Below are 108254 nucleotides of genomic sequence, written 5' to 3'. Positions count from 1 at the left end.
CCGCGCGGGGCGCTGTGTCTGCAGCCTCCCGGCCCTCCCGGCATGCACCGCCCCGCGCCCCTCCAGGCCCCTCCCCGCCGACCGCGCGCCCGGGCCGAGCGCGAGGTGCCCCCGCCCCTGCCGCCGCCACGAGTCGCCGGGGCGGACCGAGGGCGGGGGGAGCAGCGACGGGGGCCGCGGGCGCTGCCGAGAGGAGGCCGGGCTTGGGCAGGCGCCTCCGCCAGACCCCACCCCAGCCTGCCGACCCCACCCCCTGCGCCTTCCTCCCGGGGGCGCGCGCGCGGGCACGCGCTCGGAAGTCTGGGGTCGGCGCCGAGTGCGGACCGCGTCCCGGGCGGCTGAGGGCGGCGCGGAGGCGGCGTGCGGGGCAGTGGTCGGCGAGCCGCACGGTCCTCGCCCGCAGCGCCCACCCGCCGGTCTCCAGCGAGAGCCGCCGCCACCGCGAGCCCGGCCCCTGGGCCCGGGAGCTCAGCCCGCAGAGCGGCCTCCGGGGGACGCCGCCGGGAGAGGAACGCGCCGTGGCCGGTGCCGTGGCCCAGCGCGCGGGCGGCGGGATGAGGGGCGGCGAGCGGGCCGCGCGGGCGCTGCGGCCCCGGGGGCGCCTCTGGCCGGTGCTGGCCGTGCTGGCCGCGGCGGCCGGCTGCGCCCGGGCGGCCATGGACGAGTGCACGGACGAGGGCGGGCGAGCGCAGCGCTGCATGCCCGAGTTCGTCAACGCCGCCTTCAACGTGACCGTGGTGGCCACCAACACGTGCGGGACTCCGCCGGAGGAGTACTGTGTGCAGACCGGGGTGACCGGAGTCACCAAGTCCTGTCACCTGTGCGACGCCGGGCAGCCCCACCTGCAGCACGGGGCCGCCTTCCTGACCGACTACAACAACCAGGCCGACACCACCTGGTGGCAGAGCCAGACCATGCTGGCCGGGGTGCAGTACCCCAACTCCATCAACCTCACGCTGCACCTGGGTAAGCGGTGACAGCCCCGCGCCCCGCTCCTGCTCGCCCACAGCGCCGGGCCCAGCCTCCGGGGCCCACGCCGCCGCGCGCGGGCGGCTTTGCTCCCCAGTCCGGGCCACACAGAATTCCCTTCTCCAGCCTCAAACTAGATCCAACTCTGAACGTCCTGCGAGGGCCAAGATGCTTCCCGCCAGCATCTCTCCGTTTGCGCTCTCTCTCTCTCTCTCTCTCTCTCTCTCTCTCTCTCTCTCTAACTTGGCCGGATTCTCGCTCCCTTGATGAGTCACTATTTCGGCTGGTTTTCTCCCTCTTCTTTGAAACATTAAGCAGAAGCTGCCACCCATGCTTTCCTCTCTCCTAGCGGGGCCATCACAGCGCATTCTTGGATCAGAGGCGGGAAGGTCCGCCTTCAGCGCCTTTACCTTGTTGCAGTATCTCCAGGGCGGAGGGTGATTGAACAAGCTAGAGAGGAAGGGGTCCAAGATGAGGGAATTTGAGGAGAGCAAATGCCTTTACGACCCATAAAGCTCTATGTCATTAGAATAGAAATTCACTTTTAAAGTTATTGCTCTTTACAGTTCTTCAGCCTTAGAGTCACAAAGCTGTTTCCCTGCTAATCCTAGTAACAGAAAACAAAGGGAGGTGTCTGCACTCCCTGTAATTGCTGGGCCCAGTTTTGTCCCTGGGTAAAAAGGTTCTCCTGCCTGTCTTCTTGCTTTGATTCCAAGCAAGTGTAGAAACATGTGTAAGTGAGCTTTTAGAAACCAGGAAAGGGGTGTATAGAAAACTTCATTGAGGTTGGGGGGGGGGGCGGGTTTGGGGGGGGGGGCTGGATGAGGATGGACATGTTTATCCTCAAGGATCAAACATCATGTTTCAGCTAGATAAGTGTTTCTCCACCACTGCAATATATAAACAAAGGAAATGATTTATGTTGTTTAACAGAGTCACAAACAACATGACGTGTGAGAAGCCAGCATTTGATTTGTGGAAGCTTTAATCCCCATTGCATTGGAAGTCTCGATGTCACCGGTAGCTGGTAGTAATGAATTTCCAGAGAGGGCAGAGTAACAAGCCATTCTTCTGTCAACGCAGGATTATTCTATAAAGGGAGTGACATTATTTGGGGGCCTTTGGAAGGAATGTTTTGTGGGCACATGGTTCTTTCGGTAGTGGTGTGGTATTTTTCTTTCCACTGCTCTCTGGTACACTGAACTTTATACAAGTGTCAAGATGCCAGGGAAGGAATATATGACTTACAAAAAATGCTTTGAAAAGTGGAGTGAAATTACTGTGTATGGAGTGTTAGAAAAGCAGTACTTAGCACCTTTGTTGTGGTAAGTACCATTTTATTGGTAGTCAAGGCATTAGGAAGAGGAAACATTTTGAAAATAAGTTCAAAAGGGAGAAATTCTGAGACACCTCTTTTTCAGAGATGGAAGAAAACTGTGCTGAGCTCAGTTTTTCAGAGGTATTGGAAACGTGTAGAATTAGCAGGCTTGTGGATGGAGCCAGGGGCCTTTGTAAAGACTGCAAGACACCTAGGGTCTCAGGCTTAATGGGGCTGCTCCTTAGCTATTTTCTCCCAAGTATTACATTTTTAAACTTGGCCAGGATTACTTTTGAAATGTATATTCAGCTATTTTTGTTTAAATTGTGACTTGTTAAAGTTTCTGTGTTGAATGCCCACGAAATCTTACATTATTTTCAAATACTGAATATTTCAAAGCAAAGGCATTGCCTTGATGTCTCAAAAGTCAGCCTGAGAGTCAGCTGAAAATTTCTGAACAAGCATCTTCTTATTGAGGTAAAGGTGGGGCTGTCAGTCTTGGCCTCTGAGTTTTCTGCTGTGGGTACCATGTAGCAAAAGGTTATTTGAGGTGATTTGTAGAGGTGGCTAGATTACTCAGTGATTACTTCTCTGTTACAGCCACCATGTGGTGGGTAAGACAGTATCGGTCAAGTTAGGTTGCTACTGCTGGGAGGTAGATATATTAACGGTGGGTCTTGGTGATTAAAAGGTCAAAAGAGATTTTAGAGTTCACCTACTTAGGACTCTAACATGACTTTTTGCTCTAAAAATATTATATGTTTGGACTTGTTTTTTGCTGGAAGATTTTTTTCCAGTTTTTTTTTTTTTTAAATAATCTTGGTAAATGCAGTTCATAAACCATAGGTTTAGAAATTCTAAGTATAAAAACAAGTTAAAGTAGTTTTCAGATGACCATTGTGATTAACTGTAAAAAACATTTACTTTCAACTTCTCAGATAGACAATTTCTAAAAACTTGACTAGAACCTATTGTACTTATTCTTGGGTCAGAAATGATGTCCTGGAGGAAATGGTGTATGGTGGGAAGGGGCGGGAGATTAGTGTGTAGTAGGGTTGATGTCTCAATCAATATCTCTCCCCTTCTCACTCACCTCCTACTCCCCATTTCCTCCCCCCCCTTTTTAAATGACAAGGATGTATGTATACATGCTTGTTATGATCTATAATTTATGGCAAATAGGCAAGGCTTTATGATGTTCAGCATATTCACTCCCTCACCCCAGTTACCCCATGGGTTCTAGCCACCTAATTATTCCCACGAATTCAAGTGCCGTGACTGCTTGTGCATCTATTAAATCTCCCCTCCAGTTCAGATTTCACATACCCTCAAACAAGTGATGCATATTGTGCCTTGCCCTTCCGGAGCACGTGAAACGCGAAGGGAGCCGTGTGAAAGAACAGGTTCTGGCGACCACTTTTCTAGGCTTCCTTTTAATGTTCAACTTTGAACACAGTACACTTTAAAATAAGCCAAGTCGGATTGCACTTAAGTAGTCGCAAGTAGCATACGTGTTTTGGCACCGATCGTCAGTCATTTTTTTATTGTAAAAATAACACATGCCACGGTGAATTAAAACAGCAAGTTTAATGATTAGTGAGTCTCTGCATCTCCAGTTGCTAAGTTGCTTTGGAGACCACCGTGCACGGCTTCTTATGTTACCTTCTGGAAACTTCTCATGCACACACATGTGTATATAAAATCACATGATCATTTCAACTGCTACCTTTTTTTGGGGGGGGGGATGAGGCACATTTTAACAGATGGCAAGTACAAATTAGATCATTGTACTATTATCATCACTTGTATAAAAGCCAGGAAAATCAGCAATGGTTCTGAAAGGAGCCATGTCTCCAGGAGCATATCCAGTCATCCAGGGTGCAGGGTGCAGTGTGTCTTCCGATAAAATGAGTTAAAGTTGCTGTGGGAACCAGAATTGCATTTTCTGCTTGTTGTGGAGAGTAATCTCAACCAGGCACCCTTTTCTAAACAGAAGTCTTTCTTATTTTGCCTTCAACTTCTGGATCCTCTCTTCCAGCGTCTGCATGGATTAATTCGACTGCGGATTGTGTGGCTCTTGTGTTTTATAATAAAGCATAATAGGTTTCATTAGTATCAGTGGGGTAGCTGATAGTAAGATTGTGGCTGAGGATTTGCTTTGTATTAAGCCGCCCTTTTTCATTAACTTGATAGCCATTGTGGATGGAGACTTGGTAACCTGGGTCTTCATCTTGGGGGAAGGTGGCTGTGTCTCTTTCTGAAAACAGTTAGATTAAGGGAGTGCTTATAAAACCAACTCAGTCAAAGTTTATGGAATGCCTAAAGTTTACACCAAGACCAGATTCATTTCCAAGCTCCTCATCAGCTTTAGGGACAAATCGTGATTGAACGATGCATTTTTCTCTCTATCTAAATATCCTTTTTGTGAATCTAAATCAAAATAGTTGGTCTATAAGGATATTACATTTTATTCTGTTTGGTCCTCTGCGTATATACTTAGCATGAAACAAACAGCATTTTCTCCCCAGGAAAATCTTCTGCCAGGTAGGCTCTGACTGACGCCTGCCTTCCACCACCATCAGGGAATGGTGTGCTCCGGTGACATCACTGTGGTATTTGCGTACCCCGGGGGGACACTATTTTAGTTTGTCTCACAAAGGCCTGATTTACACGTTGCAGGTCTCAACTTGAGACGTGAAGGCGCTCTTCTTCAATGGCCAGGGGTTGTTGAACACAGTTTTATAAAGCCCTTGTTTTCCGGTTCTGCAGTTCACTGCTTTTTCTGTAAATACCTTGTCCCTGTTTCTAAAGGATTTCAGAAAAACCGGGCACACATTCGGAGAGAAGTTGGGACTAGAAGGCACCCCCAACCCCTCCCGGTAATTTTGTCATTGGCCACATCTGTGGGAAGGCTAAGGTTTGCCTATTTCAATTCTAAATCCTTTTAGGAAGCTGGATATGCCTTTTGCTATGCACTCCTTCCCACTGTGCATACATTCTCATGTTACTGCCAAAGAGGCTGCAAGCATTTTAAAAATACCCACTCAACACATAGCGCCGTAGCCCAGAGGAAGGTATAGAAGACTGAAGGTCTCGCCGGCAGAAGTTTATACTCTATTAGATGGAATTTTCCTGCTCCCTTGTAATGCCATTTCGATAATAAACCAGGAGTGCCTTTATGATATTTCACAGTTTATAAAGCCTCCAGGATATCACAGATTTGATTTTCACAACTCAGAGCAGGCAAAGGTGAGGATCCTGAGGTGGTGATTTGCCAGCAGTCACAGTAGAGGTAGATTTTGACTCCTTAGTCTAAAGCACTGGCTCCTGGGACTCAGCTTCTTTAACAAATCTCTCTCTCAAAAAAAAAAAAATCGTTTATTCCAGAGCAACTTTAAAATACAAGGACATGTACACACTGTCTCAGAGATACCAGACTCCCTTGGTTTCCCTCCTAGTCCCTCTCTGTTCCTTTTTACTTGTTTCTGGAAGCCTTTTTTAAAATATTTATTTATTTATTTTAATTCTGCTCACTCTCCCTGAATGAACTCTTAATCTCAAGGCTTCATCTGCAAGCTGGCCAGCTCTTTCTCCAGGCCTAAGGACTTGTTGGACATGGTCAATTTGGGATGTCCAGAGGCCATGTCCAAAACTGAATTCATCCCCATCATCATCTTACCCCACTCAAAGCCGTATCTTAATGCACAGAATAATGTTTAACCCTGAGGCCCTTGAATCCATCCTTTGCCAAGTCTCCCATGAAAGATAACCACGCCCGACAGGCTCTCATCAGCAAAGATTGCTCTGTTTGGCGAGCAGATAGGATTCACTCACTGCTGGGCGGTAGGTCAGCCTGGGCAGCTGTAACTCCGCCCCTTCTTTCCCACCCATCTTTCCCCGTCATCTGCCCAAGACTCCACTCTTACCTCTTCTATCCAGCCACGGTGTCTCTGGAATCCTTATCTTTGTCTCTGCCTGACTGTAGCTCCCGTGGAATTTCACCTGGATCACTGCAAAGCCTCCTAGCTAACTGGTGGGCTTTCTGCCTCCAGTTTGGCTCCTGGTATTTGGACAGCCTCACTCGGGACTGAGCGGTGGTTCTAAAATGCAAATCTGAGGATGACATTTCCTAGCTGAAAATTGTGCAGTGGTTCCTTAAGCCTTTAGGAGAACGATAATGTGCAGACTCCTTGGGGTGGGGTACAAGATACTTCAGAACCTAGACCTTCTTCATCGCTAGGCTTCAGTTTTGTCATTTCCATGCTCAGAGGGCTGGTTCTTCGCTTTGGAACACTTCTTCCTGGTATCCTTCCCCTGTTTCTCCCCTTTCCATTCTCACTCATGGCCTGGATTAGGGGTTCCACTCTGTGTCTCTTTGTCTGCTTCCACTTCTAGACCATGAGGTCTTTGAAGGCAGCATCAAAGGCTTCATCATCTTCTCAGTTCAGTGCAACCAAACATTAATTAATTGCTTGTTAAAAAATAAGGGATTAATCTGCCCCTTATCCTAAATGATCAGTTTCCAAGGGTAGAGTTTCAAGTGCCTGTGTGCTGGTTCTGCTACCTTGCCTGACTGGCTTGCTCTAAGATTTGTAAGAGGGACCTGCTGGGATTTGCAAGCATCTTCGTTCTTGTGAAATGATAAAGTTAGATGTTTGCTCATTTGGGCTTAAATTGACAGCTTGCTAAAAAAGAGGCCTACCAGAAAACTCATTTATAGAAATGTCCCTGAGGTTTTAGAGCATTGTGCCAGACTGTGGTGACACTAATTAAGTATGTCTGCTTTTCTTTCCACGGTCTCTTCCCGGGGGCCAGCCTAAAATAACTGGGCCCAGTCAGCCTGGTGCCCAGGGCAGCTCCATATTCATGAAATAAAATAAAGCAGGCTTATCTCCTCCTTAGACAATGGCGCTCTCAGATCTCTCGTGGGAGGAGAACCTTGTGGCGAGGCTGGGGGATGAATTAGGGGATTTACAAGATTTCTTTTCAAACTTTAGGAGTTATATTCCCTCGGCTTCCTTCTTTCACTCTTTGTTTCCAACTGTGTGGCTGCTTCCTGTCATAGTGAGGGCGACATCGGATTTTTGTTAATATCGTCTTCCTTGGATTTCTGAAATTGTCTTCGGATTTTTTTTTTTTAATTCTTTGTCATTTTATCTTCTTTCTGTTTTGAACGTTTCTGGAAATATTAATCCAGAATCAGCCTCCTTCTCATTTTAAAAATTTTCTTGAAATAAAAAATACAAATGGTCTTGTATAGAGTTTGGGACTCAGTGAATTTTGTTTGATGATAAATCACCATGGATGTGAAGATCTCCGCTAACCAGGGTGATTGCCCAGGGCAGTCACCACAGAGGCACCTGCCAGTGTTTCCAGAGATACCACGATGAACAGTCTTTACCCACCCCCCCACAACGTTATAGTTCTAATTTTATGTTTTATGTCTTGGCTGGGATGGAGGTTACATAGGTGTATACATATGTGCAAATTCAGAAGTGCACATTTAATGTTTGTGCACTTCATTGTATGCAAATTACTCCTCAAAAAAATTAAAAAAAAACAGTCATAATGCAAAATAACATATAGGTGATTTCATTTGGTTTTGGTATGGTTTTGACTTAAAATAGAAGAACACAGAAGCTGAGGCTTGATCATCTAAGATATATTTCTCTTACTGTCTTTCTACTTGCTGGCATTCATTAGGTGTTGACTAATAATTGTTGAGTGAAAGGGCAAATAAGTGAACCGCTGGTTTTAGTTGAGGTATCAGCTGGTTTTAGTGGAGAGCGCCTTCAGCAGGGTGTTCAGGTGAGCTTCAGGCAGAGTCAGGGCGCGGGAGTTCTTTCCTCACCCACCTTGAAGCAGGTTTTGGTTGATGCTTTGTGGTTTGAAGTGATGAGATGGTAAGTTTGTGGGTTTTGCTGCTGGTAGATAATTCTCTAAGAATGTCTCTGCCTGGTGGTGGTGTGTTCTTGGTTCCATTGTCTGGTTTTTATATGTAAGTTGTTTAATTTCTGTGGTGAAAACGAACTGTTCCACAAATGACTCGTAGCTAATGTGAAGACCCCGTCTTCTTTCCTTTTTTCTAGTGGCCTCTTCTCGTTGAGCCAGTAAGTCTGCAGCTTGAGTTGTGTGGCTTTCTTAGAGAAGTTTATGAAATGTTGTGAAGTATTTACAACTAAGTGAAAAGACCCACCCACTCAACATGAGATGAGCTTAATGGACTGGGATTCTGAATAGTTAGTGGACAAAGACCTTATGTAAATAAGGCAGCTGGTTAGAGAATTCTTCATTTATGCCCATTGTAATATGGGCTGTGCGGGGAACAATAGATGTTGAAATGTTATATCCTTAAGTAATTTGTAATATGTCTGAGGAGATGAGACAGAAACATTCATGCGCAGGAAATCGATGGGACAACATAAGCACAGCAAAAATAATTCAGTGGAAACCTTTTGAAGTGCAGAGGGAAGACGTGCAGAGCCCTTTGAATGAAGAGTGAGGAAAAGCTCTTTGGGTCTTGAAGAAAAGACCCAAGCGGGACATGAATGGAGGACTTTCCAGGAAGGGTGAGGTGCTTTCATGGCGGTTTAAAAGTAATCAGATAATGGTGAAGGCATTGTTTGCTTCCCACAGAGTAGAGGAGACACGTAGTATGGGTTCTGAGGAGATGAGGATCTTGCAAACTAGGTGACAAAAGAAAGTAAATTACCTTCCATTGAGTGCCTCCTGGTTACCTCTTTGAACCCTTAAAAAAAACAAAAAACGATCTTAAGCATCTCTCCGACTATATCCACTATGGAATAATAATGTGAACTAACTTGTGACTTCTCTGAGGTTGGACAGGCTGAGTTTAGGTTGGAACCCAGGCCTGTTGTGGATGGATTCTACGTTAGAACAGACCTGGTAAGTGAGAGAGAACTGTAGGAAGACCTTGAATTGGGGAGTGAACTGAACTTAAAATCTAGGAGCTGGACCTGGTGTCTCTGTAGACCTCTTCTTGGGGAGCTCTGGTTTTGGGTTGCTTCTTTCAAAACGGGCTTTGCACTTTTTTTCTTGGCAATGGAAGAATTTTAAATTGGGGGCACTTACACTCTTTTAAAATATGTAACCGTTAATGCCTCTAGGACTTTGTAAGGAATTTATTGAATTTCAGAATGAGATCCTGGGTTTTGTCAGCATCTCCTGACAGGGAAAGTGTACCTCATTGCCCATTTCCTGAAGGGTGGTCGGGGGAATGCCAGCTTATCTCCTTTCTGCCTTATCCACGACACCCTTTCTGGTTGTTGAGAATTGCTGAATTTAGTCCGGTTGCTTATGTTATCTGACATCCTTGAAGATAAAGCATCCAGGCCCTCTTCAGGTTCTATTTCGTTTCCCCTCTGCACCAAGTAAATTCTAACTCATACATGGTTGCTTTTTTGTTGTTCAGGTTTGCCAACTGAATAGGTCTAACCACCTTTTATTGATTGATTGATTGATCTGTAACTACGGTGGCCCTAGATTTCTTTGTCACTGTCGTCAGAGTGACTCCCTTCACCTTCTTTTCTGTATAAGTGACCTTGTAAATCTCTAACTGTGTCTCTCTGATCTACCTTATCTCTGTTTCTATCTGTTATTTAATCTGTACCTTCTTAGTCTCCCCAAAGCATCACTGTGTGAAGGTTCAATCAGGGGACTCTTAGATACCCTTAAAAAAAAGGTGTTTTGTTTTGCTTCATTTTATTCGCTTTATCTCTAAAGAACAGGGTCATAATTCCCACTTAGATTTTGTATTTTGGGCTGCTCCCCCCCTACAGACTATCTCCACTTCTAGAACTCAAGATTCTTAGGATGGGCTGTTCTTTACAAGTACCAGTTGACTGATTAAATTTTAAGTCCTACTTTCTCTGCTTTCTCCATAGTCCTGCTTAGTACACATGGTACTCCTGTGATGTCATCACATCCTAGTGACTGATGATTTTTAAATGTGCATGGTCAATGTCTTTTCTGAAGGGGAGGTTAGGTGGGATGACACCCACTGTTACATTTGAGGAATGAGTATTGGGCTTAAAATTGCCCCAGTTGGGCCCTGACCAGTTTGGCTCGGTGGATAGACTGTCTGCCTGTGGACTCAGGGGTCCCAGGTTCGATTCCGGTCAAGGGCATGTACCTTGGTTGCGGGCACATACCCAGTGGGGAGTGTGCACGAGGCAGCTGATCGATGTTTCTCTCTCATCGATGTTTCTAACTCTCTAACCCTCTCCCTTCCTCTCTGTAAAAAGTCAATAAAATATATATTTTTAAAAATTGCCCCAGTTGGTAAAATATAGAAGAATAAGTATTTTCTCAGGGCTTTTCTATCAACTCTGTTCAAAGAGAATATTAAAATCTGAACTATAGACCCTTGAACAACATGGGTTTGAACTGCGTGGTCCACTTATACGTGGATGTTTTTCAATAAATATATGGTTGGCCCTCTGTGTCTGCAGTTTTACATCCTTGGATTCACCCAACCTGGGATCTAAAACAGTATTTTTGATCTGTGATTGCAAATCCAGGGATGGGAATCCCCAGATGCTGAGGGCCAACTGTGTGCATTGTTCTAGGCCATGTTATAGAAGGGACTTGAGCACACAAGTATTTTGGTATCTGCAGGGGGGATCCTGGAACCGGTCCCCCCAGATACTGAGGGATGGCTGTAGTTAAGTTTTGGGGGAGTCAAAAGTTTTTGAAAAGGAGGTAGTGACAGCTTGATGACAACGAGTTGAACAGCTTTTCTTGAGCTTTCTATTCACTGGCAGGGACTGGGAAGCTAGGGTCTAGTTGCCTTGGTTTATACTTTTCTGTTCCACCGAGCCTCGTGCTGCTGTTCCTCCCACAGTGGTTTCTGCTCGTCATGGACCCTATTCCTATAGGACTAATGACTCCTGTTGTTTTGGTGTCACTAAGTTTTTAGATTATTATTATTTTCACACCAGATCATGATCTGGTAGAGATGAGCATCCTGGCATTTTCATTGAAATTGTGTGTTCTTTTTGGAACTGGGAAGAAACAGGGGCTAAGGGTAAAGATTATCAGGGGAGGAGGGAGTTGGAGACCAAGAGAGCAATTGTCTAATGGCTTTGGCCATGTGATCCCATCTTCATGGGAAAAGGGTCATGTTCTGTGGGGTTGAGTATCTAGGATTAACTTTTAGAGAAGCCCTGTATATAGTTTTGGAATTTATAGTATTTTAGATAAGTTCATGGAATAGAAAACCTATTGAAGACTACATTTTTAGAGCTCTACTACAGATGATGAAAGTTTGTGGGAACATCTGTAATGCAGCTGTAATAAAATTTGTTTACTTGATTGGGATTGCTTTAGAGGCTCACACTGGTTCCTTTACTGCTATTTTCTGCATTTTTTTTGCCGCATGCCAAGAAATAAATTAACACCAACTCCTGGTGGGATTAGGGCGTCATTCAGTTTTGTGACTATTCTAAGATTTTGGTTTTAAACGTAGGTCCATTTGAAAGCTCTTCTGTCCTGAGACATGGATGGTGAAACCAGGATACCAAAGGATGGGCTAATTCTGAAATTAACGTATTTTCCAGATGTTTGGAGAATGGAGGCTTGTTTTCTGTGCTGCTTTTTGTGTGTTCTTATGTGCGTCTCTTGTGTTTTTATAGGAAAGCCCGTTGGGGAAGGGAGGATCTGCTTTTCGCTTTGGGAAATAAAATAGGTGTTAAATTTTCGTGTGAAAACATTTGAGTTGGTGCTGCCATTTCTGTGATAGATCGAAGAGGCAACTTTGTTCCGAGGAAGGAGCTGTTGGGAAGGCTGGTGTTGGGGGTGAAACTCCGAGGCAGTGCCTAAAAGCAGACTCGTTCACATCTCCAGCGATTTTCAATTAGGAAGCGCGCCCCTGACGCTCTGACTCAGCAGCCTTTTAACCATGCCTGACTAAATAGACCTTGTTTTTGAAACTCACAGCAGTGCCTAGCTCCCTGCTGTCTTTTGTTCATCCCGCTAACACACAGCTGTTTTGTTCATACATCATTTTGTGTTCAGCTGCCCGGTTACTTCCTATGGTGAATAATGGGACACATGGGAGTTTGAACACCCAAGTGTGTGGTTATTCAAACAGGAAGTCTCAAGGAAGCGCAGTATCCTCGTCCGAGGAACAAAAGGTGGAACGGGAAAGGCCACGGATGGTTCTAAGCCTAAACCATCTGCAGGGAAACAGCTGACAGTTCCTGAGAGACAGGCACTTGGCAGCTTCAAGGTGGGATCCTTTCTTCGGAACTTGATTCATTTTTTAAAAAAACATTTGGCGTCTCCCACTCTAAATCCATAAAACAGACAGAAATGGAGGTGAACAAAGTAACGTGGCCGCTTTACCCGTGGGGAAGCATGTGGATCTTAGGAAAGAAGGTGCAACAACTCGCCTTTCCGGAAGGCGACAAACGCTGTCCCCAGGTACAGGCCAAGAGGTGGGACTTCACAGGGACTTGGAGAGCGGACGGGGTGGATGGAAAGATGAAATTCTGCACAGCCTTTGGTCACTGAGCACTGGAGGACTGTGAGATAAAGGAGAGAGTGGGTTCTACACAGGAGGCATGCATTCTAGCAGAGCCATGGCGGTGAGGACCGTGTTGCCTCCGAACATCCTGCTCACGGGTGCACCAGGGGTTGGAAAAACCACACGGGGCAGAGAACGTGCATCAAAATAGGACTGAAACACGTTAATGTCGGTGATTCTGCTGGAGGAGAGCAGTTATATGATGGTTATGATGAAGAATATGATCATAATATGATGAAGAATACGATTGTCCCATTTTAAATGAATTGAGAGTAGCTAATGAGTTAGGAAACCAAACGAGTGAAGGTGGAGTTCTTGTTGACCACAGTTGTGATTTCTTCTCTGAACGCTTGTTTCATACAGTTTTTGTGCTGAAAACCGGTAATAGTGTATTGTACCAAAGACTTGAAGCAAGGGGTTATAATGAGAAGAAACGAAACGATAATGTCCAGTGTGAAATATTTCAAATTCTTTATGAAGAAGCATTAGCGTCCTACGAGGAAGAAATAGTGCAACAGCTGCCCAGCAATAAACTAGGAGATGTAGAGGATAATGTCGATCAGATACTGAAGTGGATGGAGGAATGGACCAAAGATCATAGCTCTTGACTTATAAGACTGGCCACTTTATAATCACTCTTATATTTCCCTGCCCACATCATATAAATTGTCCAATTATTAGTAAACCCCTTTTATTAAAATTGTGCTGCAGAACTGGTAGGTGTATAGTATAAAGGTTTACGTTTGTGTGTTTTTTTTTCCCCATGAGAAAGCTGAACAACCTTAAGCATAATAAATATAATGTTATTAAAGATTGGGACTAAAAACAGCCATCATTTCATGCTTCCGTTGCTAAAGAATAAATAAATATGACCAAATGTGTGGATGGATATCTTTTAAGTTTATGATAGAAGAAAATGAACATGATCTCTTAAAATAAAATTAAAGTCTAAAGATAAAAATAAAAAATGTGTTTACCACCATACACACTCTAGGATAGTGGTTCTCAACCTTCCTAATGCCGCGACCCTTTAATACAGTTCCTCATGCTGTGGTGACCCCCAACCATAAAATGATTTTCGTTGCTACTTCATAACTGTAATGTTGCTACTGTTATGAATCGTAATGTAAATTTCTGATATGCAGGATGTATTTAGGCGACCCCTGTGAAAGGGTTGTTCGACCCACAGGTTGAGAGCCGCTGCTCTAGGACAAAACATAAGCGCTGTAGAGAAGGGTAAAAGCTCCGCGGGGCTGCAAAGGAGATCTGATTAGAGCTGATCTAGATAAGTGACTTCACGGAAAATTTTTAGATTCCTACCAACTTCGAGATTCTTTGATTATATGATAGAGGACTTGTTAGAACGAGTCAAATCCTGATTTTAGATTTAAAAACGAAAATTAAATCTCTAAAAGCAGGGGGAGCGAACAATTTATATTAAGCAAGTAGGGCAGCCATGTTTAACCTGTTTCATCTCATGGCACATATAAACTAATTACTAAAATTCTGCAGCACACCAAAAAATACATATTTTTTTGCCATTCTGACCAAAAAACTAGGTATAATTTTGATTCATTCATGCCAGATGGCTATTGTTGTGTTGGCTGTTGTCATTTTTTATTTGACAACCTAAGAGAAAAGAGGTCAGTGCCCCCTGACTAAATAGTCAGGTATTTATTGCGTATTTTAAAAATCCTTGCGCTCACTAGTTGAAAATCGCTGAAGTAGGGTGATGCAAATGCTAAAGAAAAAAAATTCAGTTTTGGGCTTAATTAATGGGAGCAATAGTATTCAATCAAAGGAGTATCGGCTATGCTCCTTGTATGGTTGAACTCTGCCCCCAATTCCAGTTATAGTAAACATGTTTACACAGCATGGGTGCTGCATCTTTTCTTGATTCCTTTTTTACCCCCCTTTTGCTTGTTTATTTGGTTATATCATACTTGAGGCGAATTTCAACTCCATGAAGATTTTATTTTATTTTAACATTTTAGAGATAGAAGAAGGGAAAGGGAGAGAGTGAGAAAAACATCGATGTGAGAACAAAACATTGATGGGTTGGTTGCCTCCTACACACCCCCTACTAGGGTTTGAGCCACAACCCAGGCATGTACTCTGACCAGGAATCAAATCAGCAACCATTTGGTGCACAGGATGATGCCCAACCAACTGAGCCGCACCAGCCAGGACTCCAGGAAGATTTTGTTAATTTCTGGTTCCTTCTCCCCCCTCCATAGCGCTTGCCATTACATTGTTTGATATTCATGTATTCATTCATTTCTAAAAATCAGTACAACAAACATATTGCATGCCTATGATGTAAGAGGTACTATCTTATAATTGTTTCCTCTATTTCCCCATTAGACTGAGTTCATTGAGAACAAGTTGAGTTTATTGATTCATCAAACAAAATACTTATTGAGTGCCTGTATATAAAAGGCACCACAAAGTGCTGGAGACAGGGCAGAGAAGACCTAGAGCTGAACTTCTGGGTGAAAAGCATGCAGTGCAGAGGACCTGACCCAGGGAGAGTTTTATTGGCTTTCTTTTTCCATTGGCTCTAAGCTCCCTAGTGTATAGCATGATACCTTTTCTCTAGGTGCTCAGAAGTTTGCTGAATGAGTGAGTTCCTATTTCTGTGAGGCTATGGTCACAGAATGCAGATGCAGCTAGAGAATGGCAATTTTGTTTAGATTTCCCCAAGGTGGGCTTTGCCTTTTACATAGGGTTGTCGAACTTAAGTGGGATGAGATGGCTAGTGCATGGTGTGGCTTCCTTACCAACATCGTTAGGTAAAGTCTTGCCACAGCAGCAGAGAGCCCCAACAATAAAGTTGTTTAAAAAACGTTTGTTTCCCTTTCACGGGGTGGTCCCGAGGTAGGTGGGCAGCTGGGTAGCTCGATCCACAAAGATGTTCTGGGACCCAAGCTCCTTGCATCTTCATGCTCTTCCATCCCTTGGGGGGTGGCCCTCACGTATGTGTGGTGGAAGTTGGTGATAGACTCTTCTGGGAAGATACTGCCAAGGAGTGTGTGCTTAATTCTTACGACAGAGACCAAAAGTGGCACATCGTTCTATCACCTGCTGCTGGAGGGTGCTTCCTGTACCCAGTGGAGGCTGGGAAATGTAGGCTAGCTGGGCACCTGTGCCCAGCCACACGTCTGTTACGGTGACAGAGGGAGAACTGATTTTGGCAAGCGGCTCTGGCATGCCAACACTTCTACTCTGGTGATGTCCTTGCCAACGCTGTGCAGGAGAGCCTACCTCTCCCAGGTTCTGGTCTTCCTGGAACACCTTACTCTAGAGCAGTGGTTCTCAACCTTCCTAACGCCGCGACCCTTTAATACAGTTCCTCATGTTGTGGTGACCCCCAGTTGCATTGTTACAAATTGAACTTAATTAAAGCATAGTGATTAATCACAAAAACAATATGTAATTATATATGTGTTTTCCGATGGTCTTAGGCGACCCCTGTGAAAGGGTCATTCGAGCCATGACTGGTTTGGCTCAGTGCATAGAGCGTCGGCCTGCGGACTGAAAGGTCCCAGGTTCGATTCTGGTCAAGGGCATGTACCTTGGTTGCGGGCACATCCCCAGTGGGGGGTGTGCAGGAGGCAGCCAATCGATGTTTCTCTCTCACCGATGTTTCTGACTCTCTATCCTTCTCCCTTCCTCTCTGTAAAAAATTAATAAAATATATTTTTTTAAAAAGAAGGGTTGTTCGACCCCCAAAGGGGTCGTGACCCGCAGGTTGAGAACCGCTATTTTGGAGGCTCCCATCCTGTGGCTCACAGCTTTAGGAAATGGATCTAGAAAAACTAGCAACCTCTGTGGACCCTCACAGGCTCGGGCTTCAGAAGAAGAGGCTCTGCCAAAACGGGTGAGTGCTCATCCTGCTCTTCTCAGCGTGGCCTTCGCTCCCTACCTTTGCAGAATTCATTTTCTTCTGAGACCGGACCAGGTTGGCACTGAGACCTCCTTGCATTGGTGTTGAGTCCGTAGCAGGTCCAGGGCGGAGGAGCACCTCCCAGCCAGGATCCTGATTTAGTTGACAGTCCTGAGCATGTTTACCTTGGGCTGTGATGGATGAATCAAATCTGTTGTGAAATCCAGATGTGTTTTAGATCAAGAATTCCAGGAGTGATAAAACAGTGCCTGTTGTTTGTGCCACTTACCGGCCACCTGAACATCCTGTCTTGTTCTGGGATCTTTTTTTTAATGTGTTTACCTTTTTCTTGAATATGAGTTCATGGAGGGCAGGAACTGTGTGTAAATTCATTAGATCAGCAACTTAGAGCTAGGTACTTGACTTACGGAATCAGAGTAAATTTAGTAAAATGGGTGTGTACACGTAACAGCCACAGCAGTAGCAGTGCCCCCAGCCAAACACTTCCGTATTCCTGCAGCGAAATATACTTACACTTTAGGTCAGTGATGGCGAACCTTTTGAGCTCGGCGTGTCAGCATTTTGAAAAACCCTAACTTAACTCTGGTGCCGTGTCACATATAGAAATTTTTTGATATTTGCAACCATAGTAAAACAAAGACTTATATTTTTGATATTTATTTTATATATTTAAATGCCATTTAACAAAGAAAAATCAACCAAAAAAATGAGTTTGCGTGTCACCTTTGACACGCGTGTCATAGGTTCGCCATCACTGCTTTAGGCTGATTAAAGGCTGCAAGGACCTCCCACTAACTTTAAGTCATGCTTTGTTGTCGAATGTCAGGAAAATCCTCTGCTCTTGAGCACTTTTTGAATTTTGGCACACTGCGTCACGCTTTATTATATGTTATACCACTTATATAGATAGACTATTTCAAAATTTGGCACCCAATAGGCATTTGGTAATTATTATTATCTAACTAAATGAATAAAGCCCCATTTAATAGGAACTTTTATTTGGTCAAAAGGAATAATTTTAACATTTATTTTGAGAATTTGAGTGGATGGGTTATTAAATTACGGTAAGAATATTTAGAAGTACATAAAAGAGCATTATGGAAATGTTTAAGAGAAGTGGTTGAATTCTAACCAAAAATACCTATTCTAAGAAAAAAGAATTTTTTTCCTTGTTTTTTGTTTGATTGTTTTTTTGTAAAAATGCGATTTCATCTCCAATACCTATGCATAGTTTGTTAGGAACCTGGCTGCACTAAAGCCATCTCATTTGAGATACTTTTTGAATTGGAGTTAATTCTGATTTCTTGTTCTCAGAAGCAGATGTCTGGGTCCTTCCTCTATTCACACTTTATGCATCTCCCCATCTACCTACCTATTTAGCACAGCTTTGTTTTCCTTTCTGTCCAATTGGTTTAAATCAGTAGTAAATCAGTGTCCCTTAGAATCTCTTAAAAAAATTACTCATGTTGAGGGTGACTTATAAATGATTTCTTTTACTTGTTGAGTTCTCTCAGCTTGGTTTTTGCTTTCTAAAAGATTGTGGTCTCCTTCAATTACTCTTATTTTCTTCTTAGCCAAACTCATTATCTTTATTTGCTCAGAGTCCTTTGCCATCACCCTTTGCCTACAATATGTCATGTCCTTTGGGCTTTATCATTCCAGTGTTGTTTTTTAAGGAATTTGCCTTCTCAATACATTCTTTTCCACATGCAGAAGGATGAAGACAGCAGTGGCTATTGCACCACTCATTTGGTCACTTGAGCATACTGTCTTGTTCTGGAATCTTTTTCATGTGTATTTCCTCATATGAGTTCACTGAGGACAGGAAGTTTGTTTTAAACCATTAGGTCAGCAGGTTAGAGCGAGGTACTTGCCTCGCGAAATGATAGGCATTTACATATGCTTTGGCTATCTTGATGAATCAGAAAACTCAATTCGAAACGGATAGGGAAGCATAGGGCTAAATTTAACAAATATGTGCAGGCTAATTTCCGGACATCGCCCTATTGTGGACAGTAATAATAGAAAACCTGCCTGTGTTCCGATGCATTTTCTTTTCAGAACAGGAAAGTAGCTGAAACCAACTATAAACTTGTTCTTTTTAAGAAGCCTCCTCTTCCTTTCCAGGATCCACGATGCCAAGTTCAGTACCTTTCTTTTTTTAGGATGGCAGTGTTTCTCAGACTGAGACTTGAAGAATTTCTGTCTCCCTAAGTATAAAGTCCTGCAAAGTAGCTGTTTGAAGGTTATTACAATGTCACACAATTCTTAATCTTGATTGCCAACAAGCCCAGAGGTTATTTCTCTGTGAGGAAATCTGTTGTCACTTTAGGCTGGTGGTTCCCAAGGGCTCACCAGTAACAAACGAATCACCTCTGGAGTTTTTTGAAATAAGTTATGTGGATTACTGTGACGTGCTGTTCCGTATTTACAAGTAAATACAAGATAAAAGAGGTAATTATATTGTTTGTGTAACTGGTTGTCTGTTTCAGTGCACAGAGACCAGAGTAGAAGTGAAGTAAATGAGTAGAGGAGTACTTCTTCCGCCGTAGGTACCCACTACCCTAGATTTTGTGTTTTATTCCCTTGCTTTCAAAAAGAGACAGTTTTATCATCCCTAGACAATGGATTGCTTGTTTTTTGAGTTTATAAAGATGGTTTACTGTGTGTCATCATCTACTGCAACTTGCTTTTGTCACTCGGTACATTTCTAAAGTGTAATTGTAATTAATTCATTTGCATCCTCTGTAGGAATTCTGTTAAGCGATTATAATACAGTAACTTATTGGTCATCCTGTTGATAGACTTTATGTTGTTTTTGTTAGTATGAATAATGTTCTGTGCGTATTCTTACACGTTTCCTGATGCTCATGTGTGAGAGTCTCACTGGGTTGCTAGGTCATAATAAGTATTTTCAATTGTATGAGATCATGCAAATAGTTTTCCACAGTGGCTATGCCAGTTGAATGCTCACCAGCAAGGTTAATATAAGGCTGTTGACCCAAATTTGGTATTGTTAGAATTCTTAAATTTTGCCCATTTGATGGTCTAAAATGATATTTCAGTGGCTTAATTTATAAGGTTGAGTATCTTTTCATGTGTTTATTGGTCTTCCATATTTCATTTTCTGTAAAACGTCTGTTCATGTTTTTTGCCCCTTTTTCCTTAGAATTTTTAGAATTCTTTATATATTCTGGGTACTGATCCTCTATCTGTTACGTACTGTCTGTATTTTCTACCAGTGTGTGTGATTTCTCCTTTTTATATTTCTTACATCTTTTGGGCAGAATCTCTTAATTTTAATATCAAATGTATCAGTATTTTCTCTGGTAGTTAGCCTTTTTATGTCTTCATATATTTTCTTTTAAGGACTTTGTAAAGTTTTAAAATTTACCTTTTACATTTAAGTTCTTAATTCTTCTGACATTAATTTGTGTGTTGTCCTTAACTCCTTGGGCAAATCCCTTTCAAACTTAGTCTTCTAGTTTAGTTATATCCTAGCTGTCTTTGGGCCTTTGCTCTTCCACATAAATTTTAGAATCAGGTCATCAAGTTCTTCTAGAACCTCTGTTTAGATCTTGATTGAAATTGCATGAACTTTATACATCCATTTGGGTTGAATTGATCGCTTGACAATGTTGAGTCTCTCTATCCATGAACATAGTATAATTTTAGCCCTTCTTTAATGAATTTTAGTAATGGTTTCTAATTCTCTCTACACAAGCGTTGACTTTTTTCTGTTAGATTTATTCCTGGTACATTTTATCTTTTATAATTTTTTTCTAAAATTAACATTTTCTACATCTTGGTTGCTGGCATAAAGAAATGTAACTGGTTTTGTATGTTGATCTTATAACCACTTGCTTAATTCTCTGATTAATTCTGATTATTTGTCTTTAGATTCTCTTGGGTTTTATATGAAGACAATCACTGTAAATAATGACACTTTTGTTTTTTCTTGAAACATGAAATATGGAAGACCAGTCCTTAATATTTATTTTTCTCTTTTCTTTGTCTATTAGAACAATATACAGAGTTTCTGTTTAAACATTCCCCTTAAATACTGTGATTCCCAAAGCTTTGCTAATTTGAAAGATGAGAAATGTTTTTATTTTAGGTTGCATTTCTTTTGTAATTGTTGAGGCTATTTTTTATTCTGTGGCATAATATTTATTTCTGTAAGCTACCTCACTTCCTTTTTTTGTAAAGAGATGTGGTATTAATACAAAATTTTTTTCAGCTTAGTTTCTGACTTTTTTTGTTTTTGCTATTAAACCACTGTAAGGAATGTTTTGGGCACAGATTTTAGTGGATTAAAATAGCTCTAAAATATTAAACTTAATAATACACAGGTACTGCTCACTTCTTTGGTAAAATTAATTGCCAAATTAGTTTCTTTCCATACTGTTTGACCTGATAAGTGGTAATTTGGATTATGAAAAGTTTGCTATTTATAAAATTCGGTAAAGGCTTGATTAATACATTTGTGTCCCTAAAACACGAAGTAAACTGTCTCAGTGGCAACTTCAGGAGGCACTGATAGAGGGACCTGGGCTTTATCAGTTTTTATAACTGAATCACTCTTGATTGCAGAGTTTGATAAATTTCTCAAGCTCCTGAGATGTTTTAGGACAGTCTTCTTGGTTTTCCTATCATGAATGTGGGTCATAGACTTTAAGCTCTTTCCTCTTCTCTTTAAAGTTTAATACACTCTGAAACCTTATTTATATCTGAGAAATGGATTGAACTTAAAGGTCTTGGAATAAAGAATGGTGAATCTGTGTGACTTGGTAGAAAGATTGTCTGTACAACATAAAATGTGATAAATGTGAAGTCTTTTAGTTCTTGGGATAGATAAGCCCCAGGTATCATTCATCTGTAAACCCCACAGACATGGATCTCAAAGGAGTTACGGTAGTGTCGCTTTAGGGCCATAGAGTGGACAGGTGGCAGGGGGCGTCTGAGGAGGGAGAGGAGAGGAGGCAGTCCCACACAAAAAAGAATTGCCTGAATCCTGCCCATCTTTGGGGTTTCCCAGGGGACATTTGTGCTATTAAAAAACCCAGTTATAAAGATCTGAGCCTAGAATATAGCTTTGTCTTCATACATAAACACAGAAGTTTTATAACATAATTTTATTGTACATAATTTCTCAAGAATACAAGTACCATGTAAATAAATATTTTTTTTAGCTTAACAAGAGTTTACAAGTAGGAAAGTCATTTCACTGCCAACAGTGTCTCTTGTGGTGCCCATACAACACACAAGCAGACCACAGTCTGAGGGATTCTGTGCATGTATTGTATATTCTTTCTTAGCCTCTTTTCTAAAGTATCAAATGTTAAAAGAAAAGTGTTGATAAAATTCAGTTGAAATGTGCCTTTACAGTTTTTCCTCCATATGAATAGTAACCAACATGTTATTTTCCTATGGAACAGTGAGATAATTAAATTAAGTGGAATATTTTATAAGGAAACAAGCTGATCAAGTTGGCAGAGGAATATCATCCTTCCTCATGGTCTCCGCGCTGATAGTCTGTAATTTGTCCTGACATGTTACACCTACTCAGTTGAAGCGATATTCCTCTCTGTCTCAAAACATATGAGTGAGTCTAGTCTGTGATTACTTCTGACACCGATTTTCATTGTAGGGTTTACCTGTATCTCTGCCCCTTCGTTGTCTGTGTGTCTTATACATCCAATCCTATTTTTAAAAATTTAAACTTATGTTGTAGTGAGTAGGTACAAGTGTCAGATGGGTTTGCTATGCCTTCTACTGTAGTAATCCCCAAGATTTTATCTATTGAAATGAGCATGTTTATTTATATTCTGATTTATATTATAGTTTGAGCTACACCCTCCCCGCCCCCCCCCCCCACACACACCCCTAGTTGGAAGTCATATATGTTGTAGATTCCATAACTTAAGTATTTCATTTGGGGATAGTAATGTGGAGGCATTACAAAATGTTTATTATAAAAAGGGGCAGGAGTCTGGTGGGCTTGAGAATCATCCTGCAGCAACCCACCTCATGTGCAGTCTTCTGTGTCCTGCCTCCGAGTCCTGTCCCCCTACCCCCCCCCCCTCCTCCGCGCAACCCCCTAACCCAGTCTGTACTTGGAAGCCAAAACGTCTTCCTAAAATATCAGGTGTTAGTTATTTACCCAAGTGCTATCTTGTATTAACTTTTTGGTTTCACCGACTGGAGACATGGAAGGTAGGGGCTATATCTTAAATTTCTTCGTATCTCCAACATTAACATAGTTCTTTGCAATTGGTGTATATTCCCGAAGTGTTTGCTGATATATTTAGTCTACACCTCTCCCCCACCCCCATTATAGTAGAAAGTCAGAGGAAGTTCTCCATATTTCCTTATAACTCTCCCTATTTGTTGTGCACAACTGCTTTTTCCGTGAGTCTCAGTGGTGAGTGTCATAACGTTTTCCATGGTGGAGGGCATATACATCGCGCCTGGCTGTAGAGAAGATGCATAGGAATGGAAAGGCCTTAACAGGTTCTATTGTAATTATAGCATTAGAATAATGTGTGGTGGAAGCATTTAAAAATATTTTTACTTTAAAAAATTTTGTTTAATTGTAGTAAAAGAAGTCCTGCTTTTTAACTTTTTATAAAAAGGTATGTCAACACTGTATTGTTGACTTTTGATAGCTGTTTTCTCCAATGTGGAATTTGATTTATTGTGTGAGATTTGTTTTTGTTTCCTGGTGAGGAAATTTGTTTTTCCTGTCCCTAAACACCATCCTCATCCATTCTTACCACATTGTAAAAAAAAAATTAATCTGGACCATCTCTCTTCTGTGTGAGTTTGTGTTTTTTTTTAACCCTGGATACAGCAAGAGTTGGGGCAGTACCCCCCTGGTAAATTATATCTGTATTGGGTAGCATTTTATATATGTTCTGTGCATTGGTCTTCCAAACGCAATATCCTTGCCTGATTGTGCTTTGCATCCTATATGCTGGAAATACAGATCCCAATCAAGATGGTATTTATTATTTACTAATTGATCTTTAACCATCAGATTTCAGAGTTGCTATTGATCACACTGGAGTGTAGGGTTTCATTGCCTGTTGACTCTCCCCGTGGATTTTATTACATTGTTTAATCGTTTAAAATAAATTTTTGTCTGTATTTATATATTTACCCCATCCTTCGTTAGAAATGTAGGTTACTTCAACTTTGTGACTATTGTCAATAGTGCTTCGATATACTCGCCTAACTTTATGTTGTTTTGTTAGGCAGAATTATTGAATTGAAACACGTGAGTATTTGTAAGGCCTTTAGGTGTTTCAGTCTTAAACTCTGAGTAGCAGTCAGAGTGTATCTTTTGCTCTAAAAATTCCCCTTTTCTCCTCTCCTTTTAATGTGAGGTAGTCAAATGAGTTTTTCGTCACCTGATGTTTTAAATGTCCAATATTCAGGAATTAGCAAATCATGCCTGCCTAGGATGCAGCTCTGATTTTGGTTGTTACAATGGATTAAGATGACCATCGATGCTTTGACACTTGTCCCTTTGCCTGTGGGCTGGCCTGTGACCTTGTTGACCCATATGGATAGCAGGTGAGATGACATGCTAGTTCCAAAGAAGTGAAGTTTCCATCTGGGTCTCCTGGAGCCCAAGCATCATGTAGGAGTCTGACTACCCTACAACCAACAGGCTTGAGAGGACATGGACAGGCACTCTGGCGGCTATTCCCAGCTGTGTCCAGCCTTCCGTCCATCCCCATCAGTCCACCATGTATGACCACCCCAGCTGCATACTACCAAGTGACTTCAGTCAACACCGTGTGGAGCGCAAGAACCACCCAGCTGAGCCCTTCCCAAATTCCTGACTCTCAAAATCATGAGATATAAAAACGGTTGTTGTCCTAAGCCATGGGGCTTTGGAGTAGCTTGCTGTGCAGCAATGGATAAGTGGAACAGTTATTGAGCCTCTGGGGTATTGAGTATGAGAGGCTAAGCTTTTCTTTCCCAAGGGGAATTAGCCTTTCTTCCTTCCTGGAATGTTGCTTAAAAAGAACCTGTGGACTCCCTCCCAGCAGAAACTGCCCTTCTTCTTGGCTTCCACTAGAGAGCATTGGGAAGGGAGCCAGAGCTATCCCGAGGCTGTGCATTTTTGCATGAGAAGTGAAGCTTAGCTGGAGTTTCAGACCAAGTTACTATCACTGTGTCTTGTGTCTGAGAAAACAGGTTCTTTTCTGGTCAGTATCCCTGTTGTCTACTGAATGGGAGGCAGGTGCAGGGACCACCTTTAAGCTGATCCCCAGCAAAGCCTTAAATGTGTTGCAGTAAGAAAACAAGCTGTGTTCAGATTCTTGGTATCCATAGGTTCCTGCCACCACCACCACCACCACCCCCAAGTCAAAAAGCTCCCCTTCCATTGCCTGCCAGAGAAAACATGTAGCCCCTGGTTGCCACTGAAGGCACTTACTCTGTGGGCCCAACGCTGAAACCATAGCCTTTATTCCCACCTTTCCCCACAGGTGCCCCAGGCTGCCTGTCCATCTTTTTGTAGCTCTCATGCCTTCTCCTCGCTCTTCTCTCCTCTGTCAAAGGCATCCCCTTTCCACTCCTCACCCCCTCTCCCAAACTCTACCAGTTGATACTCTCTTCATATACTCCAAAGCTTTCTATTTCTTAAAAGTTTTGTTCCTTTATTCCTCCTGCTCATGTCTCTCCCTCTCCCTCACCTTGAGCACAGTCACTGTGGCTTTTTGAGTGTTTGTCTTATATCCCTTAGGAGATTATAAACAGACAAGGTCTTATTTATAATATAAAACAGTGCACATTAAATTATTTGCACTAAGTGGAAACCATTTCTGTATTTGTATTTTCTTCTCTTTTATTCCAAGAAACTATGTGACAGCTCTTTAGAGGTTAGTGACCAGAGACTTAGGGAATTACTGTCTGGAGAGCATGTGAATTTCCTTATGCAAACAGGAAAATGAGGCAGGAGGCTTGCACGGTGCTTACTCTCTTCTTCCTAGTGTTGGCTGCAGTTCTCTAATTCTACTTCCTGTCCAGGGAAGCACATTTCTGAATGTATTTGTTTGACTTTATGGTATGAGAATGCTGCAAATCAGATAGCTTGTTAGGGTTTTACAGTGCATTAAATGTAAAAACTTGAAACATTTGCTTAAAAACTTGATTTCCTTGTTCATTTTTAGTAGTCAGTTCAGTTTTTCCCAGGTATCTTTGACTGTAGCCCACTAAGAGAAATAAGTTTTCCATGACTACCTAGTCAGTACCCGTAACTGAAACAGGTTTCTTAAAACTTGTCTCACCATTATTTCATTTATTGTACTAGGATATTTTCTAGTCTATCCTAAATATATATTTAAAGGCTGATCTTGACCTGAATTTTATTTTTCATTTCAAACTAAGATATTGTTTTAAAAATACTGAGTTAGGTAATAAATGCTCGAATGGTAAGGGCCTGATTCTGAGGCCAGTCAGCTTCCCTGAGAGAATTAATGTGTTTAAAGACCGCAGTGATGATGGATCTGAGCAGAACATTTTATAAAGGTTTTATAAAGATCTCATGTAATTCAAAACTTGCCTTGTATGAACACCTGACCTTGCTGATCCCAGAGTTGTCCAGTGGACAAGCACCCCATCTCTCAAGCCTGATTTGAGCCATCTTATTCCTGAGGCTCTTCACTGTGTGTCCCCCTCCCTTCGCCCCCAGATCATTGATCTTGCCCTCCATCCTGGATTCTTTAGTATCACTTGTTTAAAGGGACCTCAGAGACCTCAGAATTCATTTCACCACCACACCCATTTTACAGAAGAAGAAACTGGAGTCCAGGGTGACAAACTGAGTGATTGCCTACGGTCAGGTTTCCCGCCTCTAACTGGTGCTCTCTCCACCGCTCTGTGCACCATCTCAGTTTTTGAGCTTCTTTTAAAAACAAAACCCTAAAGAAACAAGACTAGGAGGTTATGGACGTAGACCTGTACCTCCTAGGACAGAGAGCCTCTTCCAGGTGTGCATCCTGCTCACAGTCTGTATACCTGTCTTATTTAGATGGTAGGTATAATGTTTGAGTAGTTCTGTCTTATTTAAAATCACACCATAGGCGTAATTTACTAAGCACCTACTGTGTGCAAAGCTTTGAGGACGGTGGGCTTTATCAGAGGGTCTGTGCCTTTGGAGAGCTCACAGCCTACGGGGCGGTTAAGAGGCCATGGGGATAAGGAGGCCTCCGGAAAACCTTTTCCCACAAGACAGATGCAGAGAGACACAGATTGGTGCCCACCTTGTTCTCTCAGCTTCTCATTTGCTAGTGGCAGGTGTGTTTCTATTTCAGAGCAGCAGGGGTGCCCGCGTCATAGCTTTCTGGAGGCATCCAGGGACTTTCATTTTATTTGGTCCCCTTTCATTCCGTGCCCCTCCTTAGCCACCTTTGATGGGTAAACAGATTTCGGGATACAGGCTAATGTCCAGTTTGACTAGGTTGCCTGTGTCTCTGGAAACTTCCTGGGCCATCCCAAACCAGACAGAAATTTATTTAAAAATTTTTTAACAACTTTCAAACTAGCCCAAGCTGGTGGGTTTGGAAGTTGAAAACATACATTATACATCACCTTCATTTAGTCTCTATGAAAGTCTTTGTTTCTCTTCCTGCGTAAATACTATGTGTCCTAACTAAATGTGTATTTTTTGTGTGCAATTGAACACCTAAAAAGTAGCTAAGTCATAATTAAAGGTCATCTTTAGGATTTGTTCTTGTTTAGCAAATATTAGCAGACCTCATCTCTTTCTAAATATAAACCATCAGTTTATGTCATTGAGTATATTTGGCCATTCTAAAAAGAGACTCTCTCATTCTAACATGGGAGGACATTTAGCATTTTGTCTATGATGTAGTTTCCCCAAACTTCACCACTATTGGCTGTTTGATCTATCCTAAATGTAGTCAGTTCTTGGAAATGTACTTAAAGACGCAATTTAAAGATTTTTATCTCAAGCCTGCTGATTGGTTGAATGAATGTGAGTTTTGGATAATAGTTGTATTTTTGTACCAATCGCATAGGGATGTTGGGGTTGACTGAATTTTACAATGTTTTAGTTTCCTACATCTTTATGTCTGTCTGATTCTTGAAATGAACACATTACTTTTTTTGTGGTGAAAACTCCTCTGTGGTTATTTTAGTTTGCTTGGCAGGTGTAAATTTAAGACTGGTCTTGTTTCTTCTCTGCATTCATTATAATAGATATAATAGATAATAGTGAGTGATACTGTTTTTCCGTTCCCAGGAAAGAATGATGGATTTGGTGGATCCGAGAGTCTGCTGTGTGCATGAATCATTAGAAAACACATCTTAAAGGGTTTAAGTTGAAGTTTTGTAGTTCTTATACATCTTTTCCATTTTCCTGTAACATTTTCTATGTCTCAATGTGTAAATATTTTATCTCTACTCATACTAATATTTCCTGTTAAACAAATTAAAACTGTTTATCTAGACTTGAAGTATTTTTTTATGTCTCTGGGTGTGGGTGTTCTAAGTACCTCCCAGAAAACCTCCAGGAATTTTTGCCCACCTACTTGGTTTCCCTGGAGGGCAAAAGAAGGTGATTAATGAAGGAGAAAAAAAAAACTCACACACAAAAAAACCACGAACAAAAAGCTACTTACATGTTTATTAAAGATAAAACCCATCAGCTCCAATCTCAGCTGCCAAGGGCTCTTCAAGTAAGCTAATATGGATGTATTGTTCTGTTTTGTAGCATGTAACATTTTCTTCCCTTGGAATAAAGTCTCAAAAGATTTTCTCGAAAGATAGCAACACTAGGACAGGATCTGTTTTGTTTTGTGTCTCAGTTTGGTGGATGTTTAACGGAGGCAGTGGCTTCCATTGTGTTCCCTGAAGCAGCTTCTTGCGTAGCGTGTGATTGTAGAATCTCCTGGTAGTGAAGTGCTCTCTAAATCAAGCCTTCACAAGCCAAGCATCCATGTCTAGAGGAGACAGTATTAGACTAAGAATCCTGCTCAGGGGTAAGAGGGGCCCTTCACTGTGGATGATGTCGTTAACTCAGGCTTGGCTTCCTGCTTTGAGAAGTGTTGTGCTTAAAAGTTGATGGATGGGCCATTCGTAAGTTATATCTCGGTGGACATGGCATCCCAGGTTGTATCAGCCCAGTTGCCCTGTTATAGACCCACATTTGTGGTTTGTGTTAACCCAAGTGTGTGGCAGGAGATAATGAAGTGATCTGAGAAGCCATCTGATCTAATTCTTCATTTTAGCCAAGGAAAGTAGCCAGGGTAAATTACCTGCCCAGTGTAAATCAACAATTAATGTGTGGCAGCTGTGGGCATAGAACCCGGGTCCCGCAGCAATCTCTAAGATAGCGAAGAGAGGTCACAGATGTGGAACGGGGAGAAGACAAGGAAGCTGCCGGACAGAGTGGATGGAGAGCACAGACTCTGGAGTCAGTTTGAATACCATCTACCACTTACAAGCTGTGTGATATTTGGACAAGAAAACTTTTCTGGCTCTAAGTTCCTTACCTTAGAGAGATTGTGAGGATTAAATACGATGGTGTGAAGTGTCGGGCTCAGTGTGTGGGGACATAGCAAATGCTCCATAATGGCAGCTGTTCTTGTCCCAGGAGTTCCAGGCAGGAGGGGGAAAGCAATGGGAGAAATGTGAGCAGTGTGGTAGCAGGGAGATGTATTAGCCAGGGCTCTCCAAAGGGGAGGAAATAGATATGAATGGAGAGATTTATTATGAGAAATTGGCTCACGCGGATATGGAGGCTGAGCTATCCCACGATCTGCTGTCTGCAAGGTGGAGACCCAGGAGCGCTGGGGGTGCGATTCCAGTCTGAGTCCAGAGGCCTGAGAACCTGGGAGCCAATGATGGTGTCAGTTCCGCCCGCCCGAGGGCAGGAGAAGACCCTCTCAGCTCCGGCAGGCAGGCAGGAAGCAAGCTGTGGTGAATCCTTCCTGCCTCTGCCTTTTTCTATTCAGGCCCTCAACGGATTGGAAGATGCCCACCCACATGGGGGAGTGCAATCTGCTTTATTGAGTCCAGTTCAAATGCTAAGGCCATCTGGAACCACCCTCACAGACACACGCAGAAATAATGTTGAATCTGAGCACCCCTTGGCCCAGAGAAGTTGTCACATAAAAATAGCCATCACAAGAAGGCCCTGTTGATGTTGAAGGGACAGTCTTTTCAGAGCAAACCTTTAAAAACCTCACATCTAATCAGTTTCACTGCCTAGGAATCCTCCTTGGCTCCCCTCACACATCTAAAAGTTCAAGCCTACGTGACCGTGCTTTCCGTCGTTACTTCTTATATTTTAGTCATGTGGAATCTCTTGCAGTTCCCCAACCATGGGATGCCTTTTCATTGTTTTTCTTAAGTAGCGCTTGTCCCTTTATCCTGTCCCACCACTCCCCGTTAGTCATTTTTCAAGACTTCATTCAAATTCCATCTCTTGGACCATGGTCTCCTCATTTCCTACCTTCCTTTACAATGAATCAGTAATTCCATTGTGTTTCCATAGTACCCTGTACACAGTGTTACAGCAATTATTGAACTGTGCCCTAATGATATGTTTACACGTCTGACTCACCAAATAATCATTACATGCCCTGACGTCAAGGTCTTAGTCATCTTTGTGTCCCTAGAAACTAGATTGGTGCAAGATACTCATGAGATGCTTGTGAATGAATGAATGAATGAATGAATGAATGGAAGCATAAATTACTATGATCAGAGGTATTCTAAGTTGGTAGAACAACACGAGCAAAGATAAGGGTGCAAAATTAGCATTATTTTGATGGGAAAAATGAGACCGTTTAATTGGAAGGAAGGATTTGTTTTGGGAAGTGGGCTTGTGTGAATGAGAAGACATGGTCACTTCATCTGGAAGGCTCTCACATGAAGCAGAAGAGTGGAGATGTCTTATGGAAGGGAACAATTGAGGTTTTTTTTGTCATAGGAGTGGCATGGTTACATAGCAGAGTTACGGGAAAATTCGCCCAGGGGTGGGATGGTTTGGAATGAGGAAAAGTTTGGATCCTGGAATACTAGTTAAATTATTGCAGCAATCCAGATGTGAGTTAATGAGGGCCGAGAAGGGCAAGAGGAGAGACTTAAAACAACAAACCTCGAGCTCTGGCAACGTCGTTCGCTTTTAGATTTCTCACATTTTGGTTTGCCAAGGCGTTATTTTTTTCTTTTCCTCTTCCCTTCAAAAGTAAAGTCCTTTCTATTTAAGTCTTGGGCTTCAGTGCCTAAAAACTCCACCTAAATCTGAAAGTCTGTACTCTGATTTTTCAAAGAGGAACAGAAGTTCTTGCTGTAATAACTCTTGTCTTCAGGGTTTTAAAACATGTTTACATTTTTATTTATTTATTTCAGTTTAGGCTCATCTCCGCTGGGCTGTAGGCCCAGAGGAAGCTTGGGAAATAATCTGTCAGTTCTTTTGTCATTTACAAGATGTTCCTATAGTCTCATAATAGATAGCATGGCTTCCCTTTGTCATAGTTGTCATGGACAGTGACAGTCGGAAAACAGCGCCTAAATCTCTTTTGTAAAGTGTCTTTATTGTTGTAGAGTTGACTCTGACACTGTTGCAGGGGCAGGCCCAGGTGAGCAGGCGAGTTTAGGCTTTCCCCGGCATATACGTGTGGCACGCAAGGACAGTGATAGTGTGTGCGCTTATAAAGTTTCATGCAAGTGGACAAGCCCCAAAAGGAATTCACGTGAAGACAGAGCAGAACCAACCTAATTAAAGGCACACAAATACACCACAGAGATGGAGAAAAGGTACTTCAATGTGTGCGTAAAAACAAATTGACTTGTTTGCATGAGTTAATGCATTTGATGCTTAAAATTTCATATGTAATACATCTAAGTATATAAGTCAGGGTTCAGCCAGAATTTCTATGTTGCAGTTTGGAGGCAAAATTCCTTCTTCTTTAGGGAACTTTAGTCTTTGTTGTTAAGGCCTTCACCTGATTGGATGAGGCCCACCCCTGTTAATCTGCTCTCCTCAGAGTCTACTGATTTTAAATATTAATCAGATCTAAAAAATACGTGCACAGAAACATCTAGAGTGGTGTTTGACCAACTATCTACCATAGTCTAGCCAAGATGACAAAAAATTAACCATCATAGTGTTTATCTTTAATAACACGTTTTGAAACATTGTAAACGTTATAAATTTTAAATTTTGTTCAGTGTGAGTATTTCTTTGGAAGCCCAGAGCTCTGACAAGAATTAGAAGTACTTGGCTCTGAGAGGCAGAAGGGTATGGAAAGAGCCAAGGCTTGGAGCTGAGCGACTTGGGTTCAAATCCCAGTTCTGCCATTTATAATGTGTATGACTTGGTCAAGTTTCTTAAACTTGACTTTCAATTTCTTCATTTATAAAATAAGGTGTTACTTCATCAGATTACTTTGGTAATTAAAGGAGAGAATGATCGTAAAACTCCCCGTATAGTGATTGGCATATAGTGGCATTCAGCACGTGATGACTTATTATTGTGACTGTTATTATTATAGACTTACATTTACATTGCATTTTAAAGTTTTCAATTTCCCTTTATATCTTGTACACTGTAGCTTTAGACACAAGTATCCTGTTGAGTATACTGTTGGTATTATTAATAAGGAAAAATGGAATAAAAATCTGGCATCTTTCAAATTTATCATTCTCTATTTTTTAAAGACTATTATGATGGAACAAGCTAAATATAAGTGAAATTATGATCTTAAAGTGTTGTATGAAGATTAAATGAGGTTGGACAATAAGTTTTGCTTATTGTGTTTTTAGTCATTGGTATATAATTTTTCTGAAGTCATAGTTACATTTAAATAAATTCGAAGGGTGCATCTGAAAGTTACACTTGTATTCCTGAAAGAGAACCTTATTTTCTTGAAAATCTTCAAAGCAGGTCATATTCTTACAGATGTTACATCTAGAACCTTGTCTAACTATTGCTGACTTGCCGATCAGTTCTGGGACTTTGCTCAGAAATAAAAAGTAATCTTCGATCTGTAAAGTTTTTAATGTTGTCTGGAATGCTTTTCTTGTAAGTGCACTTTTTTAAGTTATGGAAGCACTCTTGTTTTGATTTTTTAAAGAATGATTAGTGTGCTTCCTCCTAAAGTTGACCATTTTGTGCATTTCTCTGTTGCTGTGGTTCCATGCTGAGTGTTCGGTAGCTTGTCAGTATTGACCTCAATATTCATAGTGTTGGGAGTATCATGATAGCAGAGAGGGCTGGGAAAGATATGTTATTGGGGCTTCACATGGGTGATAAATGAATGAGAAAAAGAGACTTAACTCTGTATAGCTGTTGCTTCTGATGCATCTCCCTGAAAGTGAGTGGCTTGGAGTCCATTACCCAGAGCTTCCCATAGCACAGTGCTTGAGGTCTGTTTCCTAGTAACCTACTAAGAGGCTTATGGGCTAGATTGAAAGTACCTGGTAATACTCATTTTCCTACTTGAAAATGGAATAATAATTTTAAAAAAGCCTTTGCTATACAATCTTATTGCCTAAGAGGATGGTACATTTTAATGGGTTATCTGTTTTGTACTGTGGTTTCTTTTTGTGTGAATGACGCTGGATACAGTTGTCCTAATCTCAGATGCTTAAATGAACTTACAGTGTAAGATAATTATTTTATGTAGATTAAAGTAGCACCTGGGATATAACAGTCCAAGGTAAGAAATAGTTAGCCAGCACTCATTTTTTGTACATGAGCAAAGAGGGGTAAGTACATCCATTGGGGTATGAATGAAGAAGAAATGAAAACCAGAAATGTTTTAGGGGTATTGCTACCCCTCGGATCAGTCCAGGAAGGCTAGCAGCAGCCGCTGACTCCTGAAAAGGACCTGCCGTGTGCAGGCACTGTACCAGCATTCTGTAAGTTCATGATCCTCAAAACCACTCTGTGAAGTAGATGCTAAATTGTTGCAGGCGTGCAGTCAGTTACCCCTGGGCCAAAACGTGTTTCAGAATTCATGAATTTCTTGGATTTTTAGAAAGGCAATGCAGTGTGGACACTTTGTATTATATATTCTCCCTCCTTGAGCAGTTTTTGGCCAAGTATCCCATAATTGAACGAATGACTATTTCTGTAGTGAAATACAGAAAAGTCACGCATTAGTGGAATAATGACTATAAATAGTCCCATGTCCTTCAGGTCAGATTTTTGCTACCAGTGAGCTTTTCTGCCAAAGAAATCTGCTGCTAACTTAAAAACAACAACAAAAACTGGTTTATGGGAATTTCTAAATTGCAGATTTGAGGAAAAGGGACTATGGACCAGTACTTCTATTTTTACAGTTAAGAAAGTAGTGGCCTAGAAAAATAATTTTCCCAAGGAGACTTGACCTATACTCATACATTTACCACTTAGTATAGTAGGATGTGATGTTTCTGGAATAAGAGCAGATGCATACAAATAATATCATTTCATTTCTCTATCTTTTGTCATCATGACCCCATTGTTTCTGATTTTTTTTATGTGTCAGTGAGTTCTAGAGACAATATAAGTCAGTATTGGCTTTTCCACCTCATTCTTTTCCCTCTAAAATGCAGGTTAGAATGTGCATTTTAACGTGGTTTTAGTGCAATACTGGGAAATTTCAGTCCTGTGGCTGAAGTTAGGAGATTTCTCTTCATTGTTTTCTACACGAAATTGTTCCCAACACTTTCAAAGCTTCTTTATAATTTATAGCCTTACTCTATGGTAAGAGTATTTTGTTTATTAGATATTTTCCCCTGGTAGGTTTTTATTAGCAATCTCTCTTAAATTTGTCTTTATTCATGAAATGCAAAAATAGTTTATTTGGCAGTAAACTAGTATATATTTACTGGTTTGTTTATAGAAACAGCTTGCTCTTTAAGACTTTGCTCTGTTTTTTCAGGGTTCAAAATATACCTGTTAGTGTTTTTCTTTGGAAATTAACTGCAATATATTTAACCATAATTAGTGTTTACATTTTAAAATTTCATTTGAAAAGTTGACAGAACTCAGAATAGGCTCATGATGTCAGGGAGAAGATTTGTGGGCCTTCGAGCCCAGCTGCCCGGGTCTTAATGGGGCTGTTAAACCACCTGTTTCAAAGCCTGGGGTGAAGCCCAAATTACCTAATGCTGGTGTCTAAACTACCTCTGGATAAGCCCGTTCTTCAGCCTCATACAAGCCCTCACTATTTGTAGATGCAAAGGCAGGAGGGAGCTATTGGGGTGACAGATGTTTAGAAAGAAGCCTTCAGTCTTGGGTAGAGGTGCAGTGAGAGGATGCGCGTCTAGAACGTGAGACGTTCAAGGGCAGAATTAACAGCTGTTGTCCCTTACTCAGTGGTTCTCAACCTTCCTAATGCCGCTACCCTTTAATACAGTTCCTCATGTTGTGGTGACCCCCCAACCATAAAATTATTTTCGTTGCTACTTAATAACTGTAATTTTGCTACTGTTATGAATCGTGATGTAAATATCTGATATGCAGGATGTATTTTCATTGTTTGCGACCCACAGGTTGAGAACCGCTGCAGGGAGTGTGAGGGTCAGAATTGTGGCAAGTAGGGTGTAGTTATGATAGGTCGTGATGGACTCTCCATCTCACGCACCTGGGATGCTTCTGATGGCCTGGACATCTGTGCCAGGGGTCACGTTGGAGCACTGAGAAACTGCATCCCAGCAAGACCCACCATGTTTGCCTCGGGTCACATTGCCTGTTAGAAGAACAGGCCATGATTGAAACTTCTCAGGATGTGGCTGTAAATTCCAATACCAAAATGCACACAGAGGCACCTCTCTGTACATACTAATAACCAAGACAGATTTACCCCTTCCAACACACAGTGTGCCGAACATATTGAAAACAGCGAGTACTCTAGACAAATGGACCATTCCAAGCCCACTGAAATCTCTGGACACAAATTATTACAGACACGCAGTATGCAGTACTTCAGACATACTTCTCACACACTGGCAGGCTCAACGCATTGGCAGTTTGCTGCAGTGATAGCTGCAAACACACCAAACTCTTTGGGCATCTTGAGTGTTTTGTCCAAATAGCCCAAGCATATACTAGGAATCACATGCCCACTTCAACTTAGATGGGGAGAAAGGAGCCAGACTGGGATTTCCTTGAGGCCATATCAGACCAATTTATACCTTCTTTATTTTTTTAAGGGATATAGCAGACATTTATTAGTTTCTAGAGATGAGAGAATTGACCCACTTCGGAAAAGTTAAAGTTTATCCATATTGGAAGGGTGGGTGGATCATAACACTGGAGACCAATTCTAGTCGATCTGCACAGGTTCCATGAATAGCTAGAGTTCCCTCTCTGACTCCAGAGAGCTGCAGAATGGGGGAGGGATGAAGGAACGGACCCCTCCCCCAAACTAGTTCTAGATCAGCTCCTTTTGGGTGATGCTGAGGCTGTAGTATTCCTGGGGGTAGGAGCCAGGTCCTTGGCCCCCTGGGCTGCTCTGGGCCTTATTTTGATCTCCCCGACTGGTTCCGTGGGATCTTAGGGTTGACTTGTCCTCCCACTTTCTACCAGGATAGGAGGGCCTTGTGGTGGGAGTTTTCTCCTTTTTTCTTTCTCTTCCTAAGGGTTTCAGCCTGGTGTTGGGAGACTATCTGGTCTCCACTCTGTACACTGGTATTGTCTTTACTCTGCCAGGTTGACATGAAGGGACCAGCACCTGGACCTTCCCACGGTCTCTTAACTGGTCTGCCGGTCATCTCGTCTCCTGCCATCACCCTCCCACTGACCTTGGATATCACTGCTGCTGCCCCTGGTATTGCCCCTGGTCAGCCCTGCTGGTGCGGGGTTAGGAAAGACAGTGTGCTCCCAAGCACAGAGTATTTGTGTGAAGCAGGTGGTTGGATTCCTTTCCCACCAGCATAAGCAGGAGAGGTGGCCCCAGACACCTCAGCGACTGTGGGAGGGCTTCTGATGCTGACCTGATCATGGTCACCTTCTCCATGGAGCTCCATGGCCTATGCCGAGAGGAGAAACAGGGGAGTAGAGAAGAAAATAAGTGAGACTAGATAGGGCTGTCCCCTGTCTTCAGGAGCTTATCGTTGGAAGAATCTTTGAAGTCACCAAGTGCAGTTTCCCAGGGGATGCAGGAGTCCCCCTACGGCACCCCCACAAGGGTCGCTGTAGCTCTGCTCGGACAGTTCCAGTACCTGGGGGAGGGCATCCTCAGGCTTTTACTTTATACACTTGTCTTAGCATTTCTACAGATTAGGTTCCTAAAGGGAGACTAGATTGCTGGTCAAACGCTCTGTCCATCCTACATTCTGAGATCTCGTAACAGATTGTGCACCTGTGTGCAACGCATGCTGCAGCGCCACAGACTTACGCAAAAATCAGTTCATGGCTCAGAGAAAGGGCTTTCTCATAGTTAAAAATGTCCCGCAGCAGCTCAGACTGCCTGAGTCCACAGCAGAACGTGAGTATTCCAGAACAGACTAGACGGTCAGGAAGCTGTGTCTCATCCAGATGCAGCTGTAATTTAAAATAACAATAGTAGGGATAGCACAGTTGGTCTTCTCCTTTTTCTGGACACTATTCACATTTGGTATTTGCAAAATCGCCTACTCACTATGTGTAACCCGAAAATCAGTATTCATGTTATTTTCTCTATTATTTGGGGGACATGTGAATCTAGTTGTAGATGTCTATGAACTGCTTTCTCAAAAATCCACTTATTGGGCTTCACTTTTTTTCTTGGAAATACTGAGTTTGCTATTTGTTGCCTATAAGGGAATAAGTAACTAAGCTGCATTAAGAGTTTATTAAGTTAAACTGGAATTCATATGTTATGTAAGGTGAATTTTGCCTTTATTTTTCAATAAGAGGTTATTATCTCAAAAAAAAGAAGTCTTAGTGAATATGTTTGCTGAATTTCTTGTTAGGATGTTTTAAAAATATTTAAATATTTAGGGTATTCACCTGTCGTGAGAAATGTACCCAGATCCATAGAGACAGAAGGTAGATTGGGGGAGAAGGTAATGGGGACGGACTGCTAGTAGGTTTAGGCTTTTTTGGGGAGAGGTGATAGAAGTGTTTTGGAATTGGATCGTGATGATGGTTGCACAGTCTTGTGGATGTACTAAAATCCACTGACTTATAAACTTCAAATGGGTGAATTTTATAGTGTGTGACTTATATGTCAATCAAAAGCAGACCAGTGTTCTCAGAGTGCTCATCAGATGTATTATACTTGGCACATTAATCTAAATCTCAGGGTCTTTGTACATTTTATATGTATACAATAACTACTGAGTTAATTCATTACCAAGCCCTACGTACTCCAGGGAACGAAGACGTGGAAGATGGAGAGGTTGTGCCAGGTGGACAGAGTGGTGTGGGCGAAGTCACGGGGTCCAGAAGGAGAAACCCAGCTGAGTAATGCTAAGTCGTTTGGGATGGCACCGTGCCCGGCACAGAGTAGACTCTTCATAAATAATTACTCAAAGAATGATTGAGTGTATGGACAGATGAATGAATGTGCTGGATTGTCGGGTGGGTATAGAATTAGGTAAGAGATACGCAGACTTGGGCCATGAAAATCTTTATGCCATATGTTCAGGAACTTCTTAAAGTCCAGAGTGCTTTGGGAAATTATTAGAAGTCTGAACAAGGGGATGGAATGACCAGATTTGTAGTTTATAAAACTGTGGTGATTTTATTGCCCATTAAATCATCCTCTCCTAGCCCTTCATGAGGCAAATATAGAGTCATGCAGTTCAGTCCCTGATTCCATAGTTAAACTGTTAGCAAACCATTTCATCTCTGGGCCTATTTCCTCACCTACTAATGAAGCAGTTGCATTTGGGAATTCTTCTATTCCTTCCACTTTAGAGCATCTGTGATTTTAAGTCAAGGGACCAGGGACCAGTGCTTCTGTGGGGCCTCGGAGCTGAGCCCCTTTGGTTGGGTTCTCTGTCCTGGCTGTCAGCATCACTCTAGCCTGCTGTAGAGTTTAGATGACTGAGAGGCTTTGTGGGTGCTCAGGTGTTCCTGGGGTGTTCCCAGTTTTGTGGGTGATGGTAGCATCTGTGTGTTCTTCCTTTGTTGTCAGGGTCATTACCACCATTTCTATTTATTTGGATACTTTGATCTCTGGGGTAGTGAGATAAAGACTCCTATTAGATTTTTATGAGTGGAACCAATGCTATATTTAGTTGGTAATTAGGGAACCCTTATTCTTTGGAGGTGGTGAGGGGACAGGGGTTTAACAATTGCTAGAGACATTAATGTTACATTTTTTAAAAATTGGGGGCTTAAGGAGAAGAAATGCTTTTAATTTAGAGAATTCGGAATTATTATTATTGTTTAGGAATTAGGAATTTTTCTGTCCTTGAATTTAGTGGAGTCTTTCTCATTGTAATGTCACCCTTGGTGAATTTCTTGTTAACATGTAAAGAATTGTATGTAAAGAACTGTCAGGCAGGTGACAGGGTAACTGAGCAGTGGGTGGGGGTGAGTTAGAGGAGGAGAAACCCTGCAGATAGTGGCTGAAGATGTGGACTTGTGTGCGGATGAATTCCCCGTGGTGGTCTGCAAGTTTGTGTGGGAGACATTTGTTCTCATTTCCTGTCTCATCACACCCTGCCACCTGCTGTGTCACTATACAAAGTAACAGCACTTTTCAAGATTGCTGTTTAGGAAACCATGTTTTATATGTCAGGAAGCCCATGTTTATTTTGTTGTTGTTGCACAAAAGGCAGATCCAGGAAATGTCTCTCAAGGCTCTAAATTTGAAAGCTGATGTGTGTGTGTGTGTGTGTATACATATAGGCTGTCAGGTTAGGGAATTGGCGATGGATGGAGGAAGAGACATCATGAGTGACTTGGGCCGGTGCATGTGTAGATGTTTTGTCTGCACGTGGGTGGAGGAACATGCTTTACATTGTGTTCTGTAGCTCTCACCCTGTGGGGTTTCTCGCTTGAAAGTTGAAACGGCATCCAGTTACAGCTATAATTTAAAACAATAATAATACGGATAGCACAGTTGGTCTTTTACTTTTTTTTCTGGACACGATTCACAGATTTGGTATTTGCAAAATCGCATCCTCACTTGTAACCCAAAAATCAATATTCAGGTCATTTTCTCAGTTACTTGGGGACATGTGCAGAGCGGTGAAAAATTTGAGTCCCCTGATACGCACATTCGTAGCTGAAATTGCAGGGGACACTGTGCCTTCTTGTTTCAGCTCCCATACTACAAGTGTGTCCTTTCCATGCTCTGTTTTCTACCATGTTTTGCACATTTCTGTGCTTTTGTTGATTTTGCTACCTAAAATGGCCCTCAAGGGTCTAGTGTCCCTGAACACCAGAAGGCTTTGATGTGGGAGGAAATGCATGTGTTAGGTTAGCTTTGTTCAGGCACGAGTTTGTAGTAATGTTGGCCATGACCTCTATGTTAATGAATCAATAATATGTATTAAATGAGGTGTCCTAAAACAGCAGCACACATAGAACAAGGCTATGTATTGATCTGTTGACAAGATGTGACCAGGGGCCTGCAAGAATCTAAGCCTGTATTTCCCCTGGGAGTAATGCTTCAATATTTGTTTGCTAAGTCGGTGTTTATAGCAACTTTATAGAACATAACTACGAGAGTAATAAAAATTAACTGTATTTAGGGTAGGAGCTTATTGTTCCTACTTATGGTTCAGATGTCTGGGTGAACATGGGGCATTTTTATACTTTTTATTTTTAAAAAAATATTTTATTGTTTTTTTTTTTAGAGAGGGAGGGAGAGGGAAAGGGACAGAAAGTTAGAAACATCAATGAGAGAGAAACATCGATTCAGCTGCCTCCTGCACACTCCCCACTGGGGATGAGCCCGCAACCAAGGTACATGTCCTTGATCAGAATCGAACCCGGGACCCTTCAGTCCACAGACCGACGCTCTATCCACTGGGCCAAACTGGTCAGGGCTATTTTTATGCTTTTTAAAATATAAAAGTAATCTCTTGAGAATGAAGGGAACTGTTTAATTTGGAGCTAAGAACAAATACTAGCACACAGGTGAAGTTTGACTTTCTGAAGTCCGTTATTTGGGGGCACCATCTGTGATAATGTGACCGTGGTGAGCTTTGAGTGAAGATAAAATCTTGCTACGCTGAAGCCTTGTGACAATTAATTCAGGTGGTCCTTGCAAGGTCCCCAGACAGCTCTGTGGACATGACTGTACAATAATATTGAGCCCGAGTCACAAGTTTATTAGATCATGAAGAGGAGGCAGAGTGCTTACCTAAAAGAGAGCTGAACATACAGCATCATTTCCGTCTTCTCCATTACAGAGGATTTGGACACTTTATGTATTAGAAAAAGTTAGCTTTTACATTCTGATGTGTGTTAATTTTATATTTTAACTCACAATCATTGGAGTTTATAAGAACAAAAATCTTGGAAGTTCTCCATTTAGCGCTGCAAGAGTGAAAGATGAAACTTTACTTAAATATCAGGTAGCTGAATAGAAGTAATAGAAACCGCTTTCATTACCTACCTTTGGATATACAGATTGGACTTTATCTCATTTAGTTTTTTAAAAGACTTTTTCCCTCCAGAATTCTAACATAATCTCAATCCCACTTAAGTCTAAAAGAATCTTACTGAAATAAGGTTTCTTGTTTCACGGAAAATATTTTCTGAAACAGGTCATTAAAACGATAGGTACATTTGAGCAAGCGTGAACGGAATTTAAAATTAGGAAGTGAACTTTCAGGTTATCTCCAAGTCCTGCCCAATGTTTGAATTCTTTCATAAGCATGGACTCTAACCGGCTGTCTGGCCCTGTGGTCTCTAAACTTTTCTGATTCGGCGCACTACAATAAAAATATTTCTTGGCATACACCTATAATGTATGTATACCAGTTATGTTATACACATATGTACTGTTGTAATTTATACAAGGATAGTATATGGAAAGTTTAAAAGGTTAAGGCAAAACTGAATATAAGTAGAGTTTCTAATACTTTTCCCCACACACATCCCAGTGGTCCATCTTGCTTGCTCATTGTGGATATCAGTGATCTGGCCTCCCCTGTCCTTCCCTGGAGACGGAATTTACAACTTGTAGAGTCAGCCCACTTCAGGTACGGCAATGATTTGTGTAGTCCCGTGATTGGAATGAATAGCTATAGGCATTTGGTAGAGAGAACTCTCCCATCCTTGGAGAGTTTTTACAACTACATTTCCTTTAAAATAAATCCTCAAATTCTGAAATGTTTGGCTTGTAACTCTCCGCTGCCTCCTGTGTGGAGAGGGAAGGAAAGATATAGTACAGTAACGGTTTCTTAATCTCTTGGCGCACTGGGGCATGTGAAATCAGTAGATTGAACATCGCGTCGTCTGGCCAATTTCTATAAATGTTTCTGCAGCTGTCATAAGCAGTGTATTACAAAACCTCACTCTGTCATTTTACCAGATCTTATAGCTATTATAAAGAGAGAACTTTCTTTCCTTGGCCAGTTCTTCCCAACATGAGTCTATAAATAGGCCTCCACTGCGGTAAGAAGGCCGGAAGTGAGGACTCCGTTCACCCTGTGAAAGGCTATTAGTATGTGCTCTCCAAGTGTTTCTGTGATGGTTAGATACACTTCACGTTAATGTCTTCAGCTCCTTGTCACTCGCCTTTATCCCTGAGTGACAAAAAGACATCTTGTCCAACAGAGCTTTGCCATTTTTATTTTTTAGTAGTAAGGAACAAAAGAATGCTGCCATGGGATTTTGATGAAAAAATGAGAAGCATGAGAAAAAAACACCTTGGTAGTTATATTTTATTCCACTAACATGTCTGATGACTTTACTAATTTTTTCATCACGTTTTGCCATCTTTGTCCATCAAACTAGGGGAGCAGTGGAGCTGAGCTGGGAGTTGGGGCAGGAAGGCAGGAGGGGTTAGCCTCCGTTCTCTCCTCCACCTTCATGCACATCCTACGTCGGCACCATCGCAGGCCTCTAGGATGCGACAGTGCACGCGGACCATCCTTCCTCTGCACCACTTCAGAGCGAGGTCCATCTTCACTCGTTTTTCTTAATTTTCTGCCATCTCAGGTGTCACTTGATTATGCGAATGCACGCTAATGAATGTTTTAAGTTTGATCACTGGTTATCAAAGCTTTGATGTAAATTTTGACGGGAAATCCTTCGACATTTACAACATTTGTGTATGTGCCAAAAAATTAAACTTTTCTCAGAGAGACCCCAATATGTTCCTCCCCAATGTCCATCCTAAATATTTAAACACAGAAAGATACTTTAGCTTCATACCCAACTAGTTCAAGAAGGGCCTGCTGGTTTTAGTTGTTACCGGTGACTGACTTCCCACTGTAGTCCCTTGAAGTGCCGTGAAAGGCCAGGACGGGGCTTTTCATGGGTTCACTTTGGTAACTGGTGTCATTAAGAGGCACTTTGGCCGAAGCCGGTTTGGCTCAGTGGATAGAGCGTCAGCCTGCGGACTGAGGGGTCCTGGGTTCGATTCCGGTCAAGGGCATGTACCTGGGTTGTGGGCACATCCCCAGTGGGGGATGTGCGGGAGGCAGCTGATCGATGTCTCTCTCTCATCGATGTTTCTAACTCTCTATCTCTCTCCTTTCCTCTCTGTAAAAAATCAATAAAATATATTAAAAAAAAAAAAAAGAGGCACTTTGGGGAAACAACATGGGTTGCCTTTTTTTTTTTTTTTTTTTTTTTTAATTTAGAGAGAACTGAAGAAAGGCCCTAACAATGCAAATAGTCTCAAACCTAAATTGCCCCTTCATTTCTTTCTTTCTTTTCTTGAAAAGTAGGTACACTGGCTGAAAGTTTGGGGGAAGTGGGAATTCCTTTGAAGTACCTGGCGGCATAATTCTATAGCATTTTTCTTTTTACGTAGTGATCCCAGAGATAATCCTGTTGGGTCGCTTTGAACCCGGAAACTCCTGGTGTGGACAGGCTGACTGTACGCAGGAATGCCTTTTCCTGGGGTCGCTCCCTTTCCTGTCCCCTCCCTCCCAGTCCCCGTGCTTGTGTGGACTAGCTCTGACCAGTTCTCTCTCATCCCTTCGCGGGTTACTCGTTTGAGGCCATAAAATTCTCTCTCTTAGATTTATTCAACCCCGGTGTCATTCTTTCCTTCACCTTTAAAAGTTGTGCTTCGCTTTTTGTTTGTTTGCTTGTGTTTGTGTGTTTTCCTTGATATTTTAGATACAGATTAAAATTATGAAAGATATCGGTTCAGAAAGATTGTTCTTAGCAGGAACGTTGTCACATTTTTTTTCCCACTAGTTATGGGTCCTATGAATTTCTGCGTTGGAGGCAGGTATTACATGGGAAAGTATGTATCACATTGGAATGTTAATTGTGTTTTTAAGTGCTCTTTAGTCCAAAAGCTCCAGTAATGAGATAAGATCCTCACATTCCCAAATCTGGAGTTATGGAGGGGAGGGGAGAGAACTAAACCTTTAATAGATGGAGTCATTTTAGCTCATTTCTGTGATGCAGTTAAACGCAACATTGGGAGATTAAGGAGATCATGACAGGTAATTAATGTGAGAAACCGTAAAAACAGAAGCTTTCGTGACATATAAGGGATATTGAAAAAGGAGAAGTGAAGAGTAAATGCTTTAATCTATGCCCCATTCTCTGGGAGATAGAATGCTCTAACTTTTTACACAACTGGTCTGATGGCTTTTGGAGAGAACCACCCCTAGGCCAGAGAAGGGCAGTTTGCCATAGAACTGTTGCCTAAGAATGTTCAACTCCCGTTTGCCCCAGTTCTCTGCTTACCAAGCAACCTTCTGATCTCTAGATTGGTCTTCTGTAAGGACATGCCCCGTGCAGATATCTGTCCTATTGTTTTGACCAAAGTAGCTTTTATCAAAAATGAACATGTGGTTGTTTATGGTCTATGGTTACTTTGGTTAGCGCAAGTCAGTTCCCAAGAGCCTAATCAGCTGATCAACATTGCATTTCTAGTTTGAAAAGCTGCAGCTCAGCTGATTTTGCTTGAAAAAACTATAACCAGTGTTCAATCTTTGTGACAGATGCCATGGAGTTCTACTGAACAGCAACATAAATATTTGTATTACTGTAGTCATCTTATAATGAAGGGATAGCTTAGTGAGTAATGACAGTGCCATGAAAATGTACAAACAAACTTTTTGGCATTGTATTGGCTGTTTTTTCTACAGTGGATATTTAAGGCATCAAGATAGTTTCTGCATTTTCTAGGCTGTATCCTTCATCTTTAAGTAGAAATTTATGTTGTTATTGTGATTTTATGAGTGTTACTTATATTGCTAGATTGGCAAGTTTTTATTTTTTAGTGTTTTTTTTTTTTTTAAACACAATTTTTGTCTTTGCTTATCTGAACTTAAAAATTGGCCTTAGGACAACCTTTTGACAGTACTAACGTTCTACAGTTTTAATAGTTTTGGGTGAAAACTGCCTTTGGAAGGCTATAGCAACATTTATTTGGACTCTAAAACAAGTCTTTTAAAAGAAATTTAGTAATGCTCCCTTTTAAATTGATAGGCTTTATTTTAGAGCAGTTTTAGGTTAGCAGCAAAATTGAGCTGAAAGTAAAATACAGAGATTTCCCACATACTCCCTCCTCCATCCACACACACAGCCTTTCCCACTGCCCACTTCCTATACCAGAGTGGTACCTTTGTTATAATCCGTGAAACAACATTGACACATCAACATCCCCCGAAGTTTCTACGTAGCTTACATTTGGGTTCACACTTGGTGATGTACGTTCTATGGGTTTGCACAATGTTTAATGACATGTAACCGCCATTACCCTATCACACAGAATAGTTTCACAGCTCTAAAACTTCTCTGTGCTCTACTTATTCATCCTTCTCTCCTCCAAACCCTTGGCAACCACTGATCTTTTTACCGTCACCATGTTTTTTTCTTTTCCGGAATGTCTTATGGTTGGAATCAGACAATCTGTAGTCTTTTCAGATTGCCTTGTTTCATTTAGTAACATGCATTTAAGGTTTCTCCATGCCCTTTCATGGCTTGAGAGCTCATTTCTCTTTATTGCTGAATGATACACCGTTGTCTGGATATACCACAGTTTATTTATGAATTCACCTGTTGAAGGACATCTTAGTTGCTTCCAAGTTTTGGCAGTTGTGAGTAAAGCTGTTATAATCATTCATGAGCAGGTTTTTGTGTGGACATAAGGTTTCACCTCATTTCGTTTTCAGTACCAAGGAGCGTGACTGCTGGATCATACGGTGAGCGTGAGTGAAATTTTGTAAGAAACTGCCAAACTGTCTTCCAAAGTGACTCTACCATTTTACACCCCCACCAACAACGGAGGAGAGTAGTAATGCTTTTTAATCCTCAAGGGATTCGGATGCTCAGTGTGTTTTTGATGACTTCCTTGTGAGGATATCATTTGGCAGATGACTGTGACGTTTGAGAGGTCAGGGCAAAAGGGTTGACTGTGGTGTGTGACGGTTGCGTGCACACACCCTGGTGCCTAAGAAAGGGCGCTGAAGGACGAGGACTTCCCAACACCTTCCATTTTCCAAATCACCACTGGTCATCCTGAAACTGCATCTTGCATCTGGAATTGCTGCCGGGAATGCAGTCACGTTGCTACTGGGAGGATGGCACTGATGCCTCATTGTGTTAGTGTTGATGAGAAGATCTGTGGCGTTCCAGGCACGGGCCTGGGTCTCTGAAGATGGCTTCATTTGGGGTTGGTTAGGACCAGTGCCAACCATATCCTAGTGCTGGGAGTAGAAGTGAGGACTGTGGCCTGGACAGTGCACTTTAGAGTCAGGATAGTTTCCTAGTGAGGTTCCCCGGCTCGAGCCTTGATGTGGACAGTGTCACCGTTTGTCCTGGTAGTGACATTGTGGAACAAGGGCTCTCTGGCCTTAGCACAGCTCATGCAAAGACAGTGACATGCTCATAAGCTCACATTCCGGTTGTCTGTGCTAACAATTCTGCCAACTCTTCTGGCTTTCAGTGACTTGTGTAGGTGGGAGGACTCCAGAGGAAGCAAAGAAAGGTGATAATTTTTTGAATTGGTGCAAGGCAGATAAGAGAAAAAGAGTTTTTTTCTCCCTATGCTATTCTGTTACCATACACCCATTCTATACTGATTTCTGTACTGACCTTTTCTTTTATTAGTGTTGATGATTGATCCGCCTTTACAGTTGATTTTCCTTTTTGAAGTTGGAATAAAGTGAGTGGGAAGGGGATGGAAGAGTCTCAAGAAGGGCACCCTTCCGCCTGGGTGACTTGTAGCTACTCTGTGGCAACATACGAGATTCATACCTGATGCATGGCCGGCCTGCTGCCCACATGCTACCTGACCTGTGCTGGTGTCTTCAGGGATTGAAACTGGGGTGGGTACCGCTCTGTTCAATATTGAAGAATTCTCATACAGAATCTCCCTTGGGCTCCCATCCTGTTTCTTTTGAGTAATAACATGAAATTTACCATCTGAATATTTGTAAAAGATATCTGCAAATATTAAGCTAGTCCTCATTTTCCCTTTTAGAAGAATTTTAAAATAGGTGTTTACCAACTTTTAATATGTAAACATTTTAGGGATATAGGTGAAATAATCAGATGTCTTTTGAAAATATTTAATTGATTTATGTGTTTAAATAAAATAAAAAGTTAGGGTTGTTTTCTACATTCTTACATCTTATGGAACCATTTTATTACAGTTTTTTTTTGCCTACATCTTTGACATCAGTGATTGTTAAAGTTACTTTTTAGCTATCAGCAGTTTCCCAGAGTACATTATATACATTCATTTCCATGAATAATACAGTACTTTTCAAATTTGTATGAGATTGCTATCATGGAAATTTAATCTTAAGCCATGTATACTGATTCATATAACAACAGTATATATTTTTTTCTTTTGTTTTATATTTGGGGTTTTAACAATATAACTACTTACTCTCCTGCCTAATAAAGTATCATTTAAAAGGCTTATTATTTACAATATTCAGCACTTTTAATTTTAAAGTTATACCTTCCAGAGATAATTATATAAATCTGGGTTAAAATGTTTGCCTCTAAAAAAAAAAAAAAAACCCAAAAAACAAAAAAACCTCTATCCTGTGTTCTTTATAAACTTCCAAAACTTCTGTTATTTGCAAGCTAATTTGATTTCTCCACAGTAATTTGTGGTCTAAAATGAAGTAATTGGGAAACTTAGTAAGAACTGGAATACTAAGCAGTTCTCTTTCTAAAAGGATAACGTAGGGGAGAAATTATTTTCTTTTTTCAGGCATATATGACATTAGAACCAGGCTCCACCCTTACCTGCGCATGTATTCACTTAAGTTCTCTGTGGGTTCCTTCCAATGAAATGCTGACAGTACCAGGCACTTACTCAATGTGAATATTCTTAAAATTCATATATACGAAGACGTCAAGAGGAACACTGAAATAAAATGCAGTCAGGGGTGCGTCTTATATTGGTTTATTGTGTCAAAAACACCCATTTTATCAGTTATTCAGAAGAAGAAATCTAAATTTGTATGTAACTGCTTTTTAACCACCCACTTGGGATCAGTCAGCCCCGTCTGTGCCTTTGCCGAAACCGCACACCCTGCTTGCTCTGTGTTGCCCTTTGATTTGGGTTCCACTAGATTGTAAACTTCTGGAGGGCAGAGACACATTCATCCTTACATATTCTATTCCTGGTCGGTACAGAAAGCTGGTGAAAACTGGCTTACGCTCATGCTCTCCTTCCGCTCATGTTTCCTCCCACTTAGCCCTTTCCCATCCTCACATGCCTTTTGTCTTTTCATACTAATATTTTTCTCTTTCGGTCCTCACTGGACACTTAGGAATGTGAAGTGGTTTGACCCTTAGCATGTGCCCACTTAGTCTGGACTTTTAGGAGCGTTCTAAAAAGGGTTGGACGCAGCACTAAGTATAAGCAGGCAGATTTAAAAAATGTAATGCCCATATCTGTTCTAAAATACACAAGCAGGCCTGCTTTATGCTAAAGGACCCGTTCAGGTGATATATGGTGGCCTTGCCAGTGTGTTTCTGTGGAGAGAAGGAAACCAGGGCAAAATCTAGGGTCAGCTCCCAGGCCTCACCAGGGTGGATCCACTGTGCAGCAATGTGCTGCATGGCTGCATTGCCATTCTAATCCGCCTACATGCGGAAGTCAATGGGGTCTTTGTTCCAAACTTGTGGAAGAATGCATGAGCCAAGTAGTGGTGGGAGTTCAGTTTAGTTCCACGGTTCTGTGGATTGGGCTAATTTTCAAAGGGCTCCAGACATTTACTTTTTCTGGTGAGAGAAGCAAGAGCAGAAAACCCATTCTTTCCTGCTGCTGAGGAACTTGCTGTGAATCATTGCGTGTCGTTTGTCCCTTGTGGCTAGATGTGGTCAGAGATGTTTGGTTGTTTGTTTAGAGCCTGGAGATTGAAATGCTTCATCTTTTGTGCACTTAGAAACCGAAAGTTATCTTTTTCTCATCCAAAGACTAAGCCGCCGTGTGAGAACCCTGTGGTTGCAGTCAGTAGAGAAGTCTTACCCTTAAAAATGGGGCCTGAATTTCTGTTACCCTTCGCAGATCATTCAGTATAAGCTCACCGGCAGCTGGCAATAACCGGGCATATTGTATAGGTTCAGAAAATTACCTAAGTCTTTACAGAACTGAAGTTAATTGGAAACCAGCTGATATTTCATGTTCGGATGTCATTTGTCTTTGTGAAGTCAAGCTCCTATGGCATTCTGGCATTTCTCTGGAATGTAACTATAAGAAAAAGGGTTTCAGATCTAGTGGGGGGGGGGGGTGTCCTTAGAAATGTCACTGACACATAAGAGTGTAGAATCAAGCTTCTTGGAATTGGGTTTTAAAGTTCCTTTTGTCGAAACTGGTTTACGGATGAGAAACAGATGTATGGTTGCAGCTTACTCCCTAGTAGAGCAGTGCACTCACTTTACATTTTAATTATTTGTGTCTTCCCTTATAGGTCATATGGAATTCCTGTAGGACAAGGGTTGTGAGTCTTGCTTTATCTTTGTATCTTCAGTGTCTAACCTGAGGGGCATGCAGTAAGTTTTAGCCTATTTTTGCAAAATGCATGAATCAGTGGATGAATGAACCAGATGGCAAACCAGACTCACCTAGGCCACTCTCTTTCTCTCATAGGGATGCTGCTATTTCATAAGTCAGACCCTTTTCTCCCATTAAAGGACACCAAGAAAAATGTACCCCAGAGGAAAGAGACAGCAAGAGACAAGTCCTGGTCCTCATTACTCTGTTGTGTATGAGTATGTGTGTGTGGGAGGTGGGGGCAGGGGGAAAAGGGATAAGAAAAGGGGATTTAAACAAAAAATGCAAAAAAATAAGTGAGATGATCCCAGGTACTAATAATTCAATGAAAAAAGTGCCACGGACATGATACATGGAGCATTGAGTTTCTCAATAAATACCCGAATATCTTCTCTTTAGTAGAAATCTCACCCCTAGGACTGGGCATCAGTCCATGTAACCCCACAGAGAGGAAATCCTTGCTACTCCCCTAAAAGCTCATGCGTGCTCATGGTGGAAGGACTTCTGGAACCAGAGCTGCTAAACAGAACATCTCTGGAAGAATTAGTTCAGGCAGGGCTGGTAGCTTCTGGCCCTCTTAGGGATGCCATCTTGATGAATGGAATTTTTGCCTTTTAGCTTTTTGGAAAAGGTATTTTTTTCTCTTTGATCTTGTTAAAGGCTGCCACATACAAAGGTTCTTTTTTTTTTCTTTCTGTTGCCTTGTTTTTAAAATAATTGGAAGAAGGTCGTGAAAGGTATCATCTTAAACTTCATGTCAGTATCCAGAAAGCATTGTTTCATTGTAGAATTCTGAGCCGTTGTGTGTAGGACGTGAGTCAACCGACAGTGAACAAATATTTACTGGTCACCTGCTTTGTGCCAAGAGCGGTGCCCAAGAGATTGCAGAACAGTGCTTTCCAGATTGTGGGTTACAACTTCCTAATGTCATAAAGTCAACGTAGTGAGCTGTGAACTAGCATTTTCTAACAAATGAAATGGATAATAGGATAGAATATCAGATTGCCTCACAGCATTGCATTGTTTTATCAAGCTGGAGTTTCAGTTGTGTGCGTTTGGGGTTACAACATAAAGTTTCTTTTTTGCTGTGTATGATGGTCAGAAAAACTTGAAAAATATTATTTTTGAGAATATCTAAAAAGTAGAGATAGATTTCTTGCTTTTGAATAAATTGAACTCTTGTAGGAGAAAAGAAACTTACACAAAGGAGTACATACTCAAGTTCTGAGTTCCACGGTGCGTCCTGAAGAGCTTAGAGGGTGATACAGCTTGGAAGTGTATTGGAGACAGTGGCACTTGAACTAAACCTGAACTAAATACAGGTGGGGTTTGGAAGGAGTGAAGGCTGGAGGAAGACGTAGAAGGGAGAAATGATAGAGGGAGAAAAAAGATGGCAAGTCTGGAGAGGAGTTTCAAGTTATGTTGGAGTGCTTTCAAGTCTGGCTTGGAGGTAGCAAGTGAAGCACAGTTGTTCAGACTTAGGAAAGTCTTGCAGTAACACACCTCGGGAGTTTGCACTGACCCGCACAGGTAATCTGCACACATTCATACGCTGGGGGGTGATAGGATGTAGGGTGGGCTCGTAGACTGTCTCCCAGCTCCGTCCTAACCCCGCTCTAGTTGTGGAGCTCCCGAGGGAATTTCTTCTAGGTGGGTGTTGGATACCAACACCCTTTGGCATCCGATCAAAGAGAGCCAGGAGGACTTTGGCTGCCGTCCAGAATGTAAATAGAAAGGAAGAGCGGGTCCCATTGTGGGCCTTCGAGGCACTCCTGTGGGTAAGGGCTGTCTGTTTGAAATATGGCAGAGGATGGACTTGAACATTTCTTCTGATACCACTGCTAAGTTTGCTCTCACTGTACAAGGAAAAGCAGATAAGAGAGGCTCCTTTTTGAAGTCCTGGGAATCTGACCGACCTACCTGAAGGGTGCTATGCAAATAATTTGTCATGATCTTCTCTTTGACCTCAGTGCCCCCTCACTGGATGTGGCGTGTGTATAATTTATAAGACAGTTTCGGGAGTGATCACAGAAAATTTCTCCTCCCTAAATAGGGTCATTGATACTTTTTACTATTTTCCTTAAAAAAAAAGAAAAGAACCCTCTTTACTACTTTCTTTACTAATTTCCCGAACAGAAATTTAAAACAAAGAAATTTCTGAAATTATAATGTACATGAAAAGGAAAGGGATTGAATTGAAGAAAAATGCCTTTAAATATGACTATTTAATCTGTAACACTGCATATACATCAGTAATTTTGATGGATCTGGTTAGACATTTTGATTCTTTGTTGTAGTAGATTATCAAATGTTCTAGACTGAGGCTGTACTAGAATGTAATTCAGTGTTTAATTCGAGTCATTAGGACAAATAGGCAGACCCTAGCATCTGGGAGTACAAGGTTGCTCACAAATACTTAGGGAGATTGCAGACATCTCAGATATTCGATGGGGGTAGGGGGGTTAATTTAATCAGCAATGCGCCAGCAAGTCCAAGCACAGCCCACGAGAGATGAAGAGATGCAGAGAACACGGACTCTGGTGTCTAAGAAGTACTTTGTAGAGTGTGCATTTCCATTCCTATGCAAAGAGGGGGGTCGGGGTGAATGACAAATGCAAAGGGGCCGTATTCGCTTATACTGATTTACAGGGGCATCTGCTCACAATCAGTCGCTTGTGGAAAGAGTGACAGTTGGCAGAACATTTTCATGATGTAAAATGTCCATCCTCTCAGAAGAGCAGAGGCACAAGGAGGCCTGTGTGAAGGACCGAATTCCTTCCCACCCAGCGGACAGGGAGGGAGGCTCTCGCAGAGCCTGAATGATTCCACTTGCCTTTTCCACTTTGTGTGCGGTTTTCAACACGTTTTTCCTGCTGTCCCAGCTCCCATGGCTCCTTGAATTGATCCGTCTGGTTCCCTCCCTTCATTGCTGTTACTGCTATTAAGCCTCCACTGGGGCGGGGTGACAGAGCACCACTGGGGAAATGCTGTGACTGAAAAAGTGTTGTTTTCCTTGTCCTTCTGCTTGACGGCTTCAAGTTTGTGGGCCGTATACGAGCTAAAGATTATTAGTACAGATTTGATCTTGGAAATGAGTTGAATCTCCATCCCCTCACCTTTTAACTGCTAAGCTTCTTGCCCCTTCATTTACCTCTTTTCTGCAGGGCACACAGGTTCAAAGTCTGGGCCAAGGAAATCTGAATGTGTCCTCTGTTGTCCCAAAAAAATGCGGAAGAAGGAGGAGGTACATTCAGAAATTTTACAAGATTAAGAACAATCCAAATACATTTGATGCCCAGAATTACTTACTGATTCATAGGTACAGTTTGCCAACCTTGGATTCTAAACTACTAACGGTGTGTCCCTAAGGCTTGAGTCTGGAAGGAGATGGAACAGGGGCCTCCAAGTATTTCTAACATGAAAACTAAAAGGTCACCCTATAGATTCAGTGTGAATGTTGTGAGAGAATTTAAAATCCAGAATATCAAGTCTGGAGTTTTGGAGTGTTCTTCCAGTTCTTTAATCAATCTTCCTTTTTTCTCCCTCCTCTTATTTCTCCCCTTCCCCTTCCACCTCTCTTTCTCTCTAATATCAGTGTGAGTGCCTGATAGTTTGCTCTAAAGCATATATATATATATATATATATATATATATATATATATATATATATATATCATACCTGAAATTTCTTCTCTGAAAAGTAAATATTTCCACATTGGTCTTTAACCAGCAGAATGTAGCACCCTCCCTGAAAATGCCAACACTGCCCGACACAGACTGGGGTTAAACAAGTCTAGGCTACTAGACCAAGGAGAAAAAAGTGTTTTCTTATCTTTCTGAGTGCACTGAAGCAGAAGTTAACTCTTTGCTTCCAGATTTGTCCCTTGCCCTTGAGAACTGCTGTTGGTCTTGTATCATTTTTTTTTTTTTACGTATCAGTAATGGTTGGGAGGAGGCCGGAAGGACAGGAACCAGAAGGGATGGGGAATTTGGTTTCGGGGAATCCTGACCATTGTCTGCATGAGAAGAATAGCATAGCGAAAGCCCCAGCAGTAGGTGGGTTTTCTCAGAATCAAACATATATTTATTTCTACTTGCCTCGGAGATAGGGCCTTGAGGACACAAGTTGAAAGACTGAGAGGTTGGCGTGGAAAAAAATGTTGGAGAGCTTGGGTTCAGTTGGCCCAGTCACTCCAAGCCTCCTTGGACGTGGAGTGAGCGGCCCCTGTGGAGCCGAGCCTCTGTGTGTGTCTTAAAGACGATAAACTGCTATTATTCTGGTTCACTGCGCAGTTAACACTTGCAATAAATTTTACCTTGACGTACATGACATGTGACAGTCACAGTCGCTGCCCATGAGCGCCTTAGTTCATCCTGCAGCGGAGCACCAAGGGCAGAGGCCTTTTCCTACCTGTGTCTTCAAAGGGTGAGAACCAGGGTGAAGAAGAGTTTCTACAGCCCTAGCTGGTTTGGCTCAGTGGATAGAGCAACAGCCTGTGGACTGAAGGGTCCCGGGTTCGATCCCGGTCAAGGGCACACGCCCAAGTTGCAGACTCGATCCCCAGTAGGGGGTGTGCAGGAGGCAGCTGATCAATGATTCTCTCTCATCATTGATGTTTCTATTTCTCTCTCCCTCTCCTTTCCTCTCTGAAATCAATAAAAACATATTTTTTTAAAAAAGTTTACAGTAGGGCAGTATTTCTCTTATTTTTATTTTTTTTAATATATTTTATTGATTTTTTTACAGAGAGGAAGGGAGAGGGATAGAGAGTTAGAAACATCGATGAGAGAGAAACATCGATCAGCTGCCTCCTGCACACTCCCTCCTGGGGATGTGTCCGCAACCAAGGTACATGCCCTTGACCGGAATAGAACCTGGGACCCCTGAGTCCGCAGGCTGACGCTCTATCCACTGAGCCGAACCGGTTAGGGCAGTATTTCTCAAATGTGCATAAAAATCACCTAGGGTGCCCTTTAAAATACAGATTTGGGGACCCCTCCCAGACCCTACCAAAATAGAACTTCTGGGGGTCGGGCATAACAGTCTGCGTTTTTTCCAGAAGCTCACTAGGTGATGCTACCAGGCAGGCTGGAGCCTTACATGGGCCAGATTATGGGAACGACTGTAGCAGGAAAGCCTATCCTGGTGCCAGGCTCCTGGGGAGGCGCCCTCCAGAGCTCCTGTGGGTTTTGAACTGTTTTGGCACCAGATGATTCTCTTTAATCGAGATACTGCAGTGACCCTGTTGATTCCATTGTTTTTGTTAATTCCATTATTTCTTTTTTCTTGAAGGTCTTTGGAAAGGTTCTCTCAGACACTTCCTGGTGGGCCAGAAATGGTCTCTTTTACCCACTCTAGTCCGTTGACACTGCCTGAGAGGGTCCTTACTGTCCAGTGCTCCACTGGATCACCCGGTCAACATAGCACATGCTGTCTTCCCATCTTTAAAAACAATTTTCCCTTGAACCCCCTCTCCTCCCCTCCATCCACCATCTGATTTCTTTATAGCAACATTACTTGGAAAATTGTCTTTATTAGCTGTCTGCAATCTCTGCCTCCCCCCCCCCCCCCGCCCCCCAAACATTCTCTGGCTTTCATTCTGTCATTATACCAAACCAGTTGTCAGGCTGTTCAATCCAATGGCCAGTGTGCAGTCTTCATCTTTCTCAGTTGTTTAGGAGTGTTTGATTCAATCGATCATTCTCTCCGTATTGAAAAAAAAATTTTTAATCTTGGCTTCTAGGGTTCTACTCTTAATTCTCTTTCTGTTTCAGTGTCTATCCCTCTTGAGTCTCCTTTGCTGAGTCTTCTTATCTCCCCACCTGTAAAAGTTGGCATGTCCCAAGACCCAGCTGCGGACCTCGTGTCTGTGTTCATTCCCTAGGTGTTCTCATCTGGTCCCATGGCTTTTAGTTTGGGCTGGCTGCTGATGACTTCCAGATTTCTCTCTCGTGCTTGGACCTCTCCCTGAAATCCAGACTTAAATGCCTACTTGACATCTCCACTCAGTTGTTTCATAATAAGCATCTCCAACTTAAAATGTTAATAATTGAATTCCCAATTTCCTCTCACTCCGTCCCCATCCTCGTTTCTCCCATGCTCTTCATGATCTCAGAAAACGACTTCTCCTTTCTAGTTGCTTATGGAACAGCTTACACCTGGCTTCCAATCCACCAGTAAATCAGGTCCACTTTACCCTCCAAATATGGCTGGAATCTGCTCACTGCTCACTGGTTCTGCCCTGCACCAAACTACCCTTATCTCCTGCCTGAATGATTGCAAAAGAACCCTGACCAGCCTTCTTGTCCCTATAGCCTCCTCTGTAGTCTTTTGTCAATAAAGCAGCCAGAGCGATCCTTTTAAAATACTAGTCAGATCATGTTACGCCCTTGTATAAAATCCTCCAGGGCTGCTGGCAGGGGAGGCGGGGGGTGTTTCAACTCATTCAGAGTAGAAGCCAAAACAAAACAAAACAGTAGAAGCCAGCCTTATAGTGGCCTATAAGGCCTACATGATGGGCAGGCCCTCCTCCCCTCAGCTTCTTGACCTTATCCCCTGTACATTCCTTCTTTTTCACTCTTATTCCAGCCCCCCTGGCCTTGTCACCTTCCCTGGAACTTGCCAAGATGCTCCTGCCTCATGGTATTTGCCTTTGTCCTTCCGGGAATGTTCTCCCCCCCCCAACCCCATGTGTTTCCCTTCTCCCAAGTTCTCCGAGAATGTTCTTGTCCACCTCAAGTTATCCCTGATGATTCTGTATTCAATGGCATTCCTCTCCCATGTTTTCTATCCTTACTTTGTTCTTCGCCACATCATCTATCATCTGACACACAACATTTTTTTTATTTTTGCTTTTTATCTATCCTTTACCCACCTCCACTCCCCACTGTACCCTAAGCCCTACGGTGTTGGGCTCTGTGATTCTCTTCCATAGCCCTAGTGTGTAGAATGGTGAAATAGTAGATGCTCAATAAATATTTGTTGAATGAATGGGAAAAAAAATGGACGTGGAATTATCAAGACTGGTTATGGCTATTAACCGTGCTTGACCTAATGGGTGGCTGTGGTCAGAAGTTAAGCAGTTGTGAAAACTGAGAAAGACATTTTAGTATTTAAGATATTTTATGGTATTTGTGGTTTTTTGGTTTTTTTTTTTTTTTTTTTTTAGGAAAAAGAAGTATATGGTTTAGAGAAATAAGGGGCCAAGTTTATTAGGAGTTAAAGTAATGAAAGCAAAGGCATTCTAGCAAAATGAAGAATGGTGTATTCTAAATAGATTGTCTTGGTGGGCTTCAGCTTAAATTCACTTAGCAAATAGTGGTTTAATAAATAAAAGAACACCATTGTTCAACTCTCTGTGGCCCTACGTGTGTGCGGGGATGGTGGTGAAGGGTTATTAGGGTTTACCTTAGTCTATTATTGCACCATTACGTATAGAATCTCTCATTATATATAAGAATCTTTTTTCCCCAGTCAGATTTTCTCACTATTCTTTTACATTCTTCACTCCTCTCTTATGGGTGAAAGTATGTGCAGTTCTTAATAGTACATGGATATCACAGAAAACATAACTTCCCATATACTTGTGTGGTCTTTTTTCTTTTCATAGCTAAACAATTTTACATTTTTAAAATATGGGTTTTATTTATGCAGCTTATATTTCATTGCCTTTCTATTTCTATATTTTATTTCCTTAGTATTATAATTAACTTCTTTGCTTTCTTTAGGTGACTCCATTAAATCCCACTTGTCAGTCAGTCCCCTGTAGTTAGAACTCTGTTGTTCTGCAGAATGGATTTTTTGCCTCAGCTGGGGTGAGTGGGAGTAAATGCTGGCTTCATTCCTTTAGCTCAGCTCAAGGATTTCAGGCATGCTTGTGACCTACTAGCCTGAATTAGGGCTGGTATTGAGTCTTGTACGCAGGAGGTTTGGGTTAAGAGGGCATATGCCCAATTCTTGTCTTGGAATTTCACTTGGGAATCTTGTCTCTTCTGGTGAAGGTTTCAAATAAAATGACAAAGATAAACAAATTAGGATGAACTTATGTTATGATAATGGCAAATATCTGTAGCATCAACAGTGCTATACACCTATTTGAAATTACTCTTCAAGAGTGTTTGATGTTCTGGCGTCCAGTGAAGAATTCTAATTCTCTCTGTTCACATAACAGCTGTCTAATGATCTCATATTTGATGTGTGTTAAACCAAGTCAGTTTTGACCTTTCCATTTGCTTAAGGGTATATGGCATTTTTGGATCTCGCAGTTGGGCAATGCAAACAGAAACAGTTTATGTTTGGAAGATTGCTACACTAGGTTAGTGCCATGGTCTTATTCAACAATGGCGCCAACTGGTAGTTTTGAGAGATGAAGGTAGAACTGTCTTCTTTGGCTTACACTTTAAATTTGGTGCTTTTTGGAAACACCTTGCTTTCCTAAGAGATTATCTTCCCCAAGGCATGCCAATGTATTTCAAAATGTTTCTTTTCCCCTAAGCCCCTTTGTCACGGCCATACAACTATTTTTATAAATAGTCAAGGGTGTAGAATTTTGTTGGGTTTAAACAAGAGTCAAATGGTTGGCATCACTTCTCTTTTACCTACCTGCTCTGTTATATCTCCGGTGGCAGCTTGGAACTAAAACTCCATATATTCCAGCACCACTCATCTTAGCATGTCTTTCTGTCATGGCAGTGACACGTATGACAGGAAGTGCGTGTTGCATGTACTCGGGAAATGTGAACCATTGAAACTTTCTCAAATCATAAATTCCATTGCATTTATTTTAATAAATTCCATTAAAAATGACTATTTTATACCGAGCTATAAAGGTTACTTGTCCTCGGTATAAGTAGTGCTGATTTAGATGTACCTCCTATGGGATTGTGCCCTCGTACTGTTGGCATTAAGCTGATTGACAGAGGGGCCATGACAAAGGGGCACTGAAATTTAAGGGAAAGGACTGGGATAATAAGTTTTTAAAAAGAACCTGTTTCGAAGATGAGTTTTGGGCAGTAGTAACTAGCCGGTTAACAGGCCATCAGGACTGAGTTTCCTGGCAGTTGGAACGGCTCCACGTACCCAGATCGCATTCTGCATGTGCTCATCAGTCCTCTTCCTGCTCACCCATCCTTGTCCACTTGAGGATCCCACACTCAGCATTCACTTGGCCCTGGGTCATCTTGATTGGCGAGGCCGTATTTGGACAATCTGCCTGCCGAGGTGGAGCGATAACAGCTGGAACGCAGCTGTGCATGTTGTCCTGGGAACTCTTGTTTCAGCCAGCAGTTACACCACTCACAAAATGGAAAACGTTTTCAAATAGTTGCTTTTGGTGACTACCGTTTGTGTTAACTGTTTGGGGGATCTCGTTTAGCAGCCTAAACATCTATCATCTCTCGTGGACTTTACGTGCTACAACCTTATTGAAGTTTTAAGACTCAGAAGATCAAGTCTGACTGCAAGGAAAACAGTCATTTTATGATTCTGAGGAGTTCGCCCAGAAGTACAATAGTGAATCAGGGACTCCTAATTGAAGACTTCAGAATGAACTCATTTTCTTGGTCTAATTCAGGCCACTGAAGGGCATTTTGAAGTTTTGCAAAATTCTGTATGGCCATTGTCGCTCATTACTTCATTGTGAAGAAGGCTGTTGTACAAGGAACTCAGTGGAATTCTTCTGAGCTGCACATAACAGAGAGGCGTTTATGTTCGCCAGAAGTCAGTGCTTGACTCCAGCTCGGAGACAGGAAGGGTTTCTCCCCTGCTCAGCGATTAGAAATACTTCACCACGTAGGAGGCTTAAGCGGAATTCTTTGGCTTGGCCCCGTGTGAACAAAGGCCGATTCTCGTTGTTCAGGCGGCCCCCTCCCCTTCTCTCATTCCCTCGCCAGCTTGAAGTGTAGGATTCAGAGCAGGAAGTATTAGTTAATTTTGTGTGCTTCATTCTAAACATCTGCACTTGAGGCTTTTTGTTTATGGGAGGAATGTGGCAGAGAGAGGGGGGAGGCAGGAGAACATGCAGAAGCTAAATATTTTCTTGTGGGTGTGTATATTCATGGTTAGTCTTAATGGGCATGAACATGAGGTGAGGGGCGGAAGATGTCCTCGTTGTGTAGTTGCTGGGACACTTTTCAGACACGCACTTCTGATTTTCGGAACTGTGTGCTTGGAGCCTTCACCTTCAAGTCAGACCTGTCTCCTTGGACACCCTTTCAGTGTGACGATAGTACGGTAGCTGTCACTGGACTGGAAATCAGGATACCTGGTCCTATTTTCTGCTCATCTCCTGATTAACTAGATCATTGTACTTTGTCTACTGTCAAAGGAGTAGGACAGACAAAGAGTAGGGAAGTATGGTGAGAAAGAGAGAGAGAACATGATGGGTCTCAGTTGTATGAACATGAGGTGAGGGGTGGAAGATGTCCTAGTTGTGTAGTTGCTGGGACACTTTTCAGACACGCACTTCTGATTTTCTGAATTGGAGTATTTAATGGAATAAAAAGTAGCTCCTTACTTTCCCAGTTATTCCTTATTCATGGTCGCAGGTAATCCTGGATAGCACAGACAGCTAAGCTTTGCCTCTTCACTCTATATTTGCTTCTGTATTTATTCAGAAGAGAGTCCAGATTTCTTGAAGTAACTTTAGTCTCCTTATCTTATTGTCCTTCCATTGCACCTGTGTAGAAAATCACACCTGCACAAAGATGTCCATACAAAGTCATGACCTCCTTCCTCTTCCGCATCTAGTCTCTGCCCAGCAAGCTTTTTTTTTTCTCCAGTCATCTCTTTGCTAGACTCTACATTGGCTCTTAGGAAGTTTCTACACTCCTCACGTAGTCACCACCAACATTCCCCAGCCTCTTAGCTGACACCCTTGATTTTCACTGCACAGAAATAAAAAGTTATCAGTTAGAATTCTTCCAGTGTCCATCCCATAAAACCTACAAAGTCATTTGCATTTGCATCCAGATAGCAAGCAGGGACGCAGGGTTCCTCCCACATGGAGGCAATCCTTCCACCACCACTAGTCACATTCTTGTATCCCAGCTTTATGAAATGAATAAAAGATTTGACAGTGAAACAGAATGTCAACAGGGTAAATGTAGAGGAGGCTTTCAGAAGTGGCTCCTGTTCCCCGTCACCCTCCATCAATGACCAAGTTACTGTTGATGTCTGCTTCTTACATCTCACTTGCATCCATTCATTTCTTTTCAGCAGCTGTCCCTACTCTTAGTTCAGCCACTGTCATCTCTCCGATATTACTGCCACATCATCTTCACTATTTCCCCACCTGTCCCTTCCACAGTGGCCAGAGTGATCTTTCTAAAAATCGAACCAAATCATGCATTTCCTGACAAATCTTCCAATGACTTGCCATTGTCCTTAAATTGAAGTTGCTCTTTAGCATGACTTCCGGCCGGCGGCGTATTCTACCTCCGCGTTAGCTCATATCCAGCTACTCTCTCCAGGTCCAGCCATACTATTCAACTCTGATTCCTCCAGTGCTTACTTCTCTGTCCTCTGGGCTTTCCCGCATGCTCTTTCATCTGCCTGGACAACTGGGCCCTGTTTGCTTAGCCAGTTCCTCTGCATTCCTCAGCTCTTGGATTCAGATGTCACCTCCTTTGGAAAACCTAGCAAATCTAGATCAGGCGACTTCCCTCCATGCTCCCCAAACGTTATGCACTTCCCTGTCATAGCCCTCCTCGCATGGAAGCCCAATGTTCTGTAGCAACTGCCGGACGGACTGCAACTCTATGAGCAGTCAGTCCATGTGGCTGTCTTGTGTTGTGGACTGTGTGCACCTCCTCCACAGATCGCCCCACCAGCCTTTCCTCTTCCAACCGTGGCTATAGGTTAGGATGAGAAAAGCAGCTCTGAAAAAGGCTGGGTGAGGGAAGGCCAGCGCCCGCATGCTAGGTTGCCTCCAGGTTTAATGCTAGCAAGATTGCTTTCTAGGTGTGTCAGCAGTGAGAATGAGCACATAGGCCCGTTTCTTTTGGGGGTGTGGCTTTGGGGTACAAATGTTGGTATGGAACTCAAAAGCACCCTGATCTGTTCTGCCTTCTCTCCTTTGATCCAATCTTCTGCAGGTTGGGTTGCTAAAGAAAAATGAGGTTGCAATATCATAAATGTAGACAGAGAGTAGAAAAGTAAGAGTCATCTATAATCTAGAGATTAGCGAGTCAGCCTTTGAACATCCTGAGCCACCTACTCCTAAGTGGTTTTCCCATTCTGGAATGTCTTAGATAGTCGCTGGAATGTCCTAGATACTGCATTATAGCCTCACCCTCATGCAAAGGTGAATGTCTTGACATTTTTTACATAGTAAAGAGAGGTTAAATTTGCATTCTTTTAACAGGAGGGTTGTAAACTGTATTTTCATGACCCGTGTTGAGGCAAAATGTTGGATTGCATTGTAGATAGAAGATCCAGGCTGTACCAGGTAGTCCCTGGAATAATCAGGCCCTTATGTGTGAACATACCCAGGGTCCTAGTTCAGGAATTTTCTCCTAAACCCTGTTGTAATAATACCTTATATTTGTATAGAGTTTTACAATGAGTCAAATATATACAAGATCTTAGTTTGACCTTGCAACATCCCTTGGGAACGGGTGGCTCAGGGATTATCGTCCTCATTTCTAGAGGGGAAAATGGCAGAGCAGAAATCACACAGCTAGTTGTTGAAGGAGGCAGGACCTGAACTCAGGACTCACAGTGCCCAGTCCTGTGTTCTTTCCATCATGCCACACGTCCTTGTGTTCGAGGTCATATGTATGTGTGTGTGTTTTGTGTAGATGGGGGGCAGTTAATTAAACCTCTCTTTTAAGATCAGGACCAGTTGAGAAATACAATCAGATACGGCTCATCACATCAGTTTTATTATAGATAGACTGGAGTGAAGAACAGAGCCTGCACACATGACTTCCATGGACTTTTTGCTCTTACTTCCTGCCCCCTCCCCCTGCCACCTCCTTTTCCCAATTGAACTCACCCACTGAGTCTCAGATCTGTACCAGGACTGCAGCGGGCCTCCTGCCTGGAGGCAGAGGTGCTGTCTTGCATTGAGGCGTGCAGGAGATGGACTCACAGCTAGTGAGAGAGCTGGAGATGCCAGGCCACACATGAGCATCGTCCCCCTGGGGATGAGTGGGTTCAAGGAAGTGAGAAATGGTGGAAGTCTGCCCTCAGCACTTCTGAGCGTGTAGGGGAGGATTAAGATGGTTCTTCCTGTGCAGTTAATTCACTTGGGGAGAAAAGACTAGCAGCTCCTTGAGTGCAAGGACCCCTAATACATCCTGTCCCCCAAAGTGTACAGCAGAGGCCTGAGCTTGTCATTGTGCCCAACAAATACTTGTTGACCAAACTGTGATCTTCACTCTGGCATAGAAGCAGCAAAGAAAAGATAGTGTCAGACCCAGTTTCTGAATGAATCAACAGTTGCACATGACCCCTTTTACCCACCCGAAGGCACGCTGGCTGGCGACCAAGATACCCTGCTGTCGGATTGGCAGCTGTAGGGAGCTGCCTGATCCAGGGATTCTTCTTCCGGAGGGATGACGGTCCACTGACTCCTCCCTTCGCTGCCCTTCCCTGACCAGAGCTCACCTCTCACCTGTTCTCTTTTGAACATGTTCAAACACAATTTCTTTAAGCCACCTTTCTCCCTTTCTCTTTCTGTTTATTCAGCCACTGGAGGAATTTTTGTCTTCTTTCCTACTCTATGCCCTGCCTCCTATCTCAACCACTGTCCCCCGTATCAGATTTCTCTTTCTTACTCTGGTCAATAAGTAGCATCGCAGTCAGTGCCCAGGGTACTCTTCCTGCATGACGAGATAATATTATCCTTAACAAGGAATGAGTTTTTAAACATTTTGAAAGTGCCCAGAATACCCACTTTCAAAAAACATTTTTTTCTATCTCTCAGTTAAGCTTTTGCTGAAATCTCAGCATTAAGAATAAATGTACTTTTCCCCCATTTTATTTTATTTTATTTTAATATATTTTATTAATTTTTTACAGAGAGGGAGAGAGATAGAGAGTTAGAAACATCGATGAGAGAGAAACACCAATCAGCTGCCTCCTGCACACCTCCCACTGGGGATGTGCCCGCAACCAAGGTACATGCCCTTGACCGGAATCAAACCTGGGACCTCTCAGTCCGCAGGCCGATGCTCTATCCACTGAGCCAAACCGGTTTCGGCTATTTTTAATAGTGTAAGTACAGTACTAACATATGCTACAATTTTTATGGCAAACGAAATTTCAACGACCTACGTCATAAATAGGCTTTCATGAGCTAACTTCTGAGCCAACTATAACTTGTCATTTATGTGGGAAAACGTGCTCTGGAACGGTGTATGTAGACCAGCCTGTCGGACACAGCCGATGTGTTGTATGTTCTGGAGCCTTCTTAGTCTAGTGTGCACAGGGTGGTTGGTATGCTCTTTCTCTGTCAAGTTCCAAAGCAAACTGGGGACACGGGGGCTTTTTTTTTTTTGCTTCACACATGAGATATGAACTTCGATATGTTTGTCCCGTAGGAAAATCTTTTGACATCACGTACGTGCGCCTCAGGTTCCACACCAGCCGGCCAGAGAGCTTCGCCATTTACAAGCGCACGCGGGAAGACGGGCCCTGGGTTCCCTACCAGTACTACAGCGGCTCCTGCGAGAACACCTACTTCAAGATGAACCGCGGCTTCATCAGGACTGGAGAGGACGAGCAGCAGGCCTTGTGCACCGACGAGTTCAGTGACATTTCCCCGCTCACCGGGGGCAACGTGGCCTTCTCCACCCTGGAGGGGAGACCCAGTGCCTACAACTTTGACAATAGCCCTGTGCTGCAGGTAGGCATCCGGAGGGTGGCGTGGAGCCAGGCGGTTCTCCCACGTACGTACGGGATGCGGGAAGATTGTGGTGATGGGGCCTGTGGTCCCCCAGCAAGACAGACAGCTGGCCTTCCTTCTGCTCTCCTTTGGACTCTCACTAAGCGAGGGAGAGCAGTTTTGTTCCTGTCCCCACCCCACCCCACCCACGGTTGCTGTTTGTTCTTACGTTCTCATGCACTTGCAAGTGTGTCCTGGGATATCTAAACTTTACAAATTTTTTTGAAGTTGGACCATTTTAACTCTAGTGTTTGCACTTGAAGTGGAAACATTTTGCTTCTGACCTTGAGAAGAGGGTATTTGAACTTATCGATCCGGTTTTCTTGCATCCTTTCTTACCTCTTCTTTGATTGGACAAAGTAGAAGATATTTTATTAGCAAGAGGCAACAACTGAAGCAGGATAGTTGTGAATGCCGCCTTCCTTCATTATTGTGCCAGGGAATTCTGATTGGGCTTGTCTGGCACTGTTGCCAATCATGAAAACTCCTCATCGTCTATAGCACTGGTGTTTGTGCCAGGATATAAATTTAGGTACCCCTCGTATCATGCCCAAGCATCGTCATAGAAACTTTCCCCTATTTAGCAATAGAAAAGAATTTTTCTCATAAATGCTGTGTACATAAGTCCTTATGCACCATCATATGGAATCTTTATGTATTGTTTAGATTTCTGTGAACTTATGTTCTGGCTGTTTGATCTTGGAGAGACTGGCGAGCTTCATGCCATATATACCCAGCACATTAACGCAGAATTGGAGGCACTCTGTCCTGTGGCTGAAGCTAACATCTAAATGAGGGCAGGCTGTAGTAATTGACTGAGAAAAGAAATACTGGATGTGGTTTTGCAAAAGCTGTGCTCGTGTCATGAAAAGCTATTGTGATTTCTCAGTGTGTGTGTATGTGTGGGGGGTGCTTTATGCTTTTGTGTCTTCTCATTCTTTCTCTCTGGGATTTATGATGTTCAGGACTCCTCCTTTAATTTGGCTGTATGGTTTTGGACAGTGGCAAAAGATGAGACTGTATTTCTCTGTGAGTCCACTTCTTCCTTTCCATTGTATTTCTGTAAGTTGCTGGCTGCGAGATGATACGTCTTGATTTTGGAAAGCTCTGAGGGTGTAGTGAGCAATGAATATGTTTGCAGAGTCCTTCAGAGAAGCGTTTCTCGCATTGGCGGTAAGAGGTGCTCAAAGTCAATGGCAGGAAGACTAGCTGACTTTGATAGATGAAAAGGCAGGAGGCTGCCTGCCTAGGGGAGGAGTGATCTACACAGACTCCTCAAGCTGACCCCGCAGACATTTGCTAGCTTCGTTTCTTCCCACACAAGTGATTGTGTTTGACTGTCCTGGAGAGGCAACAGGATAGCCAGTAGGAAAAGGCAGTGGCGTCATGTTGTGACTGGTTTTCTGGCACCTTCGCTAACTGGATGCCTGGTCAGCCGTCTTGAGGCCATTCCGCCAGCTATAGGAATCCTGATGTTTGCTGCTCTTGTTCCACAGGAACTCACGCGACTTAATGTGGAAAAAATGCTGTAAGCGTCTGCGGTGGATTTGGTCAGTTGGCATCATTATGCAGAGACATTAACTATGTGTCTCTAGATGTAAGCGCTCTGGCTCTGAGATCTGGCTGCCAAGGGGGTTTAAGCTTCAGCTGATTGGACAGTGAGGAGAGGCCAAGCACCCTTTCCTCATCACCCCCTGTGCCGCCCTCCAGAAGCTATCTCCCTGCCAGCAGGGAGACCCTACTTGGTTTCCCTGTGTATGAATATGATCAAGCATGCATTGATTTAGGACGATGATTAGCATTTATTACAGCACTTACTACCATGTGCCACAGTGTGACAGGCATTGTTCTAAGCCCTTTAGATATATTAACTCAACCCTCAGGATGACTCTATATGGTAGATGCTTTGATTATCTCCATTTTACAGGCGAGGAATCAGAGGCCCAGAGAGGATAAAATAACTTGCCCCAAACAGTTTTAAGTGGCTGAACTGGTATTCAAAACCCAGAAAGTGTTGCTCCAGGGTCTGTGTGTTCTTTTGAAGGTTCCCACTATGAGGGAAATAAAAGCCGGTGTGTGTGTGTGCTTAGATTCAGCCCTTGAAAAACTTTTATTCAGGAGAGCTGTGATAACGGTGAAGGCTGTATAAAATATAATAAGCATTAAACACAGATAATGTTTAGCTATTTACATTACAGACGACTAAAGGATTCCTAACATTGTGGCCGTGAGTGGGAGTTGTTATTGGAGTTCCAAGTTTGGATGCGGTGAAATCATCATGTCTTTCCTTTCTAATTATACTTGGAGGCTTGGTGGAGATTAGCTTTTCTGAGTTCTCTGTGTTGTTCTATCTGCCAGGTGTTTGGCATGGTTGAAGCAGTGGTTCTTAATCAGGGGCGTGCCTCCCAGTCTCGCCCACGGCCCTGCACTCACTCGTTGCGTCTCGTTATGTCTCCGTAGGTGTTTGTAGTGCAGTCCCAGGAGAGGACTTGAAATGGAGATGGTGTCTTTGTTTAAACAACCATGATTTATTATTTCTCATTAATTCTGTATTGCCCTGGGCTCACTGGCCGGCAGGTGAGCTGGGAGCTGGGTTTCTCTCTCCCTGTGGTCTTACATCCTCAAGGAGGCCAGTCTGGGCTTTTTCATGTGATGGTGGAATTATTCCAGGAGGGCAAGTCCCAGTGACAAGTACTTATCAAGCCTCTGCTTGTGCCACATTCGCTGATGTCCCCTCAGCTAAAGCAAATCACATGCCCAAGCCCAGAATCCATGTGGAAAGGGGCTCCGCAGGGTGAAGACACCGGCAGTGACAATGGGTTGGCATCGTTTGTATAACAGCCTGTCGCAGATGTAAACACCTGACTAGCATTAGCTCAGCGAAAGGGCATTTATTACAAGGGCTTTGATTTCACAAAATCTAGGGGAAAACGGTACAACCTTCGTTCTTACCCTTGGCCATTATGGTACGCCTACCAAGTCGATCAGCTGTAGCTTCTTCCCATTTGTTCATTTGCTCAGCAAATGCCATGTGAGCACCTCCTATGCTAGGGGAATGGCAGTGAACAAAACAAAAAAATTCCTGCTTACAATTTGGTGATGTTGGTGTCAGAAACAGACAATATAAATAAAATAGGGAAAGGAAATCGGGCATTCGGGGTGGTAGCAGTTTTAGGTAGGGTGCCCCAGGAAGGCCTCGCAGAGAAGTGAAATTGTGGAGAGGGTCAAGGCAAAGACTGACTCTGATTGGTTGAGGGCAGTGTAATGATTTGGTGCTTCTACTTGGATGTCTCTCCCAGACCTGTCGGAGTGGATTGGCTATGGAGGGAGCGATAGGTGGTGCCAAGTGGGCAGGGGGAGACAACAACGACCAGCATGTCTTGTACAAGTGTGGCGTCACATGAGCTCCGTGCTAATATCTGATTGGATTTGGGGTGCGGATACAGGGTGGAGAGAAGGGACATGTGTATTGAGTATCCAATGTATGCCAGGCATTTAGAAGTATATTTCACTTAAGCCTCTCAATGGCCTGTGAAGAAACTAGTATTATTCCTGCTTTGGGGGACTCTGAGTGGTGAAGTAACAACTTAGAACAAAGAAGGGAAAAGTCAAGAAGGAGAAAAATATCAAGAAATTCAAGGAACCATTGAGTATTACAGTTGAGTTAATGCTAGAAGAGGACATAAGTTAAATGATACATTCACTGTTGTCCCATTTATGTCTCTTATCTTCAGTCCCACTAGCTGTTTTTTCTGTTTCTGTTTTCTCACAGGAGTGGGTAACAGCCACCGACATCCGAGTGACTCTCAATCGCCTAAACACTTTCGGAGACGAGGTGTTTAATGACCCCAAAGTTCTCAAGTCCTATTATTACGCAATCTCTGATTTTTCCGTAGGTGGTAGGTAAGTAAACTTTTAACCACTTTGAAAGGGATTCGAGCTTTGGTTTAGAAGTGAATGCAGCAACTGTTGAGAGCTGCATTAATAATGTTGTTAGACCTTCTCATTATCGTGAAAACAAAGTAAGTAGGTTTTCTAAAACCCTGTCAAGTCAGTCCCCTTCGTGAATTCTTATTGAGACTATAAGTGCAAAGCTCTATAATAGATAGGCACTATGAATCTCCAGAGGAAGTGTAGGGCTGACATGCATCTACAAACTGGACCTTCTAGGATCCTACACAGGAATGGGGCAGACAATGGGTGAATATGTGAAAGAGTAAATACCAGTACAGGCCCATGTTTTAGATAAAAAGATGCCATATGCCAGAGAATGCTGCAGAACTGTCAGGCTAGAGAAGCAGATGGGCTCTGAGCCGGGTCTTGAAGAACAGGTAGGATTAGGATGAGTGGGAAGGATGTCTGGGTTGGTACAGAAGGATGGGCAGGTCATGAAAAAAGTTTCGAGTTGGCAGTGTATAAGCCTACTTGGCTTAAGGAAAATCTCTTATGGGAATTTGTAGAGTTGTAAACCAGAGAGCCAGAGACTTTACACAGCAGGCAAGAATCTTGGACTTACCTCCCCTGTTAAACTATGAGGTCTCAAGAGCAGAAACTGTTGTGTGTGTTTTTTTTTTTTTGCATGCAGTGTTCCTGGGGAGGGGTTGATGCTCAGTGAAAGCTGATGGAAACTGTCACCAGTGAGAAATCATGTCCTTCTTTTTTTTGCAGTAGGGCTGTGAGATCAGGAAGATGAGTTGTGAGCATGTATGTATGAGTTATAAGCAGAGTATGCTCGAGACAGTTTCCATTCTTATTATGACGCTGTGGGAGCTAGGTGATAGCTGACAAACACCTGACATTAGGGTGGCGACAGTAGAATGGAAGGGAACATTTAGATGCATTTTATTGTGCAGAAAGAATTGTCAGGATTTAGTCATGATGATTGTAAGGCTTAGTGATCAGGAGCGTTGTGGTACCATTAACAGAGTAAATAACGAAGATGAGTTAATTGGGAAGACGATGAGTTTGGATGTAGACATGTGAAGTTGTAGGTCACGGAGGACGACTAAATTTGTGCAGCAGTCAAGGAGTTTGGGAGAAACATGAGAGCTGGAGATAGAAATTTGTGACTCATCTGGTTATGCTGTAGATGTTCCAGGAATGTTTGGGTGTATTCTTAAGTGGAAGTAGAAGCTATGGAACTGATGGCTATCTTCAAGGAAGCAAGTGAGGGAAACTCAGCGCACCAGAGCGTGTGTTGGTGTTCATGGGGATTTCCACGAGTTCTTAGTTTATGGTTTTAACCTGCATCTGGGGGATCCTGCAAGGATTTTTATCCCAAGCAACCTGTGGGAATATCAGGCCACCAGAGAGAGATCTATCTGGTCCTGAGGTATCTAATGTCTCTTGCTGCCCTCAGATCAGAATACTTTAAAATCATTATGGCAGATAATTGCTGACATAATTATTGACTTGTGATGTGCCTACACAGTCCTAGGCATATGAATAAAGCAACTTCTTGATTCTCCCAGGAGCCCTATGAAACAGACATTATCATCTTCCCTGTTTTTCAGGCAAATCACAGGGCGGGGCTCGAAACCCAGCAGCCTAGCCTGGCTGCAGAATCAATGCTCTTCTTAAGCAGTGCGCTTGGCTGCCTCTTGGCCCACACTTTTGACTTCAGGAAGTTGATGCTACGGACGTCCTCCGATATTGTTAGGGACTTTGTTCTCGCGTCTGGTTAATGCCCCATCCCCTGTTAAATAAAGTCACCTTTTTTTTTTTTTTTAATCCCCTGTTTAATTTTTCCTCATACCTGAAAACTCAAATAGCCCTTACCTAATCTTCTCCGTGCCTCAGTTTCCAGTTTTGAATGGAGATCTCAAGCATATCCAGAGGTTGTTTTTGGTTCCCCGTGTCCATCCTTTTTTCTGCATCCATTTCTGGGGCTTTCGAGCTGTGTCCTGTTTCTGAGTGTCTCTTCTCTCCCCAGGTGTAAGTGTAACGGACACGCAAGCGAGTGTGTGAAGAATGAGCATAACAAGCTGGTGTGTGACTGCAAGCATAACACCTACGGGGTCGACTGTGAAAAGTGTCTCCCCTTCTTCAACGACCGGCCGTGGAGGAGGGCGACTGCCGAGAGTGCCAGCGAATGCTTGCGTGAGTGCCCCGTGGCGTCGGCGTCGGGCCGTTCAGTGATCTTGAGATCTCTCAGGGGCGGAGGAAGGAATGGGTGACTTGCATTTACGCCTCCTTGAAAGGAAAACAACGAAAGGCAGTGCTTCTTTCGTACTTTGAAAGCGTGGGACGTGGACGTCAGAGGAACATCACAGATGAGGGCGATTGGCTGTAAACATAAACCGTGCCGGTTGTGTGTTTCCTTCCTGAGCGCACACACCAGGATGGGAGCAGCATCCTCAACGCTGGGCACTGTGCTTAGATCCAGATACCGGGCCCCTGTGGTCAGCTCTAACATACGATTTCTCCAGTTCTTTTCTCTGTTGTCCTTTAAAATAGTCGTCTTCCGAGTAATGCTCAAGAGCTAAGGCCATTGATTAACATGTGTCGGTTACAGTGAGTTCTAGACTAAGACTGCCATTCAGAAGCTTATTTATAAAAAATTACTTTCCTCGGTGTCGCTGAAGAGCGCAGTGGGGAGAACTGTCTGATTCCCCTCGGGCAGAGGCGGAGGCTTTGGGAGGAAGAGTAGACACTAGAATTCCTAGGGAAGGGTGAACTGGAGAAGATAACACATTGTTTGTTCCTTCACAACATCTTTGTTTATTCTGAACAGATAGGGAAAGGAATCTCAGGAGAAAGGAACCATGAAATCATATAATTATGACTGGCCAAGGACTTAAGAAAATTTTAAAGCAGCTGTAATTTTCTCATGTCCTTATAAATGTCCCTTATCATATTCTCTTGGGAATAAATTGAATAAGAAAGCGGACCCTGTGAACTTGCAGGAATTGTTGGCAGAAGCCTTGAGAAAGAATTGGTATCTTATGACTAATTTTATTAGCTGCCCAGAGCAGATCTCCTTATTCATCTTTTCTTTCCCTCAACAAATCCCAGATTTGCAGATTAACTTTATAGCCTCCTCCAGCATTCCTAAACGATTGCTTGGGCTTCTTTAGTTATTTTACTGAACTGTCATATCCAGTGTTGGAAGCTACGTGATAAAGGCCGGCAAGAGAAAGAATGAAATATTCCTAAGGTGTGCCACCGAAGTAAATGTACACCTGTGTTTAGCAAGTATTCTGTTTAATGACGTGGGCATATTTAGAGTCTGTCCAGGAACATTATGAGGACAACAAAGACCCTGGATCGCCAGCTTACCTCGAGCAAATGAGCTGAATGCTGTAGGCAGAGGACTTTGATGAGGAGCTAAGCCACTTTGCTTGCTTCCTCGGTCCCTTTGGCCCTGTGACCCCTCAGAGAACAACATTTCTGGAGGTTGTGACAGTAGTCCAGTATTGTCCAGGGGCTCGAGCTACGGAAGAGGAAATGACAGCTGCCTTCCCTCTTACCAGCTGCTGAGGAGGGAGCCACAGCCTCTGCTTGAGCTGTGGGGTAGGCAGCGATTTTCAACCGGGGTGCCGCAAGAATTATCAGAACGTGCAGTACCTGACTGCTTCGTCAGGGCACTGACCTCTTTCCCTGAGGTTGTCAAATTACAAAATGGCACCAGCCAGCACAACAGCAGCCGCGCAGTGTGAATGAGTCAAAATTATACCTATGTTTTTTATCAGATTGGCAAAATATATATTTTTGGTGTTCCCTCAGCATGCAGTGTGACAGCTGTGGCCTCAGAATTTTAGTGATTAGTTTTATGTGTGCCATGAGATGAAGAAGATTGAAAACCCTTGGGTTAGGACAGTGGAGACCCGGGAATTGTTCTGGCTCATAGTCTGCAAGCACCAGACTGTTCCGGTGGGGCTGGCTGGGTAGATTGTGGGATCATCTAGGGAGGCTGGAGGGAAAAGAAACAGCTACTGAAGAAGGGGAAGGGAGCTATTAAAGTTACTTAACACAACTCTAATTTGGTGACAGTAATTCAAGTTTCTAAAAAATTTTCAAGTATAATATCATAAAAGAACTGATTGTAAATGAAGGAAGAAAATACGTATATTTAAATATTTTAAAACAACAACTTCCTGATCTTTCTGAAATCAAACTTTATTAAATAAAACTATTTTCTAAATAAAACTTTATTTTTATTTAGTGTGCATGATACTGTCTGTAGAATCAAAGATACTTTGGGCAGAATCAATAATTCTGATTAAATCATCTGCATATAAATACAGTGGATTTCTGTGACTATAGATACTTGTTCTTAAACTATGGTTGTGCCCTGAAGGCGGTGGTATCATTAGTTACTTAACAGATGGCGCAGTTCGTGCTGAGGCTCCCCAGTGGATGGATGGCTCCACTGGATCCAGATTTCGCTTTAATTCTGCTTCCGTCTGCAGAAGCACTAATTATAACCCCTTGGTCTTAGGTTAGCCCAGCCTGGATATGCAGATAACCTGGCACCTTGGAAGTTCATATCTTAATGTATTTGAATCATCTAAGACCTGAAACGTTAAGGCGCCTTGAAGCCTGCGTTTACATTGACATGTTCTTGGAGTTGGGATTAGGATGAAGAATAAAGATTCAGAAAAAGTGTAATTTGACTTGGCTTTTATTTGTATATGCACAAAGACCTGGAGATCCCTTCCTAAGAAAAGGAATTCCTTGTCTTTTATGATGGTGCTGTTTTTGATCAGGATGAACCTTTTCTGTATAAACTCTTTATTGACAAACTAGTTTTCTTTTTCTTAATGAGCAATGCATCTGGCAGTCATTCTTATTTTAACACTATCTGTCCCAGAGATGTGGGAAATTGTGGTTTGTTTGTTTGTTTAGTCTTGTAAAAATGCTGTTCATAAGGAACATGGATCTCACTTAAGTTGTGTGTTTGGCCGACAGCCTGTGACTGCAATGGCCGATCACGAGAGTGTTACTTTGACCCTGAACTATACCGTTCCACCAGCCACGGTGGCCACTGCACCAACTGCCAGGATAACACGGACGGCGCCCACTGCGAGAGGTGCCGGGAGAACTTCTTCCGCCTCGGGAACACGGAGCCCTGCTCTCCGTGCCACTGTAGTCCTGTGGGTAAGTGCCAGGCAGTGTCTGCTTCAGCCTGATGGGTTTCAAGACCAAAAAAAAAGAAAAAAAGTAAGCATTTCCTGTAGCCTCAGAAAATGAAGCTGTTTCCTAGGCACGTGCACAGGTTCGGTATGAAAATGCGGACATTACTGTAACATGTAAATTATAACATGTCAATGGTTCAGGATCTGTCTGTCCCCCCACCGCCACTCTCTTTAACCACATTGGACTTTCCAATGATTTTCGGGTGTGTGTAAAACTGGATGTGGCCTGAGCAATGATTTCGTAAATAATTAGCAACAGGATCCTAGGGAGCATTTGAACTCCACGGTGAAAGGTTAGCTGCTGCGTGAGTTCTTCCTTGTTGATGATTTTGTTTAGTCTGAAATCCTTCGAGAGCTTGAGCTGTTTCATGTTAGTATATGTCCACAGAGGTGGTGTACCCTCAGTCCATTCTGTCCTTGCAGGAGTTTGACCTTTGTGTTTGTTGTGCGTGCCGGTGTACACTTAAGTTCTCGGCATGACCCTGAGGGAACCAGTGCTTTCTCACAGAGGAGGGACGGGCCTCGTGTCCAGTGTACCGCTGGGAACAGAGTGACCTGTTAGTGTTTTCAACATTGATGTCCAGGGGGTGTGTCTGGAAAGGTAACATGTAATGGCTTACAGGGGTCTGATTTTGAGAGAATTCCGATTTAAGATTTCACCTTTTTCCTCCGTAACCATCTAGAGATTGCGTATTGGTTTTCGGGCATTGTTCTAAGTTACCAATTTTCTTTTCTTTTTTTTTCTTTTTTTGACATGTAATATTGCAGACGCACCCGGTGGTTGACATGCTTTTTACATTTTAGGGTCCCTCAGCACGCAGTGTGACAGCTATGGCCGATGTAGCTGCAAGCCGGGAGTGATGGGCGACAAGTGTGACCGTTGCCAGCCTGGGTTCCATTCTCTCACGGAGGCAGGGTGCAGGTGAGACCTTTCAACACCAACACAAGGGGCACAACCTCAATGGAGCTGATTCCTAATGATAGACCTGCGGCTTATCTGTAGCCTTATAAACATTTCCCCCAAAATAATTGTCCGCGAGATTCAAGACTTGTGGCTGTAATGATGACCCAGGATTGGTGTGCACAGAGATTAAGCAGAGTTTTACATATTAAATGTAATGGATATCCTTGATTGAAACGAGATCCAAGTATAAAAGTGACATCAGTTAGGTATTATTACTGTTATTAACATGTAAACCAACAGGTTGACTTTAAGAGTGGAATTTCTTTGCTCCTGTCTCTTCTCTCATCGTTTTATTCATTTTCCACCCGACAGGCCATGCGCGTGTAATCCTGCCGGCAGCACGGATGAATGTAACGTCGAGACAGGGCGATGTGTTTGCAAAGACAACGTTGAAGGCTTCAACTGTGAGAGGTAGCTCATGCCTTCTCCAGCTGGATTGTGTTGTCTCTGTTATCGTATTTCAGGCACTCAAAAAATGCCTGATTGTACCTTCATCTTTTTCAGATGCAAACCTGGATTTTTTAATCTGGAATCATCTAATCCCCGAGGCTGCACACCCTGCTTCTGCTACGGGCATTCTTCTGTCTGCACGAACGCCGTCGGCTACAGTGTTTACTCTGTAACCTCGACCTTTCAGACTGGTAACTTAGACCTTTTCTTCTGTCCCCAAAATGTGCAACTAGACGTACACTATTTTTTAAAAATCAGTAACTCTTGGAGGATTTTTTTTTGATGGTAGCAACACTTCATGTTTTTTAATGAACATGATTTTTTATTTGGCTTTCTTGCTTGGGGGTTTTTTGTTTTTATCATCATACATAGTTTCTCTTTGAAGATAGTAATTTAAAAAACTTTTTATTTTTCAATTACAGTTGACATGCAATATAACATTAGTTTTAGGTGTACAGCATAGTGATTAGAAATTCATATAACTTACGAAGTGATTGCCTCGATTAATCTAGTACCCCTCTGACACCGTACATAGCCATTACAATATTCTTGACTATATTCCCGATGCCATACTTTATGAAAACATACATGAGTTTAGAAGTCACCATAGTTAAATGTTACATAAAATAAAGCAAAAATGTAACTTCAGAGGTATAGCATATCTAGGCACTGTTGTAGGATTCATTTATTCATTGCTGTGTTTCCCTATACTTTCTTTTAAAGATTTTTAAAAATAGATATTTTTATTGATTTCAGAGAGGAAGAGAGAGGGAGAGAGAGATAGAAACATCAATGGTGTGAGAGAATTATTGATCGGCTACCTCCTACACGCCCCCTACTGGGGATGGAGCCCACAACCTAAGCATGTGCCCTTGACTGGAGTCGAACCAGGGACCCTTTGGTCCGCAGGCCAACTCTCCATCCACTGAGCCAAACCGGCTAGGGCTCTCCCTAGACTTTTTATCTGTGTTTGTGGTCCATAAAGGTGAATTCAGGGTGTTTACAATGTCACAGCACTTGAGTTTTTGTCCTCTGCTTGCAGATGAGGATGGGTGGCATGCAGAGCAGAGGGACGGCTCTGAATCATCCCTGGAGTGGTCCTCTGAAAGGCAAGACATCGCCGTCATCTCAGACAGCTACTTTCCTAGGTACTTCATTGCTCCTGGTAAGTGGGGCCAGAAAGTGGCCTGGCTGGGGTGTGCTCCTCTATAGTCTCATTCTCACATCCTTGCCCCATGTGTCTGTGTTCCAGCCAAGTTCTTGGGCAAGCAGGTGATGAGCTATGGTCAGAACCTCTCCTTCTCCTTTCGAGTGGACAGGCGAGACACTCGCCTCTCTGCAGAAGACGTGGTGCTCGAGGGAGCGGGCCTGAGAGTGTCTGTGCCCTTGATCGCGCAGGGCAATTCCTATCCCAGTGAGAGCACCGTGAAGTACGTCTTCAGGTAAGGTCCTCTTCGTTGTAAAGTGTGACTTGGCCAGAAGTGGTTTCTTGATCTGAGCTTCTCCAGGCTTCAAGGTGAATGTTGAAGAGAAACTTTGGGGTGTAAGGGGCCTTTGTTAAAGGGAGCCTTCTCTGTGTTCTCTGTACCCTTGTCACCTGCACTGTCAAACCAGCAGACCGATTTCTGACTTGGTCACATTGGCGGAGCTTTGCATTGTTGGCGGCCTAAATGAAGAAGAAATGCTTTCTCAGCCCCCAGAATTGTCCTCACAGAAGCTAATGGGGCCCCTTCTTTCTCTCCAGGCTCCACGAAGCAACGGATTACCCTTGGAGGCCTACTCTTACCCCTTTCGAATTTCAAAAGCTCCTTAACAACTTAACTTCTATCAAGATCCGTGGGACATACAGTGAGAGAAGTAAGTTATGATATAATGTAGAAGAGCTGTTCAACATGATTAGGATCCTTAATATGCAAAAGGGTATCTCTAAAGTCCTAATACTATAAAGCTTATCCTAAAGAAGTGGTATAAACTATATACATGAGTTATGTGTAAAAAAAAAAAAGAAAAAGTATTTTTAATCACTTTTAAGAACCTGGAGAAAATTTACTAAAATTAGTAAATACTATTGTCTTATAATGGATAAGCCTATTCCGATTACATTACATATAAATAGATTCTTCCAAAATTTCTAAATATAATTTTACTGGCTCATCTGACTTACTAACCTCAATTTCTTTTTATTTATTGTTCTGTAATTCTCAAGTCTTTTATCTGTTGGCTTAATTATAGAAAATTAAAAATTACTGAATGAACGTTTGTTATAATTTGAGATAAAGCTGTTTTAAGTATGCCTTTCAAATTTTTTTCCTATAGGAATTTTTTGCATTGTTTTCAAAAATTCATTTTTATTGTTGAAAGTATTACAGATGTCCCTTTTAACAAAGACCTCTTTCTGTAGGAAGGTAGAACTGGCGCAGGGGAGTCAGTGGTGAGGTGGCACTGAGAGTGGCATCAGCAGCTTGGGTGTGTGGATTTTTATTATCGAGGCATACTTGGCATGCACCATTGTATTAGTTTCAGGTGCATGACATAATGATTTGATATTTGTTCATATTGTGAAATGACTGCCACAATGAGTACAGTTCATGTCCGTCACCACACATAGTTACAGAATTTTTTTCTCCCCTGGTGATGGCAACTTTTAACATTTACTCTCTTAGCAACTTTCAAATATGCAATACAATATTATCAGCAGTAGCTGCCACACTGCATTACATCCCCATGATTTATTTTATTTTATAACTGGAACTTCGTAAACCACCAATCTCTGTTCTCTGTAGCTATGAGGTAAGTGTTTTGGTTTCTTTTTGTTTTGTTTCTTTCTCTTTTTGTTTTCTTTTTAAAGATTTCGAGTGTAAGGGAGATCATGCAGTGTTCGCTTTCTGTCTGACTTATTTCACTTAGCACAATGCCCTCAACAACTTGGATGTGACTTCCATGATATCCAGATGAAAATATCTTATAAGCGGTAGTTAGAAACATGGATCAGGGGCTTAGGAAAAAATTTGGACTGGAGATCTAGAACTGAAAGGTTGTCAATGCATGGGTAGTAATTTTAAACTTGGAAACTTGAAAAAAAAGAAAAAGAGCATGCAATTCGGGAAACAATTATTTAAGGACCATGCCCTGAGCCTCAAAAGAGAAAAAAAATTTGAGGAGGAGAAACAATTAACAAGTTTAAGAAGTTAACACCATTGGATTTTGGGTTGGGTGACTAAGGAGTCATTGATGAGGTGGAGGGGTGTGTGTGTGTGTGTGTGTGTGTGTGTGTGTGTGTGTGTGTGTGTTTAAGAAGTGTTGAAACTGAAATTAGAGTGCAGTGTCCCAATAGTAATTTGAAGGTCAAGAAGTTAAAGTAAAGGTTATTCTTTTAAGAAGTTTGGCTATAAGGGAAGGAAAAGAGATGGATTATATGTAATTTGGGAGTGGGGACCAGATGGGAGGAGGAGTACTTTTAGCATGGGAGACTTAAGAGTGTTTAGAGTTGGAAGCACATTAGCCAGTGGAAAAGTATCTCATGATCTAATTGTTGAAAAACCCCATAAACATATTGAAAGTTAACTAAGTTCAAGTCAATAACAGAAGAGATATCCCTCAGCCTCAGGTTGTCAATTTTTAAGAATTATATAAGCAGCCAGTGATATTTCATAACATGGGGAAATACACTTGAAAGATAGACTGCCAGAGACAGGAGTGGGATGGAAATTAAAGGGAAACTTGATGACATCATCAGGGCCAGCCTCTTCCATGGGATGCTCCAGCTGAGACCATCACAGGCACTGTGGGGTTGGACGAACCATTGGTCTAAGTCAGTGTAAGGCTTCCTCTTTTTTTTTCTTCTGGAAAGGGGAAAGCATTGTGATATATGGCATAATGCCTTTGGAATCTTTGCATACATGTTGAAGTAGCCCTGAGTATTAGAACTTGTGTGTTTATTTTTGCCGTTTTGTGCAGGGTATAAAAAAATATAATGGAGTGGTACTTGTTGACAGGTGCTTTCCCTGCTGTCTTGTCTTTGAACTCTACAATCAGTACCTGCGTTTGTCACAGGAGAATAAAAACACTGCTTGCTGACTGCAGGCCTAAAATCTTCTTGTCCTCCATAGTCTTGCTTTTCTCTCTTCTTGGATTATGGTCCAGTGCTTTTCATTTTTTATATTGGTGACTGGGAGAACTGTAAAAGCCACCAGTCTCAGTGTGTGTTTAAAAATAAGTTTGCTGTATCCCCGACACAGCACCGGCTACCACATGATTATTCTAAATGCTATTGTCCACTTATCTTCTCCAGTAAATGAATTAAACGGATGGTTGCTTTTCTCTGGGAGCTTGGCTTTGGTTACCTTTTAATGTTATTGACCTCTCTTGAGCTTTTGCAAAATGGAAGCCAGTTCAGTGATTCTCTTTCCCACACCCCACACAGGTGCTGGATATTTGGATGATGTCACCTTGGCTACTGCTCGTCCTGGGCCAGGGGTCCCTGCAACTTGGGTGGAGACCTGCACCTGTCCTGTGGGATACGGAGGGCAGTTTTGTGAGATCTGCATCTCGGGCTACAGAAGAGAAACCCCGAGTCTCGGGCCATATAGTCCATGTGTGCTTTGTACCTGCAATGGACACAGTGAGACCTGTGACCCTGAGACAGGTGAGCAGATGCTCTTTGGGGGCTGCTCGACCTAAGTTCCCCTTAGCAGATGGGTAGGAAATCCTCACTGTCTCCTTTGTCTGTTTCTCACACCCGCTCTCCAAATAGGTGTTTGTAACTGCAGAGACAACACAGCCGGCCCCAACTGTGAGAAGTGCAGTGATGGGTACTATGGAGATCCAACCGCGGGCACCTCCTCTGATTGCCAGCCCTGCCCATGTCCTGGGGGCTCAAGTTGTGCTGTTGTCCCTACAACACAGGAGGTTGTGTGCACCAACTGTCCTACCGGTACCACTGGTGAGTCTGCTTCTCTCCCCCTGCTCACAGTGTCCGTCCTTTAGAAACTCTGTAAGAAGAAGGGCTTTGGAAGTGTCTGGATTATTTTTGTCCGGCTCAATGATTACAGTTTTCCTAGTAGACAACATTTTGTAGGAAACAGATTGATTATAGACTTATAAAATGCGTATCAGATACTTACAATAGCTAACATATTCATGGCCTGGTACTTTCCTGCCTCATTAATCCTCAGAACCCTATGAGGTAGGTTCTGCTATCATCCCATGTTCCAGCTAAGGAAACTGAGGCACAGAGACACTAGGTTACATGACCAAGCCTGCAGGCTCGTCATTGGAGGAGCTAGAACTTCAGCCCAGGTGTTCTGGCTCCAAAGATGATGATTTCTATAGTGTACTCCCCCACATAAGATGAAAACCAAAACAACTTGGTTTTAAGTTTATGGGGCCATTATCCAGGGCTTCTTGAGATAAAGTGGTAATTAAAACAATTGTTTTATATCCATTCTCCAAATTGTTCTTTCAGAGTATCAGAGCCCATCACATTTATTGGGAAAACATTTTTTATAGCTTTGGATAGGCCAGTATTCCCATTCTCTGAGTTTCTTTCTTTCTGATGAAAACATAAAACTAGGTCTTTCCTAGCTACTCAAGGAACTGCCCACCCAGGCTGGCTGCCCAAGGAGACCGAGGCTCACTGGCGATCGTTTCTTTTCTCACATTGACTTCGGCCTCCACGTAACAGAGAGGTTCTGGCCAGGACTCCATTACAAGCCTTGGACTCCATTACAAGCCTTTTGTTCCAAAGACATTGCTACAGAGCATAAAAATAAGTGAGAGACCAGAACACTGAGCTAATCATCTGTATCTCTTGTGTTTCATCAAAACATTCTTTAATCATTGGGAAGCATCCAAACACCCCATCTCCCTCCCTGCTCCACTGACCCCTCCCCGAGCACCAGGGCATTGCAACACAGAGACGCGATCATTTGCGTAAGATAGTTGGGAAAATAAGGAGTGGAAATTAGCGTAGAACTTTATATTTTTGACTCTTTCCTGCTTTTTAAAAAAATCAGTGACCCAACAGAGTCTCACGCAGACAGACTTCCCATCCTCATTCCCCATCACCCACTCCCGCGCTCTGCTCCAGTCCTCCTGGGCTTCTCCTCGTCGCTCAGATGTGCCGGACTCTTTGGCCGGTGTCTGCTGTTCTCCTTTAGAGTGCTCACCCCACCCTCTCCTACCCAAACCTCCCTTTCCCTGGCCAACGCCTGTCTCATCTGGGAGGTGGGGTTGAAACAGCACTTTCCCAGGAAGGCTTTCCAATGGACCCTCCCTGCCCTCCTACCCCAGGTGCTTAGTGCCTTTTACTCTGTGGCCATAGAATCTAGCAAGTATCCCATGTATAGTATCTACTCTTAGATGTACTTAATATAACGTTTGATGGTAGAGCCCCTGACTCATTTTGTTGTTTCACTGGGTAGATGGCAATTGCAAAAACGAAACACTTAAACATAGTAGAGTTGTCCTCATGTCTATACTAAAGGATACCAATGGTGGATTAAGACAGTTTGGGATGCTTTAATGGAGAAATGGAGTATAAAGTAAGAGATCTTGGGAAATGTTATAAACATGTTGGCCTCTAGTCAGGTGTTTCTCGCACAAAGCTTGGGAAGTATATTTGTCTCATTAGTTACCACCTGGCCTGAAGGGCATGCTCTATAGCAGTTCCTGAGGATGTTCATTAGGGTGTAGCTGTCACTGAAAAATAGCGTAGCCCCTGGAAAAATGCTCTCACTCTATTCCTTTATCCTTCTTTACTTTTTCCCCCCATAGCATTCTTTAATCATTTGATATTTTCATGTTTATTCATTTGTTTATTGTCTGTCTTCCCCTCTACTCCTCCACCCCCAGTGTAAGCTCCATGAAAGCAGGGACCTTTATCTATTTTATTCACGTTTATATCCCTAACACTCAGAATATAGCATTCAAAATGTGTGTTTGTTGAATGAATGCAAATAATTATTGAATAAATGGAGATTGCAGATACAAGGTAAGATGCAATTCATTTAGGACACTTAAATATAAATAACTCTTGATAATCACTGAGATCCTAACGTGGTTTGCATTCACATTTAATTTTTAAAACAATCTTTTGAGATAGATTAATAATCATAGTCTTTTTTCAACCAGTTTTTGAGTGCATGGCATTGGGAATATAAAATGATTAATGGATGGTCCCTACTCTTCAGGGGCTAAAAGTATGAAGGGAAGCAGAGATAATTTTAATAGAGTATGGTTAGCTCAGACGGAGGGATGCACACATGTGGTAAAGGAGAAGAAAGAAGGACACCTCTCCCATTGCTGGGAGGGATGATAAGGAAAACTAAGGCTAAAGAAGGCATATAACCTGCCGAACACCGTGTAAATAGTACAGCCAGGATTTGAACCTGCATCCTAGACTCTAAGACAAAATGGGTAGGCCGTAACCGGTTTGGCTCAGTGGATAGAGCGTCGGCCTGCGGACTGAAAGGTCCCAGGTTCGATTCCGGTCAAGGGCATGTGCCTTGGTTGCGGGCACATCCCCAGTGGGAGATGTGCAGGAGGCAGCTGATCGATGTTTCTCTCTCATCGATGTTTCTAGCTCTCTATCTCTCTCCCTTCCTCTCTGTAAGAAATCAATAAACTATATTAAAAAAAATTAAGACAAAGGGTAGATGAACTGTAGCTGCTAGAGGGATTTTGGAGTGAGAGCTTTCCATGGGCTACCATGTAGTTCAGTTTTAGGTTTTCCACCAGATTTTTTAAGTTAAGTTTTATTTAAAACAGGTTGCAAAACATTTTAAATGTGGATCCCATCTAGAATAGCTAAATTATCTAATAAAAAAGCAGAACTGACATGCTGTCTTCAAGCTCATCTGGACAAGGATTTCAGGTGAAGGTCTGGCAACTATGTGTATCAGAGACCAGAAGGCCCCCAGCTACCTCTCCTCTCAGCATCCTGTTTCTTCCCCTCCTGCCCGAGCCCAGCCACATTTTCTGTTCTGTTCGCCTTGTCGGTGGTCTCCGTTAGCCACCTGCACTGGCCAGTCCTCCTCTGGCCGGGGATCAGCAACTCTGGACACTGTTGACTGTTCACTTTGCTCCAAACCTTTTCTCCTCTTGCCTTTTTGGACACTTCCCTCTCCTCGGTTCCCTCCTACCTCTTTTCTCCTAGATCTCGTTTGATCACTTCTGATTCTCAGCCTGGGGCTTTCTTGTCAATTTTATAGTCTTCCCCTCAGGCGAGTAGACCCCGTCTTTAGGATTCAAAGCCTCTCTGTTACAGCTGCAAAATCTGTATCTTCAGCCCTGACCTTGCTGCCCTGAGCATCGGCTACCTATTTACCATCTCCACGTGGGTGGTGGCTGAAAGCCCTCCATATGCTCCTCCTCCTCCATTCTTCATCTGTCTCTACTCTCACGGGCCCTACATGCACCACATCGAATGGCAGCCTCCCTGGTGAATATGGAGTATTTGTTCTGAGGCCCTTTCTCTGTAGGATCCTCATGGTTTGGTGACCTTAATCATAGTTCTCAGCTACTGGCAGCCTTCTCCAAACAGCTCTTTCTAGTAAAGTTAGAAATTATATTAGGTTCCGGTAACTACTCCCTCCATCCACTCCTGAAGACCAGGTTATGGAGCCCATCAACCCCATGGTTACTGTCCCAGGTGCTACACTCTCCTGTGGTTTCCCTATACTCTGCCCATACCTGGGTAGATGGTATCTTTACTAAATTCTCTTCAGGTCTTGCTAATTTGAATCTGCTGATTCTTTTCTTCTGTGGTCTTGGTTCAGATGGCTAAAGGAATCTCAAATTTAAGCAAATCCACGCTAAATCTTTGATTTCTTCTTCTTCCTATATCAACCCTGTTCCCTCCCCAATCTTGGTCATCTCAGTAAAAATACTACCTCCCACCTCGTTGCTCAGGCTAAAATCCTAGGCATATTCTTGATTCCCAGACGCAGTCAGCCAGCAAGTGTTACTGGTTCTACCTAAATCTAACCATGTTTCACTTCTTCTGCCGCCACCACCCTGGTCCACATCACTGTCATCTCTCCCTACTTCACAGAGTCATGAGTTTAGTGTGGTAGGAAGAGCCCTGAATTGTAGCTCCGTCTCTCTCACTACCTATCAGCTGTTTGGTTGTGGGCAAGTAATTTAACCTCTCTCTCTGATCCCTTAGCTATGATAGAAGTGGGTGGCAAATGATCTCCAGATTCCCTTCTAAGATGCTCAGTTTCTGTGCTAGTTGATGCTGCTCAAAGATTAGCCTTTTGTTTTTTTAAGAGAATGATCCTACTCACCCTGTTGTATAGGAGGTTTATGGTATCAAGAGTCACTTTTCATTTCTCTTAATATCATCAACAAAGCAAACATATGAATGTGCCAGCCCTTGGGAATGGAGAGGTTAATAAACCCTGAGCCCGGCTCACCTACAAAGCACCTTCAGTGTATGATTTCAGGTAATCCTCAGGACAGTTGAGCTGAAGTAGGCAAACCAGGTGCCACACTCTGGTGAGGAACTGGGGAGGTGCCCACGGTCACAGTGCCAGGACCGCAGCCCAGGTCCTCTGCTCTCCTAGGCCGGTGCCACGTCCACTGCACCATGTTGCCTCCCAATCAGTGGTTACACTCGGCTGTTTGTCACCAGGGTAATTTGTAAGCAGACTCTTCATAACCAGTAGCACCGGAAACACCTAAGGCCTTTCTTTCTTAACATCCGATTGTGTCGTGCACAGGTAAGAGATGTGAGCTCTGCGATGATGGCTACTTTGGAGACCCTCAGGGGACACACGGCCCCGTGAGGCTTTGCCGGCTGTGCCAGTGCAACGCCAACATCGATCCCAACGCCGTTGGAAATTGCAATCGCCTGACGGGAGAATGCCTGAAGTGCATCTACAACACCGCCGGCTTCTACTGTGACCGGTGCAAAGACGGCTTTTTTGGAAATCCTCTGGCTCCCAATCCGGCAGACAAATGCAAAGGTGATCAGCCATCGGCCAGATGCTGTCCCAAATTGTATTCATTTTGAGAGCTCGCTGTGTGGTCGGTCTCTTTAAATATTTATAGTTGTTTGGTCTGAAGCTGCACCGCTCAATAGAAATAGCTACACATCACTTATGTAACTTACATTTTTCTAGTAGAGACATCCAAATAAAGAGACACAGGTGAAATTAATTTTAGTAATACAGTTTATGTAACCTAATATAGCTAACATATGTTATCATTTCGACAAGTAACCAGTAATAATACACTATGGAGATGTATGTTTTTCCCCCACACCAAGTCTTCGGAATCCAGTGTGTATTCCACATTTCCAGCATCTCAGTTCAGAGCAGCTATATTTCAAGTGCTCGACGGCCACAGGTGGCCGGTGGCTCCTGCACTGGACAACACACATCTAAAGAGTCTATTTGTAAAGTTTGCATTTTTGTGTTTCTCTTGGGTGAGTTGACTCTTTTGCCGTCTCTTTCTCTTCCCGCCTTAGCCTGCGATTGCAACCCCTACGGGACCTCGCGGCAGCAGAGTGGCTGCAGCCCCGTGACCGGCCAGTGCGACTGTCTGCCCCACGTCACCGGCCGGGACTGTGGAGCTTGCGAACCTGGATTCTACAACCTGCACAGCGGGCAGGGCTGCCAGAGGTGAGGCGTCAGGGGCCTTTGGTAGAAGTGATCTTCGCTCTTTTCATCGGAAGAGATGAATGTTCACGAGTTGTCGTGGGCTTGACTTTGTTCAGGAGTTACTCGAGAGCCTGATGCAGGAGGCAGTACTGGAGAGCTGTAATGAAGCTAATGGGGGAAAGGCGAGATGCCGTGGCCCTGGCTGGGGCAGCCTCACCTGAGCAGCATTTTAAAAATACACAAATGGCAAGGTCCTTTCAGAGATGTTTAGACTCAGACCTGCAGAGTGGCAGTTGGGGAATTCTTGTTTTCAAAACTCCTGGTCGGAGCCTAGGAGGCGCCAGGTCGGAGAGCCACAGGCGGTGGGTTTAGTGGTGGAATAACAGTGGTTGTGTGCTGGCTTAGGAAATGAGGTTCCAAATAGAACTCCTGAAAATTACCTGAACCTCAGGGGCTCAGTAGTCCTCAACATTCTGTTTTCTGTTACAAATTATATCAGTTTTATGCTGAAAGGGGGAAAAAGAAGTTTGCTTCAAGTCTGTTCTGTGTGTTGTTGTTTTTTCACCTGAGAAATGTCCTGTATTCATTTCAGGTGTGACTGCCATGCTTTGGGTTCCACCAACGGACAGTGTGACATCCGCACTGGCCAGTGTGAGTGCCAGCCGGGCATCACCGGTCAGCACTGCGAGCGCTGTGAGGTCAACCACTTTGGCTTTGGACCCGAAGGCTGCAAACGTAAGGGGCGTTGATGGCATAGAACTCTCAGTCTCCCCTAATCCTAGCTGGGACCGTACGTCCAGAAAGAACTCCGACAGCCCCCGTCTCCCCGACAGCTCACAGCCAGGGCCGTCCCTAAATCATCATCGATGCTTTATTCCGTGAATATTATCCTTTTCTCAAACTCTGGGGGTTGAGAGCCTCTCTGGTTTCTTTGCAGCCACCTTCTTTATGTCTTCTTTTATCGTGTTCCTGATTCTTCCTTCTGCCGGTCTTCTATTTTTCCAAAGAAAAGTCTCCCTGTGATTACCGAGTGTCCCACTGTGCCCAGTAAAACATGTCATTGATCACATTCTTAGTGCAGATGATGAAACGGAGAGGGAGTCTGCTCAGAACATGTTTGTTGACTTGCTGGCTGCAGTTGCTTCCCACCCTTGGGGCGCTCTTGGTGCAGTTACATGTAAACAGCTGCTGCTCCTTGGCATAAACACTTGCCTGGAATTAGGCCTCAGAACAGTGTGGGTTTTGCTTGCCGAATTCCTTCATTTCTCCTGTGGAACGTAGCATAAGTCATTGACTTTCTGCTCAGAGAACAAAGTGAGTAAACAGACCAGCAAATAATATAATATAAGCATTAGCGTTTGGGTTTTCTAGCTCCTTAGTGAGAGAAATATTAAACAGCGGGGAGATGACTTCTCCAAGTGCACGGAAAGGGCCCTGATCAGTTGAATAGACTAATTTCTGTAATTACTAAATGACATGAAACGTGTCGCCCTCCAAAGGATGTACATTTTACTTTAAAATTTATTGTTGGCACAAAAATGTCTGTATTCTCAACTAAGCAGACTTTACCATTTAAATCCTACGTCAGCCTGTTTTAAAAAAAAAAAAAGTCTACTTGTCATGATACTACAATCAGTTTATTGGTAGCCCGTGTTCAGAGAAAATGCACTCTTCCTTCTTTTCCTTATTCTGTCCTGTTTTTGCCTTTATTCTGCAGCCTGTGACTGCCACCCTGAGGGGTCTCTTTCACTCCAGTGCAAAGACGATGGTCGCTGTGAATGCAGAGAAGGCTTTGTGGGAAATCGCTGTGACCAATGTGAAGAGAACTATTTCTACAATCGGTCTTGGCCTGGCTGCCAGGAATGTCCAGCATGTTACCGGCTGGTGAAGGATAAGGTGAGCTGCCAACAGCGCACTCATTCATTCATTCATTCATTCATTCACAGTGCAGATGTTGAATGGCCTATCCCTGTGCATTGAGCTCTAGAGAAAAAATGGTGGACAAGGTAGACACAGTGCCTGCTCTCAAAGACTCAGGCTCCCGTTGGGAGATAAATTATTAACCTTAAGTAAAGAAATCTTAACTGAGATAAGTGCCCAAAAGAATTGGGGCCAAAAAACAAAACAAAACAAAAAAAAACTGGGGGAGCTACTTTATCCAAGGCCTCTCGAAGGAAACTCACTTCAGGTGAGATCTTAAGGATACCAAGGAGCAAGCAAGTGGAGGGTAGGCTGATCCAGGCAGAGGGAACACGGGTACCAAAGCCTCAACACTGGGAGGTGCCTGGAACCCGCTGAATGAAGAGGGAGAAGTTTGTGATCAGACTGGAGAGGTAGGTAGATTCAGTTGATGTTGCACGTGTTGACCAGGGTAAGGAATTTAGATTCTATACCAGATCAAATAGGAATGTACCGAAGAGTTTTAAGCTAGGAAAGCCGACTCATCTTCTAAGACCGCTCTGACTGCTACGTGAAGAAGGATGGCAAAGGGGAAGCCTAGATTGAACTGGATAAACGTATGTTTGTGGGGTAGGTCAGTAGAGTGGGCAAGCATGGGGAAAGAAAAGGGTCGGGATGGATGTTGGATATTTTGCTTAAGGTAGCTGGAGGCATTATTTATTGAGATGACTCAGAACAGATTTAAGAGGAAAAACTTGAGAGTATAATTTTGGATGTTAAGTTGAGATGCCTATTGGAGAGCCAAGTGGAGATATCAGAAAGGTAATCTGAAGGGCAAGGGAGAGGCGGAGCTGGAGAATCCTCAGCCCATAGTGTTTAAAGTCAAAGGAGTGAAGTACAGCCTAGGAATAGAGTCGATAACATTGTACTATATGGTGCCAAGTGGGTACTGGAAATATCGGGGGACTGTACACCTGAAACTAATACAAGATAATATTGAGTGTAAACTGTAAGTGAAAAATAAAACTTGTGTTTATTAATTAAATACAAATAAAAAGTCAATGGAATGGGCATGTGTGGAGTGCCTGGACCTACTTGTTATAGAGTGCCCTCTGAGTTGTATTCCTGCAGGAAGTACAGTTGAGTTCTTCTGGAATACCTGTATGTCCTACCTTTTCCTCTTCTCCCTTCATTATATTTAGGTTGCTGATCATCGGGTGAAACTTCAGGAATTAGAGACTCTGATGGCAAACCTTGGCACTGGGGGTGAGGTGGTGCCGGATCAAGCCTTCGAGGATCGACTGAAGGAAGCAGAGAGAGAGGTGATGGACCTCCTTCGTGAGGCTCAGGATGTCAAAGGTATGCAGGACCCAACAGGGGGTAACTTCCATGAGGCAAGCCAGTCTCAATTCAAGGTGAATCTGTATGGTTTTATAAAATTCTTTCTCTATTTTTAAACTACTTGTAGTCTTACAAGAACCTGTCAACTTAATGGTTTAAGTACACATAAAAAATTCTCCAAACACATCAAGAAGGATTAGACGTTAAAATTCTGTTTTATAATTTTTTTTCATTACAAAGTGTTCTAAATAGTTTCTTTAAAAAGCATTAAAGGTGTGCATTATTTTAAGTAGAAAATTGTAGCATTGATTTTCTATCATCCTAGTGACTAAGAGTTTATGTTAGGCACAGCTTTATTATTTTCTTAGAAAGGATTCTTGTGAGGAAAAGTTATGGGCGTCAGGCGTTGACTAAACAGATACTGAATGTGTAACACTTAGTATTTACAAAAGCAAAGATTGGAAATTAGTGTCTACTTAGGAAATTTTCTGTTTAATTAGCAAGCACTTGTGCTAGTATATATAAAAGTATGTATTTTACATATTATGTGCATCTTTAATATCATTCCCAATTTGGTAGACCAGTTCTATGTACATCATCTGATGAGACTGGTGACAGGCAGAAAAGGGGTTGACTTAAGATTAAGAAAACAGTTGAATAGATACTTTATTGACTTTACAAGAAACAGTTTTTGAAACTTTGAAAGTAAAAGATGTAAAAAAAAAAGATGTTATTTAAAATAATTTACTTGCTTTTTAAGTCACTTTAGATGTTTACTTCTTACTCTGAATTAGCTCTTTCCTACATTTGGACCAGTTCTTTTCTACACGTGTTGAGTGCCTGTAGTATCCCAAGCATTGTGCTCAACAACAATAATGAAAAGATGAGTAAGGTGCTCACCATCCGGCTGAGGTCACTCTGCTTTGGGGCTCTCCATCTCTGAGATGCCGGTTCATAGGCACTCACAGTAAATGCGCGTCAACATTATCCCACTTGGGACCGCAATGGTGGACTTCCCTGTTGGGTGTATGAATTTGTTTCCACGTGGCGTTAGAGAAGTCTTAGAGTTCAGGTCAACAAAATCTTAACAGATTGCTTATTCCTTGTTGTCACTATCTCTAATACCTAGAATTTTGACTCGATAAAAATTATTGGTGTAGAGAAGGAAGTAATTGGATGCATCTGCTTTTGGCTGGGTCAATTGTATACGAGAATCCAGAATCTGTTCTGTGAGGTAAATGTTTAAGAAAAAGAAAACGAGATGTCAAGAGCTTATGTCCACGTGAGGTGTTTTTTGGTTGTTTTGGTTGTAACATTTTAAGTCGTGGCCGCACGCTGAGACGGGGGATATAGTGATGAGTGAGAAAGAGGACCTCAGAGTCAGTGGGACAGACAGACACTGTGACGAATGTCACTGGGCACAGGACTGGCTCTGCCTGTGGGGAAACTCGTCAGAAAGCTGCTGTGTTTGGACGAGTAAGGATCACGAGTGCCTCGGATCCCATGTGAGGTGACCTGTCCCCCCGACCCGTCCAGTAATCCATGCACCTTCTTCCGCAATGCCATTGCAGATGTGGACCAGAATTTGATGGATCGCCTCCAGAGAGTGAATAACTCCTTATCCAGCCAAATTAGCCGTTTACAGAATATCCGGAATACCGTTGAAGAGACTGGAAACTTGGCTGAGCAAGCACGTGCCCGGGTGGAAAGCACAGAGCAGTTGATTGAAATTGCGTCCAAGGAACTTGAGAAAGCAAAGGCTGCTGTTGCCAACGTGGTGAGTGGTTGTGCTGCTCTGAGGTGGGGGTGGGGGCATCCCTTGGTAATTTGGAGCAGGTCTGCTACAGTCGGTGGAGTGTTCACTCCTTCAGCTAACGTGACTCCTGCGTCTTTATATTTGTCTCTAAACATGGAGCAAGGAAGCCACGTTGCTCATAGTAGTCATGAAACAGTTACCAGGAACTGGATCAGAACCAAAGCTACATCTGGGTCCTTTCTCTAGCTTTGTTCTTTTTTACGGCTGCAGGCAATCGTCATTTCTTTTATCCTTTCCTGAAATTAGAAGTAATTACTACAATCAAGGAGGCTGCTATTGAAGATCTCTGAAATTAGGAAGAGACATTCTTTTTGCTAAATGACACTAATAACAATTTAGTTTTGCCTGGCCAGTATGGCTCAGTGGTTGAGCATGGACCCGTGAACCAGGAGGTCATGGTTCAATTCCTGGTCAAGGGCACATGCCCAGGTTGCTGGCTCTATCCCCAGTAGGCAGGTGTGCAGGAGGCAGCTGATCAAATGATTCTCTCTCATTGATGTTTCTCTCTCTCTCTCTCTCTCTCTCTCTCTCTCTCTCTCTCTCTCTCTCTCTCTCTTCCTCTCCTTTCCTCTCTCAGAAATCCATGAAAACACATTTTTTAAAAATTTAGTTTTGACACTTGCTTTATTAAAATTAAATAATTCAGTCCTTTTAAGTCAGTGCTTTGTTTATTTCTTCTTCAGTCAATCGCTCAGCCAGAGTCCACTGGGGACCCGAACAACATGACCCTTTTGGCGGAAGAGGCGCGGAGGCTTGCGGAACGGTAATGGCCAGACCCCTGTTCCGTGGTGAAGTTGTGGCTTTTCTTGTGGTGTGGGCGTGTGCCCGCATCCTGCACCCGCAAGCTCTTTCCACATCACCCTCCCTCGCAACTTTGGCTCTCTTTTCTGGAATGTTATCGCCTGCATGTAATCTTTTCTTCCTTTCCTTTGAAATTAGAATATTTACTTTGGATATTAGAGTATGATGGCTTGAAGGGAAATTATGTTTGCACATCTGAAAAAAATAACATTTTTAGATGTTTAATTTCAAAAGCTTAAAGTTAATAGATTATTAAGAAGCGCAGCAGAATTTAGTTATTTTTAACAAAAATGATTAATTTTCAAGCTTCAGGAAAAACCATTTACTAAGCCATAGTACATTTGAAAATCAGCCAAAGAAAACAGACCATTTCATTCCTGAATTTTTTTTTTAAATTAAGTGTAATGTAATTTCTTAAGAAGACTTTAAATTGTAGAGGGCATCAAGTTAAAAAAAATTTTTTTAAATAAAATTGCTGGAATGTATGCTCAGTAGGGCAGGCATTTTTGTGTTTTATATACTGCTGAAGTCCCCAATGCCTAAAACAATGTGTGGCATACAGTAAGCACTCAATAAATGTTTGTTGAATGCATTGCAGAACAGCTGTCGACCTCATGGCGGCTTAAGTAAGCCTGAGGTTGGAATTTTATCCTCAGTGTCCAGAGCAGTTACATTGGCATTTTGCTGAAACATGTGCTCTCTTTCTGTTACTTGTGAATGTGAATGTGTGAGCTGTGTCCTTTAGTTCATAGAGCATTCCTGGTCTCATAGCTGGATTTTCTGATTAAAAGAAGACAGCTGAAAACAGTATGGAAAGCTCCCAAGAACATCAGGTCTTGGAGATCAGTTAATTCCAGTGTACTTCATACATGAATTTTGAAGGAAAGTTTATCATACCAAAATGAATGGCTACATACTGCAGTGGGACATTGCAGTACAATACGAAGTTTTAGAGCTGAAGAAAAATACCTTAGCGGTTACCCATCTAAAATGCATTTATTTGGCTGGGGAGCCTGTTGATGTGTTCCTTGCCATTTGGTGTTGAGTTGCTTTTCTTGGCCAGTAATGGGGTTGCATGTACGAAATCTGAATAGTCAAAGCTATTTCAAGACTGTGTAGCAAATGAACCAAAGTAGGTCTGGCATTAGTGTTTATGAGTAGATACAGGCGTTCTTGCTAGCAGACATGGTTTTATATATAAATCACTCTTAAGTAATTGTAGGTAAGTTTTTGAAGAAATATAAATATTTGTTCCTATACATTTTATATCATTAATTTTCTTGGAAAATGTCATTTTCTCAGATTACAGAATGCTACTTGTAAACTCAGGCCCACTAAAATGATTATAAATTTCCAAATGTATAAGACTTTCTAATATTTGTGGATGCATATATACATTATTATGTGCAATAAGGTAAGCATTCCCTAATTTCCACTGCTTTCCCCATCAGATGACTCTGTTTCATGGTTTGTTTTTTCTTCTGTTATACAGCCATAAACAAGAAGCTGATGACATTGTCCGGGTGGCCCAGACAGCCAATGACACATCAACTGAGGCATATAATCTGCTTTTGAGGACACTGGCAGGAGAAAATCAAACAGCATTTGAGATTGAAGAGCTTAATAGGAAGTGAGTGAAATCTAAAAGTGGCTTATAGCCATTCAGGTGTTCTTGTAAGTAACACCAGTTCAACGAAAAATTAGATGCTGGCGGATTCAGGGTATGCGTTCATGCACTAAGGTTTCTTTTGCTTATCCTGCTTTTCACCTGGTCCCATAATTAGAGCTGGGGATGTAGAGCCATGGAGATATTATTTGGTCCGATTACTGTAACTGCAGAAAATGATAAGACTAGCCATGATACTTAAAACTCTGCAGAAATGAAAACAGAAGAGGAAAAGAATCATAACAGAGAGAAAATACACTTGAGTTATAAGTATTTAAAAAGTGTCGCTATGAGAAAGTATAAGGTAAACCAAATGCTATGTATAGAATTGATGAGATGAAATGTAAACTTCAGCTGTGTTGGTATTAAACAATAGCAGTTTAAGGCGGCATTTTCTTTGAGATTTTGGAAATACCCTCATAGTGATTTAAACGGAAATGAATCCGCTTAATATTAAGATGCCAAAAGCATCTGAGTTTTTCACGAAATCCCATCTCTTGTCCCTTAGGTATGAGCAAGCGAAGAACATCTCCCAGGATCTAGAGAAGCAAGCGGCCCGAGTGCATGAGGAGGCCAAAAGGGCCGGTGAGAAAGCTGTGGAGATCTATGCCAGCGTGTCCCAGCTGTCACCTGTGGACTCAGGAGCCCTGGAGGTATGGGATTGACAACCTGTATGCACAGGGCTTTGGTTGTCACTGTGTCACAAACTCACCTCCCCCTCCCCCTCACCTCCTCCCTACACACACAGAGTCAGGGTAAGAGCTATTCTGACCAGCCCACAACTGTACACCCACGGACTCACCGCTAAGGCGAGTTCTCTTTTAGATACATAGTAGAACTGATTGAGGTAAAGAATCCTGTGATTATAAACATTAAATAGCAAAGACTACTTTAGTGATATGAATAGCCACTCCCAAGTCTTTAATATAAGTCTAAATTATAACATGTTTGGATTAATTAAAGCAGTATACACCTAGGCCAGTGATGGCGAACCTATGACACGCGTGTCAGAGGTGACACGCGAACTCATTTTTTTGGTTGATTTTTCTTTGTTAAATGGCATTTAAATATATAAAATAAATATCAAGAATATAAGTCTTTGTTTTACTATGGTTGCAGATATCAAAAAATTTCTATATGTGACATGGCACCAGAGTTAAGTTAGGGTTTTTCAAAATGCTGACACGCTGAACTCAAAAGGTTCGCCATCACTGACCTAGACCGTCATTCCCAGGCACTGCCTGGTTGAGAACGAGAAAGAAATAGAATGGTTTAAATGAAGAAATTACATCAAGATGCTCAAGGTCAGGTAAAATATTTTGGAATTGGTAGTAGTATTTTATTTCATCTGTACTCTAATCATAAATCCTCATTCCAGGCTCTGGATAAATTATATATATATATATATGTTAAAACTTAAAATTTATTATAAATTACACTTCTTACATCCACAGCATTGACTTTGTTTTTACCATAAAGGTTTAGGTCTTTTCAGACATGAGTATACTGTATATGTACACATCTGTGAAATTTGAGAATAGGCAAAACTAATCGATGATACTAAAAATCAGACTGGTGGCAGCTGCATTTTTGGAAAGATGGGTGTGGAATTGACTGGAAAGAGATACAGGGAATTTCCTGGGGTGGAAATATTCTGTATCCTGATTGGGGTGTTATAGGTAAATATATTTATCTAGATTCATCAAACTAAGCATTGTGCATTTCACCACGTGTAAAGTATACCTCGATTTTAAAATAAGGTCCATATCTTGACCTATGCTGTTCTTTTAAGAATACCTATTAAGTATAATAGAGTAGCTAAGCCTGCCTCTTCATCCATTTGTTTGATATAAAATAAAATAATCTTACTTGCTTCTCACAGAATGAGGCCAATAAGATAAAGAAGGAAGCTGAGGATCTGGACCGTCTGATTGACCAAAAGTTAAAAGATTATGAGGACCTCAGAGACGACATGAGAGGGAAGGAATTCGAAGTGAAGAAACTTCTGGAGGGCGGCAAGGTTGAACAGCAGGTCGGTTTGATTTGCAGGTTGCTCCATTCCTCGGGGCAAAATCTGAAACCGTCCAAGTGCAAGCCGTGTCTGTAATGTCACCACAGTAGCAGAGGCAGCAAAGCACGGCGTACTCAGAGCAGCGCCTGTGCAGGATGCCCAGGCACAGCCTGCTGGGTGCTGCCTGGCAGTGCCTGATCTGTTAGGAGAGAGGGGGTTCACCTTGGCTGGTTTGGCCTCTGATCAGCCCTGTGCTTGCAGACTGCCGACCAGCTCCTAGCCCGAGCTGATGCTGCCAAGGCTCTTGCAGAAGAAGCTGCTAAACGGGGACGAAATACCTTACAAGAAGCCAATGACATTCTCAACAACCTGAAAGGTATGAAAGGGTCAGATAACAAGGGTCACAGGGGCAATTTGTATGCTTCTTTTTTAAAAAATTTTAACCATGAGATTCTTTGAAAAATAATAGTTATCCCACTTATCTGTGAGGGATATATTTCAAGACCCCCCATGGATGCCTGAAACTACAGATAGTACCAAACCCTAGATATACATACCTATGATAAAGTTTGATTTATAAATTAGGCACAGTAGGCAATTAACAATAGTAACTACTAATAAAATAGGACAATTACAACAATATACTGTACTAAAAAGAATTGAATGTGGTCTCTCTTAAAATATCTTATTGTATTCCACATACTGCACGATACCCTAGGTTGGATAAAGTGATGATTCACATCGGAATGGTTTGAAATTTCTTTTTAAAAAAATATGTTTTTATTGATTTTCAGAGAGAGAGGAAGGGAGAGGGATAGAGAGATAGAAACATTGATGATATAGAAACATCATCAATCGGCTGCTTCCTGCATGGTCTCTACTTGGGATCAAGCCTGCCACGTGGGCATGTGCCCTGACCAGGAATTGAACCAGTGATCTCTTGGTTCCTGGGTCAAAGCTCAACCACTGAGCCACGCCGGCTGGGAAAAACTTAGGAGTTGTTTGTTTATAGAATTCCCTATTTAATATTTTTGGACTGTGATTAACAGCAGATAACCGAAACTGTGGAAAGCAAAATCACAGATAAGGGGGAAACTATTGTAGTAGAATAAATTCCGTATACTGTCATCCAGATTCAACAGTTATGATTTTCACTGCACTTAATTCATCCCCCAATATCCAACTTTTTAATCTCGCCCAGGATATATTTTTATTTATTGTCTGGGGGAAGAGAGGGAAACATCAATCTGAGAAATACCGATTGGTTACCTCCTGTATGCACCCCAACCGGTGATCAAACCCACAACCTAGATATGTGCCCTGACAAGGAATCGAACCTGAAACCTTTCTGGTGCATAGGACAATGCTCCAACTGAGCATCTAGCCAGGGCCCACTTTACTTTTTTTCTGAAGTATTTCAAAGAAGAAAATCAGAGCTCATGTCATCTCACTCCTGCACCCTTCAGTATGGGGGAAAAGGAAACTTTTTGGCAGGCTGACTTATTTAACCTAGATAAGCCTATTTAGCTGACCTCTCCTGGAAAATGGAGATGATCTTTAATTTTCTCTGCCATTTGCATCTCAATATTTGTGTTTTCTTTTCTCACCCAAATTTAAAAAAAGAAATGTTCTGAATGCACTGTGTGGTCCTGGATTTGTCTCTGATAAAGCAGCCACAGGCTCTATGAATACTAATGCTTGACACAAGGATGGTTGACTGTAGGGTCCCAGTGTCAGTGGGGTTGAGTTCGAGTCGCCGATCCCCGTCTCACTGTGAACCCTTGGGGAAATTACCTCTCTCTTTAACCCTCAGTTTTCTCACATATAAACATGGTACAATGCCCGCATCACAGACACAATAAAGCTCTTCACTCAGCACCTAGCACATAGTGGACACGAGGAAACCACAGTTTTTAGTATGGGTTGAGGTGGTAGTGATGGCGTGCCTAGCACTCCGCCTGAAAGTACACTTCTCGGGTCAGAATTTGCCTTCTGGAGCTAGATGTTCATTCCTCTGACTCTCCCGCCCCTAGAACTGTGCGCTTTGTTCTTCTGAGATTTCAGTCCATGCTGCTTTCATCTTCTCCCCGGACTTTCATTGTTTGTAACATAAAACCCAGGCTCAGCTCCCTGGAAGCTTCCCTTTGGTTTGTTGAGTGTCTAGTTCAAATGCGTTCCTTGAACTTGTTTTAGACTTCGATAAGCGAGTGAATGATAACAAGACTGCTGCAGAGGAGGCGCTAAGGAGAATCCCCGCCATCAACCAGACCATATTTGAAGCCAATGAAAAGACGAGGGAGGCGCAGCTGGCCTTGGGCAACGCGGCGGCGGACGCCACGGAGGCTAAGAACAAGGCCCACGGGGCGGAGAGGATCGCCAGCGCTGTCCAGCAGGTGTGTGTGTGCCTCTTCTCGAAACAAAGTCTTCGCTCATGTGTTTCTTGAGTTATTTTCCCCTTTCTTTCCAGACCCTCAAGAGCCCTGGGAAATTTTCCCTTGGCCTCAGTAAAATGATCTTAAGCTAACCTTGTCATTTTTTTTTTTTTTTTTTTTTTTTTTTTTACTAGGCAGTAGAATAGGCAACTCCGCTGATCTAGGAAGGAGAACCGTGGAAAGGGTCTTTGACTAAAATTTCTACTGTCTCAGTGGCAGGATCTGAGTTTGTGAGCAGGTAGATGGCTTCAGGGACCCATAGAGCCCCTTCCTACAAAAAAAAAAAAAAAAAAAAAATGAGGCTCTTCCTCAATCAGTACAGTTCTTTGACCTGGACTGTTGACATTTTTTTTTCAATCTTGTATAGAGTGCCAAGTCAATACATCTTTGAAGCTGCTCATTCAAGCATATTGGCCATACCTAAGCCCCACCTGTTTAGAATTCCTATAGCTGCCATTGCTGGCTTCTTCTACTCATTGTTCGGCTGGCTTTTTCCCTACCTACAGGTCAATCTACTTGTCTTATTAGGAGGATTGGTGCTGACTCTAATATTACATATTTGAGAATAACACACATTTTTAGTTCCTTTAGAACAGTCAGTTTCCGCTTAACTGAATTGTATGAAATATTCCTGTTTCAGGATTATGGTCTTTTTGTACATTATGATGAACTGCCAAGTAGAACAAGGCCAGCCTTGAATTGAAAATGTATCCAAGTGAAAGAATCTAATCAATATGATGTGGTGGAAAGTGTACCCCATGAAAATGTGCAGCATTTGCCAGCTGTGACCTCAACTAAAAATGGGAATAGTAGAAGACAAAAAATAAACGATAAACTCAATATGCAAGTCAACATCCAGTATAAACTACTGCCCTATTCTTTCTGGATTGTATTTTTAAGCCATTTGACAGGTTAATGTGGTGGGGTTTTTGTTTTTGTTTTTTAACCATTCTTTATTTTGTGCTTAGAATGCTACCAGCACCAAGGCAGAAGCTCAAAGGACTTTTGCAGAAGTGACAGACCTGGATAATGAGGTGAACAATATGTTGAAACAACTACAAGAAGCAGAAAAGGAGCTGAAGAAAAAACAAGATGACGCGGACCAGGATATGATGATGGCGGGGATGGTAAGCAACATTGACCTAGGTGCTCGTGGCAGAAAGGGAAGGGTATTTCATTAAAAAAGAGTCTCTTTCATATGGACTTCCGTTTTCCATTGTGTTTCCTAGTCAGGAATTGGGTTAGTAACTTACATAGAAGACCAAGAATTTGGATGTTCTGCCAGGTGGTTGCACAATTGTCCTGTCCCAAAGCTGCTCTCAGTTAAAATCGAAACATTGTTTTGCACATCTGAGGCTTTAGGGTATTTCACAGTATGTGTTTATATTTTTGAATGGGTAATTCATAGAGGGTATAAAGTAAAAAAAGGAACAAAAAAGGATGCAATGAAAAGTCAATTTCCATCCTACTGTTGTTCTCCCAGCACTTGCTCCCTTGAGGCAAAGACCCGCTTCTGGTGTAAAAGGACATTTTTTGAAGCTGGCAATCCATCCCAAACTTGCATCCCATTTAATTGTTCACCTTTTGTGTGATAACATCATTTGTAACCAAGTTGACTTGTGAATGCATAGCCCAACTAAAAACGGTTGATGCTGTATTTTGCTTTTGAAAGACTTTAATGAAGCCACAAGGAACATACTAGTACTCCTTCCCAGTTCCATCTGATCACAATCACAGGAATGATGGACATGAACTCATTTTGTTGTGCACTTCCAGTCCTGCTAAAAAACAGGCCCTTCACTGTGGGTCATTTTCGCCTTGGGATGGGAAGGAGAAATACTAGGCAGTTTATCTAGGTAGAGAAGACATTTAGGAAGTGATAACAGGAAGCATCCCTATGCATACACCCTGTTTTATTATGCTTTTTTTGATGGGTTTTTGTGGGTTTTTTGTGGGTTTTTTTGGATTGTCTTCATTTTCCGTAGCAAGGTGTGGCCCAACTGGAAATTCCCATCTAATAAAAATAGGTGTTTCTCATATGAGGGTCTCCGGATTTCATCTGTAATCTGGTTGTAGAAACATTCGTTTTAAAGCCGGTTGGAAGAAGAGGCCGTATTCTTTTCTCTTTAAAAAAAAATTTTTTTTATTGATTTCAGAGAGGGAGTGAGGGGGAGAGAGAGCTAGAAACATCAATGATGAGAGGGAACCATTGATCGACTGCCTCCTGCACGCTCCCTAGTAGGGATAGAGCCTGCAACCCAGGCATGAGCCCTGACTGGGAATCGAACCGTGACCTCCATTCAGAGGGTAGAAGGAAGTTTTTTGTTGTTGTTCCTTTCGGTAAATAACGTCTAAAGAGCACAACTCACCGTCACACACACTATCCTATCTACATTTTTATCAATCCTGAAAGGCCAGCATTGGGCCAGTATTGTGACTTGGTGGTTTGTTTGTTTTTTTAACCAAAAGAGCGCAGGCTCATGGCTATTCCCAGAAGGGGCAGCAGGGCCCAGGCAGCAGCATTCTCTTGGCCACAGCTCGGTCCTTCGTGCACAGAGCAGCCTGTGAAGGCTCCGGAGGAACGGCTGACTGTGATTTCCAGAGATTAATCATTGATTTGTGATTAATGGGAAGGTTTTTACCCCTTGCTTTTTTTTTCCTTTTTAAAATTTTGACATTGTTTCTATGCAAAAATTTTATGTTGTTTTGACCCCAAAACTAAGAAAACAATGATGTGGCAGGGAGCTCACAGCCGCTCGCTTGTGTCCTGAGAGATTTATTTCCGAGAGCATCTGTGCTCTGATATTTGAACACTTCCTCTTCCCTGGCTGTCTCCTGTGACTCATGCCCAAGTGTATTTATTCAGGTTTCCTGGAATTTTCCCAATTATATTTACCTTCGGTTGATTTTTAAAATGTAAATTGTTTTGGCCCAGTGTGTGTGAGCGTGCGTGTGTGTGTGTGTGTGTGTGCGCGCGCGCGCGCGTGCGTGTGTGCATGCATACATGCAGGTCGAGGAGACAGTTATAGAAGAGTGGCACTTGATTATGAAAGTTTCCTGAAGATAAGACATTTCTAATAATCAGGCTCCTAAGAGTGTCCTGAAGGACATGTTTTTGGGTCTAAAAATGTAGTTTTTGTGCTCATTCTTTAAAAATAACTTGTTTCTGCCTGATGGATTTTATTATGAATACAACCCCATGTGTTTTTGAGTGAGAGAGTGAAAAAAGGAGATCATGTTGATCTTTAAAATACAAACACAGTTAGTGTAGGCATACTGAGTGCCTATTCATGACTGTTATATGTATTAAAAATAGCAACATCCTCAACATGAAGATGTACCTGCCCGGTCTCCCCACCCCCCCCAAAAAAAACAAAACAAAAAAACGCCCTGCAGTGAGAGATTGAGGTTTTATGAGTTAGGAAAATTAGATTAGTTGGCTCACTGGGAAAGAAGTGCTTCAAGCAGATGAAAACATACTGTCAGGACAGGTGTATCATTTATCCTTTCCCCCCACAGGCCTCCCAGGCTGCTCAGGAAGCCGAGATCAATGCCAGAAAGGCCAAGAACTCCGTCTCCAGCCTCCTCAACCTTATTAACAACCTCTTGGAACAGCTGGGTGAGTAGCCGAAGCGTCCTTTAGGGAATCTCCGGATTCTTTGTACTGTTCTTGGGCTCTGATGTAGCTGATTCAAAAACAGAGATGATACATGATGCGAATATTGTGTGAACTGAATCTGGACTTTTGGTTGTATTAATCCAGTTAGTGCGTACAAGGTCCTTCCATAGAACCGGACTAGGCATTGAGTCTGACCGTGGTCCCAGGACTCAACAGAAGTTTGGAGACGTGTTGCCAGCAAGGGTGGCTCATTTACGATTGAGGTTTAGGATCCAGTCGCACAGTGCTTATCCTTCACTCATCCTGCTGGCAGTGTCTTTAGAGGATTTCAGTGATGCGATAAAAGAATACTTTCTAATGGTTGTGACGCCACTGCCTGGAATTCTCTTCCTTTGCCGATTGAAGGATAATCTGATGAGGTGACGCTTACATGTCAAAAGGAAAAAAGGCTTGATTTTTTTCAAGGAAATATACAGGAGACCTCTCTTCATCCAACTTGATAGAGAGCAGGCTTCCTATAAGACAGATCTCCTTTGTCAGTGGCCTTCATCATAAAGTGGGAAACTGTAGTCAGCAGCTCTGTACAAGGCACTCCATTCATTTCCTAGCCTTTAAAGTTTAGGCAGTGTTTTTTTGGGGGAGTGGGGGTATATTTTTTATCTGTCTCAAATGTCAAGAATAATAAACGATGTGCTAGCAGATGGGTTTGAAAATGAAAGTTAGCTAAAAGAGGTCGATTTTTGTGGAAGAAAGAGCTGGATTTTAAAGTTCGTTGGACTTGGGTTGGAATCTTTGCTTTGTTGCCCGGAAGCTGTGCAAACTTGGGCAACTTAACATCTGAGAATCCCTGATGTCACATGGCCTTGTGAGCAGTTAATCAAGTACAGCATGTCTGAAGTGCTGACTTTTGTGTGGAAGTCTGCTTTCATTTGTTATGGAAATAGTTCCTTTCCAAAGAACCTCTTTTTCTTGCTGGTTTTAAAGTGAAGCTTTGCCGAAATGATGTCATCATTTCAGCCCTGGCCATTTCTCACAGCACTCCTCATAGTGTCTGACTCCTGAGAGCAGGACATGACTCCCAGAACCAGCTCAACTTCCCTGGAACCTCAGTGCTGAGGCTTAGGGTTCTAGCCCATAGGGGTTTGTGTATATTAGATGGCACTGAAATGACACACAGGTTACGTGGAAAAAGTATCAAATGCCACCAGATGACCTTCAAAACCACAGCAAGGTTTAAGGTCCTAAGGCTGGGCACTTAGGAAACATTTCACAAAAACCATTTTCTCAGAAAATCCATCCAGCCCAGTATTCAGTTCATGTTCTCCCCCTTCCTGCCAGGTTGGGTCGGCGGGGTGCTTGGCTTGCCTTGAAGATGCCCTTGCACGACAGGGACAAGTCCCATTTGCAGGCCGCCTTTTCATAGTGGCAGTTGCGGGGCTCTGTGAAAAGGCCAGGGTGGGACTTGTGGAGTGAAGGCATAATCCTTTCTGAACATGTCTGTTCTCTTCTGGGTCCTCTCTGACTCTACAGGGCAGCTGGACACCGTGGACTTGAACAAGCTCAACGAGATTGAAGGCACCCTGAACAAAGCCAAAGACGAAATGAAAGTCAGCGATCTAGACAGGAAAGTGTCCGACCTGGAGAACGAAGCCAGGAAGCAGGAGGCCGCCATCCTGGACTACAACAGGGACATCGAGGAGATCATGAAGGACATCCACAACCTGGAAGACATCAGGAAGACCTTACCCTCCGGCTGCTTCAACACCCCGTCCATCGAAAAGCCCTAGTGCCTTCCCTCAGGGCTGGCAGGCAGGCAGTCCTCCGGCCGCCGGGAGCCACTGTGAGGCCGGGGCGTGCCTCCACACAAAGATGACATTTTCAGACCCCCACTTCTCTGCTGCTCGCCACCGCTGTCCTTTTGACCCAGGAAAAGTCACAAAGTTTAAGAGAAGCAAACGAAACATCGTGAATCGGGAACCAAGGGTTTTATCTAACAGAGTCTCTCTTCCACTTAACGGTGCTCCCTGACCCACACTTTCCCTTCTGAGTCGTGCAAGGACGTGTCCTTTCGCAGTGGCCTCCTCCAGTGGCGTGCGCACTTCGTGGGAACCCTTGCGGGCCAGGGCTGGGCAAGTCACCCTCCCTTTCTCACTGGTGCCAACAGAACCTCCTCCACCCCAGTCCTCTTGTTTCTATGAAGGAAAAGTTTGGCTGCTCATTGTAGCGTTGTGATGGCCAGTATAGCCAGCCTATAGCTAAAGAAAACGCATCCACGTCTCCTGACCCTCCTCCTTGTAAGCAAAAGTAACTAAACCTCCTGTGCCAAAGGTATTGGTCCCTTAGAAGGTTGAGAGCCATCACCACTTGCTTTAGCTACTTTGACACTGAGCCATCCCCGGGTAAGGATGTTCACGACAGTGTCCGGGAGAATGTGGGGCCGAACATCTTCTCCTCTGTTAACAATTGACTAGGAAGATCAACATTCTTCAGATCCTTGGGCAGCTGATCATTTCAGTCTCGATGGGCAGCTTGTACTTGCCACTAGACATCTTTTGATATTCCTGTCAATGGCATTTATGCAGAAGAAATAGGGATATGATAACCACTAAAGTTGTTATTTTTCCCCCCAAATCTGATTCTTAGAGCTTTGTGTTAGTGTGTTGGTATGGGAACTAGTGTTGTTATGTGGCAGAAAACAGTTGGTCCCTAAGAACTTGACAAAACGAAAGAAAAACAAGCCCCAGTCTTTTCTAGCGAAGGGATAAAACTTAGGTCAAGTTTTTATTGTCAGGATCCCATGTATCCATTTTTCTTCCATTGGGAAGAGATGACATATTTGATCCTTAGCCTCATTCCCACCCCCCCACCCCCCCCACCCCCCGACGTTCCCATCGTCTAGAATCCCTCAAAACACGTGTTTGCCAAATCCAGGTGGCAAATAACTTGCCCTCAGTAGTTCCTACAGCTGCCAACACCATCTAGTTCCTGCACTTTGTGATTTTAAACCCACTCCAACCCTTCCCTCTAAGTGTCGAGGGAAGACCCTTACGTGGAGTTTCCTAGTGGGCTTCTCGACTTTTGATCCTCAGCTCTGTGGTTTTCTTTTAAGATCACAGTGTGACAATTCCCTGCCACACGCCCCCTTCCTCCTACCAACCTGCCTTTGAGATTCATATATAGCCTTTAACACTATGCAACTTTGTACTTTGCGTAGCGGGGGGGGGAAAAGAAACTATTATCTGACACACTGGTGCTATTAATTATTTCAAAATTTATATTTTTGTGTGAATGTTTTTTTTGTTGTTTATCATGATTATAGAATAAGGAATTTATGTAAATATACTTGGTCCTCTTTCTAGAGCGGCACTGTCTGTTCACTTCTCTCCACTTCTCATCCCGGGCACAATGTGTCTGATTACCTCCGCCCCTTCCATCCGCGGTTCTCCGGATTGGACCTGTTCCATCCCTTTGCTCTTTGCCTTGTGTTTGCATCATGCCCGTTCTCTCACGCGAACATCAGCCTGCTTTCCTCCAGCCGCAGCCAGCATCCCAGTCCCTCGCCCCCTGCTCCACTGCAGCCCTGGTGATCCTAAACGGCACCACAGTGTTGCTCTTAACGCCTGCTCTAGAGCAGGAAAGCCAGGCTGCCAGAGGATGGTAGGGTGGGGACATTTTGCAGAAGGATATCTTCAACATCGGTGTGGCTCTAGCCAGGAATGAGCTACAGATGCCCGTTCTGCAATGGTTGGAGCTGGATGGGTCAGTCTTAGGAGAGATGGCGGAGGCGCTCCAAATAGAGTGGGAGAGCCGCCTAGCTCAGTTCTGCCCCTTCCCATCTCCCCTTGCGACCAGAGGTGGCTTCACGGGGCACACCCCTAAGCCTTCACTCTTGCTTCTCTCCTGCTCTCCCAGGACCCATGGCTCTTCCTTGCCAAGTTGTCACAGCAGTGTTTCCTAGCTAGTTCCTCTGGCAAAGTGGCGGTTTCCTAATAGACGTTGGGGTCAAGGTTGCAGGAAGAGGCCTGAGATCGACTGCCAGGGTAGTTTTCCATCCAGCCTCTCTGTCAGGGTCACTCCAGTGAGTCTTGGGCCCCGGTAAAATATTTTGATTCTGTTGTTGTTGGCTTTTTCTTTTCTCCTCCAACTGTGTGGTATATTTGTAAGCAGAATTTTATTTTTTAAATGAAAGTTCTTTATAAGACAATACCTTGACTACACCCCTGCAATATAGCCATTGTTTCATTGTATAGTTCCAGTTATCTGTATTTTACAATTTAGTACAATCGACAGGGTGGCTGCTGCGGAATGCTGGGTGTCACAGGGGCAGAGACAGCTGCTCCCTGGGATTCTGTTTTTAATTCCAAGTGTGGCCCTTTCACATGTGCCTTCACCTGAGCTGTTTGCCTTCATTTCTACAGTCTTGCTCTCCAGGATGGTGAATAAAATGCAACACTTGGCAATTTTTATGTTTTAAAAAACCAGTATTTTATTTATAATAAAATCTGAATATTTGTAACCCTTCATATTTGGTGCGTCTTGAGTACGGCGGCGGGGGTTGGGGAGCATGAGATGTGTTAAAAGGTGTTTACTTATTTTCATAAGAACAATCCTCTGTGTGTGTGTGTGTGTGTGTGTGTGTAAATTTTTTTCTCTTACCCTTCTCAGATTGGGGTAGTTCGTTATAGCCCACTGGTTGGCAAGCTTTTTCTGTAAAGAGCTAGATAGCAGATATTTGTCTTAGACTTTGCAGTCCAGACAGTATCTGTTACAACCACTCCGCCATGGTAGGAGAAAGGCCACCATGGACAGCATGTGAACAAATGAGTGCTGCTGCTGCATCCCAGTAAAGCTATTTACAAACACAGGCCATGGGCCTGCCGTCTGTAGTTTACCCCTGGTGTCATCTCAACACTCGGTGAATGACTACTGAGGACTATTTTTAAGTTCTTTGGGCTTCCTACATTAGCAGCTGTATGTAACAAGTTGTTTCGCCTTTTGAATACTCACATGTCTTTAGCTAATGATGGTTTCTTCAGATGATGAGAAACACCCAAACACCTGGAATAAAAAGAGAAGGGGAGTAAATAATGTGCTGGACCAGCAGGCCAGGCGTTGCTCATCGTACCTCTGCCCGCCTGGAGGGCTGAGCCAGCTGGAGTCACCTGAGACCAGGTGAGCAGCGTTGGAACTACAGAGACAGCAGGTGGGCTTTGGTTCGCTCTTCAGTGCTATTGATAGCCCCGCATCCCTGTGGAGGACGCGCCACCTTCCCCGTCTTCTGCATCACTGTAACTTCGTAACCTGTAATGAAAGGCCTGAGCACTTCCCTTTCGACTTCCTCCCTCCGAGAGCTTTAGAGGGCACGGGTTACTAGCTCTCCTACACACCTCCTCTTAGTTTGTTTGCAGGATCCGGTTCAAATACAAATATATCCTTTCTAGCGACTGTCCGCGGGATGAGTGGGATTTTTAAAACGTGCTCCTAAATTCCTTTTGTTTCCACAGTTTCTGCAAAGTTGGCACCAGCGTCATGCGATCCAAAGAATCCCCAGAGGCTTACTCCTTAAATAAGCATCGTAGTCCCGGTGAATCTGAATTCACCAACTCCGTCCATGAAGCTTATGGTGGAATAATGCCGAAGAAGACCCCTGGGACCAAGGGGTCCTGAGGTAGAAAAGCAGGTGGCACCTTCTTCCTAAGGTGAGGAAAGTCCTGGCCCGAGGAAACATCAGATGTCCCTAGGCCCATAGCTTATGGAAACAAGTGAGAAATGGTCAGTGGCAGACAGTTTTGCCCATTCACACTAAGTAGGTCAAAAGGAAGTGAGTATTCCTCGTTGGAGTGAAAAATAAGAAACTTCCTAGTTAGTAATCTCTCTCTCAGAGGCTCCCCTGGTTCAGGAGTCGCCAACTAGCGTGTCCTATATTCGTACTGAGTGTCCTGGAAGGATTGCATCTGCTCTGCATGAATAAATGACATTCTAAATGCATGCTTAAGAAAGGGAAATATTTAGCAGAAGTCCAAAGAAAAGCTTCAAAGTCCCCGATTTGCAATTCAAATCTGAGAAAGTCCAACATTTCGTGTTGTTATAAAACCTCCATGTCGCCCTAGCTGGTTTGGCTCAGTGGATAGAGTGTCGGCCTGTGGACTGAGGGGTCCCGGGTTCAATTCCGGCCAAGGGCACATGCCTGGGTTGCGGGCTCAGTCCCCGGTGTGGGGTGTGCAGGAGGCAGCTGATCAATGAGTCTCTCTCATCATTGATGTTTCTATCTCTCTCTCCCTCTCCCTTCCTTTCTGAAATCAATAAAAATATATTTTAAAAAAAAAACCAAAAACCTCCATGTCTTTGCTGTAACTCTTCTCTCTGCCTAGAACATCCTTCCTTTCCTCTCCCCAATACAGGAAAGTCTCCTGTGTTGAAACTAGCCACTCCTTCCTGAGGTCCACTACCCATCCCAGCCGTGTTCTGTCTCCTAGCACAGCCCTTGGGCACATTTTATTGATCAGATGTTCCACCCACCACCCCCTCCCCAAGACCCAGGTCTGTATCATTCATAGTCACATCCTCAGGGCTGGGAGGTGTAGTTACTCAGCTTGTGTCGATGACATGAACATAGTCATCCTTCCTCATCTGCCTTTTCTCCTTATTCTGTTACTTTTCCCCTGCTGTGAGCAGAGAGGGAGGTTTAGAGATACTTGTTAATGCCCTCCCTTGCCTCCTTCCAACAACATTCTGCTCCCTCAACACACTCATCTACGCAGGGATTTGCAGGACGATAAGCAAAACCAACTGTTGTCTTTCACCAAATG

The 108254-nt window shown here is 42.9% G+C and overlaps 1 protein-coding gene and 1 pseudogene across 1 annotated transcript; both read left to right on the top strand.

Annotated features, from left to right (window-relative positions):
- The first annotated feature begins 226 nt into the window (after positions 1 to 226).
- On the top strand, positions 227 to 105968 carry LAMC1 (laminin subunit gamma 1). Its single transcript, XM_036342250.1, has 28 exons — positions 227 to 966; positions 64362 to 64666; positions 68478 to 68608; positions 70638 to 70804; positions 73616 to 73804; positions 74647 to 74764; positions 75119 to 75217; positions 75311 to 75447; positions 76299 to 76421; positions 76509 to 76698; positions 77001 to 77113; positions 79680 to 79901; positions 80010 to 80198; positions 84979 to 85224; positions 85728 to 85881; positions 86453 to 86595; positions 87578 to 87756; positions 88962 to 89118; positions 90672 to 90877; positions 91600 to 91679; positions 93210 to 93347; positions 93892 to 94036; positions 95266 to 95415; positions 95656 to 95770; positions 97588 to 97787; positions 98795 to 98953; positions 101346 to 101445; positions 102976 to 105968. Exons 1-28 carry the CDS (start codon positions 555 to 557, stop codon positions 103230 to 103232), a joined length of 4824 nt encoding a protein of 1607 aa, XP_036198143.1. The 5' UTR covers positions 227 to 554; the 3' UTR covers positions 103233 to 105968.
- Positions 10463 to 13869, top strand: LOC118672672 (annotated as a pseudogene).
- Positions 105969 to 108254: the final 2286 nt, after the last annotated feature.

Source organism: Myotis myotis, unplaced genomic scaffold, assembly GCF_014108235.1.
Source record: "Myotis myotis isolate mMyoMyo1 unplaced genomic scaffold, mMyoMyo1.p scaffold_m19_p_18, whole genome shotgun sequence".
Classification (NCBI taxonomy): Eukaryota; Metazoa; Chordata; class Mammalia; order Chiroptera; family Vespertilionidae; genus Myotis; species Myotis myotis.
The sequence above is the reverse complement of the archived record's forward strand: the minus strand, read 5'-3'. Positions and strand labels throughout refer to the sequence as shown.

Excerpts from the sequence above, each read along its gene's own strand:
- LAMC1 (XM_036342250.1), top strand. The coding sequence starts at position 555 with ATGAGGGGCGGCGAGCGGGCCGCGCGGGCGCTGCGGCCCCGGGGGCGC. Across the intron at positions 85,225-85,727 it reads TCCGGCAGACAAATGCAAAG|CCTGCGATTGCAACCCCTAC; the intron begins GTGATCAGCCAT and ends TTCCCGCCTTAG. Across the intron at positions 98,954-101,345 it reads ATATGATGATGGCGGGGATG|GCCTCCCAGGCTGCTCAGGA; the intron begins GTAAGCAACATT and ends TTCCCCCCACAG.